At 43.4% G+C, this 144,179-nt stretch overlaps 3 protein-coding genes, 2 long non-coding RNA genes and 1 pseudogene across 5 annotated transcripts in view; 3 read left to right on the forward strand and 3 right to left on the reverse strand.

Annotated features, from left to right (window-relative positions):
- LOC139375169 (uncharacterized) overlaps positions 1–3,662 on the reverse strand; it is a 4,842-nt gene extending 1,180 nt beyond the window's left edge. Inside the window, exons 1-3 of the long non-coding RNA XR_011627760.1 lie at positions 3,464–3,662; positions 3,324–3,377; positions 2,428–2,479 (exon numbers count right to left, since the gene is read on the reverse strand). This is a non-coding gene — a long non-coding RNA (uncharacterized lncRNA). The remainder of the gene's footprint in view (positions 1–2,427; positions 2,480–3,323; positions 3,378–3,463) is intronic.
- Positions 3,663–32,333: 28,671 nt separating this feature from the next.
- LOC139375170 (tRNA (guanine(37)-N(1))-methyltransferase-like) lies at positions 32,334–35,054 on the forward strand. The gene is made up of 5 exons (XM_071116719.1): positions 32,334–32,383; positions 32,570–33,195; positions 33,448–33,572; positions 33,662–34,301; positions 34,717–35,054. Exons 1-5 carry the CDS (start codon positions 32,376–32,378, stop codon positions 34,770–34,772), a joined length of 1,455 nt encoding a protein of 484 aa, XP_070972820.1. The 5' UTR covers positions 32,334–32,375; the 3' UTR covers positions 34,773–35,054.
- On the reverse strand, positions 34,994–95,510 carry LOC139374482 (CDK-activating kinase assembly factor MAT1-like; annotated as a pseudogene).
- Positions 95,511–96,888: 1,378 nt separating this feature from the next.
- Positions 96,889–108,720, reverse strand: LOC139375171 (uncharacterized). The gene is made up of 3 exons (XR_011627761.1): positions 108,558–108,720; positions 97,288–97,454; positions 96,889–97,010 (listed from the first exon to the last, which is right to left on the reverse strand). It is a non-coding gene; the product is annotated as an uncharacterized lncRNA (long non-coding RNA).
- Positions 108,721–109,541: 821 nt separating this feature from the next.
- LOC139375173 (homeobox protein SIX4-like) lies at positions 109,542–117,944 on the forward strand. Its single transcript, XM_071116720.1, has 3 exons — positions 109,542–110,422; positions 113,771–114,456; positions 115,414–117,944. Exons 1-3 carry the CDS (start codon positions 109,695–109,697, stop codon positions 116,043–116,045), a joined length of 2,046 nt encoding a protein of 681 aa, XP_070972821.1. The 5' UTR covers positions 109,542–109,694; the 3' UTR covers positions 116,046–117,944.
- A 6,058-nt stretch (positions 117,945–124,002) lies between these two features.
- LOC139375174 (homeobox protein six1b) lies at positions 124,003–126,525 on the forward strand. Its single transcript, XM_071116721.1, has 2 exons — positions 124,003–124,813; positions 125,726–126,525. Exons 1-2 carry the CDS (start codon positions 124,254–124,256, stop codon positions 126,018–126,020), a joined length of 855 nt encoding a protein of 284 aa, XP_070972822.1. The 5' UTR covers positions 124,003–124,253; the 3' UTR covers positions 126,021–126,525.
- The last annotated feature ends 17,654 nt before the right edge of the window (positions 126,526–144,179 follow it).

Below are 144,179 nucleotides of genomic sequence, written 5' to 3' on the forward strand. Positions count from 1 at the left end.
TAATAGTACCATCATAATTTCAACATACTTTATATCTGGTTTTAGTCATTGAAGTTTACACTGAAAGTGTTTTTCCATTCATGAAAATGAATAATAAATGGGGTTTTTTGTATCGTTATTTTTATTTTTTATTTTTTTCATTTTTTTTACACACACGGCCAGCCCAAGGATTACAATGGCAGAAAAATCACTGTTTAGAAGGATGTGTAAGGGCTGCGTCAGTCAGGCAGGCAGGGTACTGACTGGTCCAGCTCACAGTAGATGGGCACCACAGCAGTGTGGCAGAGGAAGGAGAAGGCCATGGTGGGGATGATGTAAGCACTCAAAACACACATCCATCATTCACTACACTGCCGTCATTAACACCGTAGAAACTTATACGGTTACCCAGGGAAAGTAGGGGGGAGGTGGGCAGTGTGTGTGTGTGTGTCTAGTAGTAATAGTTGTAGGAGTAATAATAATAGTAGTAGTCATTACCAGCAAAACTGCAGTGTGTGATAATGTAAAGTTGAGGTGAGAAGTTCTCTGATTTAGTATTTGAGACATATCTATAAATACATGCACACTGCATACAAATAAACACACTTTTGCACTGCCTCCTCTGGCAGCAATATATCATGGTATCTGAATCGTATAACCATGTGTGCCATGTAATTCTGCACGCCCACACAGATTAATAGTACAGGCACATTCACATGTGAGTGGCAGCTGCTGGTTGCACTCAGCTCTGGAGCATATGCTATTCCATACACTACACAATCCTGCACTCTTAATGATTGGGAAATGTCACCACTGACAGTGACTAAGAACTACAGACAGACGGTGCCTTTTACTAAAGCTCCAGAAGATCCAGAAAACTGCTTCTGCCACAGTAATAATTGTAGTACACTATTAAATGCAATAAAGCGTATTACAGCTTACAAATATTATACAGTCTGTTTTACTGACTACATATCCAGGGTTGATGGAGACAAGTTGAGTCAATGCATCAGTGGAGGCTCCTCGGAAGAGGGAGAGGACCATCCTCATCAGTCAATTTCAGAAAATGTTAAATAGTGAAACATTGAAGTCATCCTTTTTTGATAACTATACCACATTTATTCACGTCACCAAATAATTTATTAAAACACTGTTTTGCAATGAAGGTCTACAGTAGCCTCAACAGCACTCTGTAGGGTAGCATCATGTAGCCGAGGTACAGCTAACTTCCGCAATCCTCTGGGTACACTGACTTCAACACAAAACCTAGGAGGCTCGTGGTTCTCACCCCCTTCCATAGAGTTACACAGTAATTATGACAACTTCCAGAGGACGTCCTCCAACCCATCAGAGCTCTTGCAGCATGAATTGACATGTTGTCCATCCAATCAAAGGATCAGAGAATAATTCAAGTACTGAAAGCATATGCTACAGCTAGCTAGCACTGCAGTGCATAAAATGTGGTGTGTAGTTGACTCAGAGAAAGACAATAGTTGAACAGTTTTGAACAAATTAATTTCTTAAAAAATGGAGAAGCAAGAGACATAGATGCAGCTAGCTAGTTTAGCCTACTCTAATACCTGGCTCAAGAGGGATGCTATGTTAGCTAGCTGGCTATGGCTATCCAACACTGGAACTCTTCCAAGTCAAGGTAAGCTTTTGGTTTTATAACCACCAGTGCCCGCCAGTGTAACTGCTAAACTGCTTGCTGTACGCGGTCCTGTGTGATTGTAGCAGTTTAGTAACACATTAGTTCTAGTAGCTATGTTAATTATGATGTTAGCTAATATGGTGACAACGATGTAGGCTGTGTGTAGCTGTTAGCGGTTATGATATTAAGGTTTGGCTTGGAAGATTTTTTTCACCTGTTAACAGACAGCTGATGTGTTGTGCACTGAAGTTCACAAGCGAAGGGAAAAGGTGAGAGGAGACTGCATAGATCCAATAAGGAATTATACAACAATCAAAGGGATCATTGCTGTTTGTATGTGGCTGCCATGAAAGTGAACTGTGTTTGCATGTGATCAAGGGCTTATGTTTCTTAAACGGAAGCAAACAGAAGAAAACAGGGATAAACATACTTGAATTTGTCCAATAGAAATTTGTTTGCAACTGCAGGACTAATGATTACACCTTAGATCAGCTAGATGCAGACGAGTGTGCAAGGCGGTATTGAATGCGTCACCTTGATTACTCAAATTTCTCTCGACCTGTGCACTTATGTTGTAAAGTTTCATTCATAAGCTAGGTTGTAGCAACCTCATGATGGGTATAGGGAACATTTGAGTAGCATGTAGTAGCCGAAACATATCGATGTTACATTCAGCGGAGTGAATGGAATATGAATGACAGTCATCCAATGTGCTGTAATAGAAATAAGGCCATGGGCATAATTTTTTTTCTCGTATCGTCCTCACTCATCATAAAATGGCACCGATGCATACATACCTTACTGGGTGAGAGTTTGGGCGTACATTCCAATTCCGAAGGAATTCGATATCTGGAAAAATTTAATTAAATGAATAAATGCAGCAATGTTAATTTCACTCTTGTTAATTTCTAATGTTTCAGAAATGAGAGGAGTTGTAAAGGGTGGTTGGTAATACGAGTGTCTTTGGGGTAGATTGAATTCCATAGTCTTGACCACGGAGGAAACTAAACAACAGCCATTTAAACGGACCCACAGCCATGACTGTATACAAGGAAGCAATAGTGCTGCTGTTATATCCAACAAGGTCAAAGTTCACTTCCTGGCACTGGCAGGGTCGTAAGAACTTCCTCCCCTTCAGGACTGGCACCAGTCACAGTGCAGCATTCTCTGGTATTCGTCAATACATAACTGGCTTAGTCAGCCACCAAAGCCTCCCATTCAGAAAAACAATCTCCAGGATTTCTGCCTAATCCTACAACCAGGACTTGAGGGTAGGTGTTACCAGGGTGGGAAATTAACATTTTGGTCCGCCAGTCACTGTGGCAGTTAGATACAAAAAAATCTATGAAAGGGAAAACCTAGTCAGTTGCAGAATTTAATGCATTGAACTGAAATGTGTTTTCCCCATTTAACCCAATCCCTCTGAATCAGAGAGGTGCAGGGGGCTTCCTTAAATCGATGTCCACGTCATCGGTGCCCTGGGAACAGTTTTTGTTGGGGGTTAACTGCCTTGCTCAGAAGCAGATTTTTCCATATTTTGCCGGCTCGGGTATTCAAACCATCAACCTTTCGGTTACAGGCCCAACGCTGTTAACCGCTAGGCTACCTGCCACATGAAGTGAAGCTCACAGCCTACAGGTCACTTTCAGTATTTGGTGTGTGTGATTAGGGCCGTTTGTAATGTGGTTGTTACCTGGTCACATTGCTTGGTACGGGGCAGGGGATGTACCCATTTCTTGACCACAACCTGTGAGAGAAGCAACAGATCAGGTGGATTATGGTGGAAGAGAAACTAGTCAACCTTTAGAGGCATAAGATTTGTACTGAACTCACCACAACTAAGAAGATGAGCATGAAGAGGAGGCTGCTGGTGTAGCCTGGAATCCTGGAGGGTGGAAGGACAAAGCTGGTGATACACATGTCTATCATATAGATTTAAGGACAAGTGTGCCAGGTGAGACCAAACTGTGCCACTCTCCAATCTTGGGTCAGTAGAGCCAGAGGAACCTCACAAGTCATCAGAATCAGTAACATCCTGCCATCTTCATACCAGGCCACCCTACAGAGGGACAAACAGAGGATAAAGGGAAAGAGAATATTTACTATTTTTATGGATGAAAGTTGATACCTTTAGAAATGTTCCCCCTCCACAAGTCTTATGATGAAAACAATGAGGAGTCTCCCTCTCTCCCTGGACCTCTCTTCTCTGCCTGGAAATGAGTCTCCATTTCGTGCTCAAATACAGCCTCATAATATGGTATAAATTAAGGGCATTAGCTCTCGCAAACCATAACAATTATTTAATTCACATGCAAATGTTCTGTCGCTCTGTCAGATGGGGCAAGATTTCACTCATTGGCTTTTTTCTGAGGGCAAATAATATTTTCCTTTGCTGAGGCAGCCTTGGCAGTTTATTCAGGAGGGAGGAGTTGGAGAGGGGGGGACGAAAGGGTGAAACATGTGGAAGACATGCTGGCTCACTGGGATCAGGGTCGGTCGGGGTGAGGGGTGGCGGAAAGGAAGCGCTGGCTGCTGTGTTGGAAGGGGAGGAAGGGGACGCAGTGTGGGGTCATGGGGGACTGGCTCCAGGGCTGTTTATGGGGCTCACAGTATCAGCAGCACCTGCTCTGACCATATCAACACCAAATGACTCTTGTTTGGCAGTTTAACAGCTCCTGGGTTACCATAGTGGCCCAAAGTCTCGTCTCTCTGTCTGCACTGGGTGGACAGTCCTTAACTGGATGTCATGTAGACAACCACTTTGATCCCATCTCTCATCCTAACGCCTGCCTCAACTTAAACCTCACCCTTCACTTAACCTAGGACAATCAGGCCAAACACAGCCTGTATTATTGTGGGGACGATAGCCACCACAATATATTGGCATTGAGCTTCAATCAATGTTAAATTAAAATCTCCCTACCATATCTAAGCCAATATTGGAGGTATGCAACACACTCTCTGCCTCTCATCATGAGCTGTGCGTCTGTTAACGAGAACCACATACAGGATTTTTAATAGGATCATTAACACGAGGAAAAATATATATTTTGTTGCGCAGAACTAGCTCAAGATCTAGGCGACGGACAACAAGACTATAGCGCCCATAGTGACCATTAGATTTGCCACCTTCGGACTGAATACGTTTGTAGGGTCAACAGTTCTGATTAAATTCATAAATGTAACGCTCTCAAGAACCAACGATGTGCTGCTATCTTTTTGTAGCATTTGAGCTAGCCAATTAATGTGGTTTTGTTTTGATTAGCTAGATAGCTAACATAAATTTGCATGCTAGCTAGCTAATGTAAAGTTATACCAGCCATATGAGAGATAACGTTGGCTAGGTAGCTAAACAACAAGCGAGGAAAGCTAGCTATATTTTGCCAAGTAAGGTTTTTCCATATAAGACTGAAGTCATCATGTGTCAATTGCCGACCTAGACACTTGCATGTAAGCAGAGCACAAACAAATAAGCTGCCGTGATAGCCAGTTAACGTAGGACTAACGTTAGCTAACACGTATGACCAGTTCATGCACCACAATATACAGTATCATACTTTCTTAGACAAAACATAGCTAGCTACCTAGCTAGCTAGCCAGCCAGCCAACGTTAGTTATGTTAAATTTAAAACCACCAAACTTTGGGAAACTGCCATGCTGCTAACGTTATTTTGCATTGCTAGGTACAATAGATGCGATGCTTACTACCGGACTAGCTAGTTAGGTAGCCAATGTTACCCCAACAAGACTGTACCACAACTCCAATGTTAATAAATCATAGCTACATTCTTCCACAAAACATAGCTAGCTAGCTAAATAACTTCCAAGTAGAGCACAACCGATATGGGATTTTTTGGGGCCGATACTGATTTTAGAGAGGCAAAAGTCAGCGATTACAGATAACGTTATGCCGATACATGTTTTTTTTTATAGTTGAAAAAATATACACACTGCTCAAAAAAATGAAGGGAACACTAAAATAACACATCCTAGATCTGAATGAATGAAATATTATTAAATACTTTTTTCTTTACATAGTTGAATGTGCAGACAACAAAATCACATACAAAAATTATCAATGGAAATCAAATGTATCAACCCATGGAGGTCTTGATTTGGAGTCACACTCAAAATTAAAGTGGAAAACCACACTACAGGCTGATCCAACTTTGATGTAATGTCCTTAAAACAAGTCAAAATGAGGCTCCGTAGTGTGTGTGGCCTCCACGTGCCTGTATGACCTCCCTACAACGCCTGGGCATGCTCCTGATGAGGTGGCGGATGGTCTCCTGAGGGATCTCCTCCCAGACCTGGACTAAAGCATCCGCCAACTCCTGGACAGTCTGTGGTGCAACAGTTGGTGGATGGAGCGAGACATGATGTCCCAGATGTGCTCAATTGGATTCAGGTCTGGGGAACGGGCGGGCCAGTCCATAGCATCAATGCCTTCCTCTTGCAGGAACTGCTGACACACTCCAGCCACATGAGGTCTAGCATTGTCTGGCATTAGGAGGAACCCAGGGCCAACAGCACCAGCATATGGTCTCACAAGGGGTCCGAGGATCTCATCTCGGTACCTAATGGCAGTCAGGCTACCTCTGGCGAGCACATGGAAGGCTGTGTGGCCCCCCAAAAGAAATGCCACCCCACACCATGACTGACCCACCGCCAAACCGGTCATGCTGGAGGATGTTGCAGGCAGCAGAACGTTCTCCACGGCGTCTCCAGACTCTGCCACGTGCTCAGTGTGAACCTGCTTTCATCTGTGAAGAGCACACGGCGCCAGTGGCGAATTTGCCAATCTTGGCATTCTCTGGCAAAAGCCAAACATCCTGCACGGTGTTGGGCTGTAAGCACAACCCCCACCTGTGGACATCGGGCCCTCATACCACCCTCATGGAGTCGGTTTCTGACCGTTTGAGCAGACACATGCACATTTGTGGCCTGCTGGAAGTCATTTTGCAGGGCTCTGGCAGTGCTCCTCCTGCTCCTCCTTGCACAAAGGCGGAGGTAGCGGTCCTGCTGCTGGGTTGTTGCCCTCCTACGGCCTGCTCCACATCTCCTGATGTACTGGCCTGTCTCCTGGTAGCGCCTCCATGCTCTGGACACTACGCTGACAGACACAGCAAACCTTCTTGCCACAGCTCGCATTGATGTGCCATTCTGGATGAGCTGCACTACCTGAGCCACTTGTGTGGGTTGTAGACTCCGTCTCATGCTACCACTAGAGTGAAAGCACCGCCAGCATTCAAAAGTGACCAAAACATCAGCCAGGAAGCATAGGAACTGAGAAGTGGTCTGTGGTCCCCACCTGCAGAACCACTCCTTTATTGGGGGTGTCTTTCCACCTGTTTCCACCTGTTGTCTATTCCATTTGCACAACAGCATGTGAAATGTATTGTCAATCAGTGTTGCTTCCTAAGTGGACAGTTTGATTTCACAGAAGTGTGATTGACTTGGCGTTACATTGTGTTGTTTAAGTGTTCCCTTTATTTTTTTTTGAGCAGTGTATAATAGTCTCACAAATTGTGTGCCAAAGGACTAACAGATACTCTAAATGATGATTTCTTAACTTAATATTAAGATTTTATTTGTGGTTTACAACACCAACTATCTCCTCTACAAATTAGAAAGTAAATACAAAACACTTGTTCAGTTTACCTTCTTAGACAAATATTTAATAAGTTGTACCTATCTATGACAGTTGATAACAATGCAGAAGTGTTTGTTCTGAAGCAACACAAGCACACTAATAAACAAGGCCTGAATTAATTAAACGGTCTCAAAATAGCACTGTTTAGAAGTTCAAACTGTGCAGTGAAAGGCAGTCATTTGTAATGTCATTGTACTGAGTAGATTCACTACAGTGCTTTACAAGAGTCAAGTCATGTAAATAAACACTATGGCAACCGTGGAATGATGGCTTATTAGGACAAGCACACGCTAGCTGTTCATTACGTGGTGGAAAAAATCTCACTAAAACCATAATGTAAATTACACTCATTCGATACACAATGTAATGGCTATATATTTCAAGTTCTGCAGGACAAGGCTTGCCAAACTGGTTTTAGTCACACATTCTAATTAACACCGAACAAAAATATAAAAACGCAACATTGAAAGTGTTCCATGAGCTGAAACAAAAGATCCCAGAAATGTTCCATACACAGAAAAATATTATTTATCTCACGTTGAGCACAAATGTGTTTAAATCCCTGTTAGGGAGCATTTCTCATTTGCCAAAATAATCCTTCCACCCAACAGGTGTGGTATATCAAGAAGATTAAAACAAGAAGAAACAGCATGATCATTACACAGGTATTGTGCTGGGGACAATACAAGGCCACTCTAAAATGTGCAGTTTTGTCACACAACATAATGTCTCAAGTTGAGGGAGCATGCAATTGGCATGCTGACTGCAGGAATGTCCATCAGAGAATTGCCAGAGAATTCAATGTTAATTTCTCTACCATAAAATTGCCTCCAACATTGTTTTAGGGAATTTGGGAGTGCGTCCAATCGGCCTCACAACCGCAGACCACGTGTAACCACGTCAGCCCAGGTCCTCCACATCCGGGTTCTTCACTTGCAGGATCATCTGAGGTCAGACACCTGGACAGCTGATGAAACTGTGGGTTTGCACAACCAAATAATTTCTGCACAAACTGTCAGAAACCGTCTCAGGGAAGCTATTCTGCATGCTCGTCTTCCTGAACAGAGCCTTGACCGGACTGCAGTTCAGTGTCGTAACAGACTTCAGTGGGAAAATGCTCACCTTCAATGGCACGCTGGAGAAGCTTGCTCTTCACGGATGAATCCCGGTTTCAACTGTACCAGCATGTCGTCATGTAGGCAAGTGGTTTGCTGATTTCAACGTTGTAAACAGAGTGCCCCATGGAGGCGGTGATTATAGTCTGGGCAGGCATAAACTACGGACAACGAACACAATTGCGATTTGAATGCACAGAGATACCGTGACGAGATCGAGGCCCATTGTCGTGCAATTCATCAGCATCCATCACCTCAGCATGATAATGCACGGCCCCATGTTGCAAGGATCTGTACACTATTCCTGGAAGCTCTTCCAAGGCCTGCATACTCACCAGACATGTCACCCATTGAGCAAGTTTGGGATGCTCTGGATCGACATGCACCAGTGTTCCAGTTCCCGCCAAAATCCACCAACTTTGCACAGCCATTGAAGAGTGGGACAACATTCCCCAGGCCACAATCAACAGCCTGATCAACTCTATGCGAAATAGAGTGTTGCGCTGCATGAGGGGAATTGTAGTCACACCAAATACTGACTGGTTTTCTGATCCACGCCCCAAGTTTTTTTTTGTTGAGACATCTGTGACTAACAGATGCATATATTTATTCCCAGTCATGTGAAATCCATCAATTATGGTCTAATTGACTGATTTCCTTATGAACTGTAACTCATTAAAATTGTTGCATGACACGTTTATTATTGTTCAGTGTAGCCATCTAGCTAGCTAACTATCGTATCTCATCCATCATGAATGCAAACACATGGGCAGAAGACCTACACCAACTGTCTTGCTTTTTGTAGCTTGCATATTTCAGAAAACGAACTAAGCCCACTAACATAATAGGCCCAGACAGTGACAGTGTTATTTTTGTATAAAGGATGAGTCAGTTTTCACTTTGGCGCCAGTCCAATGTTCGCACATTAGTACAGACTGCTAGCCAGCTAACATTAATGAAAGTGAACATGTGATGAGGACAGGGCTGCTTACTGGTAAACGTGTAAATTTGATTAAATACGTTGTTGCTGGCTGTGGCAAGCTACTCACCGTCAAACCACCATGTCTATTCTCTCTCACGTCGTGATTTATGAATGATGTTCATAAGAGAATGATGACTGATGTTCAATGAGAAGTTTGAAAAATGCCCTCTTCAGCCAGCCGTTGAAAATGTAAAAAAAAAAAAAATGTGTGTTTTAGTTGATACTATGTATATAATATCAGTGCTTTATCTGTGGAATAAAGAACGATGCAAATGTTTCTGTGAAAGGCTAATATCCCCAATAATATTGGCAAATCGATTTATCGTCTGGCTCTAGTTCGAAGCAGGATCAAAGCGAACGCCAAACTTTGGGAAACTGTCACTTCTAGCTAGCTACATTGGGCATTGCAAAACTGACAAGGTAGCCAGCCATATTTCAGACAGGACAAACACTGCAGTTAGCTAGGCTACAAACTATAACCAAGAAAATGCATTGCTTTGTTAGGAAACAGTAAGCTAGTTATGGAGCGCATATAATCTATGGTTGAACCTCATGTAAACAGAGCCTAAATTCAGTGCAAATACATGCTAGCATCAGACAACTTAGCAGACTCAACTGACAGCATCGCTGTTTCAAACATGTAGAATACATCCTAGCTCCTGCATATGCTCCATCTCCTGCCTTCTTGTCATTATTACTATCCACATTTGTGCTGACTGATTAACAGTGTCAAGTCACTTTTTGCACCGGCTGAAAGTTTATTGCATTCCCGGGCGTGAGCCAGGTGCCCCGCTGTCCGACAGCGAATTCGTCTCAAAACAACAACAAAAAGTTACGTAATTAAGCATGTGTGGTAATGAGTAGGATTCCCTGTTTTCACATGGAAAAAGTGATTGCTTTTGATAAAAACGCATTATGTGCCTTCCCTCCCCGCTTTCAACCGATAACGTGGTGGGCCTTAGCCCGGTGTACCCTGGGCTAGATTAATCGAACCACCTCCCTGCTTGCTTAAATTGTGCGTCATGCTGTGTGAATGAATGTACATTCAGTTGTACGTTTTATATTAAGTGATAACTCACTTTTGTTTACAGGTAATGTAGTACTAGGCCTTTCTTCAGTAAACGCATGACTTTCAACCTTCGTCTCTACCGAGCCCGTACGGGAGTTGTAGCGATGAGACAAGATAGTAGCTACTAAAAAAAACAAAGCATTTGCTTAAGCTGTTTTCTAGTGACATTTATTTGGATATATCCATAAAAATTAGCTAATGAGGCTATATCATAGAAAATGTGCTGTCTCGTCAGGACACAGTTGTTCAGAGAAGCTAGCCAACAACACAGCTTACACAACCACTTCAAAGTGAAGCTGGAAAGACTGCAAACTATCTGCACTTTGTTTCATTTTACCTTTTTTCAAATTACGTTTCTTTGTATATACCAATAAAATTAGGCCAGCTGATTCATGATTTCGACTGGCTGAGAAACGATGCCTGCATGACTGTCTCATCCCGACTCGTTCATTATTATGGGACTGCTGGAGATCAAATTTGAATATTGAAACAATGTTGCAAATGTCGGAGAGACAGACCGCATGGTTTATACATATCTCCGCTGTTGAAAACTAAATGTTAGTCTAAAAGAAATGTGAGAATGTTTAGATTATTTTTAAGTGGAGATCAAGTTTATAAATTGCCTGGCTGTGTTGATGAGACAGTGGACTGTGCAGTCAGATGGAACAGTAAATAGGCATTTTAGCATCATATAGTATTTAGTCAGCCACCAATTGTGCAAGTTCTCCCACTTAAAAAGATGAGAGGCCTGTAATTTTCATCATAGGTACACTTCAACTATGACAGAAAATGACAAAAAAAAATCCAGAAAATCACATAGGATTTTTAATGAATTTATTTGCAAATTATGGTGGAAAATAAGTATTTGGTCAATAACAAAAGTTTCTCAATACTTTGTCATATATGAGGCCAGCTGGCCTCTTTGTTGGCAATGACAGAGGTCAAATGTTTTCTGTAAGTCTTCACAAGGTTTTCACACATATTTTGGCCCATTCCTCCATGCAGATCTCCTCTAGAGCAGTGATGTTTTGGGGCTGTTGCTAGGTAACATGGACTTTCAACTCCCTCCAAAGATTTTCTATGGGGTTGAGATCTGGAGACTGGCTAGGCCACTCCAGGACCTTGAAATGCTTCTTACGAAGCCACTCCTTCGTTGCCCGGGCGGTGTGTTTGGGATCATTGTCATGCTGAAAGACCCAGCCTCGTTTCATCGTCAATGCCCTTGCTGATGGAAGGAGGTTTTCACTCAAAATCTCACGATACATGGCCCCATTCATTCTTTCCTTTACACGGATCAGTCGTCCTGGTCCCTTTGCAGAAAAACAGCCCCGAAGCATGATGTTTCCACCCCCATGCTTCACAGTAGGTATGGTGTTCTTTGGATGCAAATCAGCATTCTTTGTCCTCCAAACACGACAAGTTGAGTTTTTACCAAAAAGTTATATTTTGGTTTCATCTGACCATATAACATTCTCCCAATCTTCTTCTGGATCATCCAAATGCTCTCTAGCAAACTTCAGATGGGCCTGGACATGTACTGGCTTAAGCAGGAGGACACGTCTGGCACTGCAGGATTTGAGTCCCTGGTGGCGTAGTGTGTTACTGATGGTAGGCTTTGTTACTTTGGTCCCAGCTCTCTGCAGGTCATTCACTAGGTGTGGTTCTGGGATTTTTGCTCACTGTTCTTGTGATCATTTTGACCCCACGGGGTAAGATCTTGCGTGGAGCCCCAGATCGAGGGAGATTATCAGTGGTCTTGTATGTCTTCCATTTTGCTCCCACAGTTGATTTCTTCAAACCAAGCTGCTTACCTATTGCAGATTCAGTCTTCCCAGCCATGTGCAGGTCTACAATTTTGTTTCTGGTGTCCTTTGACAGCTCTTTGGTCTTGGCCATAGTGGAGTTTGGAGTGTGACTGTTTGAGGTTGTGGACAGGTGTCTTTTATACTGATAACAAGTTCAAACAGGTGCCATTAATACAGGTAACGAGTGGAGGACAGAGGAGCCTCTTAAAGAAGAAGTTACAGGTCTGTGAGAGCCAGAAATCTTGCTTGTTTGTAGGTGACCAAATACTTATTTTCCACCATAATTTGCAAACAAATTCATAAAAAATCCTACAATGTGATTTTCTGGATTTTTTTTCTCTCATTTTGTCTGTCATAGTTGAAGTGTACCTATGATGAAAATTACAGGCCTCCCTCATCTTTTTAAGTGGGAGAACTTGCACAATTGGTGGCTGACTAAATACTTTTTTGCCCCACTGTTTTTAGCCAATGGTAACTTGTGAAATAGACACCGGCGGGAATGCGGTTTTAACCAATCAGTGTTAGACCCATCTGTTGTATAATGTTGCATAATCACCTTCCAGTGTAATAACCATGGAAATTAAAAACAAAAAAAACTAAGTGAGAAGTAGGTATTGGTCTGAAGCCGAAAAAGGAAATTCATGAGCACCACAATGCCTATTCCACCCATACTCTCCCAAGGTTTTCCTGTTTGAGAAGGTTTGAACCCTAAGCAATCTGCCTTAACATAGTTTGAAATACAATACCAACATAGCTATGGGGCGGCAGGTAGCCTGGCGGGTAGGAACGTTGTTGCTGGATCGAATCCCTGAGCTGACCAAGTAAAAATCTGTCCTTCTGCCCCTGAGCAAGGCATTTAACCCCCTGTTCCCCGGGCACCGATGATGTGGATGTAGATTAAGGCAGTCCGCACCGCTCTGATTCAGAGGAGTTGGGTTAAATGTGGAAGACATTTCAGTTGAATGCATTCAGTTGTACAACTGACTAGGTATCCCCCTTTCCCTAGTAGGTCAAAGCTGTATGCTGGAAAACCATGTGAATTTACTTTCTTTTTCAGCTTCAGACCAATGCCTACTTCTCACTTAAAACATAGCTTTCTGTTTTTATATACTTCTGTTCAGTTCAGAGCCGAACCTTTTCGCTGGTTCTACCCACACTACTGCTGACTGACAAAGGGATAACAAATCGCCACTGGCCATCTCAAGGATATAGATCCACCCTGGTTAGAATACTCAATGGAGAGGGAAAAGGATACTTGAAATACCCATGAAATGTGCCACATTTCATGGTATAACAAGCTGCAGGACGGGACTCCAAGTGTTGGGGATTAGAATAAATCTGGTCAATGCAGCGCAAATACATCCCAGCTGTCCATGACCCTGCCTGGCTCTCGGGGTTCTACATGTGCTCCTAAATTGAAAAAAGTAGGAGCACAGAGATTTAGGAGCAACATTAAACATATGAGGTATTAAATGCCCACACCAGTAGAAACCCACTTCTTTGAGCAGAAAGACCAGAGCTTACCCATGATGTTGCACAACGAGTTAAGTCAAATCATCGTTTTAGTCAAAGTATTATATACAGTATTTTGGATTGAAGTGACAAATCCGAACTGTGAATGCGGTGTCTTTTCCTATGATAGGACATACAAATTATTTTCAGCCTACGTTTTGTTTCAGGGCTGGGTTTTATTTGAATGTTACCACCCACCAGCATTGCAGCTGTTTCTGATTAATTAACAATGCCAAGTTATTCCTCATTGTAACAGATGAGTTGTGTCCACTTGGCTGCCTGAGCCCCCCCCCCCCCAAATCTACACACAATACCCCATAATGACAAAGGAAAACAGTTTTAGAAATGTTTGCTAATATATAAAATAAAATACATTTTAAAAATGAAATATTTAAATTTACATAAGTATTCAAACCCTTTACTCAGTACTTTGTTGAAGCACCGTTGGCAGCGATTACACAATTTTTTCTTCTTGGGTATGACACTACAAGCTTGGCATACCTGTATTTGGAGAGTTTCTCCCATTCTGTTCTGCAGATCCTCTCAAGCTCTGTCAGGTTTGATTGGGAGCAAAGTACAGAGAGATCCTTGATGAAAACCTGCTCCAGAGCACTCAGAACCTCAGAATGGGGCGAAGGTTCACCTTCAAAACAGGAAAACTCAGGAGTTTGTCTAACTATATCTATGGCGGATTTGCGGCTACAATTCATGGAAGATGCCAAAACCTTTGATATAACAATAGAAGTACAAGATAGACATGTGGTTTCCATCTTTGGCAAAGTTTTCCCTAAATCAATGCGTATAACAAATCTAGCTCCAGAATTTTTTGAATATGGTGCAGTGAAAAATACAACAAACACCAATAACAGATAACATTAGCTAGCTAGATAAGATTAGCATGCTAGCTAGCTACACTGACAGTGCCCTATTTGTTGATGTTAACCAACTCCCTGTGGAAATTTCCATACCAAATTCGTGAAAAAATAAGTAATGTTAGCTTTCGTCATTCTTCGGAGGTGGAACATTTTGTGTGTGTATTGAGTGTGCATTTTCTCGCCAGGACAGGAAATTATGCCGAAATAGTGGCGGCAACTGCCTCTGGTGGGGGTCCTTTAATGATAAAAATTGGCAGCAATCACAAAATACAGGGTTAAGGAGCACCAGAAAATTGATTAAGATGTAGCCTTCATTGAGCCTATATGAATCCTAGCTACTTTTGAAGCTTATCTCCTGAAGAAGCTCTTCATTTTTCTGTGCCACCAAATGTTTGCACACTACTGGTAGAGTTACCACAAAGAATATGATAACGTTCATCTGTGGTTAGCAGGTAATTAGCTAGCTAGCTAGCTAATGCTGTAACATTACTGAACAAGGTTAATGGCCCGCAACATGGTTTATGAATGTAAAATGCGTTTCCGCCGGTAATATGGGTCATAACATTTGAACAGTTTGAGCTAGAAACCAGCCATTTTTCCTGTAGTAATGATGCAGGCATGGCGGTCCCGAATATATGCTCAGTGTATTCTCTATGGCACCCAGAGGCAGCGGTACAGCAAAGTAACCATTACAACAATTATTATCGGGGTGTTTGTTTTCTTGTAGGGGCACTGGGGCTCTCAAATTAAAATTCCAGGCAGCACAGCAAAATATTTAGGAGACTACTGTAAAATGGTAGCACTGTAGAAACCTGGCTGTGTCAGTAGGCTTTAACAAGGACCCATTGACTTATTGTAGGCAGTACATAAATCACTACAGACATAATCCAAAGGCTCCAAAATAGACCACAACTCTTTTACTCTGGGATAAAGATAAATGAGGCTGCAAAGGGAAAATGCTTTTTAATATAAATCAAATGTATTATTTAGAGTTTAATGTGCTTCAATAAGAGTGTGTTAACATCCCAAAGCCACTCATTATCAGCACTGTTTTGTTTCCCTCAGCGTGGGCCATAATTAGAATGGCAGAACTGATATCCCGTTGTATCGCTCTGATTCCGGGGAACATGTGCGAGAGATTTGGGGCGAGGGAGAGCCTCTAATACAAAGCAGCTGTAAGGGGAAGAGTCAGATGTTGACGGATTGGGCCAGCCACAGCTCTCTGCTCAGCTCAGTGTGGCTGATAATAAAATGATAGAAGTAAAAAGTTTGGCCTTGGACTTCTCTGTGGGCTGTTTTCAGGGGGTAGGGAGAGTGGAAGGTACATTTACGCAGGCAGCTAGGCCCAAATGAAGGACAGGACACTGGGTGCTGATGGGGTCTGATGAATGGTTCTTTCTCAGACAGAGGTACATTTCCTCCACTGCTGCTCCACGTTATACAACACCACACAGGCTTTTCTCCAAGCCCTGCTAAACAGTGTAGCCGTGTATTTTGGTTTGGTGACATATTTCCTCCACATTCTTCATGTGATCTTAGCGGAATCTCTGATGCCTGGCTAGGTATGGGTAGTTGATTCCAGGTTTTGTAGCCTTGTGGTTAGTATTCTCTTGATCTTATGTCTGTTGTTTGATCCAAATCTGCTCTAATGGCATTTTACCTGTCAGTCAGTTCATATGATTAATGTACCATAGGGAAAGAATGGCATGATTACTAGGATTTTATGTTTGTTTGAATAAAGGTCTACTTATTTGAATTGATAATGCTGGAAGCTTATGCGTACCGGCTTAGGAAGCTGGCGATGGCTGCAGGAAGCTCGGTTTTCAAGATGAACATGTATGACGACATGGCTGGGGAGGAATATCAACAGAGACGGTCATTAAAGAGAGTGAGTTATTGGAGTGCAAACACATTATTCACATACAAAAGCAAATACAGTCAAATATGCTGTTCCAACCACAGGTCAGACAGACACAGGTTTAGAATATTAGTCCTCGTCTCTAGCAAGCTGACAGAGGTGGGGCAGCAGACTCTGGGGATCCCCCCCATCTAAGCCTGCTGTGCAGAGTTAGACACTATGCAGATGTTCCCACTGCAGAAGCCCCCGTCAGGGCGGCCAGAATGGAAAGGGAAGGAATGCTAACCATAATGATCCCTGACGCTAATCCAGGAGCTTCGCCCCCTCACTCCCCCCAAACTCTTCTGACAGCCAATCAGAGGCCGGACTTTAGGTCACTTCCTGTGGGTCAGACTGCCACCCCGAATATGACAGAGCAGGAGAGAGAGGGGCAAAGGGACAGATGGAGCAAATGAAGTGAGGGGAGAAGTGTTTGGATCAGGGTAAGTGAGAGAGAGAGAGAGAGTTAGTCAGTGGCTATGGTAAAGGGAAACAGTGTTAGGGATTAGGTTGGGGAAAGACTGTCCTGGGGCTGGTCTTCCCGTCTCCTTTAAACTAACCTAGACCCTAATCCCGACTGATCCGCTAATTGTTTTCATTAGAAAATTCTTCCAATAACACTACTTCCCACACAGACTGACACACCCACTAGGCCCCTATCCTGGACTCACACAGATACACATGAAGGTGAAAGATGAAAGACTGTGCCTTTAACAGTGTCGTTTTTCTCACAGGATGTGTGAGGGAACCCCAGCATCACATGCCAACAAGTTGTTCAATGTCATTTCAGCAAGCTATGACACCTAGCATCTCAGATTGTTCTGAAATTGCTTCTGTAGTTAGAAACAGATAAGATAAGCATTCCTGAAACATTTTTTAAATATAATTTCATTTGAGAAATTAAGATAATTGATTGCACCCAAATTGCCCATTTTAATTAATAGGATTCATATAATATTCAATAAATATAGTACCCAACATCTGATTTGGATCAAACCTAACAATGATTAAGATGTAAGAAATCCAAATAAATGGTCAAAAGTCACTCATGGACCACCCAAATCCCACACCAAGCCCACCCAAACAGAATACAGTATAAATTTTTTACATTTCATTCTTTACTTTTTACCCCTTTTTCATGGTATCCAATTGGTAGTTACAGTCTTGTCTCATCGCTGCAACTCCCGTACGGACTCCGGAGGCGCGAAAGTCGAGAGCCGTGCATCCTCTGAAATACAACTCAGCCAAGCCGCAACTGCTTCTTGACACAACGCCCACTTAACCCGGAAGCCAGCCACACAAACCCTTTCGGAGGAAACACCGAACACATGGCGACCGTGTCAGCGTGCATTGCACCCAGCACGCCACAGGAGTCGCTAGAGCACGATGGGACAAGAACATCCCTGCCAAACCCTCCCTTAACCCGGACCACGCTGGGCCAATTGTGCGCCGCCCCATGGGTCTTTCGACAATGTTAGACAATATTCCAAGCCCCAGTTTCATATTTTTGTCAGTTAAGTCAGCAAGTCAGTTAAGAACAAATTCTTATTTACAATGACGGTCTACTCGGGAGCCCTACTACTTACTTGGTCAAACATAAATAACTTATTTGTGTGCGATCAATTAGCTTAATTTCTCACTGATCAAATTATATTTCAACAAAAGAATGGTTTTTGTCCTCTTCCCTGTGCTCTTTTGAGGTGGAACGACTCCAGCTGTTGTCTCTGCCCTGGGCCTGGATTAACTGCAGTTACAGTTTTGGCCCGCTTTATTTAGAGCAGTTACTATGGGGGTGCCAGTAATCTCCCTTCCTGAGACATAATTGCCCAGTGGTATAGCTTCAGTGTGATATTCCTGGCTCACACATTCTCTCAGAGCTCACAGACATTATGATAAATACAGAACATGACAACACTTAGCCTGGAGTTTAATCTGAAGTATGTCATGTGGATCACAAAGACCATATTGACAAAGCGTCTCAGAAAAGGTCTTAGGAATCCTGTTAAAACCTGTTTTAAGACTAAAAAAAAAAGCTCCCAACGCAGAGTAGGTTTTTGGATGCTCAGACAAACTGAGCCAGCAATAAATTCAATTCATAAAAGTTTCTTTGCTGGTAATCACGACAGACGGTTTGAGGTACTGCAATGGAAAGATGGTCATGAAGCTCATTGACATTGTTGCAAATGATGGGTATAACCAATCAAGATGAGGCATCGCCAGCTGTGAACTCAATAGCACGCTTCAGACAATGGTGAATGTGTCTATACATTAAATGTTGCAATGGTAAAACTTAGATTTTTTGGGCCTGACAGGATCACTTTGCCTACTCTTAAATTATTGCCTAATACAGCGACAATTTTGTTGCTACTTTGGCTCTGTAATCCAGCATTTTGGATTTGAAATGATACAAGGGGGTATTTCCATCCATATCGGGTGAACCGTTTAGAAACTACTGCACTTTTTGTACATAGTCCCACCATTTTAGGGAACCAAAATTATTGGAACAAATTCACTTAAGTGTATTAAAGTAGTCAACAGTTAAGTATTTGGTTCCATATTCCTAGCACACAATGACTGCATCAAACGTGTGACTCTACAAACCTGTTGGATGCATTTGCTGTTTGTTTTGGTTGTTTCAGATTATTTTGCACCCAATATAAATAAATGGTAAATAATGTAGTGTCATTTTGGAGTCACTTTTATTGTAAATAAGAATATAATGTTTCTAAATTAATGTGGATGCTACCATGATTACGGATAATCCTAAATTAATCGTGAATGATGTTGAGTGAGAAAGTTGGAGGCAAAATGCTAACCTCCCCTGGTATTGTAATGGTGAGAGTTTAGAATATCTTAGGAGGTATATACACTGCTCAAAAAAATAAACACTTAAACAACACAATGTAACTCCAAGTCAATCACACTTCTGTGAAATCAAACTGTCCACTTAGGAAGAAACACTGATTGACACTAAATTGCACATGCTGTTGTGCAAATGGAATAGACAACAGGTGGAAATTATAGGCAGTTAGCAAGACACCCCCAATAAAGGAGTGGTTCTGCAGGTGGGGACCACAGACCACTTCTCAGTTCCTATTCTTCCTGGCTGATGTTTTGGTCACTTTTGAATGCTGGCGGTGCTTTCACTCTAGTGGTAGCATAAGACGGAGTCTACAACCCACACAAGTGGCTCAGGTAGTGCAGCTCATCCAGGATGGCACATCAATGCGAGCTGTGGCAAGAAGGATGAAAGCAGGTTTACACTGAGCACGTGACAGACGTGACAGAGTCTGGAGACGCCGTGGAGAACGTTCTGCTGCCTGCAATATCCTCCAGCATGACCGGTTTGGCGGTGGGTCAGTCATGGTGTGGGGTGGCATTTCTTTGGGGGGGCCGCACAGCCCTCCATGTGCTCCCCAAAGGTAGCCCGACTGCCATTAGGTACCGAGATGAGATCCTCAGACCCCTTGTGAGACCATATGCTGGTGCGGTTGGCCCTGGGTTCCTCCTAACGCAAGACAATGCTAGACCTCATGTGGCTGGAGTGTGTCAGCAGTTCCTGCAAGAGGAAGGCATTGATGCTATGGACTGGCCCGCCCGTTCCCCAAACCTGAATCCAATTGAGCACATCTGGGACATCATGTCTCGCTCCATCCACCAACGCCACGTTGCACCACAGACTGTCCAGGAGTTGGCGGATGCTTTAGTCCAGGTCTGGGAGGAGATCCCTCAGGAGACCATCCGCCACCTCATCAGGAGCATGCCCAGGCGTTGTAGGGAGGTCATACAGGCACGTGGAGGCCACACACACACTACTGAGCCTCATTTTGACTTGTTTTAAGGACATTACATCAAAGTTGGATCAGCCTGTAGTGTGGTTTTCCACTTTAATTTTGAGTGTGACTCCAAATCCAGACCTCCATGGGTTGATAAATTTGATTTCCATTGATCATTTGTATGTGATTTTGTTGTCAGCACATTCAACTATGTAAAGAAAAAAGTATTTAGTAAGAATGTCATTCATTCAGATCTAGGATGTGTTATTTTAGTGTTCCCTTTATTTTTTTGAGCAGTGTATATTTTTTTTACCAATCCCGAGGGTCGTTAAAATCGGAATTTTGATAATATTACCGTTATATCAACACACTCGTCACTACCGTGTAACGACTATCGCTTTGGCACGGTAGTCACTTGCCCATAATGTTGCATAAAACGTTAGACCTTTCAATAATTTTCATTGAACACAATCAAATGTCTTAATTGCCCAATTCTTATATGCATTCCCAATGTAGGCTTTTTTAAACAACGTGATATAGGTTAAAATGTGATTATTTATTAGCCTTGTGGTTGTACTTATTTTAGATATCATGTGAAATAGGCCACATGTAAAATCATTGTCAAATGCGCAAGAGATACGGTTGCAGGTCTAGATTATTTATGGATTGATCATATAGAAATATCAATACATTCTTTTAACAACTTTTTAAAAAGCAATTGCGCAAGAATTTGGCACAGGAACCACTGACTCGCTGCCTTTTTCTATTATCAGGACATCTGCTGGTATCCCTTAACTGGTTAGAACAGCTCGAGGTCTCCTAAATATTTGTCGACTAGGTGGGACTGATGACTAAAAGAGGCTCCATGCATAGCTTTTATTTGTACCCATAAGAGTAGAAGTAAAATATTCTCAGCACGCAAAATCAATTTTCTACTCAGACGCTTTGTGAATTACAGGCCCTGACGTGAGCCTACTTTTAGATCATGCATAAAATAGATTCACATGTCCATACATACTTTGCCATGGGCCATATGATGAAACATGATGGAATCACTTTTACACAGGCAGCCCAATTCTGATATGTTGCCAAATTATGGGCAAAAGATCAAATTAGTGGAAAAAGATCAGAATTGGGCTGCCTGTGTAAAAGCAGCCTTTGAGTCATGCAGTCTTTTACTGTAAGTGTACAACATATTTCACAAGCACCACAATGCAGACACATTGGTAGTGGAGAAAATACAAATCAAAACATAAGGCCTTGTGCATAAAAATAAGATTAAAAAAATAATAATAAAAAGGTGTTGCAATAAGGACATTATCAACAAAAAAGGAGAATTTGTGTACTGTATATTGTGTATGCGTGTACCCTGTGGACACAGTGGGAGGGTGTATTTAACACAGCCCAGAGGCACTTTCATCTCATCAAGAGAGGGGGCAGGGGTCTGTGAGAGCCCTAAGCCATGCAGTAATTAAGGTAAATTGGCCCATCAGCCTTTGGCAGGGTAGATAAGTGTTTACCCAGAGTGGGGCTAAATGCACCCCTTATAAAAAGGGGGCCAAGCGTGTGGACAGACGCAGGGGGGCATGGCAGTGCATAGGCCCTCACACACTGCTCCATGCTGGGACAACCACAAACATTCCACAGGGCATGGCAATAATAACCCACTCAGCCCTCCTGCTAATGAGTGAGCAAGAGAGATCATCTCGGCTCCCATCTGTGTGAGAAGTAGGGCTGAGGGAGGAAGGGAGGTAGGTAGGTAGGAGGGGGGCTCCCATTAGGTCTCTCATCATTGTGAAAGGTGGGACTGGGAGGGTCACCATCAGACCAATTAGTGTGTTCCAGCCCCATATGGAAAAAGCCAGAGGGGACAGTGGCTTGGCGTTAAAGGTTATCAGGGACTCAGGCCAATGGCCACACAGGGAAGTGGTAGTGGTGAAGGGCGCTTTGTTTTCCAGCAGGAGTCCCAGTTTGACTGCAGTAAACACTAGTCAAACTAGCAGTTACAGGAAATGTGCCCAGGCTTAGCCCCTCCCACTCCCCACCCGAAACCCATCTGATACTCAGAGGCTGTGACATCACTGAGACTGTAAACGGAGCCACCCACATCCACCTCACAGTGATCTGAGACATGTTACTTTTTAATGGTGCTACTTCATTTAAAAATGTGACAGTGGAACTACATCCAAGGGTGCAACATTGAGAACAAAATGTACGAGCAAAAGAAGCAAAGCTGACCTTCCCTCAAGTTTTGGATGTGAATTGACTCCAACAAGAATAAACATAATTGAAAGGGGGTTACTTGTATGATAGATTATTTCCAATGTAGATTCTAAATAGATTCCATAAGTGTTCTGTGTAGTACTGTACTAGGCATACAAACAGATTTTCACTAATATCAGAATCAATAAATCATAGCATGTTTTAGGGCTCTTTCGTACCTGATTAATTAGAATCCTGTAGATAATGTAAAAATTACGTATATTACTAAAACATAAGTTGAAAATTATGATCCTTTGAATCCCAGAACATGGACCAAGAAGGTAATTTTCTGATGTTGAATTATACCTTACACTGATTTCATTGTATATCCCACAATTTTAGACAAAATTCAAGCTATATTAGAGCAAATGGGGCGGCAGGGTAAGCCTAGTGGTTAGCGCGTTGGTAACCGAAAGGTTGCAAGTTCGAATCCCCAAGCTGACAAGGTAAAAATCTGTCGTTCTGCCCCTGAACAAGGCAGTTAACCCACTGTTCCTAGGCCGTTGTTGAAAATAAGAATTTGTTCTTAACTGCCTTGCCTAGTTAAATAAAGCTGAAATAAAAAAATCCAGATAGTTCCTATTATTTTAGCAGCTGGCCTAATTCACACAAATGATTGACAGACGCCTCTAAAGAGGCTGAAAAATGTAATCCCTACAAATAATTATACAGGACACCTGGAGATCACTATTCCCAACTACAAAAGACTACTCCTTTTTTCTCCAAGTAAGATAAACTATGAAGTGGAGCGAGATGATGGGAACTCAAACTCGTCAGAAGCATCACTCACTCTGTTGGCTGTTTTATGAGTTTATGCTAAACAGTGTTATGTTAATGATCACTTTCAACCCCAATATTGGCTAAGGAAGTGAGCACAGCAAATCAAATCTAATGAGTATTTATGTAAATCTGCCTCTTTGACAATTTTTAGGGCCTTCCTCTGACACCGCCTGGTGTAGAGGTCCTGGATGGCAGGCAGCTTAGCCCCAGAGATGAACTGGGCCGTATGCACTACCCTCTGTAGTGCCTTTTATTTATTTTTATTTCACCTTTATTTAACCAGGTAGGCTAGTTGAGAACAAGTTCTCATTTGCAACTGCGACCTGGCCAAGATAAAGCATAGCAGTGTGAACAGACAACACAGAGTTACACATGGAGTAAACAATTAACAAGTCAATAATACAGTAGAAAAAAGGAGAGTCTATATACATTGTGTGCAAAAGGCATGAGGAGGTAGGCAAATAATTAAAATTTTGCAGATTAACACTGGAGTGATAAATGATCAGATGGTCATGTACAGGTAGAGATATTGGTGTGCAAAAGAGCAGAAAATAAAATAAATAAAAACAGTATGGGGATGAGGTAGGTAAAAATGGGTGGGCTATTTACCGATAGACTATGTACAGCTGCAGCGATCGGTTAGCTGCTCAGATAGCAGATGTTTGAAGTTGGTGAGGGAGATAAAAGTCTCTACCTTCAGCAATTTTTGCAATTCGTTCCAGTCACAGGCAGCAGAGAACTGGAACGAAAGGCAGCCAAATTAGGTGTTGGCTTTAGGGATGATCAGTGCGATACACCTGCTGGAGCGCGTGGGTGTTGCCATCGTGACCAGTGAACTGAGATAAGGCGGAGCTTTACCTAGCATGGACTTGTAGATGACCTGGAGCCAGTGGGTCTGGCGACGAATATGTAGCGAGGGCCAGCCGACTAGAGCATACAGGTCGCAGTGGTGGGTGGTATAAGGTGCTTTAGTGACAAAACGGATGGCACTGTGATAAACTGCATCCAGTTTGCTGAATAGAGTGTTGGAAGCAATTTTGTAGATGACATCGCCGAAGTCAAGGATCGGTAGGATAGTCAGTTTTACTAGGATAAGTTAGGCGGCGTGAGTGAAGGAGGCTTTGTTGCAGAATAGAAAGCCGACTCTAGATTTGATTTTCAATTGGAGATGTTTGATATGAGTCTGGAAGGAGAGTTTACAGTCTAGCCAGACACCTAGGTACTTATAGATGTCCACATATTCAAGGTCGGAACCATCCAGGGTGGTGATGCTAGTCAGGCGTGCGGGTGCAGGTAGCGAACGGTTGAAAAGCATGCATTTGGTTTTACTAGCGTTTAAGAGCAGTTGGAGGCCACGGAAGGAGTGTTGTATGGCATTGAAGCTCGTTTGGAGGTTAGATAGCACAGTGTCCAAGGACGGGCCGGAAGTATATAGAATGGTGTCGTCTGCGTAGAGGTGGATCAGGGAATCGCCCGCAGCAAGAGCAACATCATTGATATATACAGAGAAAAGAGTCGGCCCGAGAATTGAACCCTGTGGCACCCCCATAGAGACTGCCAGAGGACCGGACAGCATGCCCTCAGATTTGACACACTGAACTCTGTCTGCAAAGTAGTTGGTGAACCAGGCAAGGCAGTCATCAGAAAAACCGAGGCTACCGAGTCTGCCGATAAGAATATGGTGATTGACAGAGTCGAAAGCCTTGGCAAGGTCGATGAAGACGGCTGCACAGTACTGCCGTCGGAGGCCGAGCAATTGCCGTACCAGGCGGTGATGCAACCAGTCTCGATGTTTCAGCTGTAGAACATTTTGAGGATCTGAGGACCCAATTTTAGAATAAGGCTGTAACGTAACAAAATGTGTAAGAAGTCAAGTGGTCTGAATACTTTCTGAATGCACAGTTTAATACAATACGCAAACAAACAAGACAGATTTATCAATAAATGGCAGTTCATGCTGAAAAGACTTTCAACCATCCTGAATGGACTTTTCTACTCAAAACTTTGGAAGCTTTCACCTTTCCAGCTGAAATACATTTTATGAAAATATTTTCATAATAGTTTAAAACATCTCAGGATATAAAATAAAAAGGTGGAAAAAACTAAATAATGGCAATAGGAAAAATAATAGCTGACGATCTACAGCAATCCTTTTAGTGGACCACAAAAATATTGAATCATTAGGATGCTTAATAAGTAACAAACATAAATAAATATTCCATTACTCAACAATATGAAAGCAGATCTAATTCAATTAAAATATTCCCATGAATCTTACAAAACACATCTCTCACATCTTCCTAAGTCTGAGGGTTTAAACCTTTCAGACTTGGAATTGTATCAACTCGCTAACAAAGGCTTTTACATATAGTTAAATGCACCAAATGGGAACAATGGGTACATACTGAAGATGCTCATCTCCAGAATCTTTTTACGTGTTTATTTTCAGAGGATAAAGATAAAAACATTAACTTCATAGTTAAGAAAACTATAACAATATGGAAGAAAATTAAACGTATTCTACAAGAACCAATATCAGTCCTAAAAACACAACCCTATGGAACAATCCTTGGATAGCTTTTCAGAATTCAACAATAAATTGGTCCACAAGGAAAACTAGAGGCATAGAAACTGTAAATGACTTGGTAACAGGAAATACATTCATCTGGTTGATAAAATTAAAAAGTAATTTTGGGCTGACCAATGTAGATAGTTTCAAATACATGCAACTTATCACGAAATGTAGATTTGAAATCTTTTGGACATCAAAACAACCTTGAGGGAATCTTATTTGAGTCCGAAAAGTATGTTCATATGATAGGGAAGATACACAAAACCTTGCAAGAGAGCATATCCAACTGACAATCTCTAAGAAAAAAATATAAACTATTGGAACCCAGACGTAAAAATAACTGATTGGAGCATAACTAACGAAAATACAGTATAAACTGAAGTATAGAATGTATTATACAAGAGACAAAACTCACAAATTCTACAGCACAACGGCAGAGTCATGTCCTAAGTGTAAAACTAATGACTCAGTAATCCATGCTTTCTAGGGATGCTACAAATTCCGGAAGTTGTGGGCGGAGCTAGAAAGTTGGGTGACAGAAGTATTACAATGTAAAGAACAAATATCCATCTGTCTGCATATTTCAAGACATGGCACATGGGGGTGTCATGAGATACCCAATAGTCTGGACGATTCTCTTCTCATCACTCATCTTTAAAAAAACATGTACTAAAAACTTGAAAATCAAAGCTCCATTATTAACACAATGAAAACATCTAATGATTTTGTATTGAAATAATGAAATAGCATGGAGGAATACAAATGGCTACAATTTAAGGCCAAGTGGCAAACAATAATGTAGGCACTAGGGATGGGGGGTGAGCATGCAGGTCCGGGCAGATGAGATGTAGTCATTGTTTGTGTGCATCTAAGTTGTTGTTCGTATATAGAGTGAATAAGAAATACAAATTAAAAAATACAAAATATTAAATAAAACCATTTTTTTTTTAAAGAGCTAAATGGACATTACACAGTGGCAGCCTAATGAAATTCAACTGATGTTTGAGTGGAGATCTGAATGCCAACTCACCTGTTAGATCACACAGCATCAGTAGGAGGTGTATAGAGTAAACTGCCAGACTGGACACTAGCAGCAACTGCAGAGACCGATTGGACAGGAGTCAATATTCACCACATTCACATCAAAGTGACACACTGATGTAAAATACTGACTCCTGTCCACTCGGTCCCTGGAGCTCAAATTACTACACCTAGAACAATCTACAGTTATCAATTCGCTACTAAAGGAGATAGGTGGAGGCGTGGCGCTTCTAGAGAAAGAGCTGAGTAGTGAGCACAAAACGAAGGAGTTAGGGGGCAGCTCTATATTTTAATTTTAAAATATGCTTCCAACTGTTCTACTCACCCAAAGCCCACTATACCGGTGTTGGCCATTGCGTAGGCCAGGTCCAGGATGGCACTGCCCATGATGACCTTCATCAGATTGAAGACAGATGAAGGAGGCCCCTTTGTCCCTTGCCTCCTCTGGAGAGATAATAGAGCAAGAGAGAGAAACAGAAGAGAAGGGGGGGGGGGAAGTGGGGGGGGGGGGGGGTAAACATACAGATAGTCAAATCAATCAGCTCACTATAAAATAACGTACTATTACATGAAAGAACAATGTCAAATTCTAACAATCCAGGAAGTGAATCAATTTAGAGGAAAGCTTTCTGAGACCCAGTGTGCTACTGTGATGAGAACACTGCAGTGGAATGTAGTGTGGGATCAGTGAATGGAATAGGACATGAGGAGAGTGGATTTGAGCCCTAGCCTGCAGGACAGCTGCCAGAGCTGGGTGTATTGACGATGATGCCTGGTTCGGTTTGGCCTCTAATAGGGGATATCCTGGAGATCCAGCCACAACCCTGGTGTCAATGTCAAAGCAAACCAGAGTATGAGAGTCTGGATTAACCTATGAGTTATTGGATCTGATATAGTCATGGTTCCAGCAGTGGTGGATAGGAAGTGCGCTATTATTACATCAGGAGGGATAAATATATAGCAGACTAATAATGCAGGGGAAGTTTGGGGTTATCAGAGTATGCAGTAGTGGATCTGTAGTGCTCTCTAAGAGTGATCGGCATTTTGACATAGGCCTTCACAACAGATCTTTATGACAGAGTTCCCTTAGCCTTAACTACAAGAGGGGATATGTGAACTAGCTAGAGGAGAGGCTCCCTCTGTGCTGCACTGAAATGTCTGAGGTGCTCCACTTCCCTTGTAGGCCTGTTTGTTGAGCTGTAATCAGTCATCATAACGAGTAACCGTCAGTCATTTTAAAGACTTGTGTTGCAATTCTTGACCTCATATTAGGGGTCATTATTTGTCTCGTCAATAACTCTAGGGTTCACTTTAGCATCACTTTACAGTGGGATGTGTGATAAATAAATAATGTTTATCATTTCCATGTAAAAAGGTCCCATGAGCAGCAACATGGGAAGTTCATAGGAACATATAAAATTGGGTGGCAAATGAGAGCTAAGAGCCTTTACATTTTGTGAAACTAAGGCATAGATACATTTTTCATCTTAAAAATTAGGCGTAAGTAATGGCTTTGATTTCTTGTCAAACAGATTGAAAAGGAGTCTTAGAAAACAGCTACCACAAAAAGTCTTAGAAGTTAAAGATATGTTGGGTTCTGGTAAAGGAATTTCAATGCACAAGGAATTTTTTTTAAAGACATTTTCTAATTTCTCTACTGCATGAGGAGGGAGAATAAGGAAAGTTTATAGAAGTAACAAGTAAAGGTAGACCTACAAATGTATTAGTGTTTTTCTGATATCCATTTTTGTTTATGAATTAAGTGATTAAAACTTGTAATTCTGTTACCAACTTGGTAACAGAATAACTGAAAAATCAGTAACGGAATTACTGTAATTAAATTTGTTACAATGGGGAATCATAGTAGTCACAAACCACAGTTTGATCACCTGCTACGGTTCTCCCTTCCACTGGCATACTGTCATGTTCAGCTCATAACGGGTTTCTTTCTCTTTCTGTCGTGGTCAAAGCGAGTATGAAAACAGTATGGACAACCCTCCCTCTCTCGTCAGTTAATGTTACCTCTCCCAGGTCTTACTGACTCCTACCCATGAGCCCCCTCACTCTCTAGTTAATGTTACCTCTCCCAGGTCTTACTGACTCCTACCCATGAGCCCCCTCTCTCTCTAGTTAATGTTACCTCTCCCAGGTCTTACTGACTCCTACCCATGAGCCCCCTCTCTCTCTAGTTAATGTTACCTCTCCCAGGTCTTACTGACTCCTACCCATGAGCCCCCTCTCTCTCTAGTTAATGTTACCTCTCCCAGGTCTTACTGACTCCTACCCATGAGCCCCCTCTCTCTCTAGTTAATGTTACCTCTCCCAGGTCTTACTGACTCCTACCCATGAGCCCCCTCTCTCTCTCTAGTTAATGTTACCTCTCCCAGGTCTTACTGACTCCTACCCATGAGCCCCCTCTCTCTCTCTAGTTAATGTTACCTCTCCCAGGTCTTACTAACTCCTACCCATGAGCCCCCTCTCTCTCTAGTTAATGTTACCTCTCCCAGGTCTTACTGACTCCTACCCATGAGCCCCCTCTCTCTTCCCATTTACTGTAACCAGCATCCGCACCCACCGACATTGGACGTCGAAAAGTATTTGAAATTTGGTCAGTCTACCCTGGCCTAGATTTCTACGTCCACTGACATCGTTTTTTGGCTGGTTCAAACCGGCCTTGATTTGGCCCAAATATAGACGTCTATGATTGTTGAATGGACCAAATCTGAACCAATCATGGACGTCTATGTTTCACATGTTTGGGCACCACAGTACAGTAAAGAAAGTAGAGTTCAGTACAGTAGAGCACACCAGAGTACAGTATAATATAATGTACTGTGCTGAACTCTAATATGCTGTACTGTGATGTCCAAACTTGTGAAACAGACATCTATGATTGGTTCAGATTTGGTCCGATCCGGACCAACCAAATTTTGTCTAGTTTGGTGGCGGACCTCAAACTAATAACCAGTGTGTTGAATGATACCCATAAATGCAATATTGCATATTTATACCTTTGTGTACCTATTTAGGACACATCACCATGAAGAGAATGATATTCATATCCATAATTATGCATTTATGTATAGTAAAGAACAGGGACCCAAGAGATAATTATGTTACTCTAATTCTGTTACCGGGTGTAAATCCACTTCACTTACTGTAGTTTAATAACGTAAATAAATGTTTTCAAACTCAAGGAGTCATGTCTTAGCCTCTTTTAGAATCCGATTATTAAATACTTACACGTTCGTCTCTAACATATATGCTTAGCATTCCCGAACAGACCCATTACAAGTCAGAATGTTAAACAAAAGTAATTTCAATTTACTGACCTCCGAATTTGTCCCTATGTATGAGACAAAATAACCACTGGGAAGTGTTATCAATTTAACCGTCAGTACGCTAGTCTGTATATCGATTTGTATTTCTGGTTTTCAATACCGACGCAATTCACACGTGATAAACACTATATAGATGAGCCTAACCGAACATCGTCCCACACAATCAGTTGGCAAATTTCACAAACACTTCCAGCTGATTGTGAGGAAACGTGCTTCGGTCAACTACGTTTGTTTATTGTTTACATCAAGTGCAACATGTCAGGAGATTGAAAATACAAGCTACAGAACCCATTGGCGCCACATAATGTTGGGTAAACAACACTTTCCTGGGGATACCCCATCTCCTACCATCAAAAAGACCAACAGCACAGAAAACTGGTAAAGTAAGTAAATATCATTTTCCTCAAAATGCTGGCTTATAGAGACTCTTTAGGCAGACTTCTTTTAAACTGAATATCCATGGGGTAACCTTGGTAACAGTCTGATGTTTAGGCAGTTCATTGCTGACACCCCATTCTTTCTTCAGACATCTTTGAAACTTAATACAGAGGGATTTTTACTGTAATTCTGTTACCAAATTTAGCATCTGTACAGTTCTTCCATTAAGTGTTTTTGTAAGATTTTCTGTGTAAATTGTTCAAAGTAGTCCTAGTGCATAGAGTTATGGTTTGTTAAAACGTTGAAAGTTTCAGCCTAATTCCGTTAAAGTGGAATGGCCCCACATTGAAAACAGCAAGAAATACGTAGCTTAACAGTCACCATCTGTTTACTCGAGAAAAAAAAAAAAAAAAAAGAATTCTAGTGAGTTGTGCACTGTAACTCCCTGGGGCCAAACCACTGTAAAATGTGGACTTGCAATGACAAACAGCATGAGATTAGAATGTGCATGATTTCCAAAGTGCTGAGAGAGACAATGCCAGTGGAACTAAAGTTGTCATGTGAAATAGAATTGCACAGATTGAGCATGTGATTCATGTCCACTACCTGCCAGTCCTCCTTTCTGACTATTTTACTTTACAGCTAGAGATCGAATTTCAATATTTAAACAATGTTGCAAATGTCAGGCAGACCACAAGTTTTATACAAATCTCCACTATTGAAAACCAATTTATAGTCTAAAAGTAATGAGAGATAGTAAATAGGCATTTCAATGTCATAGCTTTAGCTGGTGGTCACACGTAGAATAGACACCAGCTGTAATGCGGTTTTAACCAATCAGCAACCAGGATTAGACCCACCCGTTTATAATTAGGCAACCAGGCTTGAGGGGGTGTGTTATATGGCCAATATACCACGGCTAAGTGATGTTCTTAGTCATGACGCTGCGCAGAGTGCCTGGATACAGCCCTTAGCCGTGGTATATTGGCCACATACCCTGAGGTGCCTTATTGTTATTATAAACTAGTTACCAACATAATTAGAGCAGTAAAAATAAATGTTTTGTCATAGCCGTGGTATACGGTTTGATATACCACGGCTGTCAGCCAATCAGCATTCTGGGCTAGAACCACCCAGTTTATAGACTGCAGAGCTACTAGAAATCAATTGTAGTGGGCTAGATGTAACCGTGGAACATACAAGGGATCCTACGCCTGTTGCAGAAAGAAACGTTAACGAAATCCTGGATGCCAATAAGTGAGCACACAATTATTAAACTGATGCCTCTTAATTCCTGGCTAGAGGCTGAATGCTCACTTACATTTCCCAGGAGAGGGGTGGTCTCGTTGCCATGATCAGTGTGAACCGTGGTGCCTTCTACATTAATACTCAGTCTCCGGGTGATTTGAACTCGAGCGAGAGGTTAGTAGTAAGTAAGTTACTTACAACAACCAATACAATAGCTACCTCATCTGTGCAGTTCGTGGTGCCTGGTGGATACAGCGTTTCCTTTAACCAACTAAATCTACTCCACTATGAGGACCCGTATATGCAACTTCTCACAGCTGATTTGAGGTGGTCATATGACATGAAAACGCTTCTGGTTTTATTCGTCTCGGATTGGATAGAAATGCACAGCAAGTCCACTAATGATGACGTCTAAACATGCGCGTGCTCTGCAGAAGCGATGTTGAGGTGAGGAATGCGTTTTAATGTTTATGGTTTTATGGAATAAAGTAATGATCTTTCCATGCAATAATATTAACAAAAAGTAAGCATTCGTTGTTTGCCAATCATTTGTCATATCTATTAGTTTGTCATTTTTCTAATGTTGATATTTAGGTCATATTTTAAGGAGACCTCTACGATTTGTCTTTGCAGGATTGTTCCTAGTATCTTCTCACTACTACAAACTCAAAACTGCGTGAAATCTCGCTATCGATACCGGACTCTGTGTTCAGTGGTCCTGCAGCCGGACCGAGCATCAACTTGTTCTGAGAGTGTTTCGAAGCCGATGCTTGAGCAGCATCAACACAACGGGATGGATCCCAGCCTATACACAGCTCCTCCTGAGGTCCGAGGTATGACCTGTTTGGATAAAGAAGTCTTCTCCCAGACAGTTATTGTCCCAGCCCTGCGTGTGCCAAAAGAAGTCCTCAATAAATTGGTTAAGAGCCTGAAAAAAGTAGCACTCCAGCGCCCGGGCATACGAAGAGTGGTTGAGGTTGAAGGCAGCGATGACGAGAGGCTCTTGTTGCTGGACCCTGCCAGTGTCTCCTCACCCAGCTCATTCAGCGATGCAGAAGCCGAGGCGTTGCAGTCATTTGGAGTACCTCAAGAGCTCCAGCGGTACGAGCTGCGGCTGACCTATGACAACCTGAAGAGTGAGGAGGTTCTGCGCGCTGTGCTGCCAGAAGGCCAAGACGTCACCTCGGGGTTTAGTCGAGTGGGTCACATTGCGCACATGAACCTGCGGGAGCACCAGCTGCCCTACAGAAACCTCATAGGTGAGTGTGCCACAAACATAATGTACTATTCTGCATCACAACAATCTGTCAGAAGACAGGCATGGGTAACAGTAATGCTATTGACAGGTTGTATTTTATGCTCTTGAATCCCTGACCACGCTCCCAGGATTGTATTTCCTGAGTGGTCAATTAGCTACAGATGAAATACGTTAAGTGTGTGTGTGTGAGGAATACGATAGTGCTGATTCATTGTTTTACTGACATTATGCAGTCTTGCAAATCCATTTCCAGGCCAAGTCATAATGGATAAGAACCCTGGGGTGACCTGTGTGGTCAATAAGACCAACACCATCGACTCCGCCTACCGCAACTTCAAGATGGAGGTGATGGCTGGAGAGGAAAATATGGTGGCTAAAGTAAGTCCTATGAGATTGTGCTTTTGATTAAACATATTTTAATGCGTGGGCATTACATTCCTCCCTTACCCTCCCTCTCATTGTTGCAGGTGCGTGAGAATGGCGTGACATACGAGTTTGATTTCTCCCGTGTGTATTGGAACCCTCGTCTTAGCACCGAGCATGAGCGTGTGGTGGCTCTTCTGAAACGCGGTGACACTGTGCTGGATGTGTTTGCTGGCGTGGGTCCTTTTGCCATCCCCGCTGCCCGCCGTGGCTGCACTGTGCTGGCCAACGACCTCAACCCCGAGTCTCACCGCTGGCTGCAGCACAACTGCAAACTGAACAAGGTGGAGCGTAAGGTCACCACCTTTAACCTGGATGGCAGGGCCTTCATCCAGGGGCCACTGAAGCAGCAGCTGCCTGTCATGATGAAGGGGACAGTCAGTGTGCATGTGGTCATGAACCTTCCTGCCTTGGCCCTGGAGTTCCTGGATGCCTTCAGAGGCCTGCTGGACCAGGGACACTCCTGTGATGTGAATCTGCCGCAGGTGCACTGCTATGGGTTCTCTAAGGAGGATGACCCCCAGAAAGACGTGGTGGAAAGGGCCTCAGCCAGCCTGGGGTTCTCCCTAGAGGGGCTGTGCTCTGTACATCTAGTGCGGAACGTGGCCCCCAACAAGGAGATGATGTGTGTGAGCTTCACCATCCCCAAAGAGGTTCTCTTCAGCAGAGAGAGCACAAAGACAGGTGAGCTTTCATTCACAGTGTACCAGGGTTGGGGTTAATTCCACCAATTCAGACTCCAGGTCAGTATTTGAATTCAGAGATTTCAATCTTCAATATTATCCAACAAATTCCAATTCCCTCAGGCTTATGTCACTGTTCTGACAGCCTAGCTGTATTGGAAATAGAAGTTGAAATTATTTAAAACAAATCCTGCAGTCAATTTGATACTAAGTGCATTAATTCCATTAACTGGGAAATGTACAAATAAGAAATTCCAAACAGTCCAAATTCCAATGCAATAACTTGAATGATTTCAAATATAATTCAAGATGTCACATTTAATTTGAATTGGCACCAACCCTAAACAGTATAACACACATGCACTCTCTGAAAGACTGTAGACTGAAAATACTAATACCATTTGTCCTCTCCTCAGAAGCCATAGAAGAACCAGCCCCAAAGAGACAAAAGTGTGCGGAGACAACAAATTGAATATATTTGACCAAGGAGCTCATTCTGAGACCTTGAATTGTACATTTTATTTTTGAACTCTGTTCATGTTATTTTATAATAGTGTCAATAAGGCTGACATGATCTAAATCATGGTTATGCCTTGACCTAAGAAGAACATACAAACAGGTATGTGTTGACTGTATTTGAAATACTGGTCCATTATCCAGGTCCCACAAATAGGCATTGTTTCAATAGTTTTCTTATCCAACAACTGGCTTCCTGTTTTTTTTTTCAAATAAAAAAAGTAAGATCATACAAAAATGGCAACACATACATCCTGATCTGACTTCAGACCAAAGTCCACAGCTCCCACCACAATGTAGAACAGGGGGGGTCATTTGAGTCCTATGATAATTGACAGCTTCATATTTCTGAGTTTCTGTGTCAGTTCCAGAGGGGGTCAGTCCAGTAACGGCATCCTGGATGACACGCATGTCCTGAGTTATGTCCTGGGGCTGGGCAATGCGCACGTGGTTCAGATACCTGCAAACAGAAAGAGAGAAGAAACGTCTCAGTTAAAAATATAATACAGTTAAAACTTATAATAATATAAGTTTACAGTATCTTAATGTAAGCACCTGTAGTCTATTATCCCCTCTCCTTCAACATCCCTATATTAGCATCACTGATACTGTATATGTGATGTAAAGATCAATCGACAGTCTGCATAGGTGGTGAGGCCTTTAAAAATGACCCCGGCTACCCCCCCCCCCCCCCCCCCCTGGATCACGTTCGGCGCATGTGTTATTTTACACACACACTGGTTTTTCTAACATAACTGCTGCCCACACTGCCCCACGTTTCACTTTTTAACTTACCCTCTTCTGAACCATGATGATGTAGCTTAAATTAGTATGAACATGTCAATGTATTTTGTGTAAAACATGTAAATAGCTGCATGTAACCTACTACCCTCCTGAAAAGAAAAAACATGAAATCACACTTATGTTTACTGAGGAGTGGAATGCAATAGTTCATACAGTTGTGTACAACATGACGTTTGTAGGAAATCGCGCTTATACTTAATAGCCTACTAAGGGAATGCAATAGTTTGAAAAGTTGTTTGTACAACATGAAGTTTGTAGGCTACACCAGTGACCAGACAAAAGGCGACCAAGGAGGTGAGAGGCAGCGGAGCACTCAGCACAGCAGCGGAGCACTCAGCACAGCAGCTACGTAGGCAGCGGAGCACTCAGCACAGCAGCTACGTAGGCAGCGGCGCACTCAGCACAGCAGCTACGTAGGCAGCGGAGCACTCAGCACAGCAGCTACGTAGGCAGCGGAGCACTCAGCACAGCAGCTACGTAGGCAGCGGAGCACTCAGCACAGCAGCTACGTAGGCAGCGGAGCACTCAGCACAGCAGCTACGTAGGCAGCGGAGCACTCAGCACAGCAGCTACGTAGGCAGCGGAGCGGGCACATGGCAGAAATGTTTTTAGCCTGGACAAAGTGGGATATAGAAACTCTACCCGTAGCCACTCCATATGGCATTCTGGGTTTATTTTATTTTTAAGTGTGTACAGATGTAGCCCTAGCCCACCAAGGACCCTATTTCAGCTTTTCAGAAGATGGCAAGTCACTGTTTATTTTCACTCTGAGCTGTAGATGGAAAAACAGCCAAGCTGTCGACTTAGACCCTAGTCCATGGTGACCAGTGCTCTTCCACTGGGGGGGTGACCTGTAGCCCCACCCTCTCTAATCCTTCCTCCACACACACACACACACACACACACACACTCAGGTCCTGGGCTGTCAGTTAGCTCAGTGGGCACTAGGGGAACAACTCCTCCCTCCTCCTCTTGGCCTCCCTCAGTGGGTTCTACAGTCTCTGGCTACTAAGCTAACATAGTCCTCAAGCGACTGAGGTCCAAAGCAACAAAGACAGCACACACTCACCCCCATCCTTTCCCACACTCACAGCCCCAGCAGAAAGTGCTAAAGCCCCCACACGAGTCAGGCTTTGTGCCCCCTGTCCCTGAGAGCCAGGGAAACTTCAAAGTGAAATAGGAAGCGAGAGCACAGACAGCCCTCTGATTTGTGCTCCGGTTCAGTCTGCTTTACAGAGTAACCCAACACCTGTGGGGAGGAGGAGGGGTGTGTGTGTGTGTGTGTGTGGAATACGTGTGTTGGAGTATGTGTTTATGGAGCATTTCTTTTTGGCAGTTTGCATGCGTGTCAGTGTGTATTTAACATTGTTTTTCCTCGTGAGTTTCCATGATATACAATATATGGAAAATAGACTAATATCTAAAAACCAACTGCTAAGCATAATATATACATGGTCATTAATATGGCATTTACTAATGTGCTATGCACTTACATTAACAGAAAATGAAGTCTAGTCATCAGTGGTTAAGTTCCAGACATACAAAGAGAGGGCAGATCGGGTTTTGTACATAAAGACCACTTCACCCACTAGAGAAACAACACAAGTCCAAAACAGGCATCGCAGTGATTATTAATAATAACTTCATTAAGCACGAGCTCCCTGTAGCCGGTCCTTCACGGCGCACTTGAGGGAGGCCTTCTCCGATGGCTTCCTGCTCCTCTCCCCACAGCAGATGAGTGCCGTCTATTGATTATATTGTACTGGGCCTTTTTAACAGTGAAAAAGTGGTCTATTTCCAGTCCGGCTAAGTCTGCTCTTCCTGCTAATCTAATCCCCAAGCTACACATGTGGTCATTCCTTCCAAGAAAGCTGAGAGCCCTGTAACGTTATACCAGTCTGCCCCTAAGGAAGGAGGAGAAGAGAGGAGAGAGAATAATGGGGGGAGATGGAGCAAGAGATGGAGAGAGAGCAGGAGGATGCAGAATGAAATCACCTTTGGGTATCATCACCAGCCAGTCCTCTAGTCTACAGCCATTAAACCAACAGTCTGTCTTCTCCCCCTAACACCACCCGTTGGAGCAGTACTGAACAATTAACTCTGCTCCCCCTAACACCACCCGTTAGTTCAGTACTGCTCCATTAACTCTGCTCCCCCCCTAACAGCACCTGTTAGTTCAGTACTGCTCCATTAACTCTGCTCCCCCTAACACCACCTGTTCGTTCAGTACTGCTCCATTAACTCTGCTCCCCTAACACCACCTGTTCGTTCAGTACTGCTCCATTAACTCTGCTCCCCCTAACACCACCTGTTCGTTCAGTACTGCTCCATTAACTGCTCCCCCTAACACCACCCTTTAATGGAGCAGTACTGAACTAACGGGTGGTGTTAGGGGGAGCAGAGTTAATGGAGCAGTACTGAACTAACTCTGCTCCCCCTAACACCACCCGTTAGTTCAGTACTGCTCCATTAACTCTGCTCCTGTAAGTGCATCTCGTCCCAAAGCTCTACTTTATACACACACCAGCATAGACGCTTCCAACAAATGCGCACACACACACACACTTCAGCAATCCATCACATCACCCTTCTCTTTAGTGGAAATAACACTGACTGTACTTGACACTGAATACACAGACAGAGGAAGACTACAGACACACAATGAATAGACAGACAAATATTTCACGGACTCTTGGTAGAACATTTGCAAACATACAATGAAGTTTGGGACACACCACGATAGACTGACTACTATACATAATGTGTGAATGAGACACTTAACAGTATACACAGTGCACTAAACCAGCTTTGACAAAGTTAGACTTACACCTCTCTCCCCCCTCCTTCCCTCCCTTACCCCTCGTTCTTTTTCTCCCAGAGGACTGGCTGCCTTTTGTTCACAGGCCTCTGAAACCCAAGCCGTTTCGGCCGGTAACATCTTTCACTCTCCGGGCCCCACTGGAGCATTAACTGCAACTCGATCTGGGCCTTTTCAAAGCCTCCTGTTATTGGGTAAATATGGGTCACTTTGGAATGGTCCATTATGTCGCTTAGGGGGGCGGGAATAGACTAATGCAGACGATAGAGATGACTGAATGACATTTGTGAGCATGGGTGATTTTAGTTGGTTCTTTAGTTCATACAAAAACCCATGATGACACACATGCCCCATGGATCCTATAGACTGCCAAGCTCTTTGTTATTCAACATTTATCTTTGTTATACTACATTGTCCTACACTTTTGAATAAACTAAATCCGATGAGGCATGGCAACGGCAAACTAAGGAACCTAGTGTTAAATCTAAAAACATGAATGTCTTGGATGAGTGAATTACCACAATGAACAATATTCTCACTGATGGAGTAATCAAAATATTATTCTAGAACCCGTGTTTCTCAGTATTCATGCTGCCATCCACCCCTTTCTGAGAGCCAAACGACTCCAAACTGCTGGAGCTAACAGCACATTTCTTCTCTGGTTTGGAACGGTGAATACCTGGGCAATTTCTCCTGCTAAAGCTAATAATAGTATTGGATTTCCCGCCTGGACCCCAAAAGTATTCCCTGCTCCCTTTGCCTGGAAAATTACACGCCTGCGGCCCATGCTAAAATGTTCCGGAAGATTCCGCGTGGATTCCAGCTGAGTGTAACTTCTCTTTTGTGTTCAGTTTCAAGTTTTATTGTCACACATGAACAAGACAGGTTGTGTGTGTGGAAGGCAGGAAGGGTGTTAGACTTCTTCAGTAAAATAGCTGCAGGACTGAGAGTGAAAACAGCCTAGATTGGAGCAGCTATATTATGTGAAGGACTGGCAGGCTGGCTGGATCAGGGCTCCTGTCTAGACTCCATGTGTTGGCTGTGGGGAAACCCAGCCACGATGGAAAGAAGAGCTCAGATATAATGCTGCCACGCCTGCCTATAGATCATGACCATCACTTAGTGGTGCCCTCACAAACCACATACAGACATGACAAAGCATTAAATGTGGACCAGTCTTACACATTGCTGATTGAAACTATGGGGTTTGACAGGTTGCATTCCCATATTAAAACATCTCTGTATACCTTAAGCAGGTCTGAGTGGGTTGTGCTTTTGTACACAATAGGGTATCAGTATAAATGATCTGCACTGAGTGAGAGAGTGCATAATAGAAGCTCTTTCCTATCAGAAAAGCTGTGAATCACTGAAGCATGGCGTCTAGTAGCGATGGCCAGCTGCTGTTACAGCATGTCTCCCTCCCTCTGCTCCTGCACTTTACTTTCACAAAGGTCTGGTCACTGACCCCAGACCAGGCTGCAGCTCAGCACCTGTCTGCTCCTAGACCACACTCTCTGATCCTGGGACTGCAGTAGTTTTTTTGCTGTACAAAGGATCAAAGAGATGCGTTACTTCCCATGACTCATGTCAGAGACTGAGCATCCTAACTCGTCACTAGCGAGCTATGGAAAAAACTTGGAGAATTCTACTCTGTGTATGGTGCGAAAAACAATGGCGAAACCCAATCAATCAATTTTCACCTATCGGACTCTATGGCCTCCTGGTTGAAGATGGCCGAGCTACTGTAAGATATTAGGGCTGAGAGTTAAGGTCAGTGGTTGGGAGGCCCTGGCTGGATCTCTCCACAGAGGCCTGTTTCATACTTCTGAAAGGACAGTCATGAGCCTCTTGGACAGCAGGCCTCATGTCCGGAAGTCTTCCTTTAGCGCTCCGATCCAGCAGTTTGGGAATCCTGGCCTGGGAATAAGGGGGTGGTGGTGCAGAGCCACACACCTGTCGGATGATTTGTCATTATAGAGGGGTCAGCACTCAGCTGTCACCCCCTAATCACCCTCCTCACCCCGCCCCGCTTCTCCAAAAACACCCCCTGCATTCCTTAGCAAGCTCCAGTTACACACACCCACAACTCTACTACCCCTCCCCATCCCCTGCTGCCCTAAGAACAGCGCTGTGCAGGACCCGAGCCTGTGTGTGTGTGTGTGTGTGTGTGTGTGTGTGTGTGTGTGTGTGTGTGTGTGTGTGTGTGTGTGTGTGTGTGTGTGTGTGTGTGTGTGTGTGTGTGTGTGTGTGTGTGTGTGTATGTATGTATGTATGTATACATGCGTTACAGGGTACAGTGACCTGCGTATCTTTCCCAAAACCGTAATAACAATACACTTCCTCTGCAAAAACAATACAGCAGAATTTCCTAAAAGGTATGCAAGCTAAAAACCCTGGAACACATCCAGCCGGGCCAGGAACAAAACCCCTGCAGTGGAGCCAAACATAGAACGCTCTCACAGGTATACTATATCTGTCAACAGCAGCCTTTCATCATCGGGGGCCAGAGGCCAGTCTCGTTTCCCTGGGATGGAGTTTCCTCCAGGACATGGTAGTGTGAGATTCTATCCTCCACGACCATTAGGATGATACGACACAGCCCAAAACCCCCTGTTGTACACAGGACACTCAGTCTGAGTGACAAGTCTACACACACTCAGTCACTACTAGGCCATCGACTCCTTTTCCATGATCATATATCTTATCACTAGCGGGTCAACCCCACTGACAGAGAGGGTGTGTCTGTGTCTCTCAGAGAGCCATACGGAGTATCACTAACACTTAGTTAAGAGGGGACCACTTTTAGGGTGTTAACACAATCATTGTAAGATACTTAACATTAACCCTTATATAAATACTCACTCATTTTGCAGTGATTGACAACTAGCAATAACAACTTGTAAGGACAGTTTATATGAAAACACAGCAAAGGGGTATGAATGACACAGGTAGTTGTGTATCTGATATGAAGGCATTATAAAGAACAGAGGCTTACATTGGTGCCTAAATCCTGAGTTTCTTCACAAAGCGTCAACTGCCACTGCTCATCCAGAACTGTGTCAAAGACCTGTACTTCACCTGTCTGGCCTGATGGGGGCGGTAGAGGCTGCCTGACAGGACATCAATGGCATGAAACCCACCACAAACTAGCCACTTGATACAGGAACCCACATTTCAAGGCAGTGAGATGCCTGGCAGGTACTGAGTATCCATCTATCTATCCCCTGGAGAGCAGGGAGAATACTGTGGGCTGGAGGCGGGGGGAAATTTGCAGTGTCCTCGTTAACCAAATGGGTCCGTAAACAATGGAAGGGCATATGCTCTTCACAGAACGGCTGTTAGCGCCAGACAGACCCACAAACACACACACGGGAGTATTGATTGTCATATGTAGCATATTGTAAATAGAACACCGGTATACTGTGGAAGAAAAGCCTTTTCCCAGGTGGGTTCCAAAACACTGGTATCAGTTTACACAGCACCTCGAGCTATAGGGAGAAGCAAGAGCATTTCAATTAGTGAAAGAGGGAGGGAGAGAGAAAGAAAAACACAAAGAGACAGAAAGGGGGGGTGGATTCATCCATCATACTGGAGAGGTACCTACTACAAGTCCCCACAGCGCAGCCCCATATGATGGGAGTTTGTTTTCTTTCCCTAGCTCTTAAGAGGGGAAAATGAGCCAGCTAATCCCACTGCACATCACAGAGCCCTGGGCCCTGGGGGGAAGGGGGGGGGGGGGGACAGGACTCTACTGTGCCAATATGGTGTGTGTGTGTATATAGCTAGGGTGAGAGTTCGGTTGACATCAAAGCCTACACCCCTGACTGACTGACAGTCCCAGTCCTGCCTACACCCCTGACTGACTGACAGTCCCAGTCCTGCCTACACCCCTGACTGACTGACAGTCCCAGTCCTGCCTTACACACCTCTGCACATATTGGGTTAATGTATAAATAGTTAGGAGATATCGCCACTCGCTCTCTCTTTTGGGAGTTGACGCTACAGCCTCCAGCCAGCGCTACAAATAAACAAAGGGGGGAGTAGGCAGGCAAATACCCACCCCTGGTTATCCCTGGCCTGCCCTGGTGGTTTCTCCTTCACTGGGGCTTGGCTGGTCTGTTTGTGTGCCTGTGTGGGAACACCACCCACCCGCCTGGGGAAGGGGCTGGCAAGGGGCCCTCATAAGAAAAACTAAAACTGCCGTCTCTTTCAGAACCCAGTGAAAGACTGGCGGCCATGACGACCCATCTCTATCTGCTGTTTTTATGTTCAGACAAACCCATGAAGCTAAAGAGCTTTCTACTGTAAGAGACGTCTCCTCCTCCAATCCACTGGCCTAATGACTCACACTCAAGAATCAATCAATATTTGCACAGATCGCATTAAGAGACAACAGATCCAGTTCATACAGAGCTATACCGTTCTGCTCCCGTTTCCTACAACAGAGAACATTATGACTGCAGGTCAGGATAAGGAGTGGATACTGTACTATACAACATTCACACATCCCCCTGTATTAGCTCAGCTACCCCTGTAACGGAGAGAAGAACCGCCCATACACTACCCCCTATTTCCTGGCTTCCCCACAAGAGTAGTACAGTGTCTGGCAATGCTAGAGTAGCTATACTATACTAGTAGCTATACTATAACATCAGAGATGAGAGCTGATCATGTGCTGAGAGTGATGCTGGGGAAAACACAGTTCATCCTGTGGGTTTGCAAGTCAAATAACCCTGCTTTAAAGATCTCTCTCCCACATTCTCACATAGCCAAAAGATGCTGCAGGAACTATGCAAATGTCAAATCTGTGAGCTACAGCTGTCGTTCATGCTCTCTGCTCTGAGAGGGTGTGGATAGAGCATGCAGAGAGGCAGTACCTTGCAATGGTAGACTTCATCCAGCTAGCTGCTAGACAACTAGGCCACTGCCCGAATCTGACAACCTGAGCTTTTGAGAAACAGAAATATTTGTTACACACAATGATCTTATAGCATACATCTCTATGATTAATTACTGTTATGTTGGACATTTCAAAATCGCCTCAAATCTAGAAAAAAAGTTTAGACAAATTATGTAATTGTAGTAAAACCAGATCAAAGGCTTGGGTTCATCTGAGGTCATACTATACAGCGCCTTTCTTACCTTCATCCAGCCCCATAACTCAACCATCAAAGCTACATAGTGTGTGCGAGCACACACTATTTGAGAGGCCTTCACTGTGAGGTTTCTATCACTCGGCTCCCTCTGTCCCAGGACAGCCCTCCAGGTCCCTGTGAAGACCTCTACCCCTCCGTCCCCCTGCCCTCCCAGGACCATCAAATTGACTTGATGTCAGCTGGGATCAGAGAGCTGGGGCCGTATGGAAAAGCCATTTTAGGCCATTTTGTGTAGAAAGAGCAAACAGTTCATCTGGAGTGGTCCTCCTCAGCTCAGCACACGCCTGCTGCTCTCCACACACAGAGAGTGGGAGACGCACAGGAGCCACAGTGACTGAGATTTACTGTCTCCTACTACTAGAGGGAAGAAAGGAGAGGGAGGGAGTGAGTTGGACATGACTTAAACCTTGTTTAATAATGTAGGGGAGAGGTTGGGAAGCCAGAGGTGAGAGGTCATAGTGGGTAGTGAGCCAGGTTTAGTTGACCTTGGAACTCCTACATCCTGCAGAGCAGGGCCAGAGCCGGGAGAGAGAGATGGAGTCAGACCTGGAGTCAGGCCAGCCTGGGACTGAGATCTAGGAGGGACGCCTGCCAGAAAGTTATGATTGTCACAGCTCCTCAGCCAACACTGCCACACACACACACACACACACACACACACACACACACACACACACACACACACACACACACACACACACACACACACACACACACACACACACACACAAAACCAGGCCTCAAGTCAGTATACTTTCAACACACAGTGTGTATTATGAAGCAGAAAAGCTCTCTATGACCAGGGAAAGACTACGAACGCCACTGTGGTAGCTTGACAACAAAGCTCCTTTTTCTCTATATGTCCCAATCAATCCCCTCCATCCATCCCTCCCTCCCTCAGAGAGAGCTTGAACCCTTCAGCCAGACTCCAGTGAGTCTGACGAGCCTGCATGTCTGAGGAGCACTACTTCCTGGTCTGCAGCTCAGGGTCCCCTGGAGAGGAGCTCCAGACTAAACACCCCACCCACCCTCCCATCGCTCAGCTGCTCCCCTTCACTCCGAGCAAGCGACGAGAGACGACCGCCTCATAACCAACAACCAACCACCCCCGACAGAAACCTCACTTTTTCCAACAATTAAGGAGAGCAGGGAGGGGAGGGGAGGAGAAGAGGATGAGGGGGTAAGACTTCAAAATATTATCCACATTGGCATTTAGCGTAGCACGTTGAGCAACCGCTGTCACAGTGATGGACTAATTTCAGGGTGACCTGCGCCAATACAAACAACTGCTCTTTCTAGCTTTCATTGTCAGCACTTGAGGTTTTAGTCAAAGTTTTGAGTATGGCGCTGCCAATGTCTCCTTCTCCTTCTTTCCTCACACAGGATTAGTCCGTGTCCAAGACTTACTCCCCCCTCCCTTCTCTCTGGAGCGGCAGAGAACTTGGGTCTTTCATCGCCTACACAGTCAGAGCTTAGGAAGTGCACCAGAAAACACACACACACACAGTAGACATGTGTAAGCACACAAAATGTACTCCATCTATTCCTCAAAGACTCACAACCGCATGTGCGCATGCTCACACACACGCAGCCGCACAGAGAAAAAAGGTTCTGACATCAAAGACAAGGACACATAAACAAGCTCCCTCTTTCCATTTCTCAAAGATACACACAGTCAAGACCAAAACAAACCTTCTCTAACACACAAAATGGACATAACTTCCAAAACAGTAACACATGTTCATATACCATCATTCAGGATCTTTTATCTACAGGCAGCAGAAGCACAGATACTAAAATAGTGTCCCTCAGCAGTTTGTGGCTGTTGTGTGGAATCAAGTGGGTAAAGTTTCAAGAGGCAGGTCCCAGCCATGTCATTAGGTAGGGGTAGCCACACCTGGACAGGTCACACTCAGGACTAGAGGTCGACCGATTAATCGCAATGGCCGATTATTTAGGGCCGACTTCAAGTTTTCATAACAATCGGAAATCGGTATTTTTGGACGCCATTTTGGACATTTTTTTTTTTTTTTACCTCTGTCATTGCCAACAAAGGGTATATAACAAAGTATTGAGATAAACTTTTGTTATTGACCAAATACTTATTTTCCACCATAATTTGCAAATAAATTCATTAAAAATCCTACAATGTGATTTTCTGGATTTTTTCTCTCATTTTGTCTGTCATAGTTGAAGTGTACCTATGATGAAAATTACAGGCCTCATCTTTTGAAGTGGGAGAACTTGCCCAATTGGTGGCTGACTAAATACCTTTTTGCCCCACTGTATATATTTTTAAACCTGCATATTTAGTTAATATTGCCTGCTAACATGAATTTCTTTTAACTAGCTAAATTGTGTCACTTCTCTTCCAACAGAGTCAGGGTATATGCAGCAGTTTGGGCCGCCTGGCTCGTTGCGAACTGTGTGAAGACTATTTCTTCCTAACAAAGAAAGCCAACTTCACCAAACGGGGGATGATTTAACAAAAGCGCATTTGCGAAAAAAGCACAATCGTTGCACGACTGTACCCAACCATAAACACCAATGCCTTTCTTAAAATCAATACACAGAAGTATATTTTTTAAACTTGCATATTTAGCTAAAAGAAATCCAGGTTAGCAGGCAATATTATAAAGGTGAAATTGTGTCACTTCTCTTGCGTTCATTGCACGCAGAGTCAGGGTATATGCAACAGTTTGGGCAGGCTGGCTCGTTGCCAACTAATTTGCCAGAATTTTACATAATTATGACAACATTGAAGGTTGTGCAATGTAACAGGAATATTTAGACTTATGGATGCCACCCGTTAGATAAAATACGGAACGATTCCGTATTTCACTGAAAGAATAAACGTTTTGTTTTCGAAATTATAGTTTCCGATTTGACCATAATAATGACCAAAGGCTCGTATTTCTGTGTGATACAGTGCCTTGCGAAAGTATTCGGCCCCCTTGAACTTTGCGACCTTTTGCCACATTTCAGGGTTCAAACATAAAGATATAAAACTGTATTTTTTTGTGAAGAATCAACAACAAGTGGGACACAATCATGAAGTGGAACGACATTTATTGGATATTTCAAACTTTTTTAACAAATCAAAAACTGAAAAATTGGGAGTGCAAAATTATTCAGCCCCCTTAAGTTAATACTTTGTAGTGCCACCTTTTGCTGCGATTACAGCTGTAAGTCGCTTGGGGTATGTCTCTATCAGTTTTGCACATCGAGAGACTGACATTTTTTTCCCATTCCTCCTTGCAAAACAGCTCGAGCTCAGTGAGGTTGGATGGAGAGCATTTGTGAACAGCAGTTTTCAGTTCTTTCCACAGATCCTCGATTGGATTCAGGTCTGGACTTTGACTTGGCCATTCTAACACCTGGATATGTTTATTTTTGAACCATTCCATTGTAGATTTTGCTTTATGTTTTGGATCATTGTCTTGTTGGAAGACAAATCTCCGTCCCAGTCTCAGGTCTTTTGCAGACTCCATCAGGTTTTCTTCCAGAATGGTCGTGTATTTGGCTCCATCCATCTTCCCATCAATTTTAACCATCTTCCCTGTCCCTGCTGAAGAAAAGCAGGCCCAAATTATGATGCTGCCACCACCATGTTTGACAGTGGGGATGGTGTGTTCAGCTGTGTTGCTTTTATGCCAAACATAACGTTTTGCATTGTTGCCAAAAAGTTCAATTTTGGTTTCATCTGACCAGAGCACCTTCTTCCACATGTTTGGTGTGTCTCCCAGGAGGCTTGTGGCAAACTTTAAACGACACTTTTTATGGATATCTTTAAGAAATAGCTTTCTTCTTGCCACTCTTCCATAAAGGCCAGATTTGTGCAATATACGACTGATTGTTGTCCTATGGACAGAGTCTCCCACCTCAGCTGTAGATCTCTGCAGTTCATCCAGAGTGATCATGGGCCTCTTGGCTGCAACTCTGATCAGTCTTCTCCTTGTATGAGCTGAAAGTTTAGAGGGACGGCCAGGTCTTGGTAGATTTGCAGTGGTCTGATACTCCTTCCATTTCAATATTATCGCTTGCACAGTGCTCCTTGGGATGTTTAAAGCTTGGGAAATCTTTTTGTATCCAAATCCGGCTTTAAACTTCTTCACAACAGTATCTCAGACCTGCCTGGTGTGTTCCTTGTTCTTCATGATGCTCTCTGCGCTTTTAACGGACCTCTGAGACTATCACAGTGCAGGTGCATTTATACGGAGACTTGATTACACACAAGTGGATTGTATTTATCATCATTAGTCATTTAGGTCAACATTGGATCATTCAGAGATCCTCACTGAACTTCTGGTGAGAGTTTGCTGCATTGAAAGTAAAGGGGCTGAATAATTTTGCACGCCCAATTTTTCAGTTTTTGATTTGTTAAAAAAGTTTGAAATATCCAATAAATGTTGTTCCACTTCATGATTGTGTCCCACTTGTTGTTGATTCTTCACAAAAAAATAAAGTTTTATATCTTTATGTTTGAAGCCTGAAATGTGGCAAAAGGTCGCAAAGTTCAAGGGGGCCGAATACTTTCGCAAGGCACTGTATTTGATAGAGCAGTCTGACAGTCTGTTCCCCTTGCTTTGCTTCGAGGGTGGCTGTTGTCGATGTCTTCCTGGTTCGAGCCCAGGTAGGGGCGAGGAGAGGGACAGAAGCTATACTGTTACACTGGCAATACTAAAGTGCCTAAGAATATCCAATAGTCAAAGGTATATGAAATACAAATGGTATAGAGAGAAATAGTCCTATAAATACTATATTAACTACAACCTAAAACCTCTTACCTTGGAATATTGAAGACTTATGTTAAAAGGAACCACCAGCTTTCATATGTTCTCATGTTCTGAGCAAGGAACTTAAACGTTAGCTTTCTTACATGGCACATATTGCACTTTTACTTTCTTCTCCAACACTTTGTTTTTGCATTATTTAAACCAAATTGAAAATGTTTCATTATTTATTTGAGGCTAAATTGATTTTTATTGATGTATTATATTAAGTTAAAATAAGTGTTCATTCAGTATTGTTGTAATAGTCATTATTACAAATAATGACAATAATCCGTATCGGCGTTGAAAAATCATAATCTGTCGACCACTACTCAGGACTACAGTAAGCTACCTGGTCAAACTTCACCTTCAGGGGTCAAGTTGACAGCTGAGGAAAAGGCCTCATCCTCTGGCCTATGAGAATTCACATTCTATTATGTTAAGGTAAGGCACAGCAACAGGTATTTTCAGAGCATATCATGTTAATGCATGGACATGTGTAAGTGTCAATCAATGAGACAGAATGAGTGACACTTCCTTTTCATAAAATGTCTTCACACTATAGAGGGCCTCCTCCGTTCTGTGGTTTCTCGCACACACACACACAGACAGACGCATTCAGACATGCACGTACACACATCAGGGGAAGTGTGTTTCTGAGATTGTACGTGTGTGTGTGTGTGTGTGTGGGGGGGGGGGGGGGGGGGGGGGGGGGGGGGTGTAAGCTGAATGGACACTTTCAAAGGTCCCCATTGCCTGAACATGCAGCCTTTTCTCTTTCCCCCAGTATTGAAGCAGCTGTCTTTAATAAGAGCACAGCCCATATTTATTCAGGTACAGCAGAGAGAGGGAAAGACAGCGAGAGAGAGAGGCGTGGCCCTTCTTTTTCCTGGCAGCCTCACAGCGCTCCTGCGGTTTTTTGGGGGGCAAAGGGACAAGGCGAAAGAGACGGAGAGAGAGGGAAACACACACACAGAGTGAGTGGGGGGAGGGAGGCCCTAGCATAAAAAGCAAGGCTCCGCTCGCATCCTGTGCAGAGCCGGGCCCCAGAGGCCCCAGGGCCACAGGGGGGTGTGTGCGGCTCTCCCGTCCCTCCAGACTCCCCTGTCCAAGACAAATCACCAGTGGTGCTGCTGTCACCATGGGCCCTGACCAAGACAAACAGCCCTGTTTAAAATAAGACCCTAGCCCCTCCTTCCCTAACCATAACCCCTTCACTCACTCTCTCACACACACACCATAGGTCAGAAGACAGACTCTGGCCCAACCCTGCACTGGAGAACTCCCTTTCAACCTCTCCACCCTCTCCATAACCTCCCTCTATTCTCCACATGCCGTTCAACTCTCACCACATCACAGCATTTCTTTTGTGGCCAAAAATGCAGAGTGGGACATGTGAATGTGTATGACCTGTGCACATTTTTGATGTGTGCCTGAGACTGTGTGTGTGTGTGTGTGTACCACCACCGCATGTGCATAAACTCTGAACTTAGCTGAATGACAAAACTGCCAACAATGCAGAAGTGTCAGCAGAATTCCAGCTTCTGCTAACAGAGCATACTGCATCATGGGAGTTGTTGTTTATTTGTCAGACTGGGCTACAGTAGTCGGTCGCTGCCTGCTCCAGAGGGACTAGTGTTCATCATTGAGGAGACTAATTTATCTCAGGTGGCAGAGCCCTTCCCCTCCAGCCCTAGTCCTGCAGGACCCCTGAACTGCTGACACCAGACCCCCTGTGTCCCCCCTCCTCTTCCCCCTTCCGTCCCCCTCTCATCAGTCAGCTCCAGCATGCGGCAAAACATTTTGAGATGTGTTTCATCTGCATATTGATCAGCCTAGCCAAAAGAACCAAAACCTCAGCATTACACTGCATACATAATGTAAAAGTAGAACCAGTTATTCTACTAAACTCTCCTGCATCCATTAAGAAGGACGGCTTCACTTCAATTAGGTGGTTCAGGAGTTCATTATGGAAATCAAAAGGGCATTTTTTATTACATATAAAAAAAACTAAACTCAATGGAAACTCATTATCCCTCACAAGGGTTCGAAAATCTTCCTTGCAAATTGCAATATGATCAACTGGAAGCCACAGAAAATAAAATATCTGCTGAATGACAGTTACTATGAGGTGGAAATGACAACGGCTTATCTCTTTTCACCAATGAGAACACCCTTATTTGTCTGCATATGCCCCTCTAAGCCAATTGGAGCTCTCCTGGCCGGTGGGAGGGCCTTAGTGCCAGCCCGTCTCCATGCAGACAGACGGTTGGGCTGGGTGCGGTCTGATGGATGGGCTGTGTTGTGAGGAGTGGGCCGATGGCGTCGAGGAGCGATTGGCCCAGGGGCCCGGCTTTGGGGAAGGCACTTCCTGTGTGTGCTGAAGGACGATGAGGTCCAGGCAAGGCGGGGCTGGGTACAGGGGAATGCTGGCTGTTTGCCCCTTAGAACAAAACCTTCCCCCCACCGCTCCTCTCACAGCTAATCAAGGGGGACTCCAGAGAAAAGACCCAGACTTCCAGGCGAGCCTGTACCCTCTGTTCCCCTCTCATACCCCCCGTCCCCAACAAGTATACTGTGCCACCCAGACTGTCTGTACAATCATTTTAATTTTATGATGTACACTACTGTGCTGTGCCTATGGACGTATCATATCACTGAGCATCTCTAGATCCTTCTCTCTGGATGTAGTCTACCACAGTGGATGTAGTCTTTCACAGTGCCATCCGTTTTATCACCAAAGCCCCATATACTACCCACCACTGCGACCTGTATGCTCTCATTGGCTGGCCCACACTACATATCCGTCACCAAACCCACTGGCTCCAGGTCATCTATAAGTCTTTGCTAGGTAAAGCCCCGCCTTTTCTCAGCTCACTGGTCACCATAGCAACACCCACCCGTAGCACGTGCTCCAGCAGGTATATCTCACTAGTCAACCCCAAAGCCAACACTTACTTTGGCCGCCTTTCCTTCCAGGTCTCTGCTGCCAATGACTGGAACGAATTGCATAAATCTCTGAAGCTGGAGTCTTATATCTCCCTCTCTAACTTTAAGCATCAGCTATCAGAGCAGCACTGTACCTGAACACAGCCAATCTGTAAATAGCACACCCAACTACCTCATCCCCATATTATTCCTTACCCTCTTGCACCCCGGTATCTCTACTTGCACATCATCATCTGCATATCTATCACTCCAGTGTTAATGCTAAATTATAATTATTTTCACCTCTAGGGCCTATTTATTGCCTACCTCCCTACTCTTCTACATTCTTACCCAATAAGTGTGTTCTTACCCAAGACGTCCCAGCAGCTTTAGCTCAGGCACGGGGGTTCTGTAAGTGTGGCTATTGATGGGCTGGTAGCTGTACAGAACCTCCTCTATACAGGACACTGTCTGACCCTGCAGCACAGGAAAGAGGACACATTACAGTCAAAAACAGGGACCCCCAGATAGCATATGAACACGTCACGTGTAGAATTGTAAGAAATTTGCTTTAAAACTGCAACATTTTCTCAGCCTCATGGCAAAATGTGTAGAAAAGCGTGAGATTAGCTAAGAAACTACATGGCCTGGAGGTAGGTGGCCCGGGGCCCCAGATTTGGTAATCTGGTCCTGGATGGCAAAACCCTGAACCAAAGTTACTAATATAAATACCCAGAATCCATCCTGTGGAAGACAAGGTAGGTAATTATAATACAGAACAAAGACCACCAATAAGGACCCGGTGATTGATGACATAGATTCACTTTACAGGAGGGCGGCAAATGCTATAAAATATAAAAGATGCATATTGGACACAAAGATGAACTGTACTAGTTGTTCAGGCTCTGATCTTGTTGCATCTTGATTACTGTCCGGTAACATATTGAGGTGCATCAAAGAAAGACCTAGCAAAGTTGCAGCTGGCCCAAAACAAAGCCTTGCCCTTAACTGCACACATGGAACTAACAACATGCATGAAAGTCTCTGGTTTGAGGAGAAATTGATTTCTTCTCTTCTTAAGAAACATTTTGTGTGTTAAAATGCCTAACCACTTGTACAATCTATTTGCTTACACTTTAAAAACAGACATGCATACATTCCCCACCACACATGCCACTATGGGTTTCTTCACCTTACCCAAACCCAAACCAGATTTAATGTGTTGCTCAGATGATGTAAAGACCTACGTCATTGTGGAATGTTCTGCCACTAAAGTTGAAAACATAACATGAATCACAGTGCCTCTCCTCTTTCTAAATATCTCATTTAAATGGATATAAGATTGTATATATGAATCATGTGGAAATAGTATTTTGTTGTCTCTTGGTGTCTTTCCAATTTATTTTTATTGATTTAAAAAAGTGAATTACATTCTTGAAATGAAATTGTCTGTACTTTGTCATGCATTTGTACGTTTTATATCGACCCCAGGAAGAGTAGCTGCTGCATGGGCAGTGGCTAATGGGGATCCTAATAAACTAAACCGGTCTGTGTGTGTCTCTCCAATCATTTACCAATCAAGTGGATTCATCCAGAAACACCAGCGTGGCACAGTGGGTGGCCAACCAAATTACCTAAACCACATCACTGCTATTTGGTAAACTCGCAGGCATGCCAAACGACCCACATTAATCTGTAGCTATCCTCTAATGAGAAAATATGCTGTGCCAACCAGTTAGCATCACCTGCAATTTCTCTTCCAATCAAGTGAAAAGCTTGACCTGAGCAGGCAGCTAAATAGATCTGATATCTACATATTCTCTTCCAATCCATAAAGGTTGAAAGAGGTTTCATATGTCTGCCTTGCCTCGCAGTCGAAAGACTGACTTCAGTTTCTCACGCCCTTGACCGTGGTCATTGAGCGAGAAATGTGATCCTTCTTCAGGACGTTTGCAGCACTGTTCGATCTGGGCCGGTGCCATTAGCCGCCATAAAGGGATTTTCCACACAGCCGGGTGGCCTTGTTCTCTACTGACTCGTAGTCTGGTTTTAAAGCATTTAGACTGGAAGGAAAGTAATGACAGTCTGGATGACAATGAAACAAACAGAGAATTAAAGGAACAGAGATCATGTCTAAACAAAAACAGACTCGGGGGGGAGACAGATGAGAGAGAGAGCGAGAGACACAGAGAGAGCGAGACACACAGAGAGAGCGAGACACACAGAGAGAGCGAGAGACACAGAGAGAGCGAGACACACAGAGAGAGCGAGACACACAGAGAGAGCGAGACACACAGAGAGAGCGAGACACACAGCGAGCGAGAGAGCGAGCCACAGAGAGAGAGAGCGAGACACAGAGAGAGAGAGCGAGCGACAGAGAGAGAGAGAGAGAGCGAGACAGAGAGCATTACAGTGAGAGTGGCGCTGATGAAAACCAACTGAACTAGTAACTTGTCCTCTGGCATCAGACTGCTGCTCTAGCGCATGCTGCTGGCCGGGCAAACATAGACAATCAAATAGAATGACCAAAACTGGGTCTAAAAACAACCAACACACAGCCCAGTGTGAAAACAGCTCAAAACTGTTTCAGTGGTATTGGGTTATCTAACATACCACTATTTTCTGTGATAATAAAATCAAGACATTTCTCAGTGGAAATGCAAACAAACAAAACTTCTTACAAATAGTCAAATATTTCCTACACAAAAACACTCTCCCTCACATGCGCACAAGTTTTTCTGCTGCTGCCACTCAACCTTTAACCCTGTGATGCCAGTGACCCGGGCGGCCTCTCCCCTCCCATTCATCCCTACAACACTGCAGCCCCACCACAAGCTAATCAAACCCAGACCAGCCACTCTCCCATCTATCTTCTTTCAGCACTATATTACTCACCCAGACAGACTAAGATAGAGGGGTGTGTGTGTGGTGAGAGAGAGAGAGAGAGAAAAAGAGAGAAAGAGAGAAAGAGAGAAAGAGAAAGAGAAAGAGAAAGAGAGAGAGAGCGCGCGAGGCAGAGAGCGAGGCAGAGAGCGAGGCAGAGAGAGACACAGAAAGACACAGAGAGAGCCAGACAGAGGGCCAGACAGAGGGCCAGAGACACACAGAGAGAGGGAGAGAGACAGACAGACAGACAGACACACAGACAGACAGACAGAGACACAGACAGACAGACAGACACACAGACAGACAGACAGAGACACAGACAGACAGACAGAGACACAGACAGACAGACAGACAGACAGACAGACAGACACAGACAGACAGAGACAGACAGAGACACAGAGACACAGAGACACAGACAGACACACAGAGACACAGCCAGACAGAGACACAGACAGACAGACAGACAGAGACACAGAGACACAGAGACACAGACAGACAGAGACACAGACAGACAGAGACACAGACAGACAGAGACACAGACAGACAGAGACACAGACAGACAGAGACACAGACAGAGACACAGACAGACAGAGACACAGACAGAGACACAGACAGACAGACAGACAGAGACACACAGACAGACAGACAGACAGACAGAGAGACACAGACAGACAGAGAGACACAGAGACAGACACAGAGACACAGAGAGACAGAGAGACACACAGACACAGAGACACAGAGAGAGAGACAGACACAGGCAGACAGACACAGGCAGACAGACACAGGCAGACAGACAGACACAGGCAGGCAGGCAGGCAGGCAGGCAGGCAGGCAGGCAGGCAGGCAGGCAGGCAGGCAGGCAGGCAGGCAGGCTGAGAAATAGACAGAAACAGAGAGAGAGAGATAAAAACTCAGAGCGAGAAAGAAACAGAGAGAAAGAGAGAGAAACACAGAGAAAGAAAGAAAGAACGGAGAGAAAGAGAAACACAGAAAGAAACGGAGAGAAACAGAGAAACAGAGAGAAAGAAACGGAGAGAAAGAGAGAGAGAAACACAGAGAAAGAGAGAGAAACACAGAGAAAGAGAGAAAGAAACGGAGAGAAAGAGAAAAAGAAACGGAGAGAAAGAGAAAGAGAGAGAGAAACAGAGAGAAAGAAACGGAGAGAAAGAGAGAGAGAAAGAGGGAGAGAGAGAAACACAGAGAGAAAGAGAGAGAGAAACAGAGAAAGAAACGGAGAGAAAGAGAGAAACGGAGAGAAAGAGAGAGAAACACAGAGAAAGAGAGAAAGAAACAGAGAGAAAGAGAAAGAGAGAGAGAGAAACACAGAGCGAGAGAGAAACACAGAGCAACAGAGAAAGAGAGAAACAAACGGAGAGAAAGAGAGAGAGAAACACAGAGAAAGAGAGAGAAACACAGAGAAAGAGAGAAAGAAACAGAGAGAAAGAGAAAGAGAGAGAGAGAAACAGAGAAAGAGAGAAAGAAACGGAGAGAAAGAGAGAGAGAGAAACACAGAGAGAAAGAGAGAAAGAAACGAAGAGAAAGAGAGAGAGAAAGAGGGAGAGAGAGAAACACAGAGAGAAAGAGAGAGAGAAACATAGAAAGAAACGGAGAGAAAGAGAGAGAGAGAAACGGAGAGAAAGAGAGAAAGAAACAGAGAGAAGGGGAGAGAGAGAAACACAGAGAGAGAGAAACACAGAGCGAGAGAGAAACAGAGAGAAAGAGAGAAAGAAACAGAGAGAAGGGGAGAGAGAGAAACACAGAGAGAGAGAGAAACAGAGAAAGAGAGAGAAAGAGAGAGAAACAGAGAGAAACAGAGAGAGAGAGAAACACAGAGAAAGAGAAACGGAGAGAAAGAGAAACACAGAGCGAGAGCGAAACAGAGAGAAAGAGAAACTGAGAGAGAGAAACAGAGAAAGAGAAAGAAACGGAGAGAAAGAGAAACAGAGAGAGAGAGAGAGAGAAACAGAGAGAAAGAGAGAGAAACAGAGAGAAAGAGAGAGAAACACAGAGCGAGAGAGAAACAGAGAGAAAGAGAAACAGAGAAAGAGAAACAGAGAGAAAGAGAGAGAGAGAGAGAGAGAGAAAGAGAGAGAGAGAGAGAGAAACAGAGAGAAAGAGAGAGAAACACAGAGCGAGAGAGAAACACAGAGAGAAAGAGAGAGAGAGAGAGAGAGAAACAGAGAGAAAGAGAAACACAGAGAGAAAGAGAGAGAAACAGAGAAACAGAGAAACAGAGAGAAAGAGAGAGAGAGAAACAGAGCGAGAGAGAAACACAGAGAGAAAGAGAAACGGAGAGAGAGAGAGAGAAAGAAACGGAGAGAAAGAGAAAAAGAAACGGAGAGAAAGAGAAAGAAATGGAGAGAAAGAGAGAGCGAGAAAGAGAGAAACAGAGAGAAAGAGGGAAACAGAGAGAGAGAGAGAAACAGAGCGAAAGAGAGAGAGAAACAGAGCAAGAGAGAGAGAAACAGAGAGAAAGAGAGAGAGAGAGAGAGAAACAGAGAGAAAGAGAGAGAAACACAGAGCGAGAGAGAAACACAGAGAGAAAGAGAGAGAGAGAGAGAGAGAGAGAAACAGAGAGAAAGAGAAACACAGAGAGAAAGAGAGAGAAACAGAGAAACAGAGAGAAAGAGAGAGAAAGAGAGAGAGAGAAACACAGAGAGAAAGAGAAACGGAGAGAGAGAGAGAGAAAGAAACGGAGAGAAAGAGAAAGAGAGAAAGAAACGGAGAGAAAGAGAGAGAGAGAGAGAGAGAGAGAGAGAAACAGAGAGAAAGAGAGAGAAACAGCGAGAAAGAGAAACGAAGAGCGAGAGACAGAGAGAGAAACACAGAGCGAGAGAGAAACACAGAGAGAAAGAGAAACACAGAGCGAGAGACAGAGAGAGAAACAGAGAGAAAGAGAGAGAAAGAGAGCGAAAGAGAGAGAAAGAGAGAGAAACAGAGCGAGCAAGAGAGAAACAGAGCGAGAGAGAGAGAAACAGAGCGAGAGAGAAACACAGAGAGAAAGAGAAACGAAGAGCGAGAGACAGAGAGAAACAGAGAGAAAGAGAGAGAAAGAGCGAAAGAGAGAGAAAGAGAGAGAGAGAGAGAAATAGAGAGAAAGAGAGAGAGAGAGAAACAGAGAGAAAGAGAGAGAGAGAAACAGAGAAAGAGAGAAACAGAGAGAGAAACAGAGAGAAAGAGCGAGAGAGAGAGAGAGAGAGAAACAGAGAAAGAGAGAAAGAAACGGAGAGAAAGAGAGAGAAACACAGAGCGAGAGAGAAACAGAGAGAAAGAAACGGAGAGAGAGAGAGAGATACACAGAGCGAGAGAGAAACAGAGAGAAAGAGAAACGGAGAGAGAGAGAGAGAAACAGAGAGAAAGTGAGAGAGAGAAACAGAGAGAAACAGTGAGAAACAGTGAGAAACAGAAACAGAGAGAGAGAGAAACACAGAGAGAGAGAGAGAGAAACAGAGAGAAAGTGAGAGAGAGAAACAGAGAGAAACAGTGAGAAACAGTGAGAAACAGAAACAGAGAGAGAGAGAAACACAGAGAGAGAGACAAACACAGAGAGAGAGACAAACACAGAGAGAGAGAGAAACAGAGAGCGAGAGAGAAACAGAGAGAGAGAGAAACAGAGCGAAAGAGAAACAGAGAGAGAGAGAAACAGAGCGAAAGAGAGAAACAGAGACACAGAGCGAAAGAGAGAGAGACACAGAGCGAAAGAGAGAGAGAAACAGAGAGAAAGAAACGGAGAGAAAGAGAAAGAAAGAAACGGAGAGAAAGAGAAAGAAACGGAGAGAAAGAGAGAGAGAGAAACACAGAGAGAAAGAGAGAAACACAGAGAGAAAGAGAGAAACACAGAGAGAAAGAGAGAAACAGAGAGAGAGAGACAAACAGAGCGAAAGAGAGAAACAGAGCGAAAGAGAGAGAGAAACAGAGCGAAAGAGAGAGAGAGAAACAGAGAGAAAGAGAAAGAAAGAAACGGAGAGAAAGAGAAAGAAAGAAACGGAGAGAAAGAGAGAGAGAGAAAGAAATGGAGAGAGAGAGAGAAACACAGAGAGAAAGAGAGAGAGAGAAACACAGAGCGAGAGAGAGAAACAGAGCGAGAGAGAGAAACACAGAGAGAGAGAGAGAAACACAGAGAGAAAGAGAGAGAGAGAGAAACAGAGAGAAAGAGAGAAAGAAACGGAGAGAAAGAGAGAGAGAGAAACACAGAGCGAGAGAGAAACAGAGAGAAAGAGAAACGGAGAGAGAGAGAGAGATACACAGAGCGAGAGAGAAACAGAGAGAAAGAGAAACGGAGAGAAAGAGAGAGAGAGAAACAGAGAGAAAGAGAAAGAGAGAGAAACGGAGAGAAAGAGAGAGAAACACAGAGAGAAAGAGAGAGAAACACAGAGAGAAAGAGAGAGAAACACAGAGAGAAAGAGAGAGAAACAGAGAGAAAGAGAGAGAAACAGAGAGAAAGAGAGAAACAGAGCGAGAGAAACAGAGAGAAAGAGAGAGAAACAGAGAGAGAGAAAGAAACGGAGAGAAAGAGAAAGAAACAGAGAGAAAGAGAAAGAAATGGAGAGAAAGAGAGAGAGAGAGAAACAGAGAGAAAGAGAGAGAAACAGAGAGAAAGAAACGGAGAGAAAGAGAAAGAAACGGAGAGAAAGAGAGAGAGAGAAGAGAGAAAGAGAGAAACAGAGAGAAAGAGAGAAAGAAACGGAGAGAAAGAGAAAGAAACGGAGAGAAAGAGAAAGAAATGGAGAGAAAGAGAGAGAGAGATAAACAGAGAGAAAGAGAGAGAAACAGAGAGAAGAGAGAGAGAAACACAGAGCGAGAGAGAAACACAGAGCGAGAGAGAAACAGAGAGAGAGAGAGAAACAGAGAGAAAGAGAGAGAGAGAGAGAAACAGAGAGAAAGAGAGAAAGAAACAGAGAGAAAGAAACGGAGAGAAAGAGAAAGAAACGGAGAGAAAGAGAGAAACAGAGAGAAAGAGAAACGAAGAGAGAGAGAAAACCACAGAGCGAGAGAGAAACAGAGAGAAAGAGAAACAGAGAGAAAGAGAGAGAGAGAAACAGAGAGAAAGAGAGAGAGAGCGAGAAACACAGAGAGAGAGAGAGAGAAAGAGAGAGAGAGAAACAGAGAGAGAAACAGAGCGAGAAGAGAGAGAGAGAAACAGAGCGAGAGAGAGAGAGAAACACAGAGAGAGAGAGAGAAACAAAGAGAGAGAAACAAAGAGAGAGAAACAAAGAGAAAGAGAAAGAGAGAGAGAAACAGAAAGAGAAACAGAGAGAAAGAGAGAAACAGAGAGAAAGAGAGAAACAGAGAGAAACAGAGAGAGAAACAGAGCGAGAAAGAGAGAGAGAGAAACAGAGTGAGAAAGAGAGAGAGAGAAACAGAGCGAGAAAGAGAGAGAGAGAAACAGAGCGAGAAGAGAGAGAAACAGAGCGAGAGAGAGAGAGAAACACAGAGCGAGAGAGAAACAGAGAGAAAGAGAAACGGAGAGAGAGAGAGAGAAACAGAGCGAGAGATAAACAGAGCGAGAGAGAAACAGAGAGAAAGAGAGAGAAACAGAAAGAGAAAGAGAAACACAGAGAGAAAGAGAAAGAGAGAGAGAAACACAGAGCGAGAGAGAAACAAAAAGAGAAAGAGAAACACAGAGAGAAAGAAAAAGAGAAACAGAGAGAGAGAGAGAGAGAGAAACACAGAGCGAGAGAGAAACACAGAGAGAAAGAGAGAGAGAAACAGAGAGAAAGAGAGAGAGAAACAGAGAGAGAAACACAGAGAGAAAGAGAAACAGAGAGAAAGAGAGAAACAGAGAGAAAGAGAGAGAAAGAGAGAGAGAGAGAGAAACAGAGCGAGAGAGAAACAGAGAGAAAGAGAGAAAGAGAAACAGAGAGAGAGAGAGAGAAACAAACAGAGAGGCAGAGAAAGAGACAGAGAGACAGATAGAGACACATGGTGAAAGGGCAGTAAATCCCTTTTTTTCTACAGAGACAGACGGACCAGAGACAACCCGTACACATACTGTACATCTCTGACCTTAACACCACACACACTGAGCTCCCCTGTTAAATGGAGTGTCTGCATCACTGTAGCATACCAACAATGTGAATCTGATTATTGGTTGCCATCTAGGCCAAAAGCAACTCCACCGTATGACTAATGATTCAGATGCAGTCCCCTGTGAGACAGGACCAGAAAGTTGAAACATACCCAGAGGAGCCCAAGCAAGACAGGAGTAAGTCAAGCTGAAACTCAATTTATTGAAGCATACCAGCCCCCTATGCAGACACCCAAAGCTACACCCTAGCACATCCCATCCAGCACCAGTCTAGTGTAGTTTAGAGCAGTGGTTCCCAAATTGTTGGGCGCCCCCTTCATAAAAAAAAATGCTTTAAACCTCTTTAAATGTAAATTCCCCATATTTGTGGACCCTATTAGATTTGTTTTATTCAATTCAGTCTGGCATAAGAACGGTAGCCCCCATCTGCAAAAGCAGGGTGTCTGCGGAAAGCTGAGTATCTTGTCTATTGATCGATGCCTTAAAATCTTTGTTGACTTACTACCATAAATGGGCATACACATTTCTAAGGGAAGGCCGTGCCGATGACCTCGTTTCAAGATGGCTGCTACCTACATTCCGGTGCGTTCTGAAGCATAAACAAACTAAACACGGAATACGTTGCTATACAAGGAATCATGTAGTGTTGAACAAATCAAAATATATTTTATATTTGAGATTCTTTAAAGTAGCCACCCTTTGCCTTGATGACAGCTTTGCACACTCTAGGTATTCTCTCAACCAGCTTCATGAGGAAGTCACCTGAAATGGAATAGGTGTCCAAACTTTTGACAGGTACTGTAAGTATTCAGAATCTTTGCTATGAGACACACAAGGATGATCAATGGAAACAGGATGCACCGAGACAGGATGGTGTTGAGGCACAGGTCTGGGGAAGGGTACCAAAACATTTCCGCATCATTGAACGACTCCAACACAGTGGCCTCCATCATTCTTAAATGGAAGAAGTTTGGAACCAACAAGACTCTTCCTAGAGCTGGCCGCCCGGCCAAACTGAGCAATCGGGGGAGTAGGGCTTGGTCAGGGAGGTGACCAAGAACCTGATGGTTATTCTGACAGAGCTCCAGAGTTCCTGTGGAGATGGAAGAATCTTCCAGAAGGACAAACATCTCTGCAGCACTCCACCAATCAGGCCTTTATGGTAGAGTGGCCTGACAGAAGCCACTCCTCAGTAAAAGGCACATGACAGCCCACTTGGAGTTTGCCAAAAGGCACCTAAAGGACTCTCTGACCATGAGAAACAAGATTCTCTGCTCTGATGAAACCAAGATTGAACTCTTTAGCCTGAATGCCAAGGGTCACATCTGGGGGAAACCTGGCACCATCCCTACAGTGAAGCATGGTGGTGGCAGCACTGTGGGGATGTTTTTCAGCGGCAAGGACTGGGAGTCTAGTCAGGATTGAGGAAAAGATGAACAGAGCAAAGTACAGAGAGATCCTTGATGAAAACCTGCTCCAGAGCGCTCAGGACCTCAGACTGGGGCTAAGGTTCACCTTCCAAGAGGACAATGACCTTAGGCACACAGCCAAGACAATGCACGAGTGGCTTCGGGACAAGTCTCTGAATGTTCTTGAGTGGCCCAGCCAGAGTCTGGACTTGAACATCTCTGGAGAGAACTGAAAATAGCTATGCAGCAATGCTCCCCATTCAACCTGACAGATCTTGAGAAGATATGCCGAGAAGAATGGGAGAAACTCCCCAAATATAGGTGTGCCAATCTTGTAGCGTCATATCCAAGGAGACTCAAGGCTGTAATCGCTCCCAAAGGTGCTTCAACCAAGTACTGAGTGAAGGGTCTGAATACTTATGGAAATGTGATACGTTTTTTACTTTCAATAAACCTGCAAAATATTCCAAAACGTGTTCTTGCGGGTTATTGATGAGGAAAAACAACAATTTAATACATTTTCGAATAAGGCTGTAACGTAACAAAATGTGGAAAAGGTCAAGGAGTCTGAATAGTTGTTTCCTAACACACTGTAAGCTTCCATTTGTCTGTGTTTAACCTATACCTACATGGAGGGTATCAAATACATCCTTAGGTTGGTAGGATCAAATCTAGCTTATTGCCAATGTTATCTGATTCTATCATTTTATGTTGCCATTAAGCCATACATAGTCACCACCGAGTGAGTACATCTTTGCGCATCAAAAATATGATGTTGCCTGCATACGCTGTAGGCATCCATTACTCAGGGGATTGGCTACTATGGCACCTGGACAGTCTTGTAGCCAATGAGATAAGCTTTCCAGGGATATGCAGGTGACCCTGGGTGGGACAAAACATGGCCTAGAACCTTTTATGCATAATGCAAACTATTGCTACCTGCCTCAGAGACGAGACGCACTGAGCATGCTACATTACATTGTAAACAGATTTCATCGCTTTCATTTCATTGCTTTAGCATAAAAGATGGCTTAAATTAAAAAAATGTAAATACAGGAAAAACTAAGAATATCGAACAGGAACCTAAAAAGGCAGCAGCAGCTATAAATAACTAAATGGACATAGAAGTTTTGAATAAAATACCAGAGTCGGACTCGGATCAGGGGAGCAATTTGGACAACGAGGATTTCGACTCAGCTGACAAATATTTCTTTCTAGAAGGATTGGATCCACTTTTAGATCTGTATAAGTACGTTATTTTCATGACTTTATATAGCAAATGTACTATATGTATTTATTTATTTTTTAAGTAACTTTTTGTGCATTGGATTTAGTTCACATAAGCCTATGTAACAAGTCATTTCATGTTATAGAATTCCAAAGTAGTTATTGTCTATGTTTCATATTGGTTCATTGTTTGCTGTTCTAAGTTTCATCCTTGTAACTTTGGAGAGGCCACTAAACTCTCATAGCCATTGATGATTTGTGGTTCTCACCTCTGTCTCCAAAGTGTTACTGTTACATTGTGTGAGTCATTGTACAGATAAAGTTTAGGCTTGGTGTTTTTACTTTACAGTAATGTCGTTTTGTAAATTTAGTCAACTGTAATTCTGTGTCTTACAACAATATATCCCTTTATTTTATTCACCACAGAGCGAAAGATGCAGAGGATTTGGATGATGACGTTTGGGAGACACCCCTCCCCAGCTAGCGCCCCCACTGGTCAAGGTCTTCACTCCCCACTGCCATGTCAATCCCCCCCGTCTGATGGTTCTACATCCACCACTCGACAAAGACCCCACTCCTCTTCAACCACCCCCACTGCAGGCCCTGGCACCCCTCCCCTCTCTGCAAGTTCATCTGGAGGTGCAGGGGCAAGGGCAGGGAGGAGATCTAGGCCTCAACAGTGAAGAGGGAGAGGGGCAGTGGAAGCAGCACAACAGAGGGAGATGAAACTGAGGACAGGTGGCATACAGTCCTTGAAGATCAGGAGCCGGAACAATTTAGCTTGACGACCTGAAGGCCCACCAACGACCTTAAGGCCCACAGTTGGTTAGTGATGAAACATACACCCCCTTACAGCTGTTGCAGCTCTACTTTTCCACCTCTGTACTGGAAACACTAATTAGTAATACCAACAAGTATGGGGACAAGAAGCAGCAGGGTGGGAGAACGATGCCCTGGAAACCTGTCACCATCGATGACATGCTCAACTTCATTTCCTTGGTGATTTTCATGGGACTGGTAAAGTTATCAAGACTAGTTGACAACTGGAGCAAATCCCCACTCTATCGGTTCCAGTTCCCCACCTCCATCATGAGTGAAAACCGATTATTGGCAATCAACTGTACTCTTCACATGAGTGACCCACAAAATCATCAGGTGAATGACCAGAAGAAGGGGACTGCAGGGTATGATCGTCTTGCAAGAGTCAAGCCCCTTTATCATGACATGGTGGAGGCATGAAGAACTTACTACCAACCTGCTCAAAATCTTTCTATAGATGAGCGTATGGTTGCCTCATATTGGCTTAAAGCAATATACACTGCTCAAAAAAATAAAAGGAACACTTAAACAACACAATGTAACTCCAAGTCAATCACACTTCTGTGAAATCAAACTGTCCACTTAGGAAGAAACACTGATTGACAATACATTTCACATGCTGTTGTGCAAATGGAATAGACAACATGTGGAAATTATAGGCATTTAGCAAGACACCCCCAATAAAGGAGTTGTTCTGCAGGTGGGGACCACAGACCACTTCTCAGTTCCTATGCTTCCTGGCTGATGTTTTGGTCACTTTTGAATGCTGGCGGTGCTTTCAATCTAGTGGTAGCATGAGACGAAGTCTACAACCCACACAACTGGCTCAGGTAGTGCAGCTCATCCAGGATGGCACATCAATGCGAGATGTGGCAAGAAGGTTTGCTGTGTCTGTCAGCGTAGTGTCCAGAGCATGGAGGCGCTACCAGGAGACAGGCCAGTACATCAGGAGACGTGGAGGAGGCCGTAGGAGGGCAACAACCCAGCAGCAGGACCACTACCTCCGCCTTTGTGCAAGGAGGAGCAGGAGGAGCACTGCCACAAAATGACCTCCAGCAAGCCACAAATGTGCATGTGTCTGCTCAAACGGTCAGAAACAGACTCCATGAGGGTGGTATGAGGGCCCGACGTCCAAAGGTGGGGGTTGTGCTTACAGGCCAACACCGTGCAGGACGTTTGGCATTTGCCAGAGAACACCAAGATTGGCAAATTCGCCACTGGCGCCCTGTGCTCTTCACAGATGAAAGCAGGTTCACACTGAGCACATGTGACAGACGTGACAGTCTGGAGACGCCGTGAAGAACGTTCTGCTGCCTGCAACATCCCCCAGCATGACCGGTTTGGCGGTGGGTCAGTCATGGTGTGGGGTGGCATTTCTTTGGGGGGCTGCACAGCCCTCCATGTGCTCGCCAGAGGTAGCCTGACTGCCATTAGGTACCGAGGTTAGATCCTCAGACCCCTTGTGAGACCATATGCTGGTGTGGTTGGCCCTGGGTTCCTCCTAATGCAAGACAATGCTAGACCTCATGTGGCTGGAGTGTGTCAGCAGTTCCTGCAAGAGGAAGGCATTGATGCTATGGACTGGCCCGCCCGTTCCCCAGACCGTTCCCCAGACCTGAATCCAATTGAGCACATCTGGGACATCATGTTTTGATGCTTTAGTCCAGGTCTGGGAGGAGATCCACCAGGAGACCATCCGTCACCTCATCAGGAGCATGCCCAGGTGTTGTAGGGAGGTCATACAGGCACGTGGAGGCCACACACACTACTGAGCCTCATTTTGACTTGTTTTAAGGACATTACATCAAAGTTGGATCAGCCTGTAGTGTGGTTTTCCACTTTAATTTTGAGTGTGACTCCAAATCCAGACCTCCATGGGTTGATAAATTTGATTTCCATTGATCATTTTTGTGTGATTTTGTTGTCAGCACATTCAAATATGTAAAGAAAAAAGTATTTAATAAGAATATTTCATTCATTCAGATCTAGGATGTGTTATTTTAGTGTTCCCTTTATTTTTTTGATCAGTGTATGACAAATAAGCCGACCAAATGGGGCTATAAGCTCTTTGTGCCGATTCAGCCTCTGCCCACACGTGGAAGTTTTTCATCTATGAAGGCTTTCACACCCACTGGGAAGGGCCTTAGTTATGACTCTGTCATGCAGCTGATGGACTTCCTCTTACTTGGCAGTGGGTACAAGCTCTTTGTGGACAATTTTTACACTCGTCCCTTTTCATAGACCTCTTAAAAAAGAAAGTAGGAAGCATGGTGCCACAAGCCCTTAACAGAATCGGTTTCCCCAAGACCAAGGTAAATGACAAAGACAGAGGAGAGGGGGACCATACGTTGGAATAGGACTAACAAGCTGCTTTTTGTGAAATGGGAGGACACTAGGGAAGTAACCATGCTCACCACACAGCATAAGGCATTCAATAACGACCACGTCTCTAGGAGGGGGAAAAATGTCACTGGGGCATAGGGGAGAAAGGAAGTTCCCATTCCTATTAAGGACTACAATGCCAGCATGGGGGGCGTTAACCTACCTGATGCTCTGATATACCACTTCCTGGTCTTGTGGAGAACCTGGTAGTAGCCTAAGACTGTTTTTTTTACCACTTTGTGGACATTGCTACAGTAAATGATTTCATTCTCCACAAGTAGATGGCCAAAGCAAAAGGTCAAACCTCTCTCTCCCAGTTGACCTTCTGAGAGCAGCTGGTGTTGGAAATGGCTGAATTGAGGGCCCAAAGCAACCTCACAACCATAACAATAGCCCCCACTGAAGGTGAGCGCCACTATCCAACACACATGCCAAAAGACAAAAAGGAACAACTGCAAGCATTGCACAAAACACAGGGGGCGTGAAATGCCAGATCTCCTGTCCGAAATGCCAGTTCATTTTTTGTTTCCTGGCAGAGAGGGACTGCTTCAAAGACTAATCACAACATACACAAGCTATTGTGAAAGTGAAATCTAATCATCTACACCTGGGATATAAAACAAACATCATTTATACTGAACAAATAGCAGTTAGGGATTGGAAATATGTAATAGCTCTGGAATTATCTCATTTACAGACATGCCACTCTGGAGAGGTTTAGGGACACTTGGAAACGTCCCATGAACACACCTGACACCACTTACTAAAACATCTGCCCATTTCTAGTTGTTAGGTCAATCAATCCCATTGTTCACATGTTGTGGAAGCCATCTGATGCCATCAATAATTCACTTATAGCCTGTCAATTAAAGATTACTTTCAACATAAAAAAAATGTAACTTTGTGTGCGTTTGATCTTGTGTATTCTGAACTATGTATCTCCTATCCATCTTCTGATCATTTCCTCATCATCTCCCAGATGTCGTCTTCTAAATATACCAAGTTGTTGCATTTCAGAATCATGTAATTACACATGAATAGCAGTTACCCAAAAGTATGTCTATTTAAGAGGAAATCTACATTTTGCCATTACATTTAAGAGGTTAAGGAACTCAGTCCGGCTTTAAACTTACTCTTGAAAGTTGTAATAGTAGAATGCACAAGGTGAAATTTCAAAATTGTGTAGTACATCATCAGTTCCTCTTGTCATGTCAGTTATTGCATACAGCAATATCGTATTTGCACAAAACGTGTAGAATTGCAGGAAATAAGCTTTAAAACTGCAACACTCTCTCCACCAACAAGAGGGGTGTGAACAGTTTGTGTCATGAACAGTGCTTGTGTCCATAGAAATAGATGTGGGGCGCAAGCAACAGGGGGGCAGGATATTCCCCAATGCTGGAAGAGGGCCCTTAGTGAAAGAGTTTGGGAACCCCTGGTCTAGAGCAATGTGTCAGTACTGGCAGTATCCAGTTCGTTCGCTAACGGCAGCCTACAGACAGTACAATGGGATTGAAAAACAATACCCAAAAACTGTTAGTGTTGAATGACAAGGGCAGGCTAACTGGTTTACAACTGCCAGACATTAAGCTGCCTTGGTGCAGGCCAGACATTAAGCTAACTTGGTGCAGGCCAGACAAGACCGGAGAGAATGATGATCACATACAGTGGGGAGAACAAGTATTTGATACACTGCCGATTTTTCATGTTTTCCTACTTACAAAGCATGTCATTTATATCATAGGTACACTTCAACTGTGAGAGACGGAATCTAAAACAAAAATCCAGAAAATCACATTTGTATGATTTTTAAGTAATTAATTTGCATTTTATTGCATGACATAAGTATTTGATCACCTACCAACCAGTAAGAATTCCAGCTCTCACAGACCTGTTAGTTTTTCTTTAATAAAGAAGCCCTCCTGTTCTCCACTCATTACCTGTATTAACTGCACCTGTTTGAACTTGTTACCTGTATAAAAGACACCTGTCCACACACTCAATTAAACAGACTCCAACCTCTCCACAAAGGCCAAGACCAAAAGGCTGTGTAAGGACATCAGGGATAAAATTGTAGACCTGCACAAGGCTGGGATGGGCTACTGGACAATAGGCAAGCAGCTTGGTGAGAAGGCAACAACTTTTGGCGCAATTATTAGAAAATGGAAGAAGTTCAAGATGACGGTCAATCACCCTCGGTCTGGAGCTCCATGCAAGATCTCACCTGGTGGGGCATCAATGATCATGAGGAAGGTGAGGGATCAGCCCAGTACTACACGGCAGGACCTGGTCAATGACCTGAAGAGAGCTGGGACCACAGTCTCAAAGAAAACCATTAGTAACACACTACATTGAGCTGGGACCACAGTCTCAAAGAAAACCATTAGTAACACACTACGCCGTCATGGATTAAAATCCTGCAGCGCACGCAAGGTCCCCCTGCTTAAGCCAGCACATGTCCAGGCCTGTCTGAAGTTTGCCAATGACCATCTGGATGATCCAGAGGAGGAATGGGAGAATTGGTCATGTGGTCTGATGAGACAAAAATAGAGCCTTATGGTCTAAACTCCACTCGCCGTGTTTGGAGGAAGAAGAAGGATGAGTACAACCCCAAGAACAGCATCCCAACTGTGAAGCATGGAGGTGGAAACATCATTCTTTGGGGATGCTTTTCTGCAAAGGGGACAGGACGACTGCACCGTATTGAGGGGAGGATGGATGGGGCCATGTATCGCGAGATCTTGGCCAACAACCTCCTTCCCTCAGTAAGAGCATTGAAGATGGGTCGTGGCTGGGTCTTCCAGCATGACAACGACCCGAAACACACAGCCAGGGCAACTAAGGAGTGGCTCCGTAAAAAGCATCTCAAGTTCCTGGAGTGGCCTAGCCAGTCTCCAGACCTGAACCCAATAGAACATCTTTGGAGGGAGCTGAAAGTCCGTATTGCCCAGCGACAGCCCCGAAACCTGAAGGATCTGGAGAAGGTCTGTATGGAGGAGTGGGCCAAAATCCCTGCTGCAGTGTGTGCAAACCTGGTCAAGAACTACAGGAAACATATGATCTCTGTAATTGCAAACAAAGGTTTCTGTACTAAATATTAAGTTCTGCTTTTCTGATGTATCAAATACTTATGTCATGCAATAAAATGCAAATTAATTACTTAAAAATCATACAATGTGATTTTCTGGAATTTTGTTTTAGATTCCGTCTCTCACAGTTGAAGTGTACCTATGATAAAAATTACAGACCTCTACATGCTTTGTAAGTAGGAAAACCTGCAAAATCGTCAGTGTTTCAAATACTTGTTCTCCCCACTGTACATAACAGGCCACAGGTAGCATCCTATCGGCAACCAAATCTTTAAATGAGTCAAAGAAACAACAGTTAATAAGTTTGAATCCTGGTGTCTCTCCTGCACATGTGAAAGGAGTCCCCCGCGCACCCAACTTTCCATCCTGAACGTTCTATCATCACCTTCTATTAAAAGCAGTGTGGATCAGTGGATATGCTTGTTTTCTGAGCTCTCTGGCAATTACTCTGTCAGCACAGTGGAACAACTGAGCGAGAGCGAGGAGTGGAACAGAGAGAAAGCGAGGGGTGGAACAGAGAGAGAGGGGAGGCAGAGAGAGCGAGAGAGAGAGAGCGAGAGAGAAAGAGCGGCCAAGAGAGAGAGAGAGAGAGTGCGGCCGAGAGAGTGAGTGCGGCCGAAAGAGAGTGACCGCGAGAGAGAGAGCAGCCGAGCGAGAGAGAGGGGCCAAGAGAGAGGGGCAGAGGGCACGCGAGAGAGAGGGGCCGAGAGAGCGAGAGAGCGACCGAGAGAGCGAGGCAGAGAGCGCGCGAGAGAGGGGGGCCGAGGGCGCGCGAGAGAAAGGGCAGAGAGAGAGGGGCAGGGGCAAGCGAGCGATAGAGGGCCAAGAGAGGGGCCGAGGGCACGAGCGAGAGAGAGAGAGGGGCCGAGGGCACGCGAAATAAAGGGCAGAGAGAGAGAGAGGGGCAGGGGCAAGCGAGCGATAGAGGGCAAAGAGCAAGAGAGAGGGGCCGAGAGACAGAGGGGCCGAGGGCGCGCTAGAGAGAGAGGCCGAGCGAGCGAGCGAGAGAGAGGAGCCGAGCGAGAGAGAGGGGCCGAGAGAGCGAGCGAGAGAGAGGGGCCGAGGTCGCTCGAGAGAGAGGGGCCGAAAGAGAGGGGTCTGAGCGAGAGAGGGGCCGAGGGCGCGCTAGAGAGAGGGGCCGAGCAAGCGAGCGAGAGAGAGGGGCCGAGGGCGCGCGAAAGAAAGGGCAGAGAGAGAGAGAGGGGCAGGGGCAAGCGAGCGATAGAGGGCAAAGAGCAAGAGAGAGGGGCCGAGAGACAGAGGGGCCGAGGGCGCGCTAGAGAGAGGCCGAGCGAGCGAGCGAGAGAGAGGGGCCGAGAGAGCGAGCGAGAGAGAGGGGCCGAGAGAGCGAGCGAGAGAGAGGGGCCGAGAGAGCGAGCGAGAGAGAGGGGCCGAGAGAGCGAGCGAGAGAGAGGGGCCGAGAGAGCGAGAGAGAGAGAGGCGCCGAGAGAGCGAGAGAGAGAGAGGGGTCGAGAGTGCGAGCGAGAGAGAGGGTCCGAGAGAGCGAGCGAGAGAGAGGGGCCGAGAGAGCGAGCGAGAGAGAGCGAGCGAGAGGGGCCGAGAGAGCGAGCGAGCGAGAGGGGCCGAGAGAGCGAGCGAGAGAGAGGGGCCGAGAGAGCGAGCGAGAGAGAGGGGCCGAGAGAGCGAGCGAGAGAGAGGGGCCGAGAGAGCGAGCGAGAGAGAGGGGCCGAAAGAGCGAGCGAGAGAGAGGCCGAGGGTACACGAGAGAGAGGGGCCGAAAGCATGCAAGCGATAGAGAGCAGAGAGAGGGGGGCCGAGAGAGCGAGAGGGGCCGAGAGAGCGAGAGAGAGGGGCAGAGGGCGCGCGAGAGAGAGGGGCCGAGCAAGCGAGCGATAGAGGGCAGAGAGAGAACGAGAGAGGGGCTGAAAGAGAGCGAGAGAGAGGCCGAGAGAGAGGGGTCGAAAGAGAGAGAAAGCGAGAGAGAGGGGGCGAGAGAGAGATGGAGAGAGGGGGGGTGAGAGAGAGAGCGCGCTAGAGAGGGGCCGAGAGAGAGGACCCCAGCGGCGCAGAGGAAGACTCTACAGCAGCACTACCACAGGGCCAACACAAACATCTGCTTTCAACATTAAAAAGAGGCCCTTACAACAAGGGAAAAAAAGTGCGTATACTTGTGAGTGTGTGTAAATGTGTCTGTGTTTAAGTTTACCCAAAAAGTCCCCTGTGACACTAAAGTAAAACTCTTGGGAACATCCATCTTAATAAAATCACAGGGGAAGTGAACTTGAGAAAATCATAGCCGGTAAGTCCACATCAGGCCTACATATTTTTTTAATTTTTTGTCAGCTAAGAACATAGCCTACCCATAGCCTAACAAATTCTTATTTTCAATGACGGCCTAAATCAGGGGCAGAACTACAGATTTAACGTTCTAACCACTAGGCTACCTGCCACCGTTCTTAACCATCACGTATATTCACCTCTCAAGACCTAGAAATAACTAGCCACTGTAGCCAGCATATGGTTGTAGAAAAGCAGAAAAAAAAAATAGAAAAACAATTATTTGTCACATACACATGGTTAGCGGATGTTAATGCGAGTGTAGCGAAATGCTTGTGCTTCTAGTTCCGACAATGCAGTAATAACCAACAAGTAATCTAACCTAACAATTCCAAAACAACTACCTTGTACACACAAGTGTAAAGGGATAAAGAATATGTACATAAAGATATATGAATGAGTGATGGTACAGAACAGCATAGGCAAGATGCAGTAGATGGTATCGTGTACAGCAGTGGGGCAAAAATCCCAGAAAATCACATTGTAGGATTTTTAAGGAATCTATTTGCAAATTATGGTGGAAAATAAGTATTTGGTCACCTACAAACAAGCAAGATTTCTGGCTCTCACAGACCTGTAACTTCTTCTTTAACCTCTTGGTGTTAGGGGGCAGTATTTTCATTTTTGGAAAAAAAACATTCCCTTTTTAAACTGGATATTTTGTCAGGAAAATATGCTAGAATATGCATATAACTAACAGCTTTGGATAGAAAACACTCTCACGTTTCCAAAACTGTAAAAATATTGTCTGTGAGTATAACAGAACTGATGTTGCAGGCGAAAGCCTGAGAAAAATCCAATACGGAAGTGCCCCAGGTTTTGACTGCGTTCCAATGACTCCCTATATGGCTGTGAATGTACCATCAACGAGCTTACGCTTTCTACGTATTCCCCAAGGTGTCTACAGCATTGTGACGTAGTTTTACGCATTTCTGTTGAAGAATAGCCATATGGGGGCATATTGCGTAAGTGGTCACATGGTGGCTCCGAGAGAGATTCTCGCGTAAAGTGCAGAGGTAGCCATTACTCCAATCGGTCCTAGAGAAAAAGGAATTGTCCCGACGGATATATTATCGAATAGATATTATAAAAACACCTTGAGGATGGATTCTAAACAACGTTTCCCATGTTTCTGTCGATATTATGGAGCTAATTTGGAATATTTTTCGGCGTTGTGGTGACTGCAATTTCCGGGCGATTTCTCAGCCAAATGTGAAGAACAAACGGAGCTATTTCGCCTACAAAAATAATATTTTGGGAAAAAATGAACTTTGGATGTCTACCTGGGAGTCTCGTGAGTGAAAACATCTGAAGTTCATCAAAGGTAAACGATTTAATTTGATTGCTTTTCTGATTTCCGTGACAAGTTTGCCTGCTGCTAGCAAGGCATAATGATATGCTAGGCTATGATAAACTTACACAAATGCTTGTCTAGCGTTGGCTGTAAAGCATATTTTGAAAAGCTGAGATGACAGGGTGATTAACAAAAGGCTAAGCTGTGTTCCAATATACTTCACTTGTGATTTTCATGAATAGGAAGATTTTCTAGGAAGATTTATGTCCGTTGCGTTATGCTAATTAGTGTCAGATGATGATAACGGTCCCGTGCACGGGCTGGGCGTCACTACAGGTTAAGAGGCTCCTCTGTCCTCCACTTGTTACCTGTATTAATGGCACCTGTTTGAACTTGTTATCAGTATAAAAGACACCTGTCCACAACCTCAAACAGTCACACTCCAAACTCCACTATGGCCAAGACCAAAGAGCTGTCAAAGGACACCAGAAACAAAATTGCAGACCTGCACCAGGTTGGGAAAACTGAATCTGCAATAGGTAAGCAGCTTGGTTTGAAGAAATCAACTGTGGGAGCAATTATTAGGAAATGGAAGACATACAAGACCACTGATAATCTCCCACGATCTGGGGCTCCACGCAAGATCTCAACCCGTGGGGTCAAAATGATCACAAGAACGGTGAGAAAAAATCCCAGAACCACACGGGGGGACCTAGTGAATGACCTGCAGAGAGCTGGAACCAAAGTAACAAAGCCTACCATCAGTAACACACTACACCGCCAGGGACTCAAATCCTGCAGTGCCAGACGTGTCCCCCTGCTTAAGCCAGTACATGTCCAGGCCCCTCTGAAGTTTGCTAGAGAGCATTTGGATGATCCAGAAGAAGATTGGGAGAATGTTATATGGTCAGATGAAACCAAAATATAACTTTTTGATAAAAACCCAACTCGTCGAGTTTGGAGGACAAAGAATGCTGAGTTGCATCCAAATAACACCATACCTACTGTGAAGCATGGGGGTGGAAACATCATGCTTTGGGGCTGTTTTTCTGCAAAGGGACCAGGACGACTGATCCGTGTAAAGGAAAGAATGAATGGGGCCATGTATCGTGAGATTTTGATTGAAAACATCCTTCCATCAGCAAGGGCATTGAAGATGAAACGTGGCTGGGTCTTTCAGCATGACAATGATCCCAAACACACCGCCCGGGCAATGAAGGAGTGGCTTCGTAAGAAGCATTTCAAGGTCCTGGAGTGGCCTAGCCAGTCTCTAGATCTCAACCCCATAGCAAATCTTTGGAGGGAGTTGAAAGTCCATGTTTCCCAGCAACAGCCCCAAAACATCACTGCTCTAGAGGAGATCTGCATGGAGGAATGGGCCAAAATACCAGCAACAATGTGTGAAAACCTTGTGAAGACTTACAGAAAACGATTGACCTCTGTCATTGGCAACAAAGGGTATATAACAAAGTATTGAGATAAACTTTTGTTATTGACCAAATACTTATATTCCACCATCATTTGCAAATTAATTAATTAAGAATCCTACAATGTGATTTTCTGGATTTTTTTTCTCATTTTGTCTGTCATGGTTGAAGTGTACCTATGATGAAAATTACAGGCCTCTCTCATCTTTTTAAGTGGGAGAACTTGCACAATTGGTGGCTGACTAAATACTTTTTTGCCCCACTGTACATGGCTGCACCGATTCCGTTAGAGTCTCTCGAGTGAGCCATGTTTCCGTGAAGCAAAGGACGTTACAGTCTCTGATGTCTCTCTGGAATGCTACCCTTCTTCGGATTTCATCAACCTTGTTGTCAAGAGACTGGACATTGGCGAGTAGTATGCTAGGGAGTGGTACGCGATGTGCCCGTCTCCGGAGCCTGACCAGAAGACCGCTTCGATTGCCTCTTTTACGACGTTGTTGTTTTGGGTCGCAGGCTGGGATCCATTCCGTTGTCCTGAGTGGAAGGCAGAACACAGGATCCGCTTCGCGAAAGTCGTATTCCTGGTCGTACTGATGGGGAGTTGACGTTGCTCTTATATTCAGTAGTATGTAATGAAACTGTATGTAATGAAACCTAAGATTACCTGGGGTACCAATGTAAGAAATAACATGAAAAACCCCCAAAATACTGCATAGTTTCCTAGAAAAGCGAAGTGAGGCGGCCATCTCTGTCGGCGCCGGGAAGTCTATACACACTCAAACATAGGAGATACTTAGTCAGTGTTCAAGGCCAAGCCTAATTAACAGCTGGACACGAGATCTGATCACACAAACTCTACCCCCAGGGAGCCGTATCACTACCAGACACGCACTCTACCCCCAGGGAGCCGTATCACTACAAGACACACACTCTTCCCCCAGGGAGCCGTATCACTACCAGACACACACTCTTCCCCCAGGGAGCCGTATATCTACCAGACACACACTCTTCCCCCAGGGAGCCGTATATCTACCAGACACACACTCTACCACCAGGGAGCCGTATCACTACCAGACACACACTCTAACCCCAGGGAGCCGTATATCTACCAGACACACACTCTTCCCCCAGGGAGCCGTATCACTACCAGACACACACTCTACCCCCAGGGAGCCGTATCACTACAAGAGACACACTCTTCCCCCAGGGAGCCGTATCACTACCAGACACACACTCTTCCCCCAGGGAGCCGTATCACTACCAGACACACACTCTACCCCCAGGGAGCCATATCACTACCAGACACACACTCTACCCCCAGGGAGCCATATCACTACCAGACACACACTCTGCTGGCTCTCCCTCTGACTCTGCAGGACATCCCAAGGTCACTGGAGATAAACCCCTTCATCAGCACCTCTGCTCAAAACACCCCCAATACACACACACACACACACACACCTTGTTCATGGGTAACTTCAGCTGAGCTCCATGTAACCCAGGCAGAGCCTCAGGGGGCTCCCTTCACTAATGACCCAGTGATAATTACCTACAATCAAAACAGAGCGAGGCGGCGGGAGGAAGACAGCCACTGTGTGGAATTGTATTAGGGACGCTAATGACCAGAGTTAGGACCACCTGAGCGATTGAGAGGGTCAAATCCTCCACTGTGCGATCCTCCTACCCCCTCACTGCCACCCCTACCCGGGTGTAGATAAAGAGCTTTGTGGCCCCCTCTGGCCCACTGAGAACAAGTAGCAAGTGTAAACACCCGTTCCTCCCCTTCCCTCACAGGGTTAAATATAACCGTCCTGCAGGCAGCAGCTGCCCCCTCGCAAAGCCCTTAAAGCTGACAACTCCTTTTTCCCCTGGGCTGGGCTGGCATGCCCGTGGGGTGCTAGGGCCAACCAAAACAGGGCCAAACCAGGGGCACAAGTGTGAATGAATGCCCACAGATGCTGGTGCCAATCATGGACTGGGGGGACAGGACCTCTCCTTTACCCCCCAGAGTCCCCCAAGCCCACACCTCACTGCCCCGCAGCCATGAGTCTACGTGCCAACACTGGAATATAAGAGCAAAGGGCGAAGGTGAAGGGTCGAGCCCTCTCTCACATAAGACAGGACGGCCTTCGAGCTCTGAATGACACACCAGTCAAAATTAACGTCAATCACTTTGGTGAGGCATAAATGGAAACATACATGCATCATGCATGCCAACCAACATATATAATCAGAACTGTAAAAACCCCAGCACACACCTGGGAACAATGGTTCAGTGAAGCAGTAAGAGGAGGAAAAATGAGGAAGAAAAACAAAATGAAAGAAAAATAATGAAGTGTTCGGGGAAAGTAGCAGTGTGGTGTATCTGTAGCCTAGAACGTCCCCAGTAGAACAGGTCCAGCCAGTCTGCCAGACACTGCTTGGCCTGCATTGAGGAGCATGACTACCTAACAGAGGTCATTGTAGAGGACAGCATACTACCAAGGAAAACAAGCCTGCGCAAACATGCACCGAATGTGTGTGAGTGTGTGTACATGCACACTAAGGCCTTTGGATTCCATTCCCTGAGTAGAGTGGAGTCAAGCCAAAGAGGACCCTAGGTATTTTAGCAAGGTACACATCTGTGTTTAGGGATAAACTTTCCACCCTCATTTGTCTGAGAGTGAGTGAGAGAGAGTGTGTGTGTATTGGGTTTGTTTTGTGTTGTGTGTGTCCCTCTCTTGCTCTCTCATTAGGAGCACGTCAGCCTCATCAGGTATGTCAGCTGCTCTGCGGGCCATATCTCACCCCTGTGGCGATGGAACGTTTTATTTAAGATGGCGCTGAAAGCTAGACCAAGGTGGAGAGATTCCCTAACGGTCAACCGCAAGCAGACATGGCAGATTGTGACAGCTGTGGACAACCCCCCCCACACACACACACACACACACACACAGACTAAAAAAGGTACAGCACTCAAGACATCTACTTCCATGAACCAGAGGATAATTGAATTCTAAAGTCATTCAACTCAACCAATGTTCAGTTTTGCAAACAAACGTGGCTATGATATAATGTTGTGATGTAGTCTAACTGATAGACTAGAACTAACACACAGAGGGAGAGAGACGTCACCAATAGCATGGAAGGGTTACCTCCCCCCACATCCAATTCCTTTTGATTTGAGTGTTTGTCTACTTTAAAAAGAGAACACGCTTCACTTTGGTCTTCAAAGGATGTTTGCCACGGCTGGGCAATGTGTGTGTGTGTGTGTGTGTGTGTGTGTGTGTGTGTGTAACATACATGGATATGTGTGAGAAATATCAAGGCAGGCTGGGAGAGAGTCTCTTTGTTCTGGGGAGTGCTACAAAGTGAGGGATTACCCAGAATGATTCTGGACCATTCCTGGGACAAGACCAGACCCATCCCCACTGCCTTGCAGCAGAAGCCCAGTCACACCTGGACCCAGGGGGAGTATGTTCTCTAACCACCCCTTAGCCTTCTAATAATCATTATTTTTTAGGATCCCTTATTAAAAGGTATCAAAAAAATATTTAAAAGTATTTGGTTAAACATTGAATTTGGTCTTACTGTTATTAGCCCAGCTATACCCAAACTGGGGTACGCCAATGTGATTCACATTTTCAAACAGTCCATTTAGATTTTCCAATAGGGCTATACATTTGGGTGATGTTCCCCTGCCCTGCCCCCCCCCCCCCCCGCCTGAGTAGTCTCGTTTCACTACCAAAAATACAATTAAACCATCTAGTGTTCAGCGAAATAACACAATATCAAATACAGGTAGCCTAGTCAAATAATTAACATCCAATCACATTAACCGTGACTCTCTCGCAGGAATTCCACTAACGGTTCGTATGTAGCCAAACGTAGCTGCTGCTCATTCAATTTGCTCAGAAATGTGTAAATGGTTAAAAAAAAAAATAAGGTCCGTGTCCATAGTGACACATACCAGCTCTACTGGTAGTAGTGCTACTACCAGCAGTACTACACCTGCACCTGTGTCACCACGCATCAGTGACATGGCAGGAGGATGTTTTGAAACAATTACTGCTTCGCATACAAGACAGTGAATTATATGCGTTACAGCTGGATGAGTGAACAGACATGCCCTGCTTGGCACAGATCCTGGTATATGTCTGTTACGTTAATGGAGGGTCAATTAACTTCTTGGTGACAGGGGGCAGTATTTTCACATCCGGATGAAATGCATGCCCAAATTCAACTGCCTGCTACTCATCCCCAGAGGATAAGATATGCATACAATTAGTAGATTTGGATAGAAAACACTCTGAAGTTTCTAAAACTGTTTGAGTCATGTCTGATAGGAAGCTAGCATCCCACCTGGCCAAGAGCCAGGGAAAATGCAGAGCACCAAATTCAAATAAATTACCATAAAAATCTAACTTTCATTAAATCACACATGCAATATAACAAGTGTAGCTTTAATTTGCTGTGAATCCAGCCAACATGTCAGATTTCAAAAAGGCTTTCCTGCAAAAGCAAACGATGCTATTATCTGAGGATGGCACCTCCGTAAACAAAGAGAGAAACCATACTTCAACCCTGCAGGCGCGACACAAAACGCAGAAATAAAAATATAATTCATGCCTTTGACAAGCTTCTTTTGTTGGCACTCCAATATGACCCATAAACATCACAAATGGTCCTTTTGTTCGATTATTTCCGTCAATATATATCCAAAATGTCCACTTATTTGGCGCGTTTGATCCAGAAAAACACAAGTTCCAACTTGACTACAAAATATCTCAAAAGTTACCTGTAAATTTTGCCAATAAATGTCAAACTACTTCTGTAATACAACTTTAGGTATTTTTTAACGTAAATAATCAATAAAATTAAAGACCGGATGATTTGTGTTCAATACAGGAAGAAAACAAACTGAAGCATGCTTTCTGGTCACGCGCCACTGACTAACAGTACACTTCAAGTTACCCTCGTTCAAGATGATGGTCATACTTCTTCGTTAAACAAAGGAAAAACCTCAACCAATTTCTAGACTGTTGACATCCAGTGGAAGCGATAGGAACTGCAAGAAGGTCCCTTAGAAATCTGGTTCCCAATGAAATCCCATTGCAGAGTCTGACCTCAAATTTGTTTTTATCTTAATGGTTTGTCCTCGGGGTTTCGCCTGCTAAGTAAGTTCTGTTATACTCATAGACATGATTCCAACAGTTTTAGAAACTTCAGTGTTTTCTATCCAAATCTACTGATAATATGCATACCTTATCTTCTGGGATGAGTAGCAGGCAGTTGAATTTGGGCATACATTTAATCCGAACGTGAAAATACTGCCCCGTCACCAAGAAGTTAAGACACTGATGCCCTTTGCAACCACATACTTATGTGAGAGTGGATTCTCGGCCCTCACTAGCATGGAAACTAAATACAGGCACAGACTGTGTGTGGAAACAGATTTAAGACGGACTCTACCCAATACAACTCAACATTGCAGAGTTAGAGTTGAAGTCGGAAAGGAACATAAAGTTTAAATGCATTTGGCTAAAGTGTTTCACAATTCCTGACATTTAATCCTAGTAAAAATGCCCGGTCATAGGTCAGTTAGGATCACCACTATAATTTAAGAATGTGAAATATCAGAATAATAGTAGAGAGAATAATTGCAGTTTTTATTTCTTTGATCACATTCCCAGTGGGTGAGAAGTTTACAGACATTCAATTAGTATTTGGTAGCATTGCCTTTAAATTGTTTAACAACTTTAACTTGTTTAACGTTTTGGGAAGCCATCCACAAGCTTCCCACAATAAATTGGGTGAATTTTGGCCCATTCCTCCTGACAGAGCTGGTGTAACTGAGTCAGGTTTGTAGGCCTCCTTGCTCGCACACACTTTTTCAGTTCTACCCACACATTTTCTATAGGATTGGGGTCAGGGTTTTGTGATGGCCACTCCAATACCTTGACTTTCTTGTCCTTAAGCCATTTTTCCACAACTTTGGAAGTATGCTTGGGGTCATTGTACATTTGGAAGACCCATTAGCGACCAAGCATTAACCTCCTGACTGATGTCCGTGCTTCACGGTTGGGATGGTGTTCTTCGGCTTACAAGCATCCCCCTTTTTCCTCCAAACATAACGATGGTCATTATGGCCAAACAGTTCTATTTTTGTTTCATCAGACCAGAGGACATTTCTCCAGAAAGTACAATCTCAAATCAAATTTTATTGGTCACATACACATGGTTAGTAGATGTTAATGTATGTTAGTGTAGCGAAATGCTTGTGCTTCTAGTTCCGACCATGCAGTAATATCTAACAATTTCACAACAACTTAACTTTTACACACAAGAATAAAGGAATGAATGAGAATATGTACACATAAATATATGGATGAGTGATGGCCGAACAGCATAGGCAAGATGCAGTAGATGGTATAGAGTACAGTATATACATATGAGATGAGTAATGTAGGGTATGGAAACATTATATAAAGTGGAATTGTTTAAAAAGTTACTAGTGATACATTTATTACATCCAATTTTTTAAATTATTAAAGTGGCTAGAGATTTGAGTCAGTATGTTGGCAGCAGCCACTCAATGTTAGTGATTGCTGTTTAACAGTTTGATGGCCTTGAGATAAAAGCTGTTTTTCAGACTCTGTCCCCGCTTTGATGCACCTGTACTGACCTCGCCTTCTGGATGATAGCGGGTGAACAGGCAGTGGCTTGGGTGATTGCTGTCCTTGATGATCTTTATGGCCTTCCTGTGACATCGGGTGGTGTAGGTGACCTGGAGGGCAGGTAGTTTGCCCCCGGTGATGCGCTGTGCAGACCTCACTACCCTCTGGAGAGCCTTACGGTTGTGGGCGGAGCAGTAGCCGTACCAGGCGGTGATACACCCCGACAGGATGCTCTCGATTGTGCATCTGTAAAAGTTTGTGAGTGTTTTTGGTGACAAGCCAAATTTCTTCAGCCTCCTGAGGTGCTGTTGCGCCTTCTTCACCATGCTGTCTGTGTGGGTGGACGATTTCAGTTTGTCCGTGATATGTACGCTGAGGAACTTAAAACTTTCCACCTTCTCCACTACTGTCCCGTCGATGTGGATAGTGGGGTGCTCCCTCTGCTGTTTCCTGAAGTCCACAATCTCCTTTGTTTTGTTGACGTTGAGTGGGAGGTTATTTTCCTGACACCACACTGAGGGCCCTCACCTCCTGCCTGTAGGCCGTCTCGTCGTTGTTGGTAATCAAGCCTACCACTGTAGTGTCGTTTGCAAACTTGATGATTGAGTTGGAGGCGTGCATGGCCACGCACTCATGGGTGAACAGGGAGTACAGGAGAGGTCTGAGAACGCACCCTTGTGGGGAGATGTTTCCTACCTTCACCACCTGGGGGCATCCCGTCAGAAAGTCCAGGGCCCAGTTGCACAGGGCGGGGTCGAGACCCAGGGTCTTGATCTTAATGACGGGTTTGGAGGGTACTGCGGTGTTAAATGCTTAGCTGTAGTCGAACAGCATTCTTAAATTGTCCCCATGTGCAGTTGCAAACCGTAGTCTGGCTTTTTTATGACCGTTTTGGAGCAGTGGCTTCTTCCTTGCCGAGCGGCCTTTCAGGTTATGTCAATATAGAACTCGTTTTACTGTGGATATAGATACTTTTGTACCGGTTTCGCCCAGCATCTTCACAAGATCCTTTGCTATTGTTTTGCACTATTCACACCAAAGTACATTCATCTCTAGGAGACAGAACGCATCGCCTTCCTGAGCGGTATGACAGCTGCGTGGTCCCATGGTGTTTATACTTGCGTTCAATGATTTGTACAGATGAACGTGCTACCTTCAGGCGTTTGGAAATTGATCAAAAGGATGAACCAGAGTTGTGGAGGTCTACCATTTCATTTCGGGGGTCTTGGCTGATTTCTTTTGATTTTCCCATATTGTCAAGCAAAGAGGCACTGAGTTTGAAGGTAGGCCTTGAAATACATCCACAGGTACACCTCCAATTGATTCAAATGATGTCGATTAGCCAGAAGCTTCTAAAGCCATGACATAATTTTCTGGAATTTTCCAAGATGTTTAAAGGCAAAGTCAACTTAGTGTATGTAAACTTCTGACCCATTGGAATTGTGATACAGTGAATTACAAGTGAAATAATCTGTCTGTAAACAATTGTGCACAAAGTAGATGTCCTAACCGACTTGCCAAAACTAACAAGGAATTTGTGGAGTGGTTGAAAAACACGTTTTAATGACTCCAACTTAAGTTTATGTAAACTTCCGACTTCAACTGTATGTGCATCCTTTCAAGTACATCCTTCACAGTAACCTGTGGTGAGTTATTCACCATTTTTGATCAACAAATATTGTTTTATACAGTGGGGCAAACAAGTATTTAGTCAGCCACCAATTGTGCAAGTTCTCCCACTTAAAAAGATGAGAGGCCTGTAATTTTCATCATAGGTACACTTCAACTATGACAGACAAAATGAGAAAAAAAAATCCACAAAATCACATTGTAGGATTTTTAATGAATTTATTTGCAAATTATGGTGGAAAATAAGTATTTGGTCACCTACAAACAAGCAAGATTTCTGGCTCTCACAGACCTGTAACTTCTTCTTTAAGAGGCTCCTCTGTCCTCCACTTGTTACCTGTATTAATGGCACCTGTTTTAACTTATCAGTATAAAAGACACCTGTCCACAACCTCAAACAGTCACACTCCAAACTCCACTATGGCCAAGACCAAAGAGCTGTCAAAGGACACCAGAAACAAAATTGTAGACCTGCACCAGGTTGGGAAGACTGAATCTGCAATAGGTAAGCAGCTTGGTTTGAAGAAATCAACTGTGGGAGCAATTATTAGGAAATGGAAGACATACAAGACCACTGATAATCTCCCTCGATCTGGGGCTCCACGCAAGATTTCACCACGTGGGGTCAAAATGACCACAAGAACGGTGAGCAATAATTTTGCACGCCCAATTTTTCAGTTTTTGATTTGTTAAAAAAGTTTGAAATATCCAATAAATGTCGTTCCACTTCATGATTGTGTCCCACTTGTTGTTGATTCTTCACAAAAAAATACAGTTTTATATCTTTATGTTTGAAGCCTGAAATGTGGCAAAAGGTCGCAAAGTTCAAGGGGGCCGAATACTTTCGCAAGGCACTGTATGATGAAAATTACAAGCCTCTCATCTTTTTAAGTGGGAGAACTTGCACAATTGGTGGCTGACTAAATACTTTTTTGCCCCACTATGTAAGATGGCTAAATAAAGAGCAAAATTATTGATTATTATTATACTATTATTTGTGCCCTGGTCCTTCCTATAAGAGCTCTTTGTCACTTCTCACGAGCCGGGTTGTGACAAAAACTCGAACTCATTTTTATGTTTAATAAATGTATCATATAATGTGTGTGTGTGGCAGGCTTACAATGGAGGCAAAAAACACAATTTGAGAGTTTGCTGACCGTGGTGCTAGAGGGGGTACGCAGCTGGAGGTTGAATGTTTGAAGGGGTACGGAACTATAAAAAGTTTGGGAACCACTGTATTAGCCCATAGAAATGCATTGAATAACAGCTTCATACATGGTTAAACAGAAGTTGGTTTTTTTTATCTAAAAGGAAGTTCGTTCTTAAGTGTCTGTCCTATATTTGAGAGAAGCAAGATCAGGAAGCAAATGTATATTTTTTTCCATAGAGGGGTCATTAGTGTGTAGTGCATACTAGGGATGCACCGATATGACATTTTTGGCCGATACCAATATCCGGTATTTTCCTTGGCCAAAAAAACCTATACCCAATATTAAACATTTTGTCGTATTTTTAAGCCTTCTAGTACAGTTAAATAGTTTAAACACACAAAAAAGTTATTTTGTTAGCATTTACGTATGTCCCCAATAGCAGTAAAACATAATCAAAACCTATTTATTTCGCTTACTTGCTGTGGTGTTTTGTTAATTTGTTCAGTCCTAACCAGGATTTCATCATACATGTCAAGCAGTGAAGTTTCAGCTGTCTGTCCGTGGCCACTCTTCCTCGGTGCGCACTGTCACCATGTCCGTTTCCATCTTGTCCAGCTGTGTCTAACATTTCACCTAAACCCTGTTTCTTGTCTGCATCAAAGTAGTGGTCCTTGTATCTAGCATTCAGATTGGTGGTGACACGGTAAAGAGGCTCAGAGAGAATGCCACCAAATCGCTTGTTCACAGCCTTGAGTACTTTTGCAAGTTAATCCCACAGTCTGTCGGCAGTTTTGTTGAGCAGGCCTTTCAATGCCATGACAGAGGGTATCACGTCTGTTGCAGATGCAGTTGAGCTTATTTCTTGAGTCAGTTGTTCAAATGGAACTAGGAGGGTGTTCATGTTTCAAACATGTTCTCAAATGCCATTGAAATGGCAGCAGTGGTATGAGAACCAGCACATTCTTAAACATGCAATACGACTTTCCTCTGTACGAAATCCTTGTCGACCCACTGTGCTGTCAGACTCAGCATGCTCATGGGGCTAACATCGCTGGTCCAAATGTCAGTCGTGAAGCTAATAGCAGTGACGCCCATGGCAAGTAGCTCATAGATGTGCGTTTCAACAATAGTGTGTAACTCCGGTAGGGCAACATCTGAAAAATATTGCCTACTTGGTAGTGTGTACCGGGGCTCGAGGTGCTCGACCAGTTGGCGAAAGCCAACATCATCCACGACAGAGAAAGGTTGATTGTCAAGGGCAATGAATTCCATTATCTTGGCGTTAATGGATTTCGCCTTTGAGTTGTCTCGCTGAAATGTTCTCCCTCTTTCAAATTACCTTTTTTCTCCCCAATTTTGTGGTATCCAATTGTTGTAGTAGCTACTATCTTGTCTCATTGCTACAACTCCCGTACGGGCTCGGGAGAGACGAAGGCTGAATGTCATGTGTCCTCCGATACACAACCCAACCAGCCGTACTGCTTCTTAACACAGCGCGCATCCAACCCGGAAGCCAGCCGCACCAATGTGTCGGAGGCTACACCGTGCACCTGGCAACCTTGGCTAGCGCGCACTGCGCCCGGCCCGCCACAGGAGTCGCTGGTGCGCGATGAGACAAGGAGATCCCTACCGACCAATCCCTCCCTAACCCGGACGACGCTAGGCCAATTGTGAGTCGCCCCACGGACCTCCCGGTCGGTTACGACAGAGCCTGGGCGCGAACCCAGGGACTCTGATGGCACAGCTGGCGCTGCAGCGCCCTTAACCACTGCGCCACCCGGGAGGCCGCTACAGACGTTTTTATGAGAAAACTGATTTTAGGGATGTGTCATGGTCTGACTAACACCGCACTTACACTGCCACCTTTCATTGCAGATGCGGAAGGGTGACAGTGGATTGAGACGCAGCCCATGTAAAAAAATAAATAAAAGATTGCTAGCTTAAACTGACTGATTTCTATGGGGATTTTTGTATTATGCTAATTAGACTTCTGCGTTGGTGCGGACATCGACATCCTATTGAAACTGATGGGACTCGGGGCACAGTGGGGGGTGGCACAGTGGTCTAAGGCACTGCATCGCAGTGCTAGCTGTGCCACTAGAGATTTAGCCGGGTGCGACTGGGAGGCCCATGGGGCAGCGCCCAAGATGTCCGGGTTTGGTAGGATTTGGCCGGCAGGGATATCCTTGTCTCATCGCGCACTAGTGACTCCTGTGGCGGGCCGGGTGCAGTGCACGCTGACACGGTCACCAGGTGTACGGTGTTTCCTCCGACACATTGGTGCGGCTGGCTTCCGGGTTGGATGGGCATTGTGTCAAGAAGCAGTGCGGCTTGGTTGGGTTGTGTTTCGGAGGACGCATGGCTCTCGACCGTCGCCTCTCCCGAGTCCGTACGGGAGTTGCAGCGATGAGACAAGACTAACTACTACCAATTGGATACCACGAAAAAAGGGGTGGAGAAAAAAATATAAAAAATGATGGGACACACTCCATCTTACACACACCTCCAGGATTATCAGGGCATGCAGGTTAGAGACTCCCTCTCCACTGCTGCTAAATCACAGGGGAGCAAAATAGCTCAGACCGTAAACACCATGACAGAAGTACACACACTGCGTTAGCTCGCCATGGTTTAAATAAAGACAAAGTACCAGGAGGTGGCATCCTCACAGGCTGTTCACGTTCCTCAGCCTAAAACATATAGATGTCATCCCCCACTGACGGATCACCTTAAATACGGTTGAAGTAATATAGCTACAGGTTCATCTACCTCACGTCAAGCCCATTCTTGTGGGAAGCTGCTATAAACCAAGTGCTAACAGTCAGTATCTGGATAACGTGTGAAATGCTTGCTAACGTATGTGATATCAACAGAGGTATATTTTCTGGGTGATTTAAATATTGACTGGCTTTCATCAAGCTGCACACAAGAAAAATCTGCAAACTGTAACCAGTCAACCTACCAGCGTAGTTAAACAGCACAGGAACAAAATCTTAAGCATGTATTGATCACATCTTGACTAATGTTGCTGAAATTTGCTTGAAAGCAGTATCCAGATCAATCGGATGTAGTGATCACAATATAGTAGCCATATCTAAGAAAAACGTAGTTCTAAAGGCTGGGCCTAATATAGTGTATAAGAGGTCATACAATAAGTTTTGTAGTGATTACTATGTTGTTTATGTAAAGAATATTTGTTGGTCCGTGGTGTGTAATGAGGAACAACCAGATGCTGCACTTGACACATTTATGAAATTGCTTATTACAGTTACAAAAATTGTATGGTTGAGAGCAATGAGGCAAAAGGAATGGCAACTAAGTCTGGCTGCACAACCGATTGGCAAACGTACTCCAAATTGAAAAATAATGTGACTAAACTGAATTAAAAGAAGAAGAAATTACACAATGAAAAAAATATCAATACATGAATAATGATAGTAAAAAGCTTTAAATAAAATGTTGGGCAAAAAGGCAAACTCAGCTCCATCATTCATTGAATCAGATGGCTCATTCATCACAAAACACACTGATATTGCCAATTACATTTTAATTGGCAAGATAAGTAAACTTAGGCATGACATGCCAGCAACAGACGCTGACACTACACATCCAAGTATAACTGATCAAATTATGAAAGACAAGGGGACTGTGAAGCAACAGAAACATAGGCACAGACACATGCATACAAAAAAAGATAACAAATGCACTATACACACACACGTGGATTTTGTGTTGTAGATATGTGGTAGTAAAGTAGGGGCCTGAGGGCACACACTTAATATGTTGTGAAATCTGTTGTAAATGTATAGTAATAAAATAAAAATTAAGGAATAACTGCCTTAATTTAGCTGGACCCCAGGAAGAGCAGCTGCTGCTAATGGGGATCCATAATAAATACAAGCATACATTTGAATTTGGTAAAGTGCGTGTAGAAGAGGTGAAAATATTATTGTTGTCTATTGACAACTTGGATGGAAAATTACTCAGGATAATAGCGGACGATATTGCCACTATTTGCCATATCTTCAATCTAAGCCTACTAGGAGGTGTGTGACCTCAGGCCTGGAAGAAAGCAAAAAGTAATTCTGCTACCCAAGAATAGTAAAGCCCCCTTTACTGGCTCAAAAAGTCGACCACCCAGCCTGTTTCCAACCCTTAGTAAACTTTTGGAATTAATTGTGTTTGACCAGATACAATGCTATTTTACAGTAAACAAATTTACAGACAGACTTTCAGCACGCTCATAGGGATGGACAATCAACATTAGAGGTCGACCAATTAATCGGAACGGCCGATTAATTAGAGCCGATGTCAAGTTTTCATAATATTCGGTCATCTGCATTTTTGGACACCGATCATGGCCGATTACATTGCACTCCACGAGGAGACTGTGTGGCAGGCTGACTACCTGTTATGCGAGTGCAGCAAGGAGCCAGGGTAAGGTGCTAGCTGGCATTAAACGGATCTTATAAAAAATAATAAATCTTAACATAATCACTAGTTAACTACACATGGTTGATGATATTACTAGTTTATCTAGCTTGTCCTGCGTTGCATATAATCGATGCGGTGCCTGTTAACTTATCATTGCATCATAGCCTACTTCGCCAAACGGGTGATTGAACAAGCGCATTCGCGAAAAAAGCACTGTCGTTGCACCAATGTGTACCTAACCATAAACATCAATGCCTTTCTTAAAATCAATACACAAGTATATATTTTTAAACCTGAATATTTAGTTAATATTGCCTGCTAACATGAATTTCTTTTAACTAGGGAAATTGTGTCACTTCTCTTGCGTTCTGTGCAACCGAGTCAGGGTATATGCAGCCGTTTGGGCTGCCTGGCTCGTTGCGAACTGTGAAGACTATTTCTTCCTAACAAAGACAGCCAACTTCGCCAAACGGGGGATGATATAAAGGTGTAAAAAAGAACATTTTAAATATATATATTTTTTTATAAATTGGCCAAATCGGTGTTCAAAAATACCCATTTCCAATTGTTATGAAAACTTGAAATCGGCTCTAATTAAATCGGCCATTCCGATTAATCGGTCGACCACTAATAGAGAGATAGTCCTATAATAACCTCAACCTAAAACTTCTTACCTGGGAATATTGAAGTCTCATGTTAAAAGGAACCACCAGCTTTCATATGTTCTCATGTTCTGAGCAAGGAACTTAAACGTTTATTTTTTTTACATGGCACATATTGCACTTTTTCTTCTCCAACACTTTGTTTTTGCATTATTTAAACCAAATTGAACGTTTCATTATTTATTTGAGGCTACATTTATTTGATTGATGTATTATATTAAGTTCAAATAAAAGTGTTCATTCGGTATTGTTGTAATTGTCATTATTACAAATAATACATTTAAAAAATATATATATTATTTGGTCCTCCAATAAATCGGTATCGGCATTGAAAAATCATAATCAGTCGACCTCTAATCAACATGCATGGCACTTACACAAATGACTGATGAATGGCTGAGAGAAATTGATGATAAACAAGATTGTGTGAGCTGTTTTGTTAGATTTCAGTGTGCCTTTTGACATTATTGATCATAGTCTGCTGCCAGAAAAATTTATTTGTTATGGCTTTACACCCCCTGCTATATTGTGAATAAAGAGTTACCCGTCTAACAGAACACAGAGGGTGTTCTTTAATGGAAGCCTCTCCAACATAATCCAGGTAGAATCAGGAATTCCCCAGGGCAGCAGTCTAGGCCCCTTACTTCTTTCAATCTTTACTAATGACATGCTTTGAGTAAAGCCGGTGTGTCTATGTATGCAGATGACTCAACACGTCAGCTACTACAGCGAGTGAAATCACTGCAACACTTAACAAAGAGCTGCAGTTAGTTTCAGAATGGGTGGCAAGGAATAAGTTAGTCCTAAATATTTCTAAAACTAAAAGCATTGTATTTGGGACAAATAATTCACTAAACCCTAATTAAACCTTGTAATACACTATGTGGAGATTGAGCAAGTTAAGGTGACAAAACTGCTTGGAGTAACCCCGGATTGTAAACTGTCATGGTCAAAACATACTGATACAACAGTAGCTAAGTTGGGGAGAAGTCTGTCGAAAATAAAGTATAACTCTGCCTTTTTAACAACACTATCAACAAGGCAGGTCCAACAAGCCCTAGTTTTGTCGCACCAGGACTACTGTTCAGTCTTTTGGTCAGGTTAGGGTTTAATTAGGGTTTAAGAGGGACCTTGGAAAATTACAATTGGCTCAGAACAGGGCAGCATGGCTAGCCCTTGAATGTACACGGAGAGCTAACATTAATAATATGCATGTAAATCTCTCCTGGCTCAAAGTGGAGGAGCGATAAACTTCATCACTAGTTGTCTTCGTAAGAAGCCTTGACATGTTGAACTCACTGGTGTCTGTTTAAACTACTAGCACACAGCTTGGACACCCTGCGAGACATCCTCTTCACAATCCCCAAGTCAAGAACAGACTATGGGAGGTGCACTTTACTACATGGAACTCTATTCCACATCATGTAACGGATGCAAGCAGTAAAATCAGATTTAAATAACAGAAAAATATGAAACAGCGGGGAATGTGAAGAGACACACACACGCGCGCTTACACGTGATAAGATTCTACACACACACGTACACATGGATTCTGTATTGTAAATGTGTGGTAGTAGAGTAGTGATCCGAGGGAACGGTGTTATAAAATGTAATTACATGTAATATTGTTAATTGTATATAACTGCCTTAATGTTGTTGGACCCCAGGAAGAGTTGCTGCTGCCTTGGCAACAGATAATGGGGATCCTCAATAAATGCAAATACCTTGGCCTGCCTGCCTGCAGAGTCTTCTGTGGGGCCAAACCCCCTGCTTCCAAACCCCCAGAGGAGACAAGCCATGACCAAGGAGGCGCTGAAGTCATTTCACCTTTCACCTCCTTCATTCTTTTCATCTTTCTCTCAGTCTGCTTCCGTGTCCAGGACATGATAGTTAAGAGGAGAGAAAAGTACCCTTGATACAGCCCTTCACACAGCCTATTATTGATTAATGGAAAGATCATTTTTCGATCTGAGAATAAATGTTTCTCTCCCGCTCTCTGAAATGACAGCAACACGACTCCATCTTCTCTCATTTCAATCGTACCTCAAACAGGACACCACAAACTAACGAAATATTTTTTTTTTTTAAACTAAATAAATGGATCTAAATAAGCCGGTGTTCTGCAGGAATCAACCGCACCACCTTGAAACGCCACCAAGTCAAACAGAAGTTAGTCTTCTGGACTGAGGTGAGGGGAAAGAAAAACCACACTGAAGCCCAACTGAAGTCTTGCGGTTTCCAGACACGCCTGGCAACCGCTCTACCCCACCCCGAGCCAGAGGGAGGAGGAGAAAAGAGGGAAAGAGAGGGGGAAAAGTGAGGAAAGACAGCCAGAGTCAGAGCCAAGAGCAACAGCATCCTACAACCCTTTCTCCATCAGCATGTTCGACTTCATGCTGCATATTCAGTCAGTTAGAGAGAACCACATCCTCCTCCATGTGAAGCCAGCCATACTGGAGCAGCTCTTTTTTCCCCCCCAATGGTGGATGAAAAATGGGCAATGGTCATGTCTTTGGGTTTAAATGACTATCAAATACACTGGAATAAAAGGTTTCTAGACTCTGCATGCAAATTCCCCAATGTAATGTATAGGAATATGAGTGTGTCTGGAGAAAGACTTCTCCACTGTCATGGAGATGAGACTAGGTGAGCACTGAGCAGAGATTTCTCCCACGCACCGTTGCACCCTGGGAAACCGCTACGCCTCTCATAGGGGCTGGAGGAGGAGGAGGGTGATGGCATCGCTTTATCTCATCACTGTAAAATTAAAATAAACAACTGTGGAGGACAACAGAGCAGTTGCCAAATGGAAGAAGGCCTTAACAGACACCATGAAAAACACATAGCTGACAGCTCAACAAAACACAGAGGCAGAGCCCTCATTCTGTCTCTGAGGGCTGCAGGTAGGAAAGTGATGACATTACAGAGGAGTTGAGGGCTTGTTCCCACACCAGGCAGAGACCCTTGATAAGGACACAATACACTGCAGCAACATCCACCTTCAAGGGCTTCCCAACCATTAGCGTGAAGCTAATCTAAACTGACCACCACTGTAATATGCTAACAATGAATTAGCATGTACCTAAAGAGCATAGTGTGTGCCCCCAGTAAGATAAACTGCATTGGGCTCTGTGTAAGGAAGATAACCATATGTTACCATTGAGTGAAGTCACGTAGGCAGAGTATTCGTGTGAGCTCATCGCACTTTAACCTTAAGCTAGACTAGGCCGACCCAGGGTGCATGCTGGACATTCACTAGCATGTCTGTGTGAGCTAGCCTGTTTGGATGTTGTTTTTATGCCAACTATGTGGTAGGCTTAAGCCGGCCTGCACAGTCAGGACAGTCAGTGGTGCTTGTATGTGGCTTGCGGTACTCACCATAGGGATGCCGGTGGAGAAGATGGTGGGTTTGACCACCTGTTTCTGCTTCTCAATCTGAGTCTCCAGCTGGGCAGTCCGGTCCTTGTGTTGGTGCCAGCAGGATGGTGGTGGTGGTGACATGAGAGCGTTCCTGAAGGGGAACATCCAAATACAGGTATGAGGTGAGTGATCCTATTTTCGTGTGTGTGCGTGCGCATGTTCAACAACCACTGAATCCTGATAAAGCAAAAAACAGATTTACGCTAAGTAAAAGATGGGAGGTGCTTCGAAGACTGGTACATGTAAATGAGATGTGCAACTTGGGAACCTCAGAGTTCAAAATATCAAAGCAGACGCTCCTCCCTATAACTGCACAACTAACAAACCAAGGCGGTTCAAGGCTAGTCATCAGATTATTGATGCAAGCAATGTTAAAACCCTGGTGGTATGACCTTTTTTCAAGTACACTGCGATGTCTTCACCTCCATTAAGCGAAGGTTGAACATTGCAATTTCTCCGGTGGAGTGTTGCCAAGCTTAGAGGTCTGAAAACACAAGCCCAGGCATGCCATCCATGGAGGGAGCAGGATGTTATCGCGGGGTGGACGGGAGGTGGGCACAGAGCTGGGAGTGTTTTCATCACCAGGCAGAAAGGAAGGTGTGGAGCAGAATAATGAACAGCTGGAGGTGATCTGCTGATGGCCCCTTATCAGGATACATTGCAAACACTATATCTGTCTTTTTGATCATTGATACACTACATATACACAAAAGTATGTGGACACCACTTCAAATTAGTGGATTCGGCTATTTCAGCCACATCCATTGCTGACGGGTGTATAAAATCGAGCACACAGCCATGCAAGCTCCATAGACAAAGAAAATGCAGTAGAATGACCTTACTGAAGAGCTCAGTGACTTAAGGTGGCACTGTCATAGGATGCCATCTTTCCAACAAGTTAGTTGCTCTGCTAGAGCTGCCCTGGTCAACTGTAAGTGCTGGTATTGTGAAGTGGAAAAGTCTAGGAGCAACAACAGCTCGGCTATGAAGTGGTAGGCCACACAAGCTCACAGAATGGGACCCCCTAGTGCTGAAGCGCGTAGCGCACAAAAATCATCTGTCCTCGGTTGCAACACTCACTACCGAGTTCCAAACTACCTGTGGAAGCAACGTCAGAACAATAACAATTCGTCGGAAGCTTCATGAAATGGATTTTCATGGCGAGCAGCTGCACACAAGCCTAAAATCACCATGCCCAATGCCAAGCGTCTGCTGAAGTGGTGTAAAGCTCGCCGCCATTGGACTCTGGAGCAGTGGAAACGTATTCCCTGGAGTGATGAACCACGCTTCACCATCTGGTAGTCCAACGAACAAACCTGGGTTTGGTGGATGCCAGGAGAACGCTACCTCGCCGAATGCATAGTGCCAACTGTAAAGTTTGGTGGTGGAGGAGGAATAATGGTCTGGGGTTGTTTTTCATGGTTCGGGCTAGGTCCATTAGTTCCAGTGAAGGGAAATCTTAACCCTAAAACATACAATGACATTGTAGACGATTCTGTGCTTCCAACTTTATGGCAATAGTTGGGGAAGGCCCTTTACTGTTTCAGCATGATAATGCCCCTGTTCACAAAGCAAGGTCCATACAGAAACGGTTTGTTAAGATCAGTGTGGAGGAACTTGACTGGCCTGCACAGAGCCCTGACCTCAACCCTATAGCACACCAGTGGGATGACTCGCAAACTGCTAGCCAGGCCTAACTCCCCAAAATCAGTGCCCATCCTCACTAATGCTCTTGTGGCTGAATGGAAGCAAGTCCCTGCAGCAATGTTCCAATATCTTGTGTATTGCCTTCCCAGAAGAGTGGAGGCTGTTATTGTAGCAAAGGGGTGGGCAACTCCATATTAATGCCCATGATTTTGAAATGAGATGTTTGACGAGCAGGTGTCCACATACTTTAGGTTAAGTAGTGTATATCTTACTGTGTGTGTGAGGCCTCAGAGATTTCTACTGTAAATACCAAAGCACAGGAGCGTGTCCCCGGGTTCTTACTGCTCATCTCCCAACAAACAACAGAGGCCCAGTGTTTAAACAAACAAACAAACAGCTCAACCTGCTATCTGTGATCGCTCTATACCAGGCTGCTCTACAGGGACAATCACTTCTAAAGCCCGTAGCTAAACACAAAGGAGCCAGGATACTTGCCAGGAGGCACAGAACGCTAACAATGCTGAGGGGACAGCAAAGCTTCAGCAGCTCCACAGCAGAAGAGTAGTAATAAGCTCTTAATGAGCCTAGTTACCAGTCATTGGCTCATCTTATATATCCTGCTTGTTCTTCCTGTACGTGTGTCACCTGATTGTTCTATGACTTACAATTTGTTCCCGTTGGCCTATGTGGCAATGTGTGTTTATTAGTGCGACTGTATGTGGTATGTGTCTGTGTACATGTCTAGGTGTCTCACCAGATTATCTAGTAGAGCCTGCTTGCTCTTCCTCCTGCCCTGTAGCTGTCTCTGTTCCTCCTGCAGAGCCTCCAGCCTGCGATGCTTGTTCCCCTGCTCCTCCAACAACAGCAGCTCCTCCTGCTCTCGCATCTGATGGAGAGAGAGGGAATAATCAATATCCTAGTAGTCAGTATTGCAGGAGGAGACAGAGGGTGGGAGAGGGAGCGAGATAATGTAGTACAACAGAATAATGCATAAGTGATGAGTTTCATCAGGCAAGGCAGAGCGAGTCAGTGCGGGATTACAGGTACCCAACCAGCTTGGCCTTGTTCTTCTGGATGAGGTCTCTATTCTCTCTCTGGTACGCCTCCATGATGTGTTTGGTGCCCTCCACCTCAAGGTTGTTGGTCAGGTTATAGACTGGAGCAGAGTGCAGGGCAGCCCTCCAAGACACTAGCACAGACTTCCCTTCAAATGATCTAGGGCAGATACTGGAAATCGGATTCGGCACAACCTAAAGTATGATGTTGCAAAGCACCAGACTATTGATAATGAATTGTTTTAAAATTATAAATAAGGTTTAATGTTTCAATTCAAGGGCTTGCCAGTGTACACTACCAGTCAAAAGTTTTAGAACACCTACTTATTCAAGGGTTTTTCTTTATTTTTACTATTTTCTACATTGTAGAATAATATTGAAGACATCACAACTATGAAATAACACATATGGAATCATGTAGTAACCAAAAGAAGTGTTTAACAAATCAAAATATATTTTATATTTGAGATTCTTCAAATAGCCACCCTTTGCCTTGTTGACAGATTTGCACACTCTTGGCATTCTCTCAACCAGCTTCACCTGGAATGCTTTTCCAACAGTCTTGAAGGAGTTCCCACATACGCTGAGCACTTGTTGGCTGTTTTTCCTTCCCTCTGCAGTCCGACTCATCCCAAACCATCTTAGTTTGGTTGAGGTCGGGGGATTGTGGAGGCAATGTCATGTCATGATGCAGCACTCTCATCACTCTCCTTCTTGGTAAAATAGCCCTTACACAGCCTGGAGGTGTGCTGGGTCATTGTCCTGTTGAAAAACAAATGATGGTCCCACTAAGCCCAAACCAGATGGGATGGCGTATCGCTGCAGAATGCTGTGGTAGCCATGCTGGTTAAATATGCCTTGAATTCCAAATAAATCACTGACAGTGTCACCAGCAAAGCACCCCCACACCATCACACCTCCTCCATGCCTCATGGTGGGAACCACACATGTGGAGATCATCCCTTCACCTACTCTGCGTCTCACAAAGACACGGCGGTTGGAACCCAAAATCTCAAATTTGGACTCATCAGACCAAAGTACAGATTTCCAACAGTCTAATGTCCATTGCTCATGTTTTTTTTGACCAAGCAAGTCTGTTCTTATTGGTGTCTTTTCGTAGTGGTTTCTTTGCAATTTGACCATAAAGGCCTGATTCACACAGTCTCCTCTGAACAGTTGATGTTGAGATGTGTCTGTTACTTGAACTCTGTGAAGCATTTATTTGGGCTGCAATTTCTGAGGCTGGTAACTCTAATGAACTTATCCTCTGCAGCAGAGGTAACTCTGGGTCTTCCATTCCTGTGGCAGTCCTCATGAGAGCCAGTTTCATTATAGCGCTTGATGGTTTTTGCGACTGCACTTGAAGAAACTTTCAAAGTTCTTGAAATGTTCCTTATTGACTGGCCTTCATGTCTTAAAGTATTAATGGACTGTCGTTTCTCTTTGCTTATTTGAGCTGTTCTTGCCTGCCATAAAATGGACTTGGTCTTTTACCAAATAGGGCTCTCTTCTGTATACCACCCATACCTTGTCCCAACACAACTAATTGGCTCAAACACATTAAGGAAAGAAATTCCACAAATTAACTTTTAAGAAGGCACACCTGTTAATTAAAATGCATTCCAGGTGACTACCTCATGAAGCTGGTTGAGAGAATGCCAAGAATGTGCAAAGCAGTCATCAAGACAAAGTGTGGCTATTTGAAGAATTTCAAATATATTTTGATTTGTATAACACTTTTTTGGTAACTACATGATTCCATCTGTGTTATGATGCCTTCCCTATTATTCTACAATGTAGAAAATGGTAAAAAAAAAAAAAAAAATGACGAAAGACCCTTGAATCAGTAGGTGTTTTAAAACTTTTGACCAGTAGTGTTTTTCTCTAAAAGTAATAAACCATGTTTCTGACAATGTAAGCATAGGAAACCATAGGCTAACCCATAGTCACAGTGCAAACACCATCTGACAGAGATCTCTGAGAATTGGCAGAGAGAGACTGGTGGGGCTCTGACCCTGGCTGGCACTGACACCTGTAAAACTTCAACATCCAGAGCCAAGGCCAGAGACAGATCAATGCACTAAGACCCCCCTCTATCTCTCCATCTCCCGAGTCCACAGCCTGCTCTCACCGATCTCCTCCACTTGCTCCAAATAGTCATTGTATTCTCTCAGGCTGGAGAAGTCATAGTCTCTCATTATAACTGTGAAGGAGAAGAGAGAAAAAAAAGATATACCCTAAGTATCAGGCCTAATACTTGTTTGCTCACATTACATTGAAATAGCAGGGCTAAAGAAACAAAGATGAGGGATGGACAGAACGGGAGGGGCTGAGGCAGATGTATGGCAGGGAAAGAGCCTTCCCATTTGAGCAACCCCTGGGGGGGCATTGTCTACAAAACAAACAGCATAATGACAAAGACAAAGGAAGCTTAAGGAGAGGGAGGAGAGGGCTGAACACAAACACAAACAGAGACACACCCTTCTCCCCCGTGCCCCTCAATCACATCTTGAGCACCTTCTTGCGGATCTCCACCTCCTTGTCGATGGCTGGGTCTTTGAAGAGCTGCATGTGGAAGTTAGTCTTCCTCAGGGGCGTGCCTCACTGCACACAGTTCCCCCGAGCCACTCACAAACAGCTCTCACATCTGAGGAAACAGACACACTAATGTGTCAAACACACACACATACAGTTGAAGTCGGAAGCTTACATACACTTTAGCCAAATACATTTAAACTCAGTTTTTCACAAATCCTGACACTTAATCCTAGTAAAAATTGCCTGTTTTAGGTCAGTTAGGATCACCACAATTTTAAGAATGTGAGATGTCAGAATAACAGTAGAGAGAATGATTTATTTCAGCTTTTATTTCTTTCACCACATTCCCAGTGGGTCAGAAGTTTACATACACTCAATTAGTATTTGGTAGACTTAACTTTAAACTGTTTAACTTGGGTCAAACATTTAGTGTAGCCTTCCACAAGCTTCCCACAATAAGTTGGGTGAATTTTGGCCCATTCCTCCTGACAGAGCTGGTGTAACTGAGTCGGGTTTGTAAGCCTCCTTGCTCGCACACGCCTTTTCAGATGTGCCCACAAATTTTCTATGGGATTGAGGTCAGGGCCTTGTGATGGCCACTCCAATACCTTGACTTTGTTGTCCTAAAGCCATTTTGTACAACTTTGGATGTATGTCCATTTGGAAGACCCATTTGCGACCAAGCTTTAACTTCCTGACTGATGTCTTGAGATGTTGCTTCAATATATCCACATAATTTCCCTACCTCATGATGCCATGGTGTTCTTCGGCATGCAAGCCTCCCCCTTTTTCTTCCAAACATAACGATGGTCATTATGGCCAAACAGTTCTATTTTTGTTTCATCAGACCAGAGGACATTTCTCCAAAAAGTACGATCTTTGTCCCCATGAGTAGTTGCAAACTGGAGTCTGGCTTTTTTATGGCGGTTTTGGTGCAGTGGCTTTTTCCTTGCTGTACGGCCTTTCAAATGATGTTGATATAGTACTCGTTTTACTCTGGATATAGATACTTTTGTACCCGTTTCCTCTAGCATCTTCACAAGATCCTTTGCTGTTTTTCTGGGATTGATTTGCACATTTCGCACCAAAGTACGTTCATCTCTAGAAGATCGAATGCGTCTCCTTCCTGAGCGGTATGACGGCTGCGTGGTCCCATGGTGTTTATACCTGCGTACTATTGTTTGTACAGATGAACGTGGTACCTTTATGTGTTTGGAAATTGCTCCCAAGGATGAACCAGACTTGTGGAGGTCTACACATGTTTTCTGAGGTCTTGGCTGATTTCTTTTGATTTTCCCATGATGTCAAGCAAAGAGGCACTGAGTTTGAAGTGAGGCCTTGAAACACATTCACAGGTTCACCTCCAATTGACTCAAATTATGCCAATTAGCCTATCAGAAGCTTCTAAAGCCATGACATCATTTTCTGGATTTGATCAAGCTGTTTAATGGCACAGTCAACTTAGTGTATGTAAACTTCTGACCCACTGGAATTGTAATACAGTGAATTATAAGTGAAATAATCTGTCTGTAAACAATTGTTGGAAAAATTACTTGTGTCATGTACAAACTAGATGTCCTAACCGACTTGCCAAAACTAGTTTGTTAACAAGAAATTTGTGGAGTGGTTGAAAAACAAGTTTTAATGACTCCAACCTAAGTGTATGTAAACTTCCGACTTCAACTGTATATACAAAGCTTATTACAAAGCTTATTCTTTGGAGCAGGCAGGTCTAAATCTATTACCTACATGCATGTCTAATGCACTTTTCCTTAGCAATGGTGGTACACCTCCATTTTATATAATATGTATGCGTGTTATCAGCCCCACAACAGGTGATAATGGCCATCTTATATTACCTTAATGTAATAGTTCAGACAGTAGGAATCATGAATGAAATGTTGCAGACAGACAGGAAATTAATCTGACACCCATGCCAAAGATTGTCTGCACTGGAAATGTATTTTTCTATTGTAATTTCAAAGTTACTCAAAACAGTCAGCGTGCCACACTGCACACAACACAACATCCTGTTCAGCAATGCACCCACAGCTTCTCATCACTAAACTATTTCAAATTCCACTGATGCTGAAGTTCCCTGAAAAGGCTCGGGCTTCTTTCAACATTGTCAGGATCGTAATAATTTGTTATGACCTTGAAAGTGCTCTAACAACTGGTCTAATATTAATAAGATCCCCAAAAAAGACAAAACAGTTATGGTAGTTTAGAGATAAATATTTCATTATAAACTGCATCGATTAAGAACAGGACTACGTTAGAGATATCATGTCTCAGTGTTCCTGTATTAGTCTGGTTTAATAGGTCTTCCTGCATAGAGGGGTTCCCTTCCCTCATTGGCTAACACAGAGCTGTTCTAGGAAATTGTTGCATGACACACAAATTCCATCATCAAATGTCAATGTCCACCAATACGAAAACATTCCAATGCAGAGGGTCCTTCCACAAGCGGGGCGGCAAGTAGCCTAGTGGTTAGAGCGTTGAACGAGTAACCTAAAAGTTGCAAGATCGAATCCCCGAACTGACAAGGTAAAAATCTGTTGTTCTGCTCCTGAACAAGGCAGTTAACCCAATGTTCCTAGGCAGTCATTGAAAATAAGAATTTGTTTTTAACTGAAGTGCCTAGTTAAATAAAGGTTTAACAAATAATAATAATAATAAATAAAAAAAATGTAAAAAGCCATCAAAACAACACGGCCATAGCAACCACCAGAGCCACTTTCGGGCCGAACAACATTTACTCATCAATCACACCTTTAAGCAGGTAGGAGTTTACCCATCAATCACACTCAAGTGAGGAGTGGACCCTAAAGACAATGGAGGTCTTAAATCTTCCCTAAGTAGGCGGTAGGAGGGGTGGGCGGCAGGATAAACGTTTGCACAGTCCACTCTTTTAATTAAGTCTCTGTGGAGCTTTATTCCACTGGAATTCACCTTCCGTAGGCTTCCTGCTCTTAGCTGGCCACCTTCAGAAGCAAGCACCAACATCTGGTTTCCAAATGGCCACATCTGGAGTGACTACAACCGTTTTAACCCCAAAACATAGCCAAAATGTTGTTGTTTTTTCAATGTGATGAAATTTGAGGGGGAAAATCGTCTTGGGCCTACAATTTTTTATAGTATGTTTCCAAAGTCTCATTTCTTTCAAACCCTCTTCAGAACTTGAGTGCTTTAGGCCTAGACGCAGTAAATCTTTTTCACCTCATCAGCAGGATTCTAAATGAAAAAGCAGTTATGGGAGAAACAGCAGCGCTACTGGGCTTTACCTGTTTACATATCAGATATGCGGAAAACAAAGCAAACCTGCCAAAAGATCATGAACACCAACACACCCTCTAGTAGGGATGCACGATATAATAAAAATAATTAAAAATTAATTAAAAAATTTTTTTTATCTATGAACATATTGGAATCGGCCAATGTCTACTCCCAATGTGCAAAACCGATTTTAAAGCTGACGTGCATCCCTATATAACGAAAGTACATGACGTAATGACGCCACGTAAAATTTGGCGCTACACGCATTCCTAAAGTAGAACACAATGTCTGCTGTGTGGATCGAGCAGTCAACAAGCCATGCAGTCATTTGAAAGAGTAACAAAATTTCAGCGAGACAACTCAAAAGGTGAAATCCATTAAAGCCAATGTAATGGAAATAATTTCCCTTGACAATAAACCGTTCTCTGTCGTGGGTGATGTTGGCTTTTGCCGACTGGTCGAGCACCGGTTAACACTACCAAGTGCGTTATTTTTCAGATGTTGCCCTACCCGGAGTTACACAGTAATAGCGTCACAGCTATTGCCAGGACTACCTGGCATGATGACTACTTGCTGTCCCCAGTCCACCTGGCTGTGCTGCTGATCCAGTTAACTGTTCTGCCTGCGGCTATGGAACCCTGACCTGTTCACCGGATGCGCTACCTGTCCCAGACCTGCTGTTTTCAACTCTCTAGAGACAGCAGGAGCGGTAGAGATACTCTTAATGATCGACTATGAAAAGCCAACTGACATTTACTCCTGAGGTGCTGACTTGTTGCACCCTCGACAACTACTGTGTTTGTTATTATTTGACCATGCTGGTCATTTATGAACATTTGAACATCTTGGCCATGTTCTGTTATAATCTCCACCCGGCACAGCCAGAAGAGGACTGTCCACCCCTCATAGCCTGGTTCCTCTCTAGGTTTCTTCCTAGGTTTTGGCCTTTCTAGGGAGTTTTTCCTAGCCACTGTGCTTCTACACCTGCATTGCTTGCTGTTTGGGGTTTTAGGCTGGGTTTCTGTACAGCACTGAGATATCAGCTGATGTAAGAAGGGCTATATAAATACATTTAATTTGATTAGTTTCACGGCATACATACTATGCCGTTTGGGTCTTTGCATGTCAAAAAAGATAGAGTAGCACTGTCAAAGCTGTACAAAAAAGGTCAGCAAACACCGGCCTTGAACGATGAGTTTACAATACTGCGTTGGTAATAAAGCATAATTTGTTCAACCTCAACTTCTGGGGTAGCTAGTTTTAGCTTGGTACCTAGTTAGCACCAATACAATCAGCTTGAAAACAATGACCAGTAAAAACTGCTGTCATTTTCATTATTCTAAGCAATGATTTAGGAATCCTTGCGAGTAAGTATTAGCTAGGTTGCCACTTGTTGTTCGCCTATTGATACTGAATTTCAGTTCATGAAAATAAATAGCTAGCCAGCTACTTAAACCTTTTACGGCTGCTGTCCCTGTACAGGGATCAACATCAGCGGACATCAGCGGAAATTTCAGAGTGACAACTAATAGTACTCGATACAACTCAAACTTTCATTAAAACACACATGCAGGGTACTCAATTAACGCTACACTCGTTGTGAATCTAGCCAACATGTCAGATTTTTAAAATGCTTTTCGGCGAAAGCATGAGAAGCTATTATCTGATAGCATGCAACCCCCGAAATACCCAAAGGGGACGTAAACAAAATAATTAGCGTAGCCGGCGCTACACAAAACGCAGAAATAAAATATAAAACCTTCATTAATTTTAACGTGCTTCTTTGTTGGCACTCCTATGTCCCATAAACATCACAATTGGGTCTTTTTTTCGATTAAATCTGTCCATGTATACCCAAAATGTCCATTTATGAAGCCCGTCTGATCCACGAAAAAGCACCGTTCCAAAACGGACCGTCATTTTTTTAAATTAAAAAAGTTACCTATAAACTTTGACAAAACACTTCAAACTACTTTTGTAATCCAACTTTAGGTATTAGTAAACATTAATAATCGATCAAATTGATCACGGGGCGATCTGTATTCAATAGCAGCACGTTTTGAAATCATGGTCCACATTCTCTCTTTCATAACTTCCTCTGGTGTACTCGACGACAGGAAGTGCCTATTCCTCATTTTACCAAGGATAAATTTAAAATCTTTGACAGTACTGTAAAAAAGTACAGTAAAAAAATTGACAGTACTGGCGACATCGTGTGGAAGCTGTAGGCATTGTAAACTGGGCCCTATCTATTTTCCCTTGCCATAGGCAATACAGAGACTGGCGGAGGGATATTTTGGGGGTTTTTTTTGTGAACAGTTTTCCTTGGGATTTTTCCTGCTAAACACGTTCTGTTATAGTCACAGACATGATTTAACCAGTTTTATAAAATTCTGAGTGTTTTCTATCCACACATACTAATCATATGCATATACTATATTCCTGGCATGAGTAGCAGGACGTTGAAATGTTGCGCGATTTTTAACAAAAAGCTGCAAAAATTCGCAGCCTCTTTAACAGTTGGCCAAAGCTAACGTTATAAGCAGCCAGCTAGCTTCATCTGGCTAGTGTTGCTCGACCGGGTTGTGTTGTGATGCTAACCACAATAAGGATTAGGCACAATAGTGGAATTTGCAGTTTGCCTTCAAAATAAAAGTACGTCATTGACAGTGATGCAAATTAATACAAATAGTAGAATTATGTCATACTTTTATTTTGAAGGCTAAATGCAAAGTCCACTATTGTGGCTAATCCTTATTGTGGCTAGCTTCACATAGATGGGTCCGACCACCATTAATCAAATAAGAACGATCTTATAAATGAGGGTTATTTTAGATGACACCTAGCTATATAGTTAGCTAACTAACTAAAGCTACTGAAACAGATGTCGTTTTGCTATGTTTTGGGGAAGAACATTGTTTGCATCCATGAGCTAGCTAGCTTTGTAGGTGCGCGAGACAACTTTACCAGCATCATAGCATACGTATGAATAGTTGGGACATGAAATACGAGTGATAGTGTAATCAATGTGTAATAACTACATAAAAGATTTATGAACGCATTCAATGTGACATGCAGTCATATTCAGGTCCTGATTAGTCAAATGGTGTTATTTGACATGTCAAGTAGGGTTAAATAATATATTTTTTGACACTCAAAGACCCAAACAGCGTTCCATAGAAATCTTGGTTGAGAATGAAACAACTGAACATTGAAACAGCACAGGAAGTAAGTGAAAGAAATAGATTTTGATTATGTTTTACTGGTAATGGGGACATACGTAAATGCCAACAAAATAACTTTTTGGTCAGTGTGGTGTGTAACCTTTATTTAACTAGGCAAGTCAGTTAAGAACAAATTATTATTTAGAAAGACGGCCGACGCTGGGCCAATTGTGTTATGCCCAAATTGCCCTATGAGCAGATGTGATACAGCCTGGATTCGAACCAGGGACTGTAGTGACACCTCTTGCACTGAGATGCAGTGCCTTAGACCGCTGCGTCCATGTGTGTGTTTTAACTATTTAACTGTACTAGAATGCTTAAAAAGGCCGCAATATTTTTTTTTATATCTGTTATACGTATCGGTATAATTTTGTTTGCCAAGGAAAATATTGGATATCGGTATCAGCCAAAAATGTCATATCGGTTCATCACTACCCTCTAGTATAGAAAAGATCTCACAAAACATGAGCAAATTGGCCTAGTGTTCAACAATTGCTGGATTTATCACACAAAAAACATAAATAAAACAAAAATGATCCTGTACGTGGTTGGTCCCCAGGACCATGAGAGGGGCCCCCTGTTCGAGTGCAGCCCAGTAGGGGCAGATGTTCACTGTGGCCCCAGGCTACAGGAGAGGTATAGGCCTGGCCATATGGAGGTAAAAGGGGGGTTTGCTGCTTGTTTCCACAGACCCACAAAGAGCCCATTCATCAGGTAGGTCCAGCAGTTGGGCGTAGCTTGCCCCCTGTCCCATAAATGGACCACATAACGGACCCTTCCACAGGGGAAATCCTCTGTAATTGTAGAGCAAAGAGGTGAAACTAAGAGAAGATTGGAGGGAGGAGACTTTCAAAGTGAACTTGCCATCTTCAGGCTAGCTCCTCTCAGACAAGCCATTTGTATAGGCCCCTCTGATTGTCAAATACATTTTTATTGCCACATGCCTCGTAAACTAACAGTGAAATGCTGACTTACGAGCCATTCCCAACAATGCAGAGAGAAAAAAATACAAATAATAGAATACACAATGTGCAACATTAACAAGGGATGCAGGATTTTTATTTGCCTCATTTAGATGTTTCTGCTTATAATTTCAGACATTTTGTTAGGCTATTTGTTAGTCAACTTGTCTACAATTAGATACAAGCAGCTTATCTTCTGTCATTATATGTTTAGCTAAAAGACTATATAAACCCTTGCTCACCAGAACAATGCCATAAATCGGTAGAATGAATGCTTCAATATATTTGATATCGGTCAAGTTCTCCGTCATCTCTGCTTCTTTTGCAGATCAAAGACATTTAGGGACTGAGGAGAAAATGCAATAAGTCAACAACAACAATCGGGAACGATTTTCTGTGCTAGTTGTAAAGGAAATGTTAAGCTGTGAAAACGACCCAACATTTCAAGATTTCAGTTCGGCTTGGATCTATATTTTATGTGGTTGAAATACTATCAGCTTTTATGATGCTGATAAAGATAGCCGTCATATTCTCTGATGATCCCGAGTCAAAATGTACATTTGGTGTATAATTTTACTGCAAGAAATGCTTAATTCTGCAGGAGATAATATAAAATACTATGTGAGAGGTTATAAACCTTTAGTCAGTGTCCAGATTTCAGTTTCCATTTAACCGATCTGAACAGCAGGCTACAGTTCCCTTGGCCCATAGGCCTATTTGAAGTCCCCATCGTGTGACTGTTGAATTGTTATAGCTTCTCACAATCACACATAACAAATATTTCCTAAACATTACTTTTCTGGCCCTCCCTCTCTTTATGTTCATCTCTCCACTTCGCAACTTTTCTCTTATTGAATTCAACTCTGACATTGTCCTGTTTGCCTCAGTGGATCGATGTTAACGTTTTCTGCCCGTTCCCAAAAGCATTTGGCGATTGGCGTGTAGGCTATTTTGCACACGTAGAGTTAGGCCCTGAAGCTTAAACTTATGCTCTAATGTCAGATAGCCTAAAATAATGAAAGACCTCAATGATATGCATAGTGTACAAAACATTAGAAACGCCTTCCTAATATTGAGTTGCACCCCCCTTTGCCCTCAGAACAGCCTCAATTCGTTGGGGCATGGACCCTAGGTGTCAAAAGCGTTCCATAGTGATGCTGGCCCATGTTGACTACAATGCTTCCCACAGTTATGTCAAGTTGTCTGGATGTCCTTATGGTGGTGGAACATTCTTGATACACATGGGAAACTGTTGAGCATTAAAAAATATATATAATAATTAAATGCAGCATTGCATTTCACTCAGCGTAAATTGCACAAAAATGATACATTATGGATTTATGAATTGTTTTCTCTTTATTCAACCCGATTGCAACCCACCCGTCCTTCATCCACACAATATTTTGCGGTTATAAGCACGGGGACTGCGGGTTTTGAGTCAACCCATACATCACTAATACACGGTGTGACAGAATAGGTCAAGAGCCCATAAAACGCCTGCTATCTACTGCAGCATCATCTTTCAAATTGTGCTTTTCTCCTGCTGCTGGGCATAAGGGCTTGAGAGGCTATACGGTAATATGTCCAGCATCATCCACACGATTTCTCTAGCATACGCCATCTTTCCCTCTGTCTCTTCCTCTCTCCCAGAACTGTTCTCACTGTAGCAGAGTGGTGAGCGAGCCCTGCACCTCTAGTCCTCCCCCTCACCTGTCCTGCTCAGAGCTCATATCTCTCCCATCTGCAGCTGTCAGCAGGTCAGAAAGGAGGTAAACAGGGTCCTGGCACAGCAAAGACAACCCCCTCCCCCTCCGCAACCCCAACAGCCAGTGACATTGCCTCCCTCCCTCCTTCTCTCCCTCCTATACACTATTGAAGGTAGGAACAATGCAGCCACATAGGGGCTGGTTCACGTGTTTCTCACATAAAGCCCTCCATGCTCTGGACTCCATGCTCTGGACTCCATGCTCTGGACTCCATGCTCTGGACTCCCACACAAGCAGCTGTGGTGCGTGGGCCCAGGCAGGAGATCCCTTTGTGTCGTAATCACCTGGCCATCGAACACCGCTAACCTACTGTGACGCCCCATTCCTGCCAGTAACACCTAAAACGTAAGGAGCCACAGCCAGAAAACACTGGGACAGTGTGGGAAGATGATGGGAAGATGAAGAATGGGAAGATGAATGTCATAAATTACAAGGTAGATCATTCAGCATGGGAAAGAGTAATCTACATCACTCTGCCTAAAGGGGTAGTGACCAACAGACACACAAGAACCTAGCCTCCACCTGCAGAGGTGTCCCTATCAGTCCTTCCTTGATCTGTACCTACCCAGCCTGGGTAATATCCCTGGCCCACCGGCATCTGTGCTGTGTCGTCGCCAAAGGACACAGGTCCTGCGTCATCGTGCGTAGGTAATAAATAACAGAAGGCCACGGCGACAGTAAATGTGCCACTGTGGGGTTTAAATTTAGATGCAGGGTGGAGTGGTTCCATATAGTGCACGGGACGGCCTAGACTGGATGGCTTCACAGCGTTGTCAGCTGTCAGCAAGACTCTCTCCCCAATGCAGATAAGACCTTGCCACAGCTTGACTAATTGACAGTCAGACCAACAGACGGACAGACAGCCAGACAGACAGACCGACAGACCGACAGACAGACAGATAGGTGGGAAGGATATTTTTGTTTCTAGAATTTCATTCAAATAAGCCTACACACTATGTTGACTATGAAAAAAATACCACTTTTGTCAAGATTAGGCTTATCTCCAGTGACAGATCGGATTTAGTTCTGGGTTCCGAGATTGCACAACATTTGCACATCAACAATATCACACCAAACCTTAGTCAAATAACCAGCAGTCGGGACAGTCAAAGACAACATCCCAATGTGTGTGGTTGCAGTTTCCTAGCAGCACCCTGATGATCTGGTAAACAGCTCTGAAGAGCACCAGCAAGGTGACCGGAGCTAGGGAAGGGCGATCCTCTAAATTGCTTTATTGCAAAGTTATTTCAATTTTCTCCCAGTGTGACCCTGCGTCCAGACAGAACAGAAGCTCTGAGTTATGAGTGGGCTGACCTGATGACGAAGCACAGCCACTTCCTGATGGTACGGTCAATAAACATGCAGGGTCGAACATATGCTCCAGCAGACACCAGCATTTTCATCAGCTTCAACACCCATAAAATCAACAGGTCTCCTCTCCATCACGGAGACTGGGTGGATGTCTGTGCTTAAAAAACAGGGGGGATTTCCAAAGATACTGAGCGACTACATCAACCAGAATTGATATGGGAACAGTTTCCGTATCACAAACAACAAGCCAGCGCTGTTTATTAAACAATTAAACGTGTGCATACTGTAAAGCTTGTAAACAAGACACGCTGAGACAAATATAAGTTTTTATGTTGCCGATAGAAAGAACATATTAAAACAAGCAAACATTAATATTGACATCACGCACCAAAAGGTAACAGCTCCTCACGTTCAGCTTGACAAACGTTACAGACGTACTAACTAACATTACAGTTTATTTTATATTTCTTATTGTAGTTGTCTGGCTAAATAATACACATACACATATATAAGGACCATAAAAACCTGGCCAGCCGGTCCACATTGCCTCCTTGCATATATAAGGGCCATAACCTGGCCAGCCGGTCCACATTGCCTCCTTGCATGGATTGACAACATGCAGCTAATAGCTGGGAAGGCTAACGTTAGCTAGTTATCATGAATTGATACTCACAGCGTGTGGCCACAAACATTCACCATTCGTTTCAGGGACTGATTCCTGTATTTTGCATCTCGGACACCCCTGGTTGTCCATCTCTACAAAGCACCCGAAAATCGATGTCAACAATGAACTAGCAAGTTATCAATATCTCTTAACAGTTCGCACAAGTGGTAAAATCTGTCACATTTAAATAGTCCCGATAAGAACGTCGGTGGTAAGATCGGTTCCTAGTTAATGATCCCTCATAGCGCACCTCACTAAGTGGACAAATGCGTAATAGTGATAAATCTTGTTATTTTCAAATTTAAGATTATGAAAACAAGAATAAACACACACACACACGACATTTTCAGAGCTCCACAATGCTTAGGCTTATTTCATTTTTTTAAACTAAAATTATGCATTTTCATTTGATAGCCTGTTAGAAGACCTATTTGAAAACGTGAGAAACTCACTATAGTAATCAGCAAAAAACATTGCTAATAATAATAGTCTAATAATCAGAGCCTAATAATAATAGGTATTTGCATCAGCTATTGTTGCATTATGATAATCAAATAGCCTATCAGTTAATTTCCATTAACTGAGCTAACGCATAAGAAACTTTCATTAGTTTGCTTTTTTATATTAATCGATGTTGGAGTTGAATGTATAACGTAGGCTATAAAGAGTAGGCTGCTGTACGCATATCACAAATTATTTAATTTAGCTAACAGGGGCAGTCCATTATCGCACAGCTCAGTTGGTACAATCAAAAAATAATATGCCATGATGCAGACAATATGGAGAGTCTTTTCCGCTCTCATATCAAAATCCCAACCACATTCACCTTGTACAGGTAAGCCTCTGAAATTTTATACGTCATGTTTGAGTGACAGCTGCAAACCAAACATTCGTCTCTTGGTCGAGGTCGCTCCTCCCTGGCGGAGCCCTTCGTAGCCAATCGGGTGGCTCTCCTGCAGACAGACCCCAATGCCCTCTTGCTACAGTTCCCGCAGAGTAAAAGTCACGTTGGGACGAAAGGGGAGCGCTATCCACTTACAGCTGCTGCCAGATATTCGATCGCATTCGCATGGCGAGGGGGTAACCTGATCGGCTGAAGGCTTGCCGGAACCAGGGAGGAGTGACTTACCAGGAAAGGCTTGAAAAATGTCTTCTTCTTCAGGAGAAGTCACAATTTCAAATGACATTCAGAAGGAAAATGTGAAGACGGACAAGCGAGAGTGTATCAAGCTTCTGGCGCTCGATACCGCGGAGTTGTCTATGGAGCGCGCAACTTCGAACACTGATGCGGTCCACAGTGAACTTCTGGTGAGCGCGACTTCTTCCCTGGCATTCTCCCCGGAGCAAGTGGCGTGCGTCTGCGAGGCTCTGCAGCAGGGAGGCAATGTGGACCGGCTTGCCAGGTTTTTATGGTCCTTGCCACAGAGTGACCTGCTACGCGGCAACGAAAGCATTCTGAAAGCTCAAGCTCTTGTCGCTTTTCATCAGGCTCGGTACCAGGAGCTCTACAGTATTTTGGAGAACCACAGCTTCAGTCCGTCCAACCACTCCTCGCTGCAAGACCTATGGTACAAGGCACGGTATACCGAGGCAGAGAAAGCGCGTGGGAGACCCCTGGGCGCCGTGGATAAATATCGCCTGCGGAGAAAGTACCCACTCCCCCGGACTATCTGGGACGGGGAAGAGACAGTATACTGCTTCAAAGAGAGGTCCCGCAACGCGCTGAAGGATCTCTACAAGCAGAATAGATATCCCTCTCCAGCCGAGAAAAGAAACCTCGCTAAAATCACGGGACTCTCTTTGACGCAGGTCAGCAACTGGTTCAAAAACAGGAGACAGAGGGACAGAAACCCATCCGAAGCGCAATCAAAAAGGTGAGAAAGAACAAATAAAGTATCCGTTGATTGCTTGATTTTACGCAAATAGCACAGTGTGCGTAATGGCACATTTAAATTGTACATTCATTACCAGGAATGATTTTTGAGATTATTGCTGGCAAGGTCGAGCTGGCTTGCCTTGTATCATACACACACACACATGACTGCCTCTGGCTATTGTATGGTAATCGCCCATAGAGCTTTGTGTGTGAGTTGACAGCGTAAATAATTAACATTAGATAGAGTAATTCCGAAACAAAAAAGTGTGCCAAGTAGCAAACACGCCGCTAATGTTTTGAAATATGAGGCTGTTGACATCCAGATCGGGTTTCTTTTGAGTGTTCAGGCGCTAAGAACATGGATACCAGTCCAACATTAGCCTGCTATATTCCGAATATAACTTTTATAGTCTAAATTGTGTTATAAATAAGTTGTTTTATAGATTTAGCCTATAAGTATGAAACAATTATATAGTCTCCTGACAGAGTGTGTGGTGTGTGTGTGTGTGTGTGTGTGTGTGTGTGTGTGTGTGTGTGTGTGTGTGTGTGTGTGTGTGTGTGCGTGTGCGTGTGCGTGTGTGTGAACGTGTGTGTGCGTGCGTGTGTGTGTGTTCAAAACGAACTGAATACCTCACCTGTGTGTGTTCAAAAGCAACTGAATACCTCACCTGTGTGTGTTCAAAACCAACTGAATACCTCACCTGTGTGTGTTCAAAACCAACTGAATACCTCACCACATAAATCACTTTAGCTGTTTACTTTTCCTTTTAAGCCGAGGGTAATCAGAAAACCTCCCTTCAGCGTTTCGTTTGAAAAACCCCCACCCACAGGCAGGCAGATATATTCCCTTCTTTTTATGTTTTCTTCTTTATGAACAAAGCTCGTGCGCACCTGGTGGAGGTGAGTTCTTTCTCTCGCTCTCTCTCTCTCAATTCAATTCAAGGGATTTATTGGCATGGGAAACATATGTTAACATTGCCAAAGCAATTGAAGCACACACACACACACACACACGCACATACACACACACACACACTTCAAGAAAGATGATGTCATAAACAGCTCACAGGCATTTTTGCTCGAAGGACATTTTTTGTGTTTGCAATCCACTTCATTCCAGTATGTGGAGGCCAATAATTATATTGCCAATGACTGAAAATGATTGTCCTTTGAGTGACAAAATAAGTGATTATAAGCCATAGTTATTAAGTTGATTTATGGAGAAGAAGAATAAGCTATCCTTCTTCAATAACTGGCTTGCAGGCCTCAAGACGACGAAGCAGAAGTTTCTCAGAGTCAATGAGGCTCTTTATTTCAGAGAGCGAGTCTTTTTTTGTAGCGAGGGAAATGCAGCTGTTTCAGTCACTCACTCATGATGAAAAATACAATTGGAAATGGCATTGTTCGATTTCTTAATATTTTCTTGACATTACAAAACTTAAAATGTGAAGTTATGCAAACAAAAAAATTAACCAAAACATATACCAATCACCACCAAATTACAAATAAATGAGTTGACCATTTGTGTTGTCACGCTGCCACAGCTGACATTTGTCACCCTGGAATTTATTGCACCAAATGGTAGGTCCACTGTTGGTTGTATTGTCGTCCAAGCCTACTAGGTCCTGAAGGAGTTTAAATAAAGGAGAGATATAATTCAATTTATTCTCCACAGGGTAAAACTTTTGGTAGTCACTACACCTCTTTGAAGCAATGTTTGTGAGATCTCCATGGTTCACCTCTGTTGTTGTGCCCACAAAGATTCTATAAAATTCTATATGTACTTGTGCATGAGGTTTTATCACTATCTCAATTGGCTAAGACAGTTGAGGGATGGATTAAGTTGCATTGACAAGTCAGCCACATTTCTTAGTATGCAAATAATAAGGTATTTTGCATGTTCAAATCAAAAAACAATTAAAATGTTATTTGTCACATGCTTTGTAAACATCAGGTGTAGACTAACAGTAAAAATGCTTACTTACAGCCTTTCCCAACAATGCAGAGAGAAAAATAGAAAAATAATAACACAAACAATAAATACACAATGACTAACTTGGCTATATACAAAGGGTACCGGTACTGAGTCGATGTGTGGGGGGTATGATGTAAAAGAGATAGACATGTACATATAGGTAGGGTTAAAGTGACTAGGCAACAGGACAGATAATAAGCAGTAACAGCAGCATATGTGGTGAGTCAAAAGAGTTACTGCAAAAAGGGATCAATGCACATAGTCCTGGTAGCTATTTGGGTAACTACACTGAACAAAAATATAAGCACAACATGTAAAGTGTTGGTCCCATCTTTCATTAGCTGAAATAAAAGATCCCAGAAATGTTCCTTGCACAAAGGGAGCTTATTTCGCTCAAATTCTGTGCACAAATTTGTTTACAACCCTGTTAGTGAGCATTTCTCCTTTGCCAAGATAATCCATCCATAATCCATCCACCAGGTGTGGCATTTCAATGTGTAATAAAGCCCTTTTGCGTGAAAAAATGAATTCTGATTGGCTGGGTCTGGCTCCCAAGTTGGTGGGCCTAATGGCCCCTGTTCAGTCATGTGAAATCCATAGTTCGGGCTTAATAAATTTAGTTCAATTGACTGATTTGCTTAAATTAACTGTAACTCAGCAACATCTTTGAAACTGTTGCATGTTGAATTTATTTTTTTGTTCAGTATATTTAGAAGTCTAATGGCTTGAGGGTAGAAGCTGTTCAGGGTCCTAATGGTTCCAGACTTGGCGCATCGGTACTGCTTGCCGTGTGGTAGCAGAAAGAATAGTCTATGACCTGGGTGGCTGGAGTCTTTGACCATTTTTAGGGCCTTCCTCTGACACCACCTGGTATAGAGGTCCTGGACGCCAGGGGGCTCGGTCACGGTGATGTACTGGGCCGTTCGCACTACCCTCTGTAGCCTTCTGTTTACAGGAAATTAGAGTTTATTCCTTGGTAGTGAGTGATGCAATATTTTATTAATTTAAGCAATGTTTACATCCCAACATACACACACACACAAACACACTACCACTCTGAGTGAGAAACACACATGCACACCCACTTTCTCAACATTCTCACAGGTCTGCCTATGATTATCTTGGTTTCAAAATCTGTCTGTCTCACTCACTCTGTCAATAGTAAAACTCCACCTCTGCGCTCACAAAAGACAGCAACATACTGTAAGTCAAACTAGTAGGACAACTTACTTCTCTGACCTCTATTCTGCCTCACACAATTCTATTATTAAAATCTATCAAAAGTGTAGAAGAGGACATATTTCATTCCGACAGTCCCCGAGCATCTTTCTATATCTCACTGTCCCTTCTCTCTGGCTTTTTTCCCCACAGTGAATCTGATGGCAACCACAGCACAGAGGATGAGTCTAGTAAAGGACAGGAAGAGCTTTCTCCACTCCCCCTCTCCAATTCATCTGACGGGGCGATGACCCATGGGGCCCTCCCCCTGCAGACAGGGTCTCTGGACAGTGGGTTGGTCATCAAACAGATTGGGGACATCAAGATGCCCTCTGGATCCAGCAGTGAGATTCTCTTTAACGGGAACCTAGTGACCAGTAACCCCTCCACTGTCTTCCATAATGGTGGCTCGTCTTACCTCCAGGCCCCCAGCAACATCCTGTTCAACGGGCTCAACCTGGGTGTCCAGCCCCTGGCCTTCAACCCCCAGCGGCTCTCTGGGGGGGTCTTGATGGGGGGCTCTGGTGTGGACATGCAGATGCAGGCAGGCCAGGAGAAGGGGCTGGGCAGCTCCAGCGTGGACTATGCCTCCTACTCCGGCTGTGTGAACGGGGCAGAGGTGAAACTGGAGGGGGTTCACGGCATGGCAGCTCAAAATGCCGGCTCGTCCGTCCTCACGTTCAGTTCGTCCTCAGGGACGCTCCAGCTGGGCGGTTACAGTCAGGTCCATGTGCACAGCGGCATATCTGACGGCAACAGGGCATCTCTGCTCAACAGCAATGTAGGTCTTCCTCCTCTGCAGCTCCCCTCTGGCTCCTCCACCTCAGCACTCTCACAAGGTGGGTTGACTTTAAACTGGTTGTCAGTTCTATGTCAGCTACATTGAAAACTTAAAACCCACATTGAAGTTTTGCCGATAACGGTTATTGGTGAGAAATAATTATTGCTTAGAGTATTTTAGGATTTAATGTCTTCTTACTGCTAATGAAAGATACATTATCTGTGCATTTACAAGAATATGGTGGTAGTTGACCCTAACCTTTCAAATATTGCAACCAAATCCCGTTCTTCTTCTTCAAAAAAGTGAATGAGTCCTGGGTTGAAATAGCAATGGGTGTAGTCATCAGCTCTGTTATGCGTTCAATATGTCTAAGCTTCCTTAGCATTTGGCCTTCCTGACTTTGGGTCTGAGGCCAGAGGCTTGTTACTGCACTGCAATGAGTTGGGGCTCGACGTAAATGCCAGACACACACACACACACAGTCCATTATCTTGTGTGGCGATATATGGTGGTCCTAGAAAATTATAGAGATGAATAGAACACAGGTTCTGAAGTCATCATCACTGCACACTCCTGACCTCAGGGGGAGAGAGAAGGAGAATCTGTTTCAGACAATTACAGGGCTGAAAAACTTACTAACGAGGAGAGAGTCATTACAGCACTTACTTTGACAAAAAGCAGAGACTTCATACCAGGACAACAGAAAAGTAAAATAGAAAGAAAAAAAAGCCTTTTTGTTGGCCCATAGCAGGCTTTTACATCAATACAACTCTCCTGGGTCCCACAGGGTCAGCTTCAAAACCCAGGTGTGAGAGAGACACAGCAGAGATTTCTGATGTATTTCTGCTGGAAGTTAAGAACATACAGCAACAGTACAGTAAGAGTGAAGCCAGAGATTTGGAAGACTGTTAGTCGAGTCGAGCAGGAGTTGGTTATAGTGGTTCAGAGATAAGGGTATAAAGTACTGTTTGTAAGGAGTATAAGATGTATAATGTCCTGTCATTGATTATCCCAGGTACAATCCAAGTGAACAATGTAGCAGTCAGTTCTTCCAGTGAGGACTCCTACCACCACCAGCACCATCAGGACAAGCTGGCCATGGCCCCCATGCACCCCAGCACAGTGCTGTACAGCATGGGCAACACTGGACAGACCTCCATCAAGAAGGAGCCCCTGGAGGGAGGCGGGGGCGGTGGGGTATACTCCTACCATCATGGCCTTCACCTGGACACCAGTGGGCAGCTCAGTTACTCCTCAGCCCCCCTAAACTCAGAGGAGGTCCCCTCTAGCCAGGGCCCCACCCCCTCCTCTGATGTAACCATGGTCAGCTCCTCCAGTCCAGAGCCCGAGGTCTACACCACCCTCACCGTCAGCACCCCTCTGATGGCCCAAACAGACCCGAACGGACACCACCTCCAGCCTGAGTACCTCAGGGGCCACAACCCACAATCTGTCCCCTCCTCACACCTCCTGGGCCCTGGCATGAACAACAACTACATGTCTGTGTCAGAGAGTAAGGTGGACGCAAGTGGCGATGGGGTGAATGAGATGGTGCGGGTCATGTGTGGGGAGATGGAGCCGGGGGAGGAGAAGGAGCTGGCCAAATTACAGACAGTGCAGATGGACGAGGATATGGCTGACCTTTAACCTGTAACCTATGACGTTTCATAAGCACTCATATCTGCCCAAGCAGTGATGTGGTGAATATTTTTACTTTTTTGTGTGTTTTTCTACCATTCATTTCTTCTAAGTGTTAAATTATTTGCTAATGTTGTGTTCATTTTACCTTACACTGCACTCTATTCAGATGCAAACCCCTTGGATTGGCACCATGAAGTCATCCTAATGAATTATTTTAAAACCCCTTGATTCCTCTATGCATCACAGAAAGTCAGAACTAGAAGTCCCTTGCATGCATATGAACCACATTCTAAGTGTGCATTTTTTATATACAACACCTGCTACTTCCCATTGAGTGGACTTGATCCACGGAAGCAGGTGTTGGAATGGCCCTGGTCATGTGACCAGGATGTTTCTCCAAACTAAATGCGTCATCTGGGTCAACTCAAAAAGGTCCTTCAGTAGGGGGAGGGGAGCGTCTCTGTGAAAATGTTCACTAAACCACTACAATTGCTGCACTGAAAACCACACATAAAACCACATATGAATAACAGGGCCATCACTGTGCACAGCAGTTGCTGATTTATGCAATTTAGACCTCTTCAAATTCTCAGAAAGTCATTCAAGTCTACCATCCTCCATAGTACATTCATCATTTGTTACATATCATGTGGGCTGAGGATGATTCATCATATTTATGGCATGGTTTCTGTTCGGGGGACTTAAGAAGAAATGAATGTGCCTTTCTGCCCCGTAGTGTCAGTCTGCACTGACCTCTCCTAATTTGCACTAGCATCAAAACACTATAACAGAAGATTGTAGCTTCAAAGAACCTACCTTTCCCTCTGGACTGATCAAACCATAGCAAATCTATACTGTGAAAACATATTTCAAGCTTCATCCATTATTGGAGACAGAGAGAGGTTATAAAGGGGTTCTGACACAGTCCGTATCTATTTGAACATAGTAAGACCACTATATGCTGTTTGTTCATTTTGGCAACAGTATGTCCCATCATTCATTTTGAAATGTCTCCTCAAACTGTCTCTGCAAAAATATACATCAGTTATATTTGTCTACACAGTAAGATGCAAGCACATTTATATTATTGACTGTTGTGCCTGTTTGTATGAGAAACTGGAAGGGGAGCATTGTGTTTGAGGGAGGAGAACCACATGCAGTCCGAAGTGTTTTTTATGGAGAGGGATTTCTATTGTGTCCCTTTGCATGTCAAACTGAGTTAAGAATATTAAAATGTCCTGGTTACTAGTGCCTTTTACTTGTAATTGTTATTTTCTAAATACGATTGAGTGTGACTAGCAAGTTCTCTACCCTCTATGATTGATGCATAGGTGCAGAGTGAGACACATGCAAACTTCCATGGTTTTCAGATAAACCTATTCCACTTTGGGTCATTTTCTGGTATTATTAGATAGGTGCATAAGCCAGACATCTCCTGTGACGTTGAGGTAGGGAGTAAGTGGGCCTCATACATCAACAAATGTATGTGGAGCACTTCACAACTGAAGACATGAACTTCACACAGACACACAACACAAGACCATAATACCCCATCTCAACCGCATGACCAACAAATGTCATTTACACATAACAGTAAGACAGTAAGACACAGATCCATGTACATACAGACTTGCCAGTACATTTTCCTTTGTCAGGTTCCATGACCTAAACCCTCACTCAGAGTAGAGCTATGAACAGACTGCAAACTGACATAAAGATTACATTACAGAACAACTTTGTCTACATGCTCTGATGTCATATACCAAAAATAAGCCATGGGCATGTGGTAAAACAGATTGTTTTTTATTTTAGCTTGAACTGTATGTTTGTAATCTGAAATGATGTGAATGTATTTTTCTAAATCTCCATACTGCATTAAAAGTTTATATTTATAAAAATATAAAACTGTTACTAGTTTTTGTCATGAAAAAAGTGTTCATTTGGCTCCTTTACCATGACTAAATAATTTCTAGATTATTTCTTAATTAAACATGTGAGTTGGGTTTGTGTTTAATGTTATGTCTACAGTGGACCTAAATTCTCCAGACAGGAAGCATACGTCTTCTATATATTTAAAAGGCTTAAAAAGCCAACCTCTGCGAGGATGGGGGTATAACAGGCATGCCCTGATCCAACAAGCCTAGAACTGCGCTCTGCAAACCTGCAGTGATCATTTGCACATGCCTGGCAACCTGGTGTTCATTAACCCTCCTATTCTCATCTCAGCCGCCGTAATTCAAATAAACAGCAATGAGATTTCCAGAGGTACTGCTCTTAGGGGTGGGGGGTCCATAGCTCCACACAGTCCTATCCATGGGCCCTCTCCCTGGGATAACCCAGAGCAAGCTCTCCCTGCCTCACTCAGCTGATCCACATATGGATGAATGAGTCTGAAGGGTTGTCACTCACAGGCACTGTGTGTCTGTACAGAGATATCCTGAACTGCTCACATGGCTTTTAGGGATTTTTAATGATCTTCCACCCAATTCTGATTCTCTCCACCGGCTCCCAAGTAAGGCTAGTTAAGATAAAGGGGGATAGAAGCGGCGGGGGAATGGATGCATGGGTGGATAGGTAGATGGAGAATTTATAGTGGTTTTGAGACTGGACTTCAGGTCTTATCCTCTTCGTAGATCATTTTTATGGGTTCTATACGGATGACCCAAATAAACAGAAGGTGTTTGTCTCCGCTCATTCAATGGAGAGAGAGGGGGAGAGTGGGGGAGAAAAAGGAGAGGGAGAGGCAGGTAACTGGTGTATGGTTACCTGTGCACTGGTGACTTCGTTGCCATGGGCATTGGATTAGCTGATTGTTAGGTATCAGGTGATGCCTCCTGTAATATTGAAGAGGGTGAAACGGCTTTGTTGAAGCCCTGAACAAAGTCTGATTGGAAAAGGGAGCCAATGTTCTCATGGGGTGTGGGCCCCAGAAAGCTTCAAATTTCCCCTTTTTATTGTGCCTGTAGATTAGAAGAAAATGAACAGCACAGCCAGTCCTTTTAAAGGAAGACTAAACACTATTTTGAAGAACATCTGTTTGCAATATTACTACATTATTTGTATTACAGTATAGCTTACAAGGCAACCTTAATAGATGGATGTATTGCATATTTAGAAAACAAAAAGTTTAAAAAGTAACTTATAGATGTGTAACTTTTAAAATAACACACTTTATACATGAGAAGTGTCCAGCAGCTATTGTTCAACATCAAATACACCAATCCAACCACATAATAATGTTACCAAAAAGTTAAACAAGTAAGATGTATAATTTCGTCCACAATTTAAAACGTGCACTGTAAAACATGCGCGGGCGAGCAGTAAAATAAGGGACCCCCCCAGAACCGAGGCCTTATTAAAAACGGTGACCTCTGATCTCTTGGATGGTTTCAAAGCTGACATTTAATGCGGCGCAGCAGACTGCAAGCCATATGTAACATGACCTGGGGAGCGCGGTACTCCGCTGCTCCACATCCCACTAATGAGAGGCCAGGGGTCGCTGGGTGCTGCGCTGCTCCAAAAGACCCACCACCAATGCTTTACCCACGGAGATTCATTTGTGGGGTTCCGAAAGTGAAATGTAAATAAATGAACCTAAAGTTAGCAAATATAAGTACAATCATAAATTGATGTTTAAACGCGCACTCTATGGCGTTTACAATGTGAGATGTGTGTGTGCCTAAAATCCATTGGGAACGACTGAGGTTAGCTTATAGGCCAAGTTGTTTTCGCCATCAAAACCACAACGCAATATTTGACTTCGACGTCAGATAATTGAGTTGTTATCAGGCGTGAGAAAATATCTGCACATGTTCAGTCCTCCATCCACAACGAAAAAGAAAAGGAAAGGTGCGACCTGGGGCAATTTAATGCTCGGTTCTGCACTATAACCGCAACGTATAACATATGCGTAAAAACGGTCCAAACGTGCACTACACATGCCAGTGTGTTTCCACCCATATCTATATCTCTCCCCCCTCACACACACACGCACACGCGCACCGGTGCACGCACACATGTTGGGGTGTTGTTCTCCACTGAAATGGGATATGTTGAGAGAAAGGCAACAGCTGGGAGTCCGCATCATCGCCACGCCACACTGGTGAAATTGTATTTCCCATAGAAACACACCACTCTGTAACAGGGGGGACGGAAATAAGACTCATATGACTATTAAGGAGTTTGACTTTGTCTGAAAGCAATACAAACATGACAGCTCCTTCCCCCATGCCAAAATGTCACCTAATCAATGTTTACTATTTATGTTTTATTAGTTGTGTTACCAACACTCATAGGCCTTTAAAGATAATGGTGAACTTAATTTCGCACATAAAAACATGAACACTAAATATTCTCTCCAAATAGCCTAATTAATTGGAGGGTCCGTTTTACGCATTGTGAATATCAAATCTCGATCTGTGCATAACGTCATGGGGTTGTTGTTTATAAACTGGCGCCCCCTCCCTACCAGTAACCTACACATTGTCTGAAACTAATGGTCAAGTGGTTTAGAAAATGAGGACAACACATTTCAAAATATTGTGGTTGTTTTATTACATAGAACGCTACGGTAAAGCCTCTTAATCGAATTATCGTTTAACAACATCAGGACCAAAGTTTGTTTACTATCCTGCTATATAGCCTTTTGTAGCCTATGAGGTAGCACTGCGAGGAAAGTGAGCCGTAATGATTTTGATGGGAGGTGACCGCAGTGCTCTTATACAAGGCTAATTTTCTAACATGACAGGAAACTCTGTTAAGCTGATAATTGCGGCTCCAATTTCATTTAACTCACTCATGTCAACAGTTGTGTTTTGAGAAAGCAACCAATTCGGAGTATTGCACTTAAAGTGATGAATAGGCTTGTATGTTTTACAACAAAAATGTAGGTCTGGGCAGGGCCTATGGGCCAATTCAAACTAATAGTATTGAGAAAAAAAAGTCCTATTGGGGTCATTAATAATCACATGTCCTATACTTCGTCTCAAGTGAGTGAGTTAAATTATCAAAAGATTCTGCAAAAAAATCCTACAATGGTATTTACACAGACAACAACATTAGGGTTATAAAAAATATAGTAATCTAAGCCAGACTTGATGTTGTCTAACGGCACTCATTTTTGTTTAAAAATGTTTGCTGCATACTTTGCATAGTTTGAAGATATATAGGCCTATGCAACGAATTATACGGGGTGTCAAATATTATAGGCCCACCTTTTAATTTAAAATAGTTTTACAGCAATGAATTATTAGGCCTGGGCTATGTCTCAAATTATTTTGATTTATCCAAGTAGGCTAGATATATTAAGGAAAGCCATGGACTACATAGGCTACATTCCAAATGTTTCAGCCAATTTGAACAGTATCAGCATTGTTCCAGTCAACAGCTGAAATAGCAGTTTTGATTAAGCGAAAACCATCTGCTTGCTTGTGTGAACCCGGTCTTGCTGGACTTTCATCATTTTACTCTCTCCTCCCTTTTATAAAGAAAAAAGCTTCAGTCACAAAACGCCACATATAGACGGTTTGATATGAGATATGGTGACGTTTTTATGAAGTGCTTTCTCGGTATGTATTTGTGGATTGTTTTCTTTCTCCCTCTCATTTTCCATCCACCGACGTTGTGTGCAGTAGCAGAGACGTCGCCAATCGTCATCGTTGCCCGGGGGCAGTGGAGGGGAGTCCACATCTTGAAATAATCACGACCTGAACTAAGATTGGGCACGTCCCCCTGGCTTCTCGGGTTAAAGGAGGAGGCGCGGCGCAATGTGGTAGAGATATTAGAGAAACCTGAGAGCGGCCCATAAGACAGCTCATTTGCTGGAGCGCTGGGGTTTAGAGAACTAAGCGGAGCGAACCCCATAGGCCTCCGCCTAATGTCGAGGACCGACCGGTCAACCGCACAATATGCACCTTTTATTCACTGAATGATGGGGCCTTCGTTTTCGATAGCCCACCTCAACGTATTTCATAAATTCTTGTATGTTCTAATTTGCATGACAGAATGCACATCTCTCAGGCAATTTTAGGCTATACTTTGGATGCTCGTTTGATGTTGTTTTCCTTTATAATCAATACAACTGGGAATAGATCGAGCAATTATACATTATTGTCCATGAATTCATCAGGAGGCAGTTAAATTGAGATCCTAATAATCTCAGCAAATGGTTGGGTCTTACACTTCACTTATTGCATACCCTCGTTCATTTGCTTTTATGATGGAAGTTCCATTTACAGAAGTGCCCCTAAATCAATTGTATAATCTGTATGGTATAGGCCATTATTTTCAAACAGATTAAGCTGGATATTCTAGATTCGCCTCTCATCCAAGCACGAGGTTAGTTTTTACATGTGTCTAAAACCACAGAAATGTATTAAACCAACGCTCGATTAAGCCCTTTTAACTGGTAGGCCTAGTGGTGTGTATAATACCAAATATGTTAACAGTGAATTACCTATAACATTTAACCCTAGATCTATATTTCATATGTAAAATCAGATATTGGTTAAAGATGTAGGCCTAACGGACAGAATAAATAATTTGCAAATAATATTGGCTACCCTAGAAATGCTCCTTTCCGGTGTCTACTTCTCAACGTGTTGCCGGAGAGTCAAGTTGCAAATCCTGGGAAAGATAAAGAAATTTGATCTATCCTTCAAAACAACGACTCAACGACCAAGAGCCCGTGACTCACATAACTCATTTACTAATGGATAGGTTTTATGTTTCACGCCACAACATTGAGGACAGCAGTGGAGAGACGATTTATCTCCAGGGAAATAACCTTGGGGAGGCCGGAATAAAAATGTACATAATTTCGTAGAAATATAAAGATTTCACACCATAATAAATGAACAGCTAATGCAGTACTGTTAGTAGCCTAAAATGTCCTGATGCAAATTGAAACGAAAAAAAAAATCGAAAGCAGATATAACTGAACATCAAAATTATTCAATGTATGACTAATGTTTTAGGCAAGGATTTTGGAAATTGAAAGAATTAAACAAGCTGCAAAAAAAGAACATTTAAAAAAACAAAAACATAATAACAATAATATCGATGGAAATGTCCATCGACGTGTTAACACATAGGGTAGGCCTATGGTGCACATGCGTAAAGAGGAGTCACACCAATCAAATATAAGGCATATACGTCATTACTTATGCACAAACTGAATATCATAACGGTTGGTTCATTGGGGCTATTACTTGGACAAAGTTAGAGGAAATATATTTAATCAGATTCCAGGTTCTATACCACACGATGCCTTTTGCAAATCTCAGTTGAAAGCTCAGTAAAATATCCTACACGTGTTAGGCGACTATATCTTTCATCAATAGACCATCTTGCAATATTGACATAGAAGCCTTACAAAGAACTATCCTAAGTTATTTTTGGAGTAAGATGTTTATTCACATTATAAATACCTGTACGTTTCTTAACGTTTCTTTCCTGTCTAAAAGCCCCAACCTTTTTGGCAGGCACTCGTACGTAATGGCACGTATAACTATCATAGGAAGTTATTAAATTATATCACCTCATAAAATACACTACTTGATAATTAATAGACTATGAAAAATAGAAGAGACTATGAAAAATAGGAGAGAAATACACAATCTGCGTGCCATTAACTCGGTGGCAAGATGAGGGCGGCTAACAGTGACAATAATTAATAATGCATGGTGATGCAATAAATTACTTCAGCTATATTCATCGATCTCTTGTACTTCACTTCAAGCCTTGTCTGGAACTTTCCAAAAACATGGGAGGTCCTGCATGAAGGGAATGATAAAAATGCTCTTTAAGAATCTGTAATAATTGATTAGCATTTAGGTACCTTTGCTCCCTCAGCTAAAGCTGGAGAGGAGTATGGGATGGGGGGCTCCAATTTCAGCCCCTGACGTACTCCCTCCAGGGAGGAAACGGAGCTGCAAACCCAGTTCTGCTCGGCTGCCAGGGTATAGGGCAGTGGGAGAGCCAATCAACGAATCGCGCAGCGCTCTCTTTAAGCCTGACATATCTCCAACAGGAACAAATTGTCCCAACAATCAACATCCGAATCTCCCGTGCGCATCAGGGGTGGAGTGGATATTGTCCGGACGCCGGATTGCACTGGGTTCTGGAACACAATAACAAACCAGTGAAGAATATATAGTCAGAAAAACAGCATCCCTCTGGATATCGGCGTTGGGCTGGGGATTGAGACCCGACATCATGTCAATACTACCTTCGTTTGGGTTTACCCAGGAGCAAGTCGCCTGCGTCTGCGAGGTCCTGCAACAAGGAGGTAACTTGGAGAGGCTCGGTCGTTTTCTCTGGTCTCTCCCAGCTTGTGACCACCTCCACAAGAATGAAAGTGTACTGAAAGCAAAGGCGGTGGTCGCCTTCCACCGAGGGAACTTCAGAGAGCTCTATAAGATCCTGGAGAGCCACCAGTTTTCCCCGCACAACCATCCCAAGCTGCAGCAGCTGTGGCTGAAAGCGCACTACGTGGAGGCGGAGAAATTGCGCGGCCGACCACTTGGAGCCGTGGGGAAGTATAGGGTAAGAAGGAAATTCCCTTTGCCCCGCACAATCTGGGACGGCGAGGAGACCAGCTATTGCTTTAAGGAGAAGTCCAGGGGTGTTCTTAGAGAGTGGTACACGCATAACCCCTATCCCTCCCCGCGAGAGAAAAGGGAGCTGGCCGAGGCCACGGGACTGACCACTACGCAGGTCAGCAACTGGTTCAAAAACAGACGCCAGAGAGACAGAGCCGCAGAAGCTAAAGAAAGGTATGTTTTGACCAAAAAAGTACAATCAAATGTTGCCATAGTAGGATTAATAGTAGGAAAGAATAAACTAAACATAATCACATGCGTAATTTACCAGAGTTGGAATTTTGTTGAATAAATTCCCAACTAATTTATTTAAAGTGACATGCCCTTATGCTGATTTTTAGAAGGCCCAACTAATATTACAATATATTTATACTAAAGGGTTTTAACAATTTTAAATTACAATTTATCCACTGTAAATTACATTTCAAACATTTAGTGTGATACCCCAAAACAAAAACCTATGGCCAACATACTTTGAAATGGAACCAATGACAAATTATTGACTGTATCCTTATAATTTCGATAGTGTTCTAAATATTTCTGGCATCAGAATAAGTTATTTAGACAGTGATACATGTATATTTGGAGCTACAGGTCACGGTTTCAGTGGTCAAGATATGGAATCATTATGATAGAAGATATTATTCTCATGCAATAATTAAAAGTATTGCGTGTGATCAAAAGTTTCCCTTTTGCAATTGAAATGTCAGAATAACAAAAATGGATTGAATACATTTTTAATTGCATTATCCTAAAGTTTAAACCAATTTTGGATTGGTTTGTTCTTGGCTTATAATTGAAATGTCTAGCTTGTATTTGGCCTATCGATTCTGTAAACCTGGGTGCAAGATTGTTTATTCACAACCGAAAATCACCACCACGAAATCATGCAAAAAACCAATGATGACAGTACTCAACTTTTGCATAGTTAAAATAGTTACACGACAATACGAGTGTTAGGAATTGGTTGGGCTATATGTTGACTTGTTTCTTTTTGTGTTACAATCTTTATAGTCCTCAACGTGGTATGATAGTATGCTATAAACCTTTATATTTCTAACGTCTTTACATATCTTCCCTTCTCAGAGAAAACAGCGAAAACAACAACTCCGGTAACAACAAACAGAACCAGCTGTCTCCCCTCGATGGCGGCAAGTCGCTCATGTCCAGCTCGGAAGATGAGTTCTCTCCACCACAAAGCCCTGATCAGAACTCTGTGCTTTTGCTCCAGGGAAATATGAGTCACCCCGGCGTCTCCTCTTACCCTATGACGGGTCTCGGTGGCGCACAGCCGGTGCATGGAATGCACGGACACCCGCACCAACTCCAAGACTCGTTGCTGGGACCTCTAACATCGAGCCTTGTGGATTTAGGCTCCTAAAGGCAAATTGATACTATCTTTTAAAAGACTGATAACTCTACCAGCTTGAGTACATATATGAAATTACACTATGGTACCTTATAACTAGACTGACCTCTGTCTGTCGTTAAATTTGGTTAGAACTATAACGCAATTATTTTATGCGCTTATCCTGACTTAGGAGGTACCCTCCTTCCCGTGAAAATACAATCAAACCCCCTTTTACGAACTCTTAAGTCAACGAGACACTTAAACTGGACTGCCCTTTTGCTTAATTTATGATATTTTTTGTTCAGATAAAATTTATAGCAACCTCCTGCTATGGAAACTAAGAAGCGACGTTTTCATTAAAATCCTATTAGTTTCCAATAAAACAAAAAGAGACGTCAATTTGTTTAATGTGTATTATTTGTATGTCCAGTCAATAAAATAAATAGCATTATATCATAGCCTACATTCATCCCTCAAAGATATGTAGGGCATGCAGAACAAATATGGGCTGTAATAAATCAAAACATTTTGGTCACGCTTTCTTCCTTGGTATAGCATTGAGCCATCTACATTTTACGCACGTTCATGATAGCAAACAATACAAAATATCTGTTCAACTTTTGGGCAGGATGTATTCGAAAAGCACATTTAGTTTCTTAGGCCTCTATGTCACCATTTGGATGGATAGAAACCACGGTCAAAGTTCTCTGTTTAACTCTCCAGACAAAATGGAAATATTTAATCTTTCCTTGAAATTGTTGCTTTAATTTTCACCCAACGTGGAATTTCAGATATGTTAATGGAGTTAAAACTCAAACCATGATCGATTCAGAATAACAACAAAACATCCGGATTGGGAACTGTAAAATGTGGGGCCCAAAATGTTATAATTCGTTTAAAAAAAGGACCACGAGGTATGCACGACAGAGTAGTTTTGTCGATGATATTTAAAGCCATGTTTTGCCCAAGGCGAAGAAGCCTGGTTCTCGCCCGTGCTCCATGAGCGCTGCGGATCATTACGTCTGTGTTGCGGTGTTTACTTTGCTCTCTCCAAGTGTTTGTTCTGTCGGTTCTGGGCCACGGAAAAGCAACACCATCTGCGGAAGGCGTGATTTTACATTAATCTGTAGCCTACTACGAAGAACAAATAAACCTAGAAATTGATTTATGTTTTTTAAATACTCCCTCCTTCATCCTTGTTCAACATCATGCACAACTTTTAGAATTACAATACAATTAGTGTTGAACCCTGTTATCACTCATGTTATAGGCTAACTATCCTATAATAATGATGGGATTTTAGAGCTCAATGAGCTCACCATCACCATCAACAATAATAACAACAGTAGCCTAATCTGCCACTTATTTTAGTTATTAGCATATTACTAAAATTGTCTTATAATAATACAAACAATATACAAATAATAACACTACTGTAATAATATGAATAATTGCTGTTGCAATCATTGTCATTCGAATATATCGAATAGGCAAATTTAAGACTGATTTGTATAGGGTCTACAGCCGCGTTAGGCTGTAAAGCAATCCTCAAAGGACAACAACATTTATAGCGTACTTTATGGGCCAAATATCTGCGTCATATTTTGAAAAATGTCTCACTTGCACTCCAAAAGTTTCTGGTAACAGAGGACAACTCCTCTGCCCCCCTACCCCTTCGGCTCATGTCAGGGTAAATTGTTTTGAACAGAGAGCACGGAGGATTTCCTGGGCCTAATCTGAACCAGTTGCTGCTAGCATTAGATCCTGATTGCCAAGATTGCAGGGCTATGCCCGGCTATAGCACGAGGAACCCTGGCCTGGGGCAGTCTGCATCCCAGAGGCGGTTGTCATTTGGGACTGTTTCTTAACCTATCATGACCACCAACTTACCATGTCTACCAAATACAGTGGAGTGAATATTTACCATTTACAGCCATGCAGTTTATATTTTTAAGTGATGCGATTGTTACATTTTGAATAGTTTTCTAATAATATGTTATACTACCCCTACAGCTACCATACTACTAAAATAAACTTGAAACTAGTTATGCCTTGGGATTCCCTGTATATAAATATATCCTTTGAATCTAATATGCAGGAACATTTGGACCTAATTTGAACTCTAAATAAAGCAGGAACCTGTTATTTTATCAACCCCACTGTATTTGACTTACAGGAGACACATAAACAAGTCTGTCTCAAAAAAGTGCCAGGGACTCAAATGTAGGTTAGGAATTTTCTGCACTCTGCCTCCCACTCACAAATAATGTGCAGAACACCTTTGATTGACAAAATAGACTCTTTAGACCAAATTTGCACGAAATCTCCCATGTGACTGCAGGCAGAGAAAAAATATAGCCTGATTGGCTAACAGCCAATAACAAAGGCACCAAAGTGAATGTGCCAGTAAATCTAGGGACAATATGTCTGGTAAAGGATGGACACACGAGAGATTACTATGTGCCATACAGGAATTAAGCCATCAATGTCACCTCTACAGGGGTGGAAATAGAATATGAATTCAATCTCTTGCGGAAACTCCAACAAGGCTTTTAATCACGCCTGAATTCCGCACTTCGGATCCCAACTGAACACGGTGCGTTCACACTGGACAGTTAACATGGATACACACATAAACTGTGAGTCTACTGTATCTGGCACACAGAGCATTCCTCCTTTCAGTTCTACACGTGGAGCCATGGTGCAGCAGTGCAGCATGTGTAGGAGAAATAGACCTAAGCCTCAGGCACTGGGCTCCTTCATTAGAGCTGAATGTGATGTGCCATCAGGTTCACTGTGAGCTGACTAGAGCCAATAAGAGCAGCTGCTAATGGACAACAGAGTCATCAGAAGGGCATTTTGTTTTTCATGGATATGACTTGCAGTGGCATTAAATCAATGGCAGGAAAGACCTTGTCGGGTGTAAATAAACATATAGAGAGTAAATTAAAGGCTGCAGTCTGTTCTAAAGCGTGGGAGAGGGTTCTGGTATGTCGATTTTGGTAAGCACTTAGAGTGAGTAAAATGATCCATCTACAATGAGGACAAAGCAAAAGGTAAGGAACTTGTTCTTGGGCTGGCATTCTCAGGTCTAGTGCCTGCAGGTAGCCTTACCCCTACATGGGAGTATTGTGTGAGACAATCCCAGGTATCCATAACCACGGGCTGTATGAGGGGTGTGGGCATGGGGAGGTGGAGGTAGAAGAGGGGTGATGATGGACAAAAGGATCTTTTCAGGTCTGCCGCAGGGATGGGGACGGGGACGGGGGCAGGGTGGCTGGGTTGTGGGGAGATTTCCTTACCAATGATGCATGGATCTGACAACGCTCCAGCCTGGCTTGCCCAAGAGGCAGACTGTGTGTGCAAGAGAGAGAGAGTGTGTGCTATAATCCAGTGCTATACACCTTTGAACAGCTGTTCTCTGTAGTGTGTCTTTGTAGACAGTCTCCTCTCAGACAAGTGATCAAGCAGGAAGCCTCTGGTACAACAGGAAGCTCCAAGTAGCATTGGCGAAATAAATATTTATCTCTATCTCCCACTATGCTGAGTGATGCATGACCCAGAGTTCAAAGACAAGGAGGAGCACAGACTCCTGATGCTCCCAAGCTATTAGGGTGTAAGATAACATGTGTGTCAAATGAAGGGCGTCATGTAGAGGAGACAATGAATGGGAATTTTTATATATTTTCCAATATATAAGGTGATGGACAAGATGCAACTCGATTCTGATGCATTTGAAAGAGTCTTGTAAAGAGAAATATGCCTGGAAGGCCCGGGCTCATGTAACCGACCCTTACAAAGACAAAGCTTGTCCTGGTTTCAGAAAATCAGATATCGGTATTTTAGGAGCTTAGCAGGAAAAGCGATATCTAGATATTTTTTGTTGTACTTTTACCCCTTTTTGTCCCCAACTGGTAGTTACAGTCTTGTCCCATCGCTGCCACTCCCCTATGGACTCAGGAGAGGCGAAGTCAAGAGCCATGCGTTCTCTGAAACATGACCCTGCCAAGCCGCACTGCTTCTTGACACTGCTCGCTTAACCCAGAAGCCAACCGCACCAACGTGTCGGAGGAAACACTGTCCAGCTGGCAACCAGAGTCAACTTGCAGGCACCCGAAGTCAGCTTGCAGGCACCCAAAGTCAGCTTGCAGGAACCCGAAGTCAGCTTACAGGAACCCGAAGTCAGCTTGCAGGAACCCAAAGTCAGCTTGCAGGAACCCGAAGTCAGCGTGCAGGAACCCAAAGTCAGCTTGCAGGAACCCGAAGTCAGCTCGCAGGAACCCGAAGTCAGCTTGCAGGAACCCGAAGTCAGCTTACAGGAACCCAAAGTCAGCTTACAGGAACCCGAAGTCAGCTTGCAGGCCACCGGTCCGCCACAAGGAGTCGCTAGAGCGTAATGGGACAAGGAAATACAGGCCAGCCAAACCAGCCAGCTGTGACACAGCCTGGGACCGAACCCGGGTCTGTAGTGATGCTTCAAGTACTGCAATGCAGTGCCTTAGACTGCTGCGCCACTCGGGAGGCATATATTTATTTTGTAATATATAATTTTGAACACAGGTGACTTCAGTCTGGGATGTTGGAACTGAATATTTCCCCAGATTGTCAGCTCTTGTTATCCTTTGCCAATTATACTCTGAGCACACTACTGTGATATGCCTTAGAGCAGGTACACACATACACATACACATACACATACAAACACCACACATTATTCAAAACTAAACTAAAAGAAAACCATTCAACTAAAAAGCAATAATATTATTCCATAATAGAAAATACTACCAATATTATCCATTGTGAACCCACTTTAGAGAGGGCTGATTGACCTAATGTTACCTGGCTATATGCAGTGGTCCCAGGGGCGTTGGGGCACAGGCAGACACAACAGGAGGAAGTGGTATGGGTTATGGGATAATTAAATATACCCCACTGTCCCATGGGCCATCACCTCACCTACCCCAGTGGTTCATAAACAGCTCAAGTGCATCCCCCCCGAGCCACAAACCACACTGCTTCCTCCCTCCAGATCCTGGGGCTGAATGTCGTTTGTGTTTGTTTGGTGACATGAGAATGACAGGTCCCAGAAATTGAGCTTCCATCCCGCTCCCCGCTCCCCTCACCTCTCATCCCCATACTCCAGTACAGGATAAAATACCCTTGTTTGGTTCTCCAAAAAATATTTCAGGAAATGAAAGTTGTAACACGATCCTCTGTGTGCCAAACGTCTCCCTGAGCAGGGACAAAAGGCACAGAGAAATCTGTTTAGGCTATTTTAGCCTGCAGATGATAGAGGGAGAGAGAGAGCAGGAGGGATAGAGAGAGAAGGAGGGATAGAGAGAGAAGGAGGGATAGAGAGAGAAGGAGGGATAGAGAGAGAAGGAGGGAGAGAGAGACAAGGAGGGAGAGAGAGAGAAGGAGGGAGAGAAAGACAAGGAGGGAGAGAGAGACAAGGAGGGAGAGAGAGACAAGGAGGGAGAGAGAGGAGGGAGAGAGAGACAAGGAGGGAGAGAGAGAGAAGGAGGGAGAGAGAGACAAGGAGGGAGAGAGAGACAAGGAGGGAGAGAGAGAGAAGGAGGGATAGAGAGAGAAGGAGGGAGAGAGAGACAAGGAGGGAGAGAGAGAGAAGGAGGGAGAGAGAGACAAGGAGGGAGAGAGAGACAAGGAGGGAGAGAGAGACAAGGAGGGAGAGAGAGAGAAGGAGGGAGAGAGAGAGGAGGGAGGGAGAGAGAGACAGGAGGGAGAGAGAGAGAAGGAGGGATAGAGAGACAAGGAGGGAGAGAGAGAGAAGGAGGGAGAGAGAGAGGGAGAATGACGGCGAGAGAGAGAATGAGGGACAGAAACAGAGCGCAAAAACAGAGGAAAAGGTGAAGAGTGAGAGGAAGTGCAAGAGAGAGAAAGATTCAGAGAAAGTAGAAAAAAAGAGAGACAGGAAAGAAAATAATATCAAAAGGGAGAGGGAAGGAAAATGATAAGGAGGGGGATGGGAATTGCTATAAACTCTTTGCTGAAACAAAACTAACAGCACTTTGGACACAGGACCCCTATGCCACAGATACACGTGCACAAAGGAAAATAAACATCCCATTTCTGCCCTGTCCTATATTTCGAGCAAGCCTCTCTTGTGGGAATGCCTCTGAGGCTCGTCATTCAGAAGAGGTTCACTGGTTATGCTCTAGTTACAGTCTTTTTCAATCGCTGTGGTGCAATTTTCACAAGTATGTAGTACATTTTCACAATGCTTGGTACAAAACTCAAACCAAATCATCAAAAAGGCAGTTGTTTCAAAACCCTAAGCACATTTTCAATTGTCTACTGTAAGTACAACACACAACCACAAAGACTCTTTTTCCTCAAACTTAATCAGTGTTTCATATAGAAATGCATGTTTTATAATGCAATACATGGTCATATAAAGTGATGGCGTTTTACAATGCAATGCTCACATTACTTTTGATATGATGGTCTTCTCATTTGTTAAAATACATTTGACTATTACTTAATCAGACTGCTCTTAATTGATATTAACTTAACAGTTTGGTAAACCTATACATTTTAAACTGGTTCATCTACTGCAGATTTTGAGAACTACATAATGAAAATGTATGTTTGTAAAGTATAAACATATAAAGTGTGATGTACAGTGCCTTCCGAAGGTATTCACCCCTTTACTTTTTACACATTTTGTTGTGATACAAAGTGGATTTAAAATGTATTTAATTGTCAATGATCTACACAAAATACTCTGTAATGTCAAAGTGGAAGAAAAATTCTAACATTGGGGGGAAAAAAATACAAATAAATAGAAATAAAATACTAGTGCTTCCAGACAGTATTCATAACCGTTGACTTATTTTAAAAAAAATTGTGTTACAGCCTGAATTCAAAATGTATTCAATATTTGTGTCACCCATATACATACAATACCCCATAATGACAATGTGAAAACACGTTTTTAGAAATGTTTGCAAATTTATTCAAAATTAATCACAGAAATATCAAAATTACGTAAATTAAACACCCCTAAGTCCATACTTTGTGGAAGCACCTTTGGCAGTGATTACAGCTGTGAGTGTTTCTGGGTAAATCTCTAAGTGCTTTCCACACCTGGCTTGTGCAACATTTGCCCATTTATTTATTTCAAAATTCTTCAAGCTCTGTCAAATTGGTTGTAGATCATTGCTAGACAACAATTTTCATGTCTTGCAATAGATTTCCAAGTAGATTTAAGTCATAACTGTAACTTGGCCACTCAGGAACATTCACTGTCTTCTTGGTAAGCAACTCCAGTGTAGATTTGGCCTTGTGTTTTAGGTTATTGTCCTGCTGAATTCATCCGCCAGTGTGTGGTGACAAGCAGACTGAACTAGGCTTTCCTCTGGGATTTTGCCTGTGCTTAGCTCCATTCCGTTTATTTTTTATCCTGAAAAACTCCCCATTCCTTAACAATTACAAGCATACCCATAAACTGATGCAGCCACCACCACTATGCTTGAAAATATGGAGAGTGGTACTCAGTAATGTGTTGTATTGGATTTGCCACAAACATAACACTGTGTATTGAGGACAAAAAGTAAATTGCTTTACCATATTGTTAGCAGTATTACACTGAACAAAAATATAAATGCATGTTTCATGAGCTGAAATAAAAGATCCCAGAGATGTTCCAAAAGCACAAAAAGCTTATTTATTAAACATTTTGTGCACAAATTTGTTTACATCCCTGTTAGTGAGCATTTATCCTTTGCCAAGATAATTCATCCAACTGACAGGTTTGGCACATCAAGAAGCGGATTAAAATTCATGATGATTACACAGGTGCACCTTGTGCTGGGGACAATAAAAGGCCATTGTAAAATGTGCAGTTTTGTCACACAACACAATGCCACAGATGTCTCAAGTTTTGAGGGAGCATGCAATTGGCATAGTAACTGCAGGAACGTCTACCAGAGCTGCTGCCAGAGAAGTTCATGTTAATTTCTCTACCATGTTGTTTTAGAGAACCGACCTCACAACCACAGAACACGTGTATGGTGTCGTGTGTGTGAGCAGTTTGCTGATGTCAACATTGTGATCACTGCGCCCCATGGTGACGTTGGCATGAGCTACGGACAACTGACACAATTGCATTTTATTGATGGTAATGTGAATGCACAGAGATACTGTGACGAGATCCTGAGGCCCATTGTCGTGTAACGTGTCATGTTTCAGCATGATAATGCACGGCCCCATGTCGCAAGCGCATGCACACAATTCCTGGAAGCTGAAATTGTCCCAGTTTTTTTTATTTAACCAGGAAGGGCTCATTGAGATTGAAAATCTCCTTTTCAAGAGCGTCCTGGTTAAGATAGGCAGCACCAAGTCATTACAAAAATCACAGACAAACAACATGAAAACTACAAGTAATCTAGTAAAAACCATAGAATTCACAAGAGTATAACAAAATCAAAAACAGCTAATTAAAAACATTGACAGGTCAGGGAATCAGTCTCAAGATCATTCATCAGTGATTTAAAAATACCAATCGGGACAAGTTCTTCCAGTTTAAAAGTATTTTGTAAGGCGTTCCAAGACGATGGCGCAGAGTACATAAACGCCCTTTTACCAAATTCAGTTCTGACATTTGGAACAGTTAGCAGGATAAAGTCCAGCGAATGAAGAGAGTACCCACCACATTTCTGAACAAAAAAAATGTCAAAATAAAAAGGTAGTAAACCCAAAATGGCTTTGTAAATAAAAGTATACCAGTGACTGAGCCTACGAGTGACTAGAGAAGGCCAGCCAACCCTGGTATACAAAGTGCAGTGGTGCATAAGGGTTTTGCAGTTTAAAATAAAAATCAAAGTGCCATGGTAAAGGGTGTCAATTGATCTCAAACACTGAGCGGAAGCATTCATATATAAAATATCCCCATAGTCTAGTAAAGGCATAAATGTAGCTGATACTAGCCTCCTTCTGGCTTCAAAAGAAAAACAGGCCTTATTCCTAAAATAAAATCCCAATTTCAGCTTAAATATTTTTGTAAATTATTGAATATGCAATTTAAAAGAGAGGCTGTCATCAATTAAAATTTCAAGATATTTATATGAGGTTACACTCTCAATCTATTTCTTGCTTTAGAAAACACCATTAGTTTAGTTGTCAGTATTGAGGATAAAGTTCAATTGACACAAGGTATGTTGAACACTATAAAAAAGCATTTTGCAAGTTCTGGAAAACTTTTGTATGAGACGAGGCAATACAGTAAATGACAGTATCATCAGCATAAAAATGAAGTTGCGCATTTTGGACATTTTTGTCTAAATTATTTATATACAGTGCCTTGCGAAAGTATTCGGCCCCCTTGAACTTTGCGACCTTTTGCCACATTTCAGGCTTCAAACATAAAGATATAAAACTGTATTTTTTTGTGAAGAATCAACAACAAGTGGGACACAATCATGAAGTGGAACGACATTTATTGGATATTTCAAACTTTTTTAACAAATCAAAAACTGAAAAATTGGGCGTGCAAAAAAAAATATATATATTTATTTACTTTCAGTGCAGCAAACTCTCTCCAGAAGTTCAGTGAGGATCTCTGAATGATCCAATGTTGACCTAAATGACTAATGATGATAAATACAATCCACTTGTGTGTAATCAAGTCTCCGTATAAATGCACCTGCACTGTGATAGTCTCAGAGGTCCGTTAAAAGCGCAGAGAGCATCATGAAGAACAAGGAACATACCAGGCAGGTCCGAGATACTGTTGTGAAGAAGTTTAAAGCCGGATTTGGATACAAAAAGATTTCCCAAGCTTTAAACATCCCAAGGAGCACTGTGCAAGCGATAATATTGAAATGGAAGGAGTATCAGACCACTGCAAATCTACCAAGACCTGGCCGTCCCTCTAAACTTTCAGCTCATACAAGGAGAAGACTGATCAGAGATGCAGCCAAGAGGCCCATGATCACTCTGGATGAACTGCAGAGATCTACAGCTGAGGTGGGAGACTCTGTCCATAGGACAACAATCAGTCGTATATTGCACAAATCTGGCCTTTATGGAAGAGTGGCAAGAAGAAAGCCATTTCTTAAAGATATCCATAAAAAGTGTCATTTAAAGTTTGCCACAAGCCACCTGGGAGACACACCAAACATGTGGAAGAAGGTGCTCTGGTCAGATGAAACCAAAATTGAACTTTTTGGCAACAATGCAAAACGTTATGTTTGGCGTAAAAGCAACACAGCGCATCACCCTGAACACACCATCCCCACTGTCAAACATGGTGGTGGCAGCATCATGGTTTGGGCCTGCTTTTCTTCAGCAGGGACAGGGAAGATGGTTAAAATTGATGGGAAGATGGATGGAGCCAAATACAGGACCATTCTGGAAGAAAACCTGCAAAAGACCTGAGACTGGGACAGAGATTTGTCTTCCAACAAGACAATGATCCAAAACATAAAGCAAAATCTACAATGGAATGGTTCAAAAATAAACATATACAGGTGTTAGAATGGCCAAGTAAAAGTCCAGACCTGAATCCAATCGAGAATCTGTGGAAAGAACTGAAAACTGCTGTTCACAAATGCTCTCCATCCAACCTCACTGAGCTCGAGCTGTTTTGCAAGGAGGAATGGGAAAAAAATGTCAGTCTCTCGATGTGCAAAACTGATAGAGACATACCCCAAGCGACTTACAGCTGTAATCGCAGCAAAAGGTGGCGCTACAAAGTATTAACTTAAGGGGGCTGAATAATTTTGCACTCCCAATTTTTCCGTTTTTGATTTGTTAAAAAGTTTGAAATATCCAATAAATGTCGTTCCACTTCATGATTGTGTCCCACTTGTTGTTGATTCTTCACAAAAAAAATACAGTTTTATATCTTTATGTTTGAAGCCTGAAATGTGGCAAAAGGTCGCAAAGTTCAAGGGGGCCGAATACTTTCGCAAGGCACTGTGAGAGGACCAAGTACAGAGCCTTGGGGCACACCATTACAGACAGACAATTTAACAGACATCAAATTGAGTGCACTGAGTTCTATCAGACAGATAGTTAGCAAACCATGCAACTGCATGCTCCGAAAGACCTACACTCGACAATCTCTGCCTTAGTATAGCATGATCAAATGTATCAAAAGACTTAGAGAGATCAATAAAAAGTGAGACACAGTGCTGTTTTTTGTCAAGGGCTTCAGTGCTATCATTTAAAACCTTCATGGCTGCTGTAATTGTGTTGTGCTTCTTCCTGAAGCCCGATTGGTACATTGATAAAATAGAGTTAGTAAATAAAAACTCCTTTAGCTGTTCACTCACAAGAGTTTCAAGTATTTTCACCAGGGGTGACAGCTTTGAGATTGGCCTATAATTACTTAAAAGAGTTGGATCTCCCCCTTTTAAAAGTGGTAGGACAAATGCTGATTTCCAGATCTTTGGAATTTCATTACATTCCAGGGTTAGATTGAACAGATATGTAGGTGGTTCAGCTATGAAATCAGCTGCCAGATTTAAAAAGCAGGGATCCAAAAGATCAGGACCTGCAGGCTTTCTCTGATCTAAGGATTTCAGGGCTTTATGTACCACCTGCACTGAGAATGGCAAAAAGCTAAAAGTTTGACCAGCTCTCACTGGTTCATCCACACAGGGTTATACAGAGACAGAGGACACGGAATCAAACAGCCTACCAGATGATACAAAGTGCTTCAATATACACAACAATAATTAATTAACATTACTGTTACCAGACATAGACTTAATAGCCTTCCAAAACTTTCTAGGGTCATTCTGTCACGCCTCCAGTAGGTCTCCCCAGCCTGTGCCTTCTCCAAGGACCAGGCCTCCAGTAGGTCTCCCCAGACTGGTGAGTCCTGTGCCTGCTCCACGGGCCAGTCCGGGGTTGGCAGCGAGGGTCCCCAGTCCGGGGCCGGCAGCGAGGGTCCCCAGTCCGGGGCCCGCAACGAGGGTCCCCGCACCAGAGGCGCCACCAAAGTGGAGGGAGCCAGAGGCGGAGGGGGGTACTGTCACGCCCTGGCCATAGAGAGGCTTTTATTCTCTATTTTGGGTAGGCCAGGGTGTGACTAGGGTGGGCATTCTAGTTTCTTTATTTCTATGTTTTCTGTTTCTATGTTCTTGGCCGGGTATGGTTCTCAATCAGGGACAGCTGTCTATCGTTGTCTCTGATTGGGAGTCATACTTAGGCAGCCTTTTTCCTTTGTATTTTGTGGTAGTTATCTTTGTTAGGGGCACTATAGCCCTAGTAAGCTTCACGGTCGTTTCTTGTTTGTTGGCGACATTTACATAAATAAAGGAAAATGTACGCTCACCACGCTGCACCTTGGTTCGATAATTTCCACGACGACGTCCATGACACATTCAGGTTATCAGTGGTAACAGACATAAAATATTCAGACTTGGCCTTCCTGAGAAAAAAATAACACTTGTTTCGTAACTGCCTAAAAATAAGCCAATCAGCATCAGAACATGATTTCCTGGCTTTAGCCCAGGCTAGATTACGGTCGTGAATAATACAAGATAGCTCAGAAGAAAACCATGGATTATCCCACCCTTTAACCCTGAACCTGCGGAATGGGGCATGTTTGTTTACTATTTTGGAAAAACCATCATGAAAGAATTTCCAGGCAGTTTCCACATCAGGAATAAGCTCAATCTTGCTCCAGTCAAAATAAAACAAATCAAAAAGGAAAGCCTGCTCATTAAAACACTTCAAATTTCTCTTACAATTTCTCTTAAAATGTGGGTTTGTCTTAGGAACCTTAGTATTTCTAAGAGCAACAACAGCACAATGGTCACTTACATCATTACAAAAAACACCAATCCAGTTCTTCCATGGTCTGCATACTGACCAGACATGTCAACCATTGAGCATGTTTGTATCGACGTGTACGGCAGGGTGTTCCAGTTCCCGCCAATATCCAGCAACTTCGCACAGCCATTGAAGAGGTGTGGGACAAAATTCCACAGGCCACAATCAACAACCTGATCAACTCTATGCAAAGGAGATGTGTTGTGCTGCTTGAGGCAAATGGTGGTCACACCAGATACAGACTGGTTTGCTGATCCACGCCCCTAACTTTTATTAAGGTACTGTATCTGTGACCAACAGATGCATATCTGTATTTTCAGTCACTTGAAATCTATAGATTCGAGCCGAATGAATTAATTTCATTTGACTGATTTCCTTATTTGAACTGTAACTCAGTAAAATCTTTTAAATTGTTGCTTGTTGTGTTTATATTTTTGTTTAGCATACTTATGTGCCTTGTTGTAAACAGGATGCATGTTTTGGAATATTTGTTTTCTGCACAGGCCTCCTTCTTTTCACTGTCAATTAGGTTAATGATGTGGAGTAACTCCAATGTTGTTGACCCATCCTCAGTTTTCACCTATCACAAACAGTAAACTTTGTAACTCTTTTAAAGTCACCATTATCCTCATGGTGAAATCCATGAGCGATTTCCTTCCTCTCCGGCAACTGAGTTAGGAAGGACGCCTGTACCTTTGTAGTGACTGGGTGTATTGCTACACCATCCAAAGTGTAATTAATAACTTCACCATGCTCAAAGGGATATTCAAAGTCTGCTTTTTTATTTTTACCCATATACCAATAGGTGCTCTTTGCAAACCTCCCTGGTCTTTGTGGTTGAATCTGTGTTTGAAATTCACTGCTCGACTGAGGGACCTCACACATAATTGTACAGTTGAAGTCGGAAGTTTACATACACCTTAGCCAAATACATTTAAACTCAGATTTTCACAATTCCTGACATTTAATCCTAGTAAAAATTCCCTGTCTTTGGTCAGTTAGGATCACCACTTTATTTTAAGAATGTGAGATGTCAGAATAATAGTAGAGAGAATTATTTATTTCAGCTTTTATTTCTTTCATCACATTCCCAGTGGGTCAGAAGTTTACATACACTTAATTAGTTTTTGGTAGCATTGCCTTTAAATTGTTTAACTTGGGTCAAACGTTTCGGGTAGCCTTCCACAAGCTTCCCACAATAAGTTGGGTGAATTTTGGCCCATTCCTCCTGACAGAGCTGGTGTAACTGAGTCAGGTTTGTAGGCCTCCTTGCTCGCACACGCTTTTTTCAGTTCTGCCGACAAATGTTCCACGGGATTGAGGTCAGGGCTTTGTGATGGCCACTCCAATACCTTGACTTTTATGTCCTTAAGCCATTTTGCCACAACTTTGGAGTATGCTTGGGGTCAATGTCCATTTGGAAGACCTATTTGCGACCAAGCTTTAACTTCCTGACTGATGTCTTGAGATGTTACTTCAATATATTCACATAATATCCCTTCCTCACGATGCCATCTATTTTGAGAAGTGAACCAGTCCCTCCTGCAGCAAAGCACCCCCACAACATGATGCTGCCACCCCCGTGCTTCACAGTTGGGATGGTGCTCTTCGGCTTGCAAGCCTCCCCCTTTTTCCTCCAAACATAACGATGGTCATTATGGCCAAACATTTCTATTTTTGTTTCATCAGACCAGAGGACATTTCTCCAAAAAGTACGATCTTTGTCCACATGAGCAGTTGCAAACCGTAGTCTGGCTTTTTAATAGCAGTTTTTGAGCAGTGGACTTGTTTAACTGTGGATATAGATACTTTTGTACCTGTTTCCTCCAGCATCTTCACAAGATCCTTTGCTGTTGTTCTGGGATTGATTTGCACTATTCACACCAAAGTACGTTCATCACTAGGAGACAGAACGAGCCTCCTTCCTGAGCGGTATGATGGCTGCGTGGTCCCATGGTGTTTATACTTGCGTACTATTGTTTGTGTAGATGAACGTGGTACCTTCAGGTGTTTGGAAATTGTTCTTAAGGATGAACCAGAATTGTGGAGGTCTACAATTTTTTCTGAGGTCTTGGCTGATTTCCTTTGATTTTCCCATGATGTCAAGCAAAGAGGCACTGAGTTTAAAGGTGGGCCTTGAAATACATCCACAGGTACACCTCCAATTGACTCAAATGATGTCAATTAGCCTATCAGAAGCTTCTAAAGCCATGACATCATTTTCTGGAATTTTCCAAGCTGTTTAAAGGCACAGTCAACTTAGTGTATGTAAACTTCTGACCCACTGGAATTGTGATACTGTGAATTATAAGTGAAATATTCTGTCTGTAAACAATTGTTGGAAAAATAATTTGTGTCATGCACAAAGTAGATGTCCTAACCGACTTGCCAGAACTCTAGTTTGTTAACAAGAAATTTGTGGAGTGTTTGAAAAATGAGTTTTAATGACTCCAACCTAAGTGTATGTAAACTTCCGACTTCAACTGTATGTGTAGGGTACAAAGATCAGGTGGTCATTCAAAAATCATGTTAAACATATTTTTACTGCTGAACTTATTTTGGCTTGCCATAACAAAAGGGTTGAATTCTTACTGACTCAAGACATTTCAGCTTTTCATTTTTTAAATTAATTTGTAAAAAAACAAACATAATTCCAGGTTGACATTACGGGTTATTGGGTGGAGGCCAGTGACAAAACAATTCTCAATGTAATCCATTTAAAATTCAGGCTGTAACACAACAAAACGTGGAAAAAGTCAAGGGGTCTCTGAATCCACTGTATACTGTAATGTACTATTATAATGTTGACTTTTAGGATTTTACTTCACAAAAAGTTACAAAAAATCTGATATTGACGAGAGCAGAGAAGTACTCCATGTAACAAATGCATCCCCATTAAACGTGTTTCCAAAATGAAGTTGCAGGGCTATTTTGATGGGGGGGGTTTCAAACGGCTTTACTAAAATTACAACGGCCAATACAGTACTGTAATACCTGCCATTTACGAGGCAGACACTTTTATCCAGTGAGTCCATACATTTTCATATGTGACTCCAGTGGGCATCGAACCCACAACTTTTGTGCCATGCTCTTACTAACTGAGCCACACAGGATCACTACAATAGATACAGTATTTACAATACATTACTGTAAAATGCAATACATGATTACAATACAGGAGGAAGGTGTGTGATTGCCATCCCCATAAGCGTGCCAAGGATCAATGGTTGTGTGGTGAAAGATGTCTCCAAACAGATTTGAATATAAGAATTGCTACACTACCAGTGTTACCAGTTTGGAGTTTTGTACTAAGAGTTTTGAAAATTCTCCACATACTCGTGAAAATAGCACCAAAGCGATTGAAAAAACTGTAAATGAGTCCAGAAGAGAGAGAAAATATATGGTAACCTACTCTGTATGTGTGTGCCTGCTTGCTTGTACGTGCGAGAGAGATCTCTCGTTTCCAGAGAGATAAGTATGTCCCTTCCCTTCTTACCTCTCACCACTGCTACCACATCTGTCCTCCTACTCTTCTTCAATCCATAGCGATCTCCTCTCCGGCCCTTTCTTCCCTCAGAGACAGAACATGGACCTCTCAACCTGTATCAGAACATGACATCCTTCTGAGCATCTTTAAAGTCAGACAACATTGCTAGATTGCTATTGTCTGCATCTCAGTTAGAGAGATGCATACATTATAACAAACATTAGCCACACCTTCCTAATATTGAGCTGCACCCCGTTTGCCCTCAGAACAGCCTCACTTCATCAGGGCATGGACTCTACAAGGTGTCGAAAGCGTTCCACAGGGATGCTGTCCCATGTTGACTCCAATGCTTCCCACAGTTGTGTGAAGTTATCTGGATGTCCTTTGGGTGGTGGACCATTTTTGATACACACAGGAAACTGTTGAGCGTGAAAAAAATCAGCAGCATTGCCGTTCTTGACACAAACCGGTACACCTGGCACTGCCTCCCAAGTGGTACAGCGGTCTAAGGCACTGCTTCTCAGTGCAGGAGACCTCACTGCAGTCCCTGGTTCAAATCCAAGCTGCATCACATCTGGCTGTGATTGGTAGTCCCATAGGGTGGTGCATAATTTGCCCAGTGTTGTCTGGGGTAGGCCATCATTGTAAATAAGAATTTGTTCTTAACGGACATGCCTAGTTTTAAAAAAAACAACATTTAAAATACGATTAAACTCCGTTCGAAGGCACTACCGTTTTGTCATGCACATTCACCCTCTGAATGGCACACATACACAATCCATGTCTCAATTGTCTCAAGGCTTAAAAATCCTTCTTTAACCTGTCTCCTCCCCTTCATCTACTCTGATTGAAGTGGATTTAACCAGTGACATCAATAAGGGATCACAGCTTTCACCTGGATTCACCTGGTCAGTCTATGTCCTGTTCTGTATACTCAGCGTATATATGATCATGCATGGCTAGTTATACGGTCAGGAGCATGATACACCACCAATGTTAGCAATAGTCCAGCCTCCTTGATACACACCTAAAGGCAGAGGAATGAGAAGGGGTTAAAAGTGTCCTGGTTGTCATGTCTCTGCGGAGCTGTGCATTCGTTGCGTGGTGACAGTGGCCCTGGGTAATTACCAGGCTCTCCCTGGGTTACTTCCCCCCTTAGTGCCACAGCGTGTGGAATGCCAGCTAAGCTCTGTTATTAGGGACAGCACTGCCACTGGACAGACAGGCCACTCCTTTGGCCTCCACACCACCTACAGCAGCTAGAGGGACTGAAGACCACCTTTACAGAGCATTGGTTTATAGGTCTACCAGATATTATGTGGTCAAAGGCCCAAATGAAGCCAATGTCAGTCCTTTGGGTGTGCACTGTAGCATATAAATAAATTGGAACATGCTTAACACCCCAGCCATCCTAAAATCTAAACTTGATGCCCTCAAACTCACACAAATTATCAATGAACCTACCAGGTACCTCCCCAAAGCCTTAAACACGGGCACCCTCATAGATATCATCCTAACCAACTTGCCCTCTAAATACACCTCTGCTGTTTTCAACCAAGATCTCAGCGATCACTGCCTCATTGCCTGCATCCGTAAAGGGTCAGCGGTCAAACGACCTCCACTCATCACTGTAAAACGCTCCCTGAAACACTTCAGCGAGCAGGCCTTTCTAATCGAACTGGCCGGGGTATCCTGGAAGGATATTGATCTCATCCCGTCAGTAGAGGATGCCTGGATATTTTTTAAAAATGCCTTCCTAACCATCTTAAATAAACATGCCCCATTCAAGAAATTTAGAACCTGGAACAGATATAGCCCTTGGTTCTCCCCAGACCTGACTGCCCTTAACCAACAAAAAAAACATCCTATGGCATTCTGCATTAGCATCGAACAGCCCC

This window comes from Oncorhynchus clarkii, chromosome 19 (genome assembly GCF_045791955.1).
Source record: "Oncorhynchus clarkii lewisi isolate Uvic-CL-2024 chromosome 19, UVic_Ocla_1.0, whole genome shotgun sequence".
Lineage (NCBI taxonomy): Eukaryota > Metazoa > Chordata > Actinopteri > Salmoniformes > Salmonidae > Oncorhynchus > Oncorhynchus clarkii.

Bases quoted from the DNA above. Each gene is read 5' to 3' on its own strand.
- LOC139375170 (XM_071116719.1), top strand. The intron at 33,196-33,447 runs GTGAGTGTGCCA...ATCCATTTCCAG, and splicing joins GCCCTACAGAAACCTCATAG to GCCAAGTCATAATGGATAAG. The intron at 34,302-34,716 runs GTGAGCTTTCAT...TCCTCTCCTCAG, and splicing joins CAGAGAGAGCACAAAGACAG to AAGCCATAGAAGAACCAGCC.
- LOC139375173 (XM_071116720.1), top strand. From the start codon at position 109,695: ATGTCTTCTTCTTCAGGAGAAGTCACAATTTCAAATGACATTCAGAAG. The intron at 110,423-113,770 runs GTGAGAAAGAAC...TTTTCCCCACAG, and splicing joins TCCGAAGCGCAATCAAAAAG to TGAATCTGATGGCAACCACA. The intron at 114,457-115,413 runs GTGGGTTGACTT...TGATTATCCCAG, and splicing joins CACCTCAGCACTCTCACAAG to GTACAATCCAAGTGAACAAT.
- LOC139375174 (XM_071116721.1), top strand. From the start codon at position 124,254: ATGTCAATACTACCTTCGTTTGGGTTTACCCAGGAGCAAGTCGCCTGC. The intron at 124,814-125,725 runs GTATGTTTTGAC...TTCCCTTCTCAG, and splicing joins GCCGCAGAAGCTAAAGAAAG to AGAAAACAGCGAAAACAACA.